The 144,179-nt window shown below is 42.7% G+C and overlaps 1 protein-coding gene across 1 annotated transcript; it reads right to left on the minus strand.

Moving 5' to 3' along the window:
* Window positions 1-21,551: 21,551 nt before the first annotated feature.
* Window positions 21,552-108,982, minus strand: LOC121285234 (polypeptide N-acetylgalactosaminyltransferase 5). The gene is made up of 10 exons (XM_041201579.1): window positions 107,541-108,982; window positions 84,278-84,444; window positions 71,519-71,638; window positions 67,438-67,573; window positions 56,077-56,196; window positions 55,192-55,309; window positions 30,088-30,423; window positions 28,277-28,357; window positions 23,776-23,934; window positions 21,552-22,329 (listed from the first exon to the last, which is right to left on the minus strand). The coding sequence occupies exons 1-10, from the start codon at window positions 108,980-108,982 to the stop codon at window positions 22,189-22,191; spliced, it is 2,820 nt and encodes a 939-aa protein (XP_041057513.1). The 3' UTR covers window positions 21,552-22,188.
* Between the last annotated feature and the right edge of the window lie 35,197 nt (window positions 108,983-144,179).

Genomic DNA, 144,179 nt, shown 5'->3' on the forward strand with positions numbered 1-144,179 from the left:
ACTATTTTTGGCATGGGTATAGCTCTAGGAACCCATGGCAACACCATCATCGCCCATGACAGGGCCATCCAAGGTCACCTACGCAGAGGCAGTGGCCTTCTCTGCTCCTGTAGCCCCGTCACCCTTTAAATCTGTGACAAAACAACTTGGGATCAAGAGCTATACTCACTCCGATATGACAATTGAGACGTGCGTAAAGGCTATGGCTGGGGTTTTCGGCCGCCTCAAAGATATACGGCAAGGCCGTATTTTTCCTGAGGACCGAGCGGGTGGTGCACTAGGCCCTTGAAAAAGGGCTCACTGTGGGCGGGGGGGTTTCTGGCGGTGGACCCTCTGGAGGCCACCGCCCAGAGGATCATAATCTCGGACTTTGTCCCCAGTGAGCTCCTCCTCCCCCACCTCCATCAACTAGGGGAGGTTAGGTCGGGGGTTGCGCCGATTCCACTCGGCTTCAGGGATGTGGCCCTCAACCATGTGTACCCCTTCTGGTGCCAGGGTTTTGTCCGCCTGGCCCAGGAGGAGTGCATGGAGGGGGCATTTACCATTGAGTTCCAGGGTGTCGCCTACAGGGTCTTCTGGTCTGTGGATGGCGTGCGGTGCCTTGCCACCAAGGAAGTGGGGCACGTTCGATAAAACTGCCCTGCCTCCAAGGCCACCAGCAACATTCAGGTGGTGGTGCAGAGGAAGACCCGCAACCGGCGGCAGCCCCCCAAGACCACCTAGAACTGAAAACCCCTGATGACACTGGCTCGGGGGGAAAGAAATCATCCGGCCCTGGCGACGTATCCGCTCATGCTCCCGGGCCCATGTGTGCCACAATGCCGTGTGCTGGGCCTGATGTCGTCCCCGCGTGGGTTCCCGGGTCTGGCGGTGGTGAGGCGCACGACCCCGAGCTGGTTGTCTTATTAAAAAGGATGGACCTGCCCAAACCCAAGAGCGTGGAGTGCCTGGGAGGGCTGGACGAGGCCGAGGGAGCCTTCTAGATGGAGGTCTCCCCAGCCCCTGGAAGAGACGCCACCGCTTGGAGGGGGATGACATTCCAACTCGTGAGGTTGGATGTGGACCCTCCCAGGCGATGAGGTGGTGGCGTCTCCACCCCGTAAGTACTCGCTCTGCCCTCTGGAGGGAGCCCAAACCCCTGTTCTCTTGCTGCAGTCCCCTGAGCAGGGCCCCTTGGGGATTGGTGAGGGTACTGCCCTTGCAGTAGTGCCCCACCCTGTGCTCCCAAGATGTCATCTGGCCCACCAGGGGACTGCAGCAGTCCCTTCATGGCCCCAACAATTGGTCATTGGGTGGCGGTGGCGAGGAGGGCCTCCCCGCTCTGTCTCAGCCTTTAGCGCCAGATGCTACTGTTCTGGGCCCGGAGCTTTTCCTGATTTGCCTGGCGACTCAGTGCCTGAGGCTGAGCAGGTCTCCGAGCCACTGTTGCCCTCTGACCCGGAAACCCAAGAGGAGACCAGAGAGGACCCATCTGGCCTTGATCCAGGGGGTGGGATTGAGGTAGAGGTAGAGCCAGCTGGTGGCTCCAAATCAGCCCCTGTACTCCATGAGGGGGAGGGGCTGGAAGCCGGAGGCGATGACCCGGAAGAGGATGGGGTGTCAATAGCGAGCACCACCGGCGACCTTGAGTCGTTGGAGCCAGGTGAGGTGTTGGGGGCTTTGGTGCCAGCTGTCGACTCCCCCCTCATCCCCACTGGGGAACACCGGGATTTTTTGGCGAGTGATCACGGTCGCTGAGACAGGGTCCAGTTGTCCTTGGACCGGTGGCATTCATTTCTGCTGGTGCTCTGGTCTGTCTGCGAGGCCCTAAAGGCCTCCGAGTTGGACTGGAATGCCCGGTGGAGAGTCCACACATTTCTTGCTGGGCTCCTAAAGGAGAGGAAGACTTTAAAAAGTCCTCTCCTTCTTGCACTTAGTCTGGGTGATGGTAGCACATACTTCTGACGATGACATAGCTAGCCTCAACATCAACAGCAGCAGGGACTCACAGCACAGGTTCCAGAACTTCTCGGTCCTCTGGGACGGGAGGTACGAGGTGTGCTTCGTGCAAGAAATCCATACCATTCCGGGAGACAAAGCTATGTGGCTCCTGGAATGGCTGGGGGGGGGGGGGGCGGTCTACATGAGTCACCTAGCCTCCAATTCTGGTGGGGTGGCTATCTTGTTGGCCTCACATTTTGGCTGGAGATCTTGGGGGCTCAAGGAGCTGGTGCCAGGCTGGTTGCTGCACCTTACTGTGCACCTAGGGGGTGTGGCACTTCACTTTGTGAATGTGTACCCCTGGGCACGCAGCAGCAAGCGAGCTTCTTTGAGGAATTGTCCATTCATCTGGGCTCCATTGATGTGGGCGAGCGCATTGTCCTTGGGGGGGATTTCAACTGTACCCTTGAGGCCCAGGACCGTCACGGTACCCAGCACTGCATGCTAGAGGTGAGTAAGTTGCAGGACCTGGTCGGGTCCTTCGACTTGGTGGACATCTGGCGATATCTCCATCCTGATTCCAACATTTTCACTTTCGTGTCACCTGAAATCGGAGCATCCAAACTCGACCACCTTTATGTTTCCAAGGTGTTCGTGTCCTGCGTTCCATTGGCTTTTGTGCGGCAGGTGCCGTGCACGGACCACTGTCTAGTGTGGGCGGAGCTCGTTCCATTCTGTGCTCGGACGGGGTCTGCGTACTGGCACTTTAATAACCTGCTGCTGGAAGACGAACAATTCCTGGACTCATTCCGTCGTTTCTGGGCCGGCTGGAGAAGGAAGTGGGGGAGGCTTCCCCTCTTTGGGGATATGGTGGGATGTGGGCAAGGCTCATGTCTGCATCTTCTGTCAGGAGTATAGGAGAGGGTCAACAAAGAGGCGGAAATCCAGGGTCGAGGAGTTGGAGAAGGAGGTGTTCAACCTGGAGGCATATCTGCATCAGCCCAATGTGGACCCAGCCCTGCGGCTGGCGTACGAAGAGAAGAAGGGTGCGCTGTGGGACCTGCAACTCATTGGGTCCTGCAGTGCACACGTGAGGTCATGGGTCCGGTTCCTCTGGGACCTGGACTGCAGCTCCCCCTTCTTCTACTCACTGGAAAAAAGGCACAGGGTCCATCAGCAACTCCTTACGCTGCTGGCTGACGACAGATCCCTTGTCTGGGATGTGGAGGACATCAGGGCCATCGCCCGAGAATATTACACTGCCCTGTTCTCTCTGGATCCACCCAGCGAAGATGCTCGCAGAGTTTTGTGGCAGGACCTGCTACAGGTCGGCCCGGAGGGCGCCGGAAAGCTTGACTCCCCTATAGGTCTGGGGGAGCTGACCGGCATTCTCGACAGCCTCCCCAGGGCAAGTCCCTGAGGCTGGACGGGCTGACCATGGAGTTCTTCAGGGTGTTCTGGGACATCCTGGGAAACAACTACGCAGGGGTCCTGGGTGAGAGTATCACAACCAGGGAAAAGCCCCTTTCGTGGCGCAGGACGGTTATTGCCCTGCTGCCTAAGAAGGGGGATCTCCGCCTCCTTAAAAACTGGCACTCGGTCTCCCTCCTCAGCACGGATTACAAAATCTTTGCCAGGGCAATGTCTTCTCGCCTTAGCACCATGCTGGACCACATGATCCACCCTGACCTAATGGTCCCAGGCCATGGTATCTATGACAACATTCATCTGGTCTGGGACATCATCCACTTTTCCCCAGAGGATTGGTCTGTTGAGCGCATTCCTGTCTCTTGACCAGGAGAAGGCGTTAGACAGGGTGGATCATGGATTATTTATTTGGGACTTTTTGAGCATTCGGGTTCGGGATGCATTTCGTCGCCTGGATCCGACTTCTGTACACTGCCGCAGAGTGTCTAGTTAAGGTTAACAGGTACCTGACGGTACTCCTTCGCTTTGGGAGAGGAGTGCGTCAGGACTGCCCCCTGTCTGGCCAATTGTATTCCATCTGCGTGGAGCCTTTCCCACGCCTCTTGCGGAGGAGGTTGTCAGGAATTGTTTTGCGTGGGTCAGGCATTGGGGTGGCCCTCTTGGCTTACGCCGATGACGTGCTCCTCATGTTCAGCGACCCGGCTGGCCTGCAAAAGATGCGCAAATGCCAGATCTACTCTGCCGCATCCTCTACCAGGATTAACTGGGGCAAATGTTCTGGACTCCTGGTTGGTCAGTGGCAGATGGATCCCTTACCCGAGAAGCTCAGGCCTTTCACCTGGAGCAGGACTAGCCTCCTTTACCTGGGGCCCACCTCTGCCCTGCTGTGGAATCCTGGCCGGCAAACTGGCGGGAGCTGGAGACAAAAGTCACCATTCACCTGTGGCTCTGGACAGGACTGCTCTGAGTGCTGTCTTACTGGGGTCGAGTTCTGGACATAAACCAGCTGATTGCCGCCATGCTGTGGTACTGGCTGGTCACTTTGACCCCTCCCATGGACTTTGTCACAAAAATCCAGAGAATGCTCGTCGACTTCTTCTGGGGAAAAAAGGATGCACTGGGTCGCTGCTGAGGTTCTGAGTCTCCTGCTTAGAGAGGGTGGTCAGGCACTGTGCCCAAGTGGCGACTTTTGGCTTCAGGCCCTGCAGTGATACCTTAACATCGAGCCCCCTCCGAGATGGTGTGCCCTGGCAACATATTTCTTCTGCCAGGTACACGGCCTGAATTATGATGTGCAGCTCTTGTTTGTAGACTTGAGGGGCCTTCGTGGTTCCTTGCAGGGATTTCCCTTTTACCAGGATCTGATCAAAGTCTGGAATATGGTCGCCTTGTGACACAGCTCACCGCCTTCAGGAGTAGCAGCTATCATAAGAGCCGCTCAGGAATCCACACCTTTGACCTTTTCAGTGTCTGGCGAGAGGAGGGCTGTGGCTGCCGGGATGACCAGGATCGGGGATATTCTGGGAGGCGGAGTGGGCTGGATACTTCCACAGGAGTTGGCACATTGCACATCCATGGACATCCAGCTCATGGCCAATGTCATTCATGACCTTAGGACAGTTGTGCTCGGCCCCGACGTCATCCTTGGTCTTGAGGTGGAGGTGTACGGTGGTCTTCCGTCTGATTGTATCCCTGTTAGGACGGAATTCCACATTGACCCCAAGCCCCGAACCCTCCCTCGGGAGCTGGTGCCCCGCAACCTGAGTCACTTCGTGGAAACGCCCTCCGTGTCCTTTAGCACAGCGCGGAGGTGTTTCCCGTATGGGCTGCTGCTGCACACCCTTCACTTCCTTGCCATCGCCTGCCGCCCGGACACGCCCTGGCATGCCTTGTTGCCGTCCAGTGGCGGAGGTCCCCAATGGGGGGCCTTCTATGGGGGTGTCCTCCCACTTTTCATCAGGGGCCTGGGGTGGAGGGTGTTGCATGCAGCAGTCCCATACGGCCATAGGTTGTGTTGGTTCACAGATGTAGGTTGTGCCAGTTCACAGACTCCCAAGATACCCCATATATAGGGTGTTGTAGGCTGAACTCCCTTTTCTGTTATTTAAACAACCTTTCATTGATGTTTTGTTTGCACTTCAGTCCCATGCTCCCGCCAGTGTTGGCCTCGGTGCATTGCAATGCTGGTGCTATCACCTCAGCCTGAAGACGGACAGAATCCTCCATCGTGCCTTGCAATATGAGGAGTGCAGCAAACATCCCTTCCTGTTGTTCCCTAGCTTGCCTTTGCAGGCACAACTGTGACATGACCAAATCCAGAGGCTCGTCATCTGACTCGGACTCAGCAACATTCTCAACTCCAGCAATCCTACGTGTGCCGGGACCTGGGAAGTCCCTGCCGCTGCCTATTGTGGACCAGAAAGTGTGATGTGCTCACCAGATTGTGGTCCCGAGACTACTCTAAAGATAGGTCCCACCGAGGTGTGCATCTCTGAACTGGTGGAGGGTGTGGGTGAGCGCTGTGATAGGACTTCAGGGAGGATGCCTTTAGATTCCTCTTCAGAGGTTTCTTCAGAGCTTGATTGGAGACCCTGGGTGATGGACTGTCAGCTGTTTGACAGATGTGCCTGCGATTACTGCATAGCAGTGGCCTGTGAAAGAGGACTAATCACTCACGGCATGGTTTTCTGATGAATGTTGCACTGTTGGATCCCCACTTGGTAGAGCAGCGTCGACCTCACCATCAGCACAGGACTGGTCTAGATCCTCACCGGCCAACTGGATGGCTGTTTTCAAAGCCTGTGAGGACGTTGATTGCGGGCATTCCACCACCGGTCTGTGACCGCTCTCTCTTGTATGCCAGTTTGTCCTGCACGGAAAGAGATGTAGAAAATGTAAGCAGGACGCCTGCCAGGCTTGCCCTTTGTGGGTGTTGAGTGGTCCCATGGGTGGGATGAGGACAATGACAGTATCTGTGAATAGTGATGTCCCTTGCACCAGGTGTGAGTGCGGGCCCGATGGATGTGTGATGAGTTGAGTGATGAGATTAGTGACTTATCCTGGCGGAATGGAGATCATGGTTGTCCTCTTTTGCAGGGCGTTGGCACTGACCACCACCTCCCAAGCTGGGTTTAGTACTGTTGCTGCCAATCCTGCAGCCATAGCAGGGGTAGAGGACATCCCTCCACGGCATCCAAATGTTGCTCGAGAGATGCGTCGCTGAACGTGGGGGCTGTAGTCTTCTTCAGTTTTAGGGCTATGTCTTCTGTGCAGCAGTGGTGAGCTGGAAGCACTGAGATGTGTGCTTAAGACTGGACTTTAAACATGGCTCCTGGCGTAATGAAGCACTGAGGTGAAGGCAGGTGGGTGAATGAAAGCCATGGAAATGACGCATTTCCCAGGAGTACATAAATAATGAGGCGGGTTTGGGATGATATGGTGTGAAAACACAACATCACGGCCGATAGGTAAAATGTCATTTTACCCACCCGCTACCGCACTTAGTGCAAATTTGGGAAAATTCTACCCATTGTCTTATGGGAAGGGAGGCTGCCACTGGAAACGTAAACAATGAAGTCTATCAAAACTGCAAAAACAGATGGCTAAGTTTTTTTCTAAGCCACACCAGATGGCCTATCACTAGTCCATCAGCAACTGTCTGCTTTTTTCTCTAACTGAATATTACTGAAGTTTTTCCACTTTTAAAAGACTGGGGATTTAAATCGCTTCGTATTATGGCACTTAGAGTAGCCAAGCAGTGTTTCCTTCAGTTTTGAATGTTTAAGAGCACTTTTCCCAATATGCTCTTAGGAACACAGCACTTACAGAATGCTGGTCAATGAAATGGTCAACTTAACTTTTTAGGACAGAGCCCTTTGATCAGTTACTGCAGTAAAAACACATCTACCTTATAATGCAACACCTAGTTATTGAAACTGGAAAAACAAACTTTTTTTGTATTTCAAAGCCTGTCAATGAAAGAATTCCAGGAGTGGGTAACTGTTTTTTTGGTTCCCCACTTGAAACTGGGGTTCCCCCATTGCCTATGACTCTTCTGGTGAGCCACATTTTCTTACCAAAGGGGCCCCAACTACACAAAAATTGCGGGGGTGGGGTGGGTGTGTGTTTTGATTGCCCACTTCTACAATGGAGGTGGCAAGGGTGGGAGTGCTCTGTACACGAGGGCTACCTGGATCCTTATCCTACGCAGGTGAAAATTGCCGGAATCCCTGACCTGGTTCCCACCTGTCATTTTTAAAGGGCTCCCAAGTCAGCCAACTCGCCAAAAATCTGGGCCCACATTTGCATTATGAATATTGCATCAAAGTGTTAGACAATCCTCAGAATCCCACATGTTTCAGAAGCGAGGGCTGGTGCCAATTTTCCAGTTTATCATAAAACAGTGATGAATTGGATGTCAGTAGGAACAGGACAGGAAATGCTGCCACCTAATTTTGATCTTGCTAGCATCCCACTCATGCCAAAATAGCAGTACCGAGACCAAAACCAGTTCTGCTGATTTTCCTATTTGACATATTATTTACTTAATTGAGCTCCATAAAACACAATGTGCTTCAATCTAATCCCATAATATTTTCTTGCAAATTACATGAAACAAAGATGTTTAGGATAAAATTTGTCAATTTTAGTGTATAGCTCATTTGATTGGCAATTTTTTCTTAAAAACAGGCTGTGAATAACCTCAACTTATGTACATGAGCTTTAAAGTCTAATTTGATCAAACATATTTCTACATTACAAATCAGTTTTAGTTCTCTGTAGACTAACACTAATACTTCTAAATATCACTGGAATTACATCTCCTTTGGAGTAGCTAAGATGACTAGAACTTTACCAACGCCAGTATGACTGGGAATTTTAATCTGACTACATAAAATTGTTTTAGCCTGGCACTGGGATACAAGGTGGTTACTCATGAGGAATTAAAGATTTAGAACAATCACTTCATTTTATAGAAACCAAGAGACAAAGAGCCATTTATAGTTTTAGTGAAGGCTACTGTTTACCACTGGTGCAGTAAGGAAAATGAGCCACCAACAGGCAAGCACTCAACTCCTTACATTGTGTATTAATTAAACTGTAAAATGGGACTTTCTCCTCATTGTGTGATCTGATGAATATAATTAGGCATGTGATCAATGATTGGCTGACTATATTCCCAATAAGCAGAGAGCCATTCACTAGGTGGTTTTACCTATAAGTTTCTGCTTGCAGCTAACTGGATGCACAGCATTTAAACAGCTTTTTTTATAATTTACAGTCACTTTCTTTCTCTTAAGTTTGGATTTGGCTAAAGTAGTCAGAAGAAACAAGGTGACTTTTGTTTTCCAAAGATTTTAAAATCTATTTGAACACCATTGCTGAGTTAGGAGCAGAGAATGGCTGAAGGAAACTCTATTGTAGCTAGTTCAGTTGAAGCTGATGGAATTATAACTAGTACACAACCAGAAGTGGTTGATATCATAGGAGGTGCAGGAGATACTGTTCAATCAACAGAAGAAAATTTCCCAACTGGTGAGTTAAACAAATTTCTTTTATCTGAATCCATGACAACTACTGAGGGAGCTAAATCCACTACAGAAAATACCAGCTCCCCTGCAGAAGAGATTGTTACAAGCACAGGAGAAACCAGTTCATCGAGGGAAGGGAACATTCCAGTTGCAGAGAGCATTTCAAATATTAAGGAAACCAGCTTCCCTACAGAGAAAGCTAATGCATCTGCTCAGGAAGTCGGTTCATCTGCACTGGAGACCATTCCATGCACTGAGGAAACCAGTTTCTCTAAGGAGGAAAATGTTCCAGTTGCAGTTAAGGAAACCAGCTCCCCTACAGAGAAAGCTAATGCATCTGTTCAACAAACCAGTTCACCCGAAGAGGACACCATTCCACGTATTGAGGAAACCAGTTCACTTAGGGAGGAAAACATTCTAGCTGCAGAGACCATTCCATATAATAATGAAATCCGCCCCCCTTCAGAGAAAGTCACTGCATCTGCTCAGGAAACCAGTTCAACTGAACTGGAGAGCATTCCATGTATTGAGGAAACTAACCCCACTACAGAGAAAGTCACTGCATCTGTTCAGGAAACCAGTTCATCAGTACAGGAGAGCATTTTGTGTATTGAAGAAACCAGCCCCCCTACAGAGAAAGTCACTGCATCTGCTCAGGAAACCAGTTCATCAGCACAGGAAAGCATTCCGTGTATTGAAGAAACCAGCCCCCCTACAGGGAAAGTCACTGCATCTGCTCAGGAAACCAGTTCATCAGCACAGGAGACCATTCCATGTATTGAGGAAACTAAACCCCCTACAGAGAAAGTCACTGCATCTGCTCAGGAAACCAGTTCATCTGCACAGGACACCATTCCATGTGTTGAGGAACCCAGCCCCTCTACAGAGAAAGTCACTGCATCTGCTCAGGAAACCAGTTCATCTGGACAGGAGACTATGCCATGTATCAAGGTAACCATTTCACCTACAGAACAGGTTATTCCAACTGCTCAAGAAATCAGTTGCTCTACAGAAGAGATTGTTCCATGTACTGAGGAGGCCTGTTTACTTCCAGAGGTGGCTATGCAGGAAGCTTCAGCAGATATGACCGTGCCACTTGAAATGCAAACCAGTTTCCCCATTGAACAGACTGTCACACTTGCAGAGAATACAGTTGTATTGGCTGAGAAAATGAATCAACCTACAGATGAAATGGACTCATCTACAGAAGAGGCCATTCTGTCCACAGGAGAAACCATTATCTCTACCGTAATGACTATTCAGGATGTAAATCCAGAATCTGAGGTAGTAACTTCATGTCAATTAATAGAACGAGAAATAATGCTAGAAAACAGTCTGTTGGAAAACTCTGCTGTTGGTGAGAGAAGTGAAGCAGGTAAAATAGATTACATATATCTTTTTTGGAACTATGGTTAATTGCTCATGTTTATGTCTTACCATTTATCTTTGGATAGAAACACCTATCTATCTAAATGCAGTCCAGAACACAGTAACTGAACAATGAAAAATTATTTGGTCTTGTTCCTAGAAAATGGAAATCATGTAGCAAATTGCTTCTCATTTTTTCAGTCTTAACTTTTAAGAGGATTGGGTTGAAAATATGAAGGATGAAAATATTGTCAGATGATACAGTTCTCCTCTGATAATGAGAAAGAATGGAGGGTCCTTTCATAATGAAACAGTAATTCATTTTGGGCATTAATATCGAATGGGTGGTATCACATCTGCTGCCTGTTATACACTCTCCCCAATATTCAATTCCATTGACTTCAATGGAGCTGAATATGGGTTGGTGTTTGTAATAGGTTATTGATAGGATATTGCCTTTTTGTGCCACTGCCCAAGAGGAATTATATTTCTCAATATATTTGGTATGTTTCTGTAACCCAGATGGCTGATTTACAATATCAGCTATTCAACACTGATAAGTATCTTTGGCAGAATCAAAATATCAAGCACAGGAAACACATTAATATTTAAATTTTAGTCCTTGCAGGGGAGGAGGTGACCCCTTTACCAACGGAAGAAGTCTATCAGGAGAATGGAGAAGCAGATACAAATGTAAAAGGTCGTAACACTGATGATAATGGTGATGATACTGGTGCTGATGAGGAAATCTATTCAGAGGAATTCCAACAAGGAAATGACTCTTCAGAGTCTCCTTCAACTAGTTCTATTGCCAGTTCTCAACCAGAGTCACCAACTAATACTGATTCTGCTGAAGAACGGCCAGGGGCTTCAAGGAGGCCTGACATCACCAAGCACAGCTATTCCAGGTACAACACTGTCTCTTATCGTAAAATCAGAAAAGGAAACACTAAGCAGCGTATTGATGAATTTGAATCAATGGTACATATAAATTAGATACTGCAAACAAACTTACAAACATTTGTGTTTGTCACTTTAATTAGTTAATGTAAGTGTTTTGACTTCTGAAACTAGAGAAAAAAAATCAGTATCTCATTTAAGTGCAAAAACAATATTGCTCCTTGAATTCAAACTTGCAAAGTACATTCATTAGGCAGTTATCTAATAAATGAGAAATGTAACTTGCTTAGTATCTTCATCAAACACTACTTTGAACGCACAATAATTAGCAATGTATTGCACAGTAACTGAACTTGTGCTTTAGTGAAGGGTTATGCTACATGCTACTTGCTTCAAATCCAGCCTGTAACTTTGTAGATTATGACCTCACTATTGTATATTAAAAGTATATCTATCAAGCAGCACAGCAACAGCATGGAAATGAAAAAAGCTTAATATATTCTCTGCTGAATAAATCAACATTATTTAGTGCAATAGTGAATGACACTTTTAAAGAGTTAATAAAATTTGCAAGGTTGCTACATTGAAATGCAGCACAATTGTTCCTTGTGCAAGTGGATAATCTGAATTAAAGCTTATTCAGTTCATGTGACCATAGTTAATTAGGTCAATGAATATTTTAGGTATGGTTCATGCTGTTCTTAAATTTTATTTCAAACATTGAGTACCATCTTTTATGATTCTGTATTATTTTGCTGTGAACAGGATGTTGAATTCGCTATTACAAATTGATAAGCATGAAATAGTAATGAATGTGACTTGAAATATTTAGTATTTTCCTGTAATATTTATAACAAGTTGCTTTTCTGTTTTATTTTTGTTTCTGCTCATTCTATGCTTAGAAATAATAAACCCATACACCAAGGATTTTGAACAATTTTCATTATTGTCTTGCCATTGTCTTTCACTTGCTTGTGATTTTCTTTGTGACATTCTGCTCCTAAATATAGCGCACAATGAAGAATAGTTGATATTGTATTGCTGCCTTTTACAGCAGATCTGTTATGGAGCAAACAAGCTCCCTGTTGTATGGGCATTCTGTTACTGAACATTTCTATCAAAAGTTGGTCATGTAATTCCAAAAATACTAAATAATTAAGGGGCAAAAGGGGGAGGGGGACGAAATAAATACAGTACCTATCACTAGAGAAAAAGTACTAGGGAAACTAATGGGGCTAAAGGCCAAATGGCACGGTCATATCTGCTGAAGCTTCCTGCATAGCCACCTCTGGAAGTAAACAGGCCTCCTCAGTACATGGAACAATCTCTTCTGCAGGGGTGCTGTTATTTTCTGTAGTGGATTTAGCTCCTGGACCTGATAGGTTGCATCCTAGGATATCAAAGAAAATAGCTACAGAGGTAGTGGATGCACTGGTAGTAATCTTCCAAGAATCCCTAGATTCTGGAAAAGTCCCAGAGGATTGGAAAACAGCCACTGTAATATCCTTATTCAAAAAGGGAGAGAGACAAAAAACTATAGGCCAGTTGGCTTAACATCTGTCACTGGGAAAATGTTGGAGTCTATTATAAAGGATGTAATATCAGAGCATTTAGAAATGCATAATATAATCAAGCAGATTCAGCATGGCTTCATGAAGGGGAAATCATGCCTGACAAACTTATTAGAATTCTTTGAGGAGATAACAAGCAGGATAGATAAAGGGGAACCAGTAGATGTAATATATTTGGATTTCCAAAAGAGGTTTGATAAGGTACCACACATAAAGCTACTTAATAAGAGCCCATGGTGTCGGGGGTAATATATTATCATGGATAGAGGATTGGCTAACTAATAAAAGACAGAGAGTTGGGATAACAGGGGCATTTTCAGGATGGAAACCTGTAACTGGTGGACTGCCACAGGGATCAGTGCTGGGGCCACAATAATTTACAATATGTACTACTGACTTGGATGAGGGAAATGAATGTACTATCGCCAAGTTTGCAGATGACACAAAAATAGGTAGGAAGGCAAGCGGTGAGGATGACACAAGGAGTCTACAGAGGGATATAGACAGGTTAAGTGAGTGGGCAAAAGCTTGGCAGATGGAATATAATGTAGGAAAATATGAGGTTATGCACTTTGACAGGAAGAATAGAGGAGCTGAATATTACTTAAATGGAAAAAGACTGCAGAAAGCTGCAGTACAGAGGGATTTTCGGGTCCTCATGCATGAATCACAAAAAGCTAGCATACAAGTTCAGCAGGTAATAGGGAAGGCAAATGGAATGTTGGCCTTTATTTCAAAGGGAATGGAGTATAAAAATAGGGAAGACTTGCTAAAGCTATACAAGGCACTAGTTAGACCACACCTAGAATACTGTGAACAGTTTTGGTTCCCTTAACTAAGGAAAGATATACTAGCATTGGTGGCAGTCCAGGGAAGGTTCACTCGATTGATCCTGGTTTGGAGGGATTTTCTGATGAGGCGAGGTTGAGTAGGTTGAGCCTGTACTTATTGGAGTTTAGAAGAATGAAAGGTGACCTTATTGAAAAAATAAGATTCTTAGGGGGCTTGACAGGGTAGATGCTGAGAGGTTGTGGGAGAGTCTAGGACCAGAGGGCATAATCTCAGAGTAAGCAGTCACCTATTTAAGACAGAGATGAGGAGGAATTTCTTCTCTCAAATGGTAGTGAATCCGTGGAATTCTTTAACGCAGAGGGCTGTAGAGGCTGGGTCATTAGGTATTTTTAATCAGTAAGGGAATCAAGGGTTATGGGGGAAAAGGTAGGAAAGTAGAGTTGAGGATTATCAGATCAGCCATGATCTCATCGAATGGCGGAGCAGACTTGATGGGCTGAATGGCCTACTTCTGCTCCTATATGGCCCCTATTATCCTGCAATTAATTGTCAGTTTAATATCAGTAACTGCTTCAGATTAGTGTAAGACATAGTATGGAGAGGTGCTGCTGGGTGTGTGCCACTTTTCTGGTCAGCCTGCAATAGCACTGAATGTGTACTATGTGCCTGTTCAGAATGCCACTCACTAATGTTGAATTGTTAATTAAAATTTTAACATGAGAAAAGAACTGATGGGACAATATTAAAAATAAGTTTAAAGGAACTTAGAATGTCCATCCAAATAGCATTTTTTTCTTTATAGATGTTCACCCTGTACAGGCACAGCAATACTTGTTTATTACATTCTGACTTTTCACCAGAATTCAAGGCACTATCAATTATTCTTCAGTATATGTGTCAATGCAACATGAGAACTGAATTACATGGGGAAAAATGTGCAGTGTAACAAGGTCTCCTTGTTTCAGTATGGTAAACTAATGTATTATTAGAATTTTAAATAATACATTCAATACAATTAATGGTAAATCATCAATTCTTTCATTTAACGTGCTTCCTTTTCTACAATGTGGGCCCTTTATATCATCCATTTATCAGACTGAACCACATCAGCAAGTTCACACTGCTTTCCATTACACTGTTCCAGTATGAAAGTATCAACTAAAAAAAAGTATAAAATACAACAATCCTTACAGAATAAAGGTAAATATCTGGAAGCGTTGTGAGCAATAATAAATTAGTGATTTGTTATTCCTCTGGTTACAGCACTGTGTGAGTACAATTTTGGGCAATTAAAGTGCTGCAAGATACATTTTCCTACTAGAAGTGAAGGAGAAGGATGTCTCAAAACAGGCAGTTTCTGTAGAATTTTAGTCCTCTTTGATGTCATGAGTGGAGTGGGAATATCATGCTGTAACTAATGGTTTAGTATACCAAGCATAAAAAAACGATATATCAGAAGAACTTAATTGCCAATAACTTATATTCCTTAAAGCATGTTCTCAAAGATTTACAATGGCTCTTTGCCACTTTAAAACTTACACCCTGCAGTTGAAATGAGACTGTCTTTTCATCAGATCATCTGAATTAAGCGACAGTAGCTTCAGTATTGAGCATTAAAAACACTAGTAAAACATTTAAAAAACAATTTCATGGAATAATACATGGGGGAGAATTTTCTCCATGTTGGGCGGGCCAGTCGGGTGCGGGCATGGAGCTGATTGCCGCCCATGATTTTACGTGGGCGGACCAATTAAGGCCCACTGCCCAGTGTGACGCTCAGCGCTACCTGTGTGGGTGGGGGGAAAGTTGGGGCCGGCACTCTTTCGGGCATGCGCGCAAAAGAGCGCAGAAATCTCTCTGAGGTAGTTCTGTGTCTCAGGGAGATTAAGTTCAATTCAAAAGATTTTTAAAATAAAAAAATTAAAATATTCAGATTTGTCCCCTCATGTGACAGTGTCACATGAGCTGGGACATATTTATGAATTTTAATAAAATTTTTTATTTAATTTATAAGCTCTCCATGAAACCTCAACCGCCTGTGGATGAGGTTTCGTGAGAAATGCAAAGGCCTCCTGGGCTCTTCGCCTGTCCGTCAACCTTAAGGTTGGACGTGCAGCCCTGACAATCACTTCAATTAGGTAATTAATGGCCTTAACAGGCCTTTGACAGTTCAGCGGGCGCGCCCACCGAGCTGAAGATCGGAATGACGTGCAGTGACGTCGGGACGCACGCCAGACTTCACTGCACGTCATTTTACGCATTGGTGTGCGGAGCCCGCCCCTGCACGGAAGATTCTGGCATGATGCTGCTGCACTTGCTTTGGATTATGGCTTTAATTATTGAACAAGAAAGGATTTAGATTAAATTATACAAAAGCAAAACACTGCAGATGCTGGAAATCTGTAATCAAAACAGAAAATGCATGAAATACTCAGTAGGTCTGGCAGCAGACCTGTGGAGAGAGAATCAGAGTTAAGATTTCAGGTCTGTGGCCTTTCATCTATTCTTGAGGGAATATTGGCCGACACACCAGGAGAGCTCCATATTTGCTGAATTGTATCGTGGGAAATTTACCTGAAAAGTTATAATGCCTTAGTACACTGAATTGCCAGCATCGATTATACTCACATCCAGAAATGGAGGGGGGAAATCCTCAATCTATAACTTTCTGACTCTGAGAGAACAGTGTTAATCCAAGTTGATAAGTTAAAATACATCTTGGCGTCCTTTGCAAATCATTCACTGAACTTCGAAAGCCTGATTGCACATCATTCTATTCATACATGCTCCACAGTTCCATGTATATAAATTGCAAAATAATTTACTATTTAATTTAATTTTGCTACCAGGATGAGGAACGATTCCTTATTTTCAATATTTTCATATTTCACAATTTTCCAATTTAGAGTGGATTGAACAAAATTAATATGCATATATGTCATACAATTCCATTAACAAACATAGACAAAAATCGTAATTTTAATTAGCACTTCTTAAATGTCCTGTCATATAAAGCATTTTAGTACATTTGCTGGCACAAGTACCACTATGAAAACCCAGATCTGTTATTATAAAGAATTTAAACATAACTCAGTCCAAAGTATGAACTTTTTAACTTCCTGTTTCCATTCATCTCAAAAGTACATAACTAAATATAGTAAAACTGCAAAAATTTGATGGTAGTCAGGTAAGTTTTTCTGAAACATTCAGCGAGCAATTTAAGTGTGGAGTGGGCTAATGCTCCAACACACAGGGCAGAATTTTACGACAACGGGATTTTACATTCCCGCTGTCGTCAAATGGGATTTATAATGGCCCACCGCATTTTATGGCCCCATCCCTGCCGAAACGGGGCCGTAAAATGCTGCCCACAGTGTCATGGAATGCTGGAACATATGTTGGGTGCTCACAAATCGCATATTGGCATTTCCCAATTTTGCTCATGTCAGTGAGGGAGAATTCTAGATTGTTCAATACCTCCTTCAGTAGCATGTCTGAGATTTGGAACAATGACCATCCTTTGCAGACACATCTCCAGCAGCTAACTCAATAGTAGCGACAGGAGCCTGGAAGCAGGTTACCTGTACATCTCTTACATAGAAACATAGAAAATAGAAGCAGGAGTAGGTAATTCGGCCCTTTGAATCTGCTCTGCCATTCAATATAATCATGGCTGATCCTCTATCTCAATGTCATACTCCTGCTCTCTCCCCATTCCCCTTGACGCCTTTAGAGTCTAGAAATCTATCTATTTCCTTCTTAAATACATTCAATGACCTGGCCTCCACAGCCCTCTGTGGTACAGAATTCCACAAGTTCACCACCTTCTGAGTGAAGAAGTTTCTCCTCATCTCAGTTCTAAATGGCCTACACCGTATCCTGAGTTTGTGACCCCTTGTTTTAGACACCCTGCCCCCAGCCAGAGGAAACATCATTACTGCATTGAGTCTGTCCAGGCCTGTGTTTTATGCATTTTAATGAGATCCCCTCTCATTCTTCTAAACTCCAGTGGATACAGGCCTAGCAGGCCCAATCACTCCTCATATGACAATTGTGCCATCCCAATAATCAGTCTGGTGAACCTTTGCTGCACTTCCTCTATAGCAAATATATTCTTTCTTAGGTAAGGAGACCAAAACTGCACACAATACTCCAGGTGTGATCTGACCATGGCCCTGTACAGCTGCAGTAAGACATCCTTGCTCCTGTACTCATGTCCTTTTGCAATGAAGGCCAACATACCATTTGCCTTCTTAACTGCTTGCTGCACCCGCATGCTTGCTTTCAGTGATTGGTGTACAAGGACACCCAGGTCCATTTCCCAATCTATCACCATTTAAATAATACTCTGCTATTCTGTCTTTCCTACCAAAATGGATAACTTTGCACTTATCTACATTATACTGCACCTGCCATGTATTTGCCCACTGACTCAACTTGTCTAAATCGCCTTGAAGCCTCTAAACATCCTCCTCACCACTCATTCCCACCTCGTTTTCTGTTGCAGCAAACTTGGAAATAATACATTTGGTTCCCTCATCCAAATCATTGATGTATATTGTGAATAGCTGGGACACAAGCACTGATCCCTGTGGTACCCTACTAGTCACTACCTGCCATTCCAAGAAAGACCCATTTGTTCCTACTCTCTGTTGCCTGTCTGCTAACTAATTCTCAATCCATGCCAATATATTACCCCAATCCCATGTGCTTTAATTTTGCACACTAACCTCTAAAGTGGGACTTTATCAAAAGCTTTCTGAAAATCCAAATACACCACATCCACTGGTTTCCCCCCAAAACTCCAGTAGGTTTGTCAAATATGATTTCCCTTTCATTAATCCATGTTGATTTTGTCTAATTCTGTTGATATTTTCTAAGTGTCATGTTATCACATCCTTTATAATAGACTCCAGCATTTTCCCCACTGCTGATGTTAGGCTAACCAGTCTGTAATTCCCTCTTTATTTTCTCCCTCCTTTTTTAAATAGTGGGGTTACATTTGCCGCCCTCCAATCTGCTGGGACTGTTCCAGAATCTGCAGAATTTTGGAAGATGACAACCAACGCTTCCACTATTTCCATAGCCATCTCCTTTAGTACAATGGGATGTAGATTATCAGGCCCTGGAAATTTATCGGCTTTCAGTCCCATTAATTTCTCCAGCACTGTTTTTTTAGTAAAACTAATTTTCTTCAATTTCTCCTTCTCACTAACCCCTCAATACCCTAGAATTTCTGCGAAGTTATTTGTGTTTTCCTCCATGAAGACAGAACTAAAGTAGTTGTTTAATTGCTCTGCCATTTCCTTGTTCTCTATTATAAATTCTCGCATTTCGGACTGTAAGGGACCTACATTTGTCTTCATCTATCTTTTTCTTCTTAAATACTTATAAAGCCTTTTACAGTCCTCTTTTATGTTGCTTGCAAGTTTCCTCTCATACTCTATATTTCCCCTCTTAATCAATCTCTTGGTCTCCCGTTGCTGAATTCTAAACTGCTCCCACTCCTCCGGCTTGCTACTTTATCTAGCAGCTTTATATGACTCCTCTTTGGATCTGATGTTATCCTTAATTTCTTTTAGTATCCATGGTTGGACCACTTTTTCTGTTGTGTTTTTGCGTCAGAAAGGAATAGATACCTGTTGCAATGCATGAATTCGTTGCTCAAATATTAGCCATTGCCTATCCTCCGTCATGCCTTTTAATGAAGTTCCCCAATCTACCTTAACCAAGTCATGCCTCATACCCTCGTAGTTTCCTTTATTTAGATTTAGGGCCCTAATTTTGGATTGAACTACTTCACTTTCCAATCTAAGGAAGAGTTCTATCATGTTATGGTCACTGTTCCCTAAAGGGCCCTGCACAACAAGATTATTAATGAACTCTTTCTCATTGCACAAAACCAAATCTAGGGTAGCCTGTTCCCTAGTTGGTTCCTTGACATACTGGTCTAAAAAAGCATCTTGTACACATTCCACAGTATTATTGCTAATTTGGTTTGCCCAGGTCCATATGTAAATTAAAGTCACCCATGATTATATAGCATCCTTGTTATATGCATCTCTAATTTCCTGTTTAATACTATCCCCTACCTTACCACTACTGTTTGGAGCCCTATAAACAACTCCCACTCTTGCTTTCCAGCCCTTGTTGCTTCTTAGCACTACCCAGGCTGATACTACATCTAGGTTTTCTGGGCCAATACCCTCCCTCACTACTGCACTGATTTCATCCTTAATTAACAATGCCATGCCCCCTCCTTTTCCTTTTTGCCTGTTCTTCCTAAATATTGAATACCCTTGGATATTCAGTTCCCAGCCTTGGTCACCTTTGACTGGGGAAACATGGCAAATTAAAAATATATTTAAAATTAAGGGAGTTAAAAAAAACAGGCTAAAATGAATGACTTCGCAAAATCATTAGTGGTTTAGTAAATGGTGAATAAACAGTCCTTGTTAATTTGCATTAGCTTTTCAAATCAAATGACTAAAAACAAGAAACACAACACAGCCATCTGCTAACTTACCAGTAAACAAAAACTTAATTAATTAATTAAACAGCATCAAACAACATTTTTACCTATTTTCTCGATACAGAAAGTAATATACTGCTTTTTTTTATTGCCTGAATCATTTTATGTCCAATACAATGTTGACATCATGAAAAAACTGCTTAGGACTAAAGGACCACATTCCCATGTCTGCAACTATTTTGGCCTTCTTCCATTAACAGAATGAGAGAAACAATTCTCAAGCAGAATAAACACATGAATCATTATACTAGTCTGAGAGTTGTTTACAATTTAAAGAAACAAATTTATACAAAAGTCTTTTATTTCATTGTGTTTCAAGTATTTCTTACTGCTGAAATTTGCATGGTTTGCAGTAGACCTTGTGTAACCACACTGCTGCAAGTGAAATGGTGACCCCCTCTGGCACAATAGACACATAACCATAAATTGTTGCAATTTCAAAGCAGCAAAACTCCTTTAAGCTAATTTTAAAAAATCTCTATATCTGGACTATCGATTGTGAATATTCTGAGCTATCAGTTGTGAATATCAATTGAAAATGTTTGTTAAAGCTATCTACAATAGGTTAAGAGGAAACATTTCTGGAATTTCTTTAGCACTTACAGGACTTACCCACAGCGCCATGACTTCCATCACTGGTAGGGCAAAGAGGCAGGTCCTGAACACACTTCAGCCGGAATGGGGCTCAAACTCCTGCTTCTGGCACCAATCTAATTCACACAGGCCGTCTAGCCAACTGGTCCCCCAAGGAGTCAGAGCTGCAGTGGCAACATGCTCTTTTCATAGCTCTGGACTACAATATGCATGCAATAGTGATGGTAGTGGCTCCAATTTTCATTCCATCACATGGCTGACCAGGCAACTCTCCCACTCTTATCAATTGCCATTGATGCATGTTGGAAGGACTTACAAGTGGATACTCAAATTATTGGCCACATCATACACACCTTCCTTGGCCATCAAGTCCTAGAGTGGGGCATGAACCCAGAACTTTTTGCTCAGAGGCAGGGATGCTACCCACTGCAACACAAGACCTCCCAATGGTGTACTAGAAACTCACTTTTAATTTCTGTACTCGGTTACTGACATCCTGCAGCCTAAGGGAATCCAACCCACTCTTTCATCAATTGCTCTGCTGATCTTTATGAAAGATAAAAGCAAAACACTGCGGATGCTGAAAATCTGAAACAAAAACAAAAATTGCTGTAAAAACAGCAGGTCTGGCAGCATCTGTGGAGAGAAGGACAGAGTTAACGTTTCGAGTCCGTATGACTCTTCTTCGGTACTTTATGTAGGCTTGTTCTTGCACAACAAATGTGCTGTGCAACTTATACTATTTGTACTTCACTTTCCATCAGTCAGTTGCCTTTCAGCTAGGTGCAAATTGTTCCTGGTTGTGATTAACTGATTTACAAATTTGAATTACAAGTTTTACAAGGCCTACAGAATTGCAGTTGATTAGCAAAACTTTCTGGCGAAAACCTACTGTAAAACATATTGTCTAAAGCATTTGAAATTAAAGCTTTTATAAGTTAAAGAAACAAATTTGAAACAGAAAATTGCATACAAAATATCATTTTTTAAGTTTCTAATGAGTGTTATAATGAGGAAATATAAAAAAACTTGAAAGCTTAAAAGTAAAATTATTTTAAAAAAATTTCTTATCACCCATTCTTGTCATTTGGATTTGAACAGTTAAAGCTTCCTTTCTTTTTACAGATATGAAAGAATAGTTTTAAAAACACTCAGCAAATGGGAAAATGTCCAAATTACATTAATTCATAGATTTACATTTGACGGTGTTACAATAAATTATTCTCCACAGTTTTCTAAAAAGGATAGAAAAATACACCACATTAGCAGATGAAACAAAATAAGGTTTGAATTTTCTGTAAGATTAGAAAAATATTTGTTCATGCCTGAAGCCAAGTATTGCTTAACTCCCTTTGTGTTCCAGTTCTTTCAGGTTCCCACCTGGAAACATTTGTTTTTAAAACTTATTTGCACATTATTTAGGATGGTTCAATGTTCTTTGTTTGGTGTTCATTGATCTTGGTGTCCATCCAACCAAATATTGTTTCAAACAGTCACAACTCTTTAAAAATGCTTGTGACACTAGAAGCTAGCATCACCATTGTTATCTCCATCAATCCTCATAATAGTTGGTAAATTTCCATTTTTGGTGAGTGTTGACTGGATCGCAGGTGTTTATCATCAAGATTTTTCCAAATGGACTGCCTTCTAAACACCAAGGAAACTGAGAAATCTCCCAAACAATATGATCTCTCTACAAAATGAAAATATGTAATATTAAGCATGCCTTTAACAAATTAAAGGGACATCCTATACCATATTATAACCAAATAATTTTTGCACCTTTAAAAATCATAACCCCTTCCTGCTCTTTCTTTAAGTTTTTACTTCTTCGAGTAGAGGAAAAAAGGAAGAAAGCCAAGAAGCAAAGGAATAAACATTGTTTTGTATTGATACTAAGCAGGGATGATACTCCCTTTGGCTGGGGGGTTGGGGGGTGTCTAGAACAAGGGGTCACAGTCTCAGGATACGGAGTAGACCATTTAGGACTGAGATGAGGTGAAACTTCTTCACTCAGAGGGTGGTGAACCTATGGAATTCTCTACCAGAGAAGGCTGTGGAGGCCAGGTCACTGAATATATTTAAGGAAATAGATATCTGGACTCTAAAGGCGTTAAGGGGTATGGGGAGAATGCAGGAATACGGTGTTGAGATAAAGGATCACCCATGATCATAGTGAATGGCGGAGTAGGCTTGAAGGACTGAATGACCTACTCCTACTCCTATTTTCTATGTAACCTTTAAACCTCTGAAAACTACGATGTAGGACAACTAAAGGAATCGGAGGATCATACTATATGTTTTGCACTTCTGAAAAGAATCTTTTAGAATCCATGAAAATGGAGGTAACTTATCAAATAGAAAATAGCCAATCTATATATGCTCAGCTAGAAAACTAGCAGAAGCTGATGCAGCTCTGGAAACACAGATATTTCATATCATCATGCAATGGTGAGAGATTTCACTGAAAGCCAGCAGATAACAACTTAACCTATAGCCATAGCCCACATTTGATCATTTTTTATTGTAGGGACAAAATCCAAAAGTGCATAAAAGCACTTTGTAACTGTGATGAATTTAGAAATTACTGAAGGACACACATTCTAAAGGGTCAAAATTAATGTTAGGGGATCTGGAAACATGTTTCCCCCTGCCTCTCCACGACATCACTGCTGTCTCCCACCCCTGCACCCCATAATGCATACTCTGGCCAAAAACAATTCTTCTGGTAGGGCTGCAGATATTTTAAAATGAAGATTAAACTAGTTGGGCCAGGCCAAAATACATGGGTTGCCATTATTTGAAGAACGTTACATGTACAGGCGTCATTTTGACTGCTTTGATCAAGTAGGATGGGGAGAATGTGTCCATTTAACTTAAAAAGATTTTGAAAATAATCCAAACAAAAAGCACTAGGAATGTTTACAGTTGAAGGGGGAAGCTGGTAAATTAATGATAATTTTCATATTCCTAAATTTCTTTTTGTTGTGACCAGAAATAACCCTTGTTCTAGTATGGAGAGTTCACAAATAAGCATCAATATAATATTTCACTTCTGTCAGGGATGAGGGGGGAAGACAGTCAGATTTTACATGGAAGCCGTTGAAAAATCCACCTTCAAAGTTAAGTCTGTACTTACCAATGTTGATTCAGCTGTAAAGGATTGATGGTGCCATCTTAGATTATTGTTTCTTTTATCACAGGGTTTCATCCCCAACCCCTGCTTCACATCCAATAAAGCTATGCACATGTCCATCTGTTTAATTAGCCTTAACCACGAATGGCTAAAATGTTGGTTCTGCGAAGAAAATAAGTATTTAAAACTTTTCTGGCAAGAGGTACTACGGCCACCCTTCCGGAATAACCTGAAGAATGATTCATCCCGGAGGCTACAAGACATTGTAAACAGACGTATTTTAATAAAGGAAAAAATTGGTTCAGCTCTGAATTATTTCTCATACTTCCTCATTGAAAACCATTCATTCAATGGTCCTACTTTGTGGCTGCATGAGTTAAGCTGGATGCAGTGATGTAGCACTACCAATAAAATAGCAATGAGGTCAACACACATTAACCACAAAAAAAGCCTAATCTTTCTTTTCCCAAAAGATAGAAAAATTTCATTCCATTCCAGCTCCAAATATGATGTAAAAAATGGCAGATGAGTTTTAATGTAGATCAAAGTAAAGTAAATCCTACTGAACAGGATACATTGACACGGTGACTAATAGGAGAGCTAGGAAAAAAAAAAAGAATTGTGGGGAATTAATAAATAGTTCAAGGAAAGTACACAGTCAATGTAAAGCTACTGGTAACAAATTTAAGAATACGGCTTCAGAATGCTGATAAGCATTGATATAAGGGCTCAGTTATCATTTATTTCACTAACATAAATGTAGCAGAGCGGACAAGGAATACCTCTGCACTGAAAACTCAGAACGGTACCTATGCTGCTTTGACTTGAAGCGGGGCCAACAGGTTTGTGGAAGGCAGCTGGGCAGGTGTAAATAGTGTATCTTTCAAGATGGATGGATATTATGGAGTTTTACTTAAGTACCTTTTGAGATTGGGGAATAGTCATGCAAATCATTCCCCCAGAAAGCTAAAAAGTATTGCAGAAGCCAATATGGGGCAGATTGGACATAAGCAGCCAAATGGCTATTTCCCATTCCAAACGTTGTTTTCTCAAGGCTGGTCTTAGCTTTTGCCAAAGGTTGTAGTCAATAGAAAGGAAAGCTGGACATGGTGCTGATCTGCGACCTTCCATTTTTTTGTCATTACCAAAAGCCCTTACTATCCTATTGCAATACGAAACAAGAAGCATCACTGAAAAAAGTGGTGCTTTCAATAAACTGGAACCTGCCCTCAGGCTGAATGTTCCCTCTTTCCTCTAATCAATGGTTATCAAACTGGTGTCCTGCAAAGACCTTCTAAGGCATCCATGATGAAGGATCAACCTACAGGTGGCTGGGGTGGGTAACTGTGCAGGGTGCCGTGAGCAAGAATAAGCCAGTGAGTGGCAATAGGATCCATGCTTTACTCCCCCTGTGCTCATGCTCATCCCCTATTACTCCAGTGCACTTTCCAGATTTCTGCTTTCTCCATGTTCTAATCTCCCTTGGTTCCTACTTTCTCCTTGGACTCCTTATTTAGTGCTCTGCTCTCATGTTACTGCTCTCTCTGTGGTATACTTTCCCATTGCTCTTGCTTTCCTCCTGCTCCCCTAATGCTTTCTCTGTCCGTTTTTCTGGGGTTCTGAATTCTCCATACTACTGCCAAGGATAGACAGATACTGTAGTGAGAAGTAGGCACACCATATCATTGATATCTGCCAGTAAATATCTGTTCCCTTAATAGGGTTATTAAAACACTCTTTATATATAGCACTTTCATATTATTATATAGTACTATAATTTAGATTGGGATCTGTGATTGCTAATTCACTTGAAAAGTAGTCCTTCAACCAAAAGGTTTGAGAAACATTGCTCTAATTATTACCTGTGGAGACCATCACTGAACTAGACTGTTCATTTTGAACATGTGTCGTGTCTGAATTTTCACTTAGTCTAAGTAAAATAGAATGTTTATATCTGCATCACACTTACTCAGCAGCATTTTACAACCATGTCCTAGTGTTTGATTAGTCCATTGTTACTTTGAGAAATATGAATGAAGAGTGGCAATAATATAATATTTGTTTGTATCACTGCAGAACACCTGTGGAAGGTAAAAATGTGATGAGATTTCCCTCCTGTATCTCCTCCTCCACATCCACATACAGCAGAATCTCCAAAAAACCTGCCTTTTCTGGTTGAGAAAAGTATTTGTTCTTTCTTGTTTCTGAAGTTTGGAATTTGATAAACATTGATAGTATTACCTATTGCAAAATCCATTTTGAAATGTTTCAAATGATTGATCTGATTCCAAGTGCTATGTTTTGCTGTGTTTAATTGTCTTCAACTAGTTCAGTTACTCAATTCAAACTAAAGAGGCCAAAATTGTTTGTTGTCTAATTGAAATTACTTTAACTAGTGGCAGTGTCATATGAATTAGGAGCAGGAGTAGGCCATTTGGCCCCTCAAGCCTGCTCCACCATTCAATACTATCATGGCTGATCTAATTGCAACCTCAACTCCACATTCCTGCCTACCCCCAATAGCCTTTCACCCCCTTGTTTATCAAGAATCTATCTACCTCTGCCTTAAAAATGTTCAAAGACTCTACTTCCACCACCTTTTGAGGAAGAGAGTTCCAAAGACTCATGACCCTCTGAGAGAAGAAAATTCTCCTCATCTGTCTTACATGGGTGACTCCTTATTTTTAAACAAACTAAATCATGAATTAGTTCAACATTAATAAACTCAGGGTTTCATGGTAGGCAGTATCACTTACTTCTTGTTTCTTGCCACCAATGTGCAAGTACAGAATCTGTATATGCAGCAGGAAAGGACACAATTAAAGCAAACAGCTTTTTGTTCTCCTGGGCCAGAATGCAACATAAAAGGCCAATATGAAACTTTTCTGGTAGTTTAGTGGAGCATTAGCTAACCAATTCACCAATCACAAACTTTGCACAAAACATATATTGTTGGTGAAACTTAAGAAAATATTCATTTGTTAAACATTACTGCAAACCTGGCCTAATTCAAAACATGAAAGTAAAAAATAAAAGCAGAAAATGCTGGAAATACTCAGCAAATCTGGTAGCATCTGTTAAGAGAGAAACAGAGTTAATGTTTCAGGTTCAGAACTGTTCTGATGAAAGTTCACAACCTGAAAAGTTAACTGTTTCTCTCTCCACAGATACTGTCAGGCCTGAGTATTTTCAGCATTGTCAGTTTTTATTTCAGATATTCAGCATGTACAGTATTTTGCTTTTGGATGAAAGTAAAGGAGCAAAGACTGATTTCTCCAATGGTCTAACACAGAGCAAATTAAAAGAAAACACTATTTCTGGAGTTAGTTACATGATAAGCTATGTTGGCCAATAACAAGAAAATGTATGCCTTGACTGTGATAAATGAACTATATAATTGCTTTCTGTCAAGAGGTAAAAAGTTATTTTTACAGTTGTGTCCAACATGGAAAATAATGAAGTAGGATATAGCAGATGATGCTAAGATGACATAATGGAGTGTCAAAGAAACATTTTATTTGCCACATGATTCTTTTCCTTTCTTTGGATTTTGATATAAAATCCTTAGATCAGAACTTCAGCTTCAATCTGCTTGATCAAAATATAAACTAGGTATTTTGATTAAAATTTAAAGGGTTCAGAACAAAGTCTAAAACAGGAATCTAAAATATTAATATGGTATCTGGTTCTATATCAAATAATAGTTAAAATTTTAATAAAAGCAACATTGTTTTTTTTAAACATTGTCATTTAAACTGTAGGGAGTCTTGATAAAATAAAGATCCTTATGGACACTAATATTTTTCCAATTCTACTAAAAATTTATAGAAAATCACTCGTGAAAGGTTGCGGCTTTTAGTAATCAGATCAGGGATAATACAATAAACGACAATGGGAATTATTTTGAGATACAGGACAGATCAGACAGGCAACGTGCAGAATCAGTGAGAATGAAAATAATTTTGCTGGTTGGGTATCATTTAAATTTAATAGCACGAGCTGCTTGTGCTTTTCCAGTGTTGATCAACTTGCCAGTAGGAAGGATAGGACAATTGGCCCATTTAGGGAGCCAGACCATTGAAGAGCTAGGCTGATTTGGGGTGGGGACAGTGGAATATGTGGCGCTATTATGCTCACCTAACCTCAAAATATCTATTATTTACAATGCCACCAGCTTCTAGTGATCTCTTTGAGATGCTGGGTTGACTGCTCTATTTTGTTATTTTGCATGGAGCTTGCAAAGTGCGGGCACCATAGGCTTACCCATAAAATTGTACTGGATTCTATGTGCATCACAGGACCCTTAACTGCATAAACTAATGAGGCTTTTGTCAGTTTCTGGAAGCCTTGGTGGTTTATTTCAATGGTCTGGACCAAAAAGGGAGCAGGCACAAAAATGGCAGGAATATGGCAATAAATTTTCCAATGAAATTTTGTTTTTGCTAAAAACCAAAGTGATAGAGAGACCAAAATTGGCCCCAGGATAACACAGTTATTGTCTCACCTTTTGGTTAATATCACAAGCGTCAAATGAAAATGTGCCATTTTCAACCGTAAGACATTTTCTTGTTCCTACATTAAAAAGCTAGAAATTGATAACAATCATTAATTTAATGCAGAAAAGGTTGCATATTGTAAAGCACTGTTAACCTATGGGTAAAATCTTAAACAATCAATATCTATATTAACTGCACTGAGAGCGATACTGAAATTGTCAACCTAAGACTACAGTGGTAACCTGTTATATTGCCAGTAGGTGAAAGCTTAAGGCATTTTCACACAGTTAATCTCACTAATGTAATCCAGGTGCCAGTAGTTTCCCCATACGCCCAAAGTCTTTTTTTTCCTGAAAGAATAGCTGAAAGTGTGATAGTAGCATGAAAATGATGTAAATCCTTTTGTTAAATAGTAGCCAGTTATTAACAAATAGGTTAATATCTTTTTATACTAACATCATATAGTTATATTTTTACACAGGTAAAATTTCAAATGGTTGAAACATACAACAGAGAATAAGGATTGACAATAACAAGATTAAAAATGACAGAGGGGAGGCAGTGGCATAGTCACTGTCTAGTATTCTAGAGACCAGGGTAATGCTCTGGGGGCCCAGGTTAAAATTACACCTTGGCAGATAGTGAAATTTGAATTCAATAAAAATCTGGAATTATAAGCTTGATGATGACCATGAAACCATTGCCGATTGTTGTAAAAACCCATCTGCTCCACTAATGCCCTTTAGGGAAGGAAATCCGCTGTCTATACTTGGTCTAGCCTACATGTGACTGCATACGCACAGCAATGTGGTTAACTCTTAACTACCCTCTGAACAAGGGTAATTAGGCATGGGCAATAAATGCTGGCCTAGCTAATGATGCCCATGTCCCTTGAATGAATAAAACAAAAATTCCTGAGCAGAAATTTTTAATGTGGCAAACAGATGTACTTCAAAAATGCAGTAAATTTTAACACGCTTCATAGTAAATGAAGATGCCATAACTAAACACCTCTGAAACTATTTTCTATGGCAATTTTCCATGACTATTTGATATGGCGTTTGCTTGTGGCATTAGAAGGCAATAGATAATTGTTCTCTGTGTATGTCAATTAATGTACTTTCTATGGCAACCATAGAATCACAAATGTAGCCCATCATGCTGGCTCTCTGCAAGTGCAATTCACCTAGTCCCACTCCTCTGCCTTTTTCCCATAGCCCTGAAAATGTTTTCTCTTCAGGAAAATACATGGTAATGTCACTGGACTATTAATCCAGAGACCCAGGCTAATGCCCTGGGAACATGGGTTCATATGCCATCACAGCAGCTGGTGGAATTTAAGTTTAATTAATAAATCTGGAACATAAAGCTAGTCTCAATAATAGTGACATGAAACTATCATCCATTTGTTGTTAAAAACCCATCTGGTTCATTAATGTCCTTTAGGGAAGGAAATTTGCCATCTTTATGTGATTCCAGACCCATAGCAATGTGGTTGACTCTTAGCTGCCCTCTGCAATGGCTGAGCAAGGCACTCAATTCAAGGGCAATTAAGGATGAGCAACAAAAGCTGGCCTTGCCAGCGACGCCCACATCCCATGAAAGAATCAAGGAAAAAAAAGACAATTGTCCAAAACTTTTGAAAGCCATGGTTAAATCTGCCACCACCTCACGCTCAGGTAGTGCATTCCAGATCCTAACCATTACTTGCACATTTTCTAAGATTACTTTTTAAAATTCAAGTGAAAGCCACCATTAAATTCCCAGGTTGCTCTTCCTAAATTTTGCTTAAAAACAATGCTTCTCCATAAGAACTTACCAAGCCATCAGATTTCACTAAAGATGTCTGTATATCAGGGTAGACATTTTCTAAATACCACTTAAAGCTCTTACACTGGAGCTTCTTCCGGAGTTCCTTCTGCTTTCTTAAGTCTCCGATGTTAAATTCAATGTCATTTGTGTTAAGAAGGTGGTGGTAACCACGACCATAGAAAACATCAACATATTCATCCAGCCAAACTTCTGCCACACGGGCCAGATTCCGTTCCACTGTCTTAATTCTGTTCTTTGGAAAAGTGTATGGATTGCCATCACGGAAAATATGGCCCACTCTTGAACATGGGATAATCTCAATTTCTCCTCCACACATCCAAACCTGTTTCATAAACATGAAGAAAATATTTAAGAACATAAGAAATAGCAGCAGAGGTAGACTATACAGCTCCTTGAGCATGCTATGTCACTCAATACAATCATTACTGACCTTCTGCTTCAGCTTCACTTGCCTGCCCGCTCCCCATATGCCTTGATTCCGAGAAACAAAAAGTCTGTCTTTGCTGAAAAAAAGACATGTCGAAGCTTTTTGTCTTGGACATATCAGGACATTTCGCAAGAGTACCAATATAAAGGGAAAACAACAATTTATACTGTATGTGAAGAGAGTGCTAATTGATTGCCAAGTAGACTTTGATTGGTAGAGGCATTGCCATGGAGAATGCACCAGTTATGGTGACTGACAATTAACTGCCAAGCATTGCTTGAAATTTAGACCAGGCAGCTTGACCTGATTGGTCAAGGCACTGCCTTTAGGAATGAGTCAGCGAATGGCTGTCACTTATTTTGTTTAGCTGAAGCAGGTGCAATGTGTGTACATGTTCTTTCTGTCTGCATAGAACAGGGCCCTGTGTATTAATATATTTAGCTTCCACTACACGCAAATGCATCACACTGCGAGCCTCACTGACAATCTTAACCGGTTGTCAGCACATTGAGGATTATTTAGCAAATGTCCAATTGCAGAATCACATCTAATGTTGGAGACTGTGTTTTGAGTTTTGCAAGCACAGGCTGATTGGGTACGGTCCGTACCTTGCCCATTGCGAACAGCAGCTGGGACATGCTGTTTGAAACAATCCGCCAGTCTTTGAGACATTCGACCTACATATCTAGCACCACACTGGTTGAAGTAAACAAATATTTTGCTTTTCTCTTCACTACAGAGAATACAAAAAACGTTCCAGTAATAGCTGTAATCAGGAGGTGGAAGGGAGAGAAGAACTTGGTGAAATTACAATTACTAGGGAAGTATTACTGAGCAAACTGATGGAACTGCAGGCTGACAAGTCTCCAGGTCCTGATGGACTTCATCCTAGGGTCTTAAAGGAGTTGGCTATTGAGGTAGATGCGTTGGTGTTAATTTTCCAAAACTCACTAGATTCTGGAAAGGTTCCATCAGATTGGAAAGTAGCAAATATAACCCCTCTATTCAAAGAGGGAGGGCGGGAGAAAATAGGAAACTGTAGGCCAGTTATCTTGAGGTCTGTTGTGAGGAAATTGTTAGAATCGATCATTAAAGAGGTTATAGCCGGGCACTTAGAGAAACTCAAGGTAATTGGTAAGCGTCAGCATGGTTTTGTGAAAGAGGAATCATCTTTAACCAATTTATTGGCATACTTTGATGGAGTAACATGCGCTGTGGTTAAAGGGGAGCTTGTAGACATGCAGTACTTGGATTTCTAGAAGGCATTTGATAAGTTGCCACATCAAAGGTTACCGCGGAAAATAAAAGATCATGGTAACATATTACCATGGGATAGAAGATTGGCTGGCTGGCAGAAAACTGAGTATGCATAAATGGGTCTTTTTCTGATTGGCAGGATGTAAAGGGTGAAGTCCCGCAGGGGTCTGTGCTGGGCCTCAGCTTTTTACAATTTATATCAATGACTTAGATGAGGGAAGTGAAAGCATGATAGCTAAATTTGTAGATGATACAAAATGGACAGGAAAATATGTTGTGAAGAGGACATAAGGAGGTTGCAGACAGATTTAGATAGGTTGAGTGAGTGGGCAAAAATCTGGCAAATGGAGTATAATGTAGGAAAATGTAATGCTGTTCACTTTGGCTGGAAGAATTAAAAAAAGCAGAGTATTACTTAAATGAAGAATGGCTGCAAAATTCCGAGGTGCGGAGGGATCTAGGTGTTCTAGTGCATGAGTCACAAAAAGTTAGTATGCAAGTATAGCGAGAAATTAAGAAGGCTAATGGAATGCTATCCTTTATTATAAGAGGAATTGAACATAAAAGTAAGGAAGTAATGCTTTAGTTATACAGGGCTTTGATGAGACCACATCTAGAACAGTGTGTGTAGTTTTGGTCTCCTTATTTAAGGAAGGTTGTAAATGTGTTGGAGGAGGTTTACTAGATCGATACTTGGAATGAGCAGGCTATCTCACGAGGCTATCTGACAAGGTCAAAGTGGGAAGGATGTTTCCTCTGTTGGGTGAGTCCAGAACCAGGGGTCACTGTTTTAAAACAAGGGATTGCCTTTTTAGGACAGAGATGAGAAAAAAATTTTCTCTTTGAGGGTTGTGCGACTTTGGAACCCTCTGCTTCTGAAGACGATGGTGGCAGGATCATTGAATATTTTTTAAGGCAGAGGTAGATAGATTCTTATTAGGCAAGAGAATCAAAGATTATCAGGGGTAGATGCAATGTGGAATTGAAAACACAAACACATCAGTCATGATCTTATTGAATGGCGAAGCTGAATGACCTACTTCTACTCCTATTCATACGGTCTTCTGAGCCACGATCCTTTCTCACTGCTGTCCTTATGCCATCATTTATCAGGACTCCTCCTCCTTTTCCATTCTGCCTGACTTTTCAAAATGTTGTCTATTCTGGAATATTTATTTCCTGACCTTGGTCGCCCTGTAACTATGGGCTGTATTTAATGGGGCTTGTAAGAATGGGAAACATGTGAGCACAGTGACTAAATTAAGTGGGAGCCAAAATCTTGTTTTCTCGATGGGGGTTGAGATGCAGAGATTAAGGCAGCAGTGGGTTGGGCCTCATGACATCCAGTGACAGCTTCCTATTTTCAATATATTTGCATCCATGAATATGCATCATCTTAAAACTTTTTCAAACTAAGTCTTATCTTCAAGATTAAATCAGCAGTGCATGGGGAAACTTGTGGCATCAGTTTCATAATTATTTAAAAGTTGCTGTGCATCAGTTGAGTTTGTCCATTTTGATTGAGGTGGTGGTTGTTCTTGTGGAGATCTGCAGGACATGACGGGGAGCAGGAGACACATAGTTTGGATAGACGGAAGGTCAGGAGGGGCAAGGGTGAATCAAAGGTGGTGGAGGTTGACCATGAAGGGCAGCAAGAGGTAATTTGGGGGTGGGTGGGGTAAGATTTGGGCCCACGGGATGGAGGTTGTCGGGTGAGCAGTCCCGTGCGGGTGGGGGGAATCCCATGGCAGATCAACGGGTGGGGAATACTGTTGTGGGGGTTGGTTAGTCAGGGGTGGAGGAGTCCCCTGGGAGAGTCAGGGCTGCGGGGGTAGTCCAGTGGGGGGATTGGTCTGGGTCTTTACAATAGTTACCTAGAAGTCAGAAGAGGATTTAATACTTCTAATTTTTCAGGGTAACTATTGGTATAACCCTGTCAGAACCATTCGAAGTTTGCGATTTAAACCGCATTTTCTGATGGTTCCAGGAGGAAGGGCGCATTTCTGGGCAATTGCTGTGCAAATCCTTACCTTGGAACTTCCCAAAGGGATTCCCCAGCGTATCTTTGGAGTAACTCCCAGATCCGATGCTTAGGAGCTCAGAGGTTAAGGCCCAAAATGTTAACTCTGTTTCTTGTTCCACAAATGCTCCCAGGTGGGCTGGGTTTTTCAAGCGCACTCTGTTTTTATTTCAGATTTCCAGCAACTGCAGTATTTTCCTTTCATTTTAATTTTTTTGAGGTCCCATCCCAGGTTGACAGCAGGATCCTGGGTGACAAGGGCTATCCCCTTCCAACCTGGTTGACAACACTTATGAGGTATCCCCACGCACAGCAGAGGAGTGGTACAATGCAGCTCATGCCTCCACCAGAGCCATTAATGAGCAAATCTTGGTGTGCTGAAAATGCACTTTCACTGCCTTGACCCGTCTGGAGGAGTACGCAGTACACACCACATAGGGTATCACAATAGTCATGGTCTGTTGTGCAGATCACAACTTGGCCTGCAACGTGCAGAGCCATTGCAATAGGATGGGAAGGAGCAGCAGCACTCCTCCTCAGATAAGGGTGAATTGAGTGACCTGAAAAGGAAGAGGGAGCCATGAACGTGCATGACCCTTTACTAGGTGCCATGATCAGCACTGGGAGCAGTGGCCACTGCTGATCTGCATTTGCGACTTGAGGCTCTCAGTGCTGGACTGAACTTTGTAAGTGTTTGGGGGTCTTGCCAGGTGACAAGCTGGTAGGAGCAAGTGAAGGGGGGGTGGGTTTCAGAAGCCATTGGATGGGGAGGGGGGTGGTGTAATATCTTGTGAGGGTCTTTGCAATGGACCCACAGAGCCCATTAAGGAGGGAACCTCGCCCCCAACCCACCACCAGCCTGCGCAGGGAAACCTGTCGGACTAACTGCTCGGCGTGACCCTCTCCTGCTGCAAGTTAAATCCTAGTGTCAGCTGACAAGTGGGCTGGCCAAAGCCACACCCGTCACTAATAAAATTGCGGGAGGCAGGGATGTCTGGGGTGGGCAGGCAGGTGAGTGGACAGCGGGCAGGCTACTTACTGCATTTTACATGCTCCACTCTCTTTCAAACCAGCCAGCTGGGAGAGTAAAATCCAGCCCTTTTAACCACTATTCTATGTATGGACCTGATTTGGGGATGCACTGTTACCTTTAAGCTCTGTTCCTTCTGTAAAATAATAGCGCTGGAGAAGTTAATGTCAATTAAAGCCAATAAATCCCCAGGGCCTGATAATCTACATCCCAGGGTGCTAAAGTAGGCGGCCATGGTAATAGTGGATGTGTTGATTGTCATCTTCGAAAATTCTGTAGATTCTGGACCAGTTCTGGTAGATTGGAGGGTGGCAAATATAACCCCATTATTTAAAAAAAAGAGGGAGGGAGAAAACAGCAAATTACAGATGTGCTAGCCTAACATCAGTAGTAGGGAAAAAGCTGGAATCTATTACGAAGGATATGATAACAGGACACTTAGAAAGTATCAAGGGGATTAGACAAAGTCAACATGGATTTATGAAAGGGAAATCATGTTTGACAAACCTACTGGAGTTTTCTAAGGACATAACTAGCAGAATAGATGTTAGGGGGAAATTAAAAATGCTAAAAGAGAATACAGTAAGAATTTACTGAAAAACCACTAAAATCTCCAGGCAGACATGGCTGCTAAACATATTAAGAGTTGAAGATTACCAGATGAACATTGCACAGCCTTGAGAGTCAGACTGCAGGCAAAAGTATGACATAAATTAGATTAAGTGTACTCATCTCTCAGATAGGGAAGGAGCAGATGGTTTTAGCTTAGATATGGGAAGATGAACAATGGACAAAGAGGGGGCTTTGATGAAACACAAACAGTCTTGAGTTGTAAGAACCAAGGTCCTTGTGTATGTGTTTTAACTCTGATTGGATAATATAATTATGTATATATCCTTTAGAATAATTGGTTAGCAAAATCACATGTTTATGTACTCAATAGGATAGAGATAGTATGGAACTGATGTGTCAGTTACCAAATGGATGTATTCAAATGTACTCAAAGTACAAAAGTAGTGAAATGTAATCACTCAGGGAGCTGGGTCTTCATTCTTAGGAATGATTTCGGTTCCCTTGCATATGCTTGAATAAAACCGGTTAAAAGGAAGCCTGAGTCTTGTGTGGTCGTTGTGGGATTGGAGAATGTAACACCTTCTTTTCATAGATAAGGAAAATCCAGTGGATGTGGTGTACTTGGATTTTCAGAAAGCTTTTGATAAAGTCTCACATAAGAGGTGAGTGTGTAAAGCACATGGGATTGGAATAAATGGGTCTTTTTCGGAGTGGCAGATGGTGACTAGTGTAGTACCACAGAGATCAGTGATTGGGCCCCAGCTATTCACAATATGTGTCAATGATTTGGATGAGGGAAACACAATATAGTATTTCCAAGTTTGCTGATGACATGAAACTTGGTGGGAATGTGAGTGGTGAAGAGGGTGTTAAGAAGCTTCAAGACGATTTAGACAGGTTGAATGAGTGGGCAAATACAGATGCAGTAAAATGTGAAGTTATCCACTTCGGTAGGTAAAGCAGAACGGCTGAGTATTATTTAAATAGTGATAATGAGTGCCCTTGTACACCAATCACTGAAAGCAAGTGTGTGGTGCAGCAAGCAGTTAAGAAGGCAAATGGTATGTTGGCTTTCATTGCGAGAAGACTTGAGTACAGAAGCAAGGATGTCTTACTGCAGCTGTACAGGGACTTGGTGAGACCACATCTGGATGATTGTGTGCAGTTTTGGTCTCCTTACCTAAGAAAGGATATACTTTCCATAGAGGAAGTGCAGCAAAGCTTCACCAGACTGATTCCTTGGATGGCAGGATTGTCGTATGAGGAGAGATTGGGCTGACTCAGCATGCATTCACTGAAGTTCAGAAGAATGAGAAGGGATCTCATTGAAACATATAAAATTCTGACTGGGATGGAAAGACTGGATGCAGGGATGATGTTTCCTCTGGCTAGGGGGTATAGAACAAGGGGTCACAGTCTCAGGATATGGGGTAGGCCATTTAGGACTAAGATAAGGAGAAACTTCTTCACTCAGAGGGTGGTGAACCTGTGCAATTTTCTACCACAGAAGGCTTTGGAGTCCAAGTCACTGAGTATATTTAAGGAGGAAATAGATAGATTTCTGGACTCTACAGGGGTCAAGGGGAATGGGGAGAGAGCAGGAGTATGGCATTGAGATAGAGGTTCAGGCACTATCCTACTGAATAGCGCAGCAGACTCCAAGGGCCGAATGACCACCTTCTGTTCCTGTTTTCTATGTCTTCTATGTTTTCTAATTCTGTTTGCCTTTAACCAAAACACAACACTGCCCTATTGCTTTGACTTTTCTCTTTAGTTTTCTAAATCTCCCTTCTCCTGATCCCATCCTCCCACTTTTAGTTTAAAGCCCTACCCACAGCCCTGGTTGTGCACTTTGCCAGAACACTGGTACCAACCTGTTTAAGTGAAACCTATCTCAATTGAACAGTTTCCTCTTTTCCCAGTAGTCGTGCCATTGCCCTGTGAATCAAATCCCCTTCTTCCCACATCACTCTGAGTCAGGTGTTCAATTCTCTAATCTGCTTGATCCTGTACTAATTGACGCATGGCTCAGGATACATTCCAAAGATTATTGCCTTTGAGGTTCTGCATTTTAATTTGAACCCAAACTCCTCAAAGTCAGCAGAACATCATTCCTAGTTCTACTTATGTTGTTAGTTTCTATATAGAGCATGACAGCTAAATCTTACCCCCTTCCCACTCCAAGAACATCTCCAGTATGAGGAAAGCTCCCTAATTCTAGCACTGGGCAGGCAACACAACCTTAATAACTCACGGTCACGGTTGTAGAGGCCAGTATCAATTTCCCTGACGACACTGTCTCTTATCACTACGGCATTCCTTTTCACTCCCTCCACTTGAATGGCATCATGCAGGGCTTGGTCAGTTTGACCACCCACCCTTGTTCCCATCTACGCAGGTAGTATCAGGTATCTGTAGCCAAAATCAAAGGCAGAGGCTGCTCCATCACCAGACATTGGATCTCCATACCTACCTGACTCACAGTCACACCCTGCTTGTTCCTGATTATTGAGCAATTCTAAAGTTTACCTCATCTAATGGGTGTGACTGCCTCCTGGAACAATGTGTCCAGGTAACTTGCCCCGTTCTCGATGTCTTGCCATGTCTACAGATCAAACGTACTTCAACTTAAAACTTTGAACCAAAGCTGCTCGAGCTGCTGACACTTACTGCAGATATAGTACACCACCTGCCCATGTCTGTTTAACTTTATTTATTTGATTAGTTAACTAGTTACTAATTTAATAAATTAATATCATAGCAAGTTTCAGTATCTTAGCTTGGAGACAAAGAAGAGCCAGATAAAACAAAAATAAAAAAAACAGTACTTCCTTCTCCCCACTCTGAATTCACACCTGTACCAAATTCCCAACTTTAGCACTTGGTTTATGAAGCACTGTTCTCCAATCACTCTGTGCTTCACACTCTGCACAGTAGCAAACACTGTCTATTTATCTAGAGAGTGTGTGACTCAAACCCAAGTTACAACTGCTAAGTAATTAACATTTAATCATGCAACGCTTTCAGTTGAATGACAGCTAACTGTCACTGCCAAGAAATTTTTTGTTAACATTAAAACTGCAAAAGAAACTGCAAGCTAAGTCAGATTTTAAATATTAATCTAAATTGCGAATTGGGAAATACTTACTAGAGAGATCCCACTTGCACCAGTTTCCCAACTTTAGCAATCAATTTATGAACCACTCTGTTCCCTGGTCACTCTATGCTTCACACTATTTTTGGATGTGTAAGACTACTTCAACAAAAAAATTCTAAATCTGATTGAGCCTTAGGCTCAATGAAAATGAGCATAGGAATCTTGAAGGATATAAAAATGCCATTTGATCCAATAGCTCGATTTTTCTTTCTGGCAAAATTGCTACCGAGGTATGAGACCACTGCCCTGATCTGACACTGACCCTGGTGAATTCTTAGCAAAACAGAGGTGAGATTTCTATCTCTGGGTGAATTGGGGATGCGTGAAGGAATAACAACTTTAAAAGCCCATACCATTTTGAGGAGATTTGAATGGAGAATGAAGAGAGCAGCCACAAGCAGTGAGCAGAAGTTAAACATCAAGTTAACAGAGACCTAAAATTCTATGATATCCCTGTAGAAATTTTGGCAAGATTCAGGAAAGGGAGGGATAGGTTGGGGATGGTGTGCGTGCTTTTAAGGCTCAGAGTAGTGCAGACTGTCCAAGAACACAGACTAGCCGCTATGCAAGGATTTGATCTTGGCAATATGTGTCACTCCCCAATGTCTCACGTGGCTACTCACTGCTATAAGGAGTCAGGCACAACTTCGAAGAATGTACTTTACCACAAACACCAACCTTCTCCTCAACCTGTTGAATCACATTCAATTAATGCAGGAAGCATGGATTACTGGAAAAAGCATCATGGGTGCCCTCAAAATTAGGAGTACTAATGTGCAGAGTGATATTTATTTTCTCAGAAACTATTTGAACAGTATGAAGTAATATCTCTTTCCGTTTATGCATGTATTGGTCTAGTTCCGGTTTTCAGCTAGAAACCCCTAGACTCTGTTTTCTGTCTGACAGGCCTCCCCATTCTGTACTCTCTCCAGTTGCTAACTCTTACCTATAAGGAAAATTATAAAGGTGTTCCCATTCCAAACATGCATCCATCACCTGCTTTATACTGGAATAAACTGCATCCTGATTTATTGTGCATAAGATTCCTATAATGGCCTGGTGGGATCCTATGCCATAGAAACTTAATGCTTTTGTGACTTTGATAGTTCGAGAAAGGCCACCTAGTTATTGAGGTTGTCTCTATCTCATGGCACAGTGGATTTTTACTGCCTCTGGAGCAAAGCGAAAACAGCAAAGACAGAAGTGGCTACGTCATAAAATAGATATTGATGATGGTGAATGGACTATCTAAAAGACACTGTTGGAAGGTGTTCCCCCATAAAAATTGGTGCTGTGTGTCCAATTTATGCAGAACTATGCAAACACTAACACAGAATTATACAAACCCCAAAGAAATCTCATGCTCCTAACTTTATTAGCTACAACTTGATATACTAGAGAAAGTGCATTACTTGGACCCAGATTTTCGGCTTGCCAGAGAGCTTCTCCGTCATGATGAAAATAGCAGGACTGCCCAAAAATCCTAAGTCCCACCCCCAAACACAGCACTTGCCATTTTTGTGGGGGTTGGGGGGGGGGGGAGTTTTGCACATGTGCATTTTACACAGGCAGCTGACCATTTAAATCATCAGCTGCCTCCACTCTAGTCAGATTTTGGTAGCCTAGGAGTGTGGAATCCAAAGTGTGCAAAGCAGACCAGGTAAGAGCAGGTTTGAACTTGGGGCACTTTTTTGGATAGCCAGGGTCCCCTTTGTGTAGGTAAGGTACCCCTGTTGAATTTGCTTAAAAAATGTATTCACATCCCCATAAGAGGCACAAAACAAATTCCAATAGTTTTACCTTAATCCAAGGGAGTAGAAGACTAGGGCTCCTGGTGTTGTACAGCAATTATTTTTGCCCCTACTGACATGTGCACACAGGTGCCAGGGAGAACTTTGTGCTGGAGAAGTACACATAGCGCTTTGTGTGAAGGAACATAGAAGGTGGGCATGGCACCCTCACAAGAACACAAGAAACAGAGGAGTAAACCACATGGCCCATCGTGCCTGCTTCACCATTCAATATGACGATCATGGCTGATATTGAGCTTCAACTCCATTTTTCCGCCCACTCTCCATATCCCTTAATTCCCTGAGACACCAAAAATTTGTCTATCCCAGCCTTAAATGTATTTAATGAGGCAGCATCCACAATCCTCTGGGTTAGAAAATTCCAAAGATTCACAACCCTTTGAGTGAATTAATTTCTCCTCACTTCACTCCTAAAAGATTGGCTCCTTATCCTGAGACTGTGCCCTTGTGTTTTAGATTCTCTGAACATTGGAAACAATCTCTCAGCATCCATTCTATCAAGCCCCTTCAGGATTTTGTAGGTTTCAATTAAATTGCCTCATTCTTCTAAAATCCAGGGAATATAAGCGAATTTACACACAGGGATAATAGAAGCCAGTCACCGTGAGCAGCCAGAGGCCAGAAAGAGAGCAGAAGGTCAGGAGGATGAGGCTGCTGCATGTGCACCAGGAAAGAGTAGGAGGAGATGCAGGACAAACAGGTACTAACTACACTGTGGGAAGGGTGTACAGACCTAGGATATCCTACCTCAATCTGACAGAGAACCAGTTCCAAAGGTGACTGAGAATAAGCTGTGAAGTGATGACAGACATATGTCCCATTGTCCAGCAACCACTCAAGCCACAATCCATCAACTCCCATGCTCCGCCAGTGGTTGTGCAGGTAACCACTGCTCTCAGGATCTTTCCAGGGATCATCAGGAGACTTGTCTGGTATATCCCAGTCAGCAGCACACAGCTGTATTAAGGCTGTACCTAATGCCCCGTTGCTCATGTGGTACAGAATATTAATTTCTTGATAAATTTGACATCTCAGATGCAGAGAGCCATGGCCATTGCCCAATTAGCATGCTTCCCTCAGGTGTTATTGATTGCATCCATGTTGCCTTAAAGGCCCCAACTCAACATGCGGAAACCTTTGTCAACCAGCAGTCCTTCCACTCAATCAATGTATAGGTGGTTTGTGACCACAAGCTCTTCCTTCATTTCAGTGCAAGGTTCTCTGGCAGCTGCCACAACTCCTCCATACTAAGGAGTTCCCAACTCCCTCAGCTATTTCAACCACCAACACAGATCCATGGTTGGCTTCTAGGAGACAAGGGCTACCACCTAAGAACTTGGATAATGACCCCCTTTAGAAACTTACAAATGGAGGCAGAGCGCAACTACAACAGCAACCATGTTGTCACCAGGAACACCATTGATCAGGCAATTGGCATTTTAAAGATGTATTTCAGGTGTCTCGATCGCTTAGGTGGAGCTCTGCAATATGCTCCAACAAGGGTATCAAGAATAGCAGTGGTGTGCTGCATGCTACACAACATTGCACAGTGGAGGGGCATACAAATCGATAATGACAACATCATGGGCAGAGCTCCAGCCTCTGAGGAGGAGGAAGTTCCTGTCCATTTGGATTTCAAAACGATGAGGATGAGGAGACTGTCAATGGCAGAGCAGCTGGGAGGCATGGCCATGCAGCCAGGGCTGACTCTGTATGGCAGGGAATCATCGCCAGATGGGTCCTTGCGTAAAACAGATTCTCATCAGGTTTTCTGATATCACAACTACCATCAGCCAATCCCTGGTGATGTACTTCTACATAAAGTACCTTGTACATTGACTCCACAATTACTCAATGGACTGCCCATTCCCCACATGGGTGAAAATAAAAATCAATATGTTTGCCTCGGTCACATTCATACGGCTGAAACCCTCACCATTATAACCATGGCCCTCATCATATTGCAAACAAACATGGTAATAAGTCATTCACAACCTGGCCCCCTCACATGAACGCCAATGACTGCAATGCCATCAAATTGCCCTTAATCAAAACAAACCCACAATGCTGAGAGTGACACGACGTCAAACTACAAACCCAATATATGTTGATCGGGTTATAAGGCATCTCGTGCATGAGGAACCCATAACTGTGCAACAACAGCTCTTTGAAAGAACTTGTGCATCATCCATGCCGGCCAACGGTCCAGTTTCTGAGGGGGCCCCATTTGCAACTTTCTTGGCTTCCATATAGTTAGTTCTGCTTACCACACAAAGCACATCCTGTGACACCTGGAATGCGAATGCAGCCAAAGTAGTGGGCACATCAGACAACCAATACTGCCTGCACTATACATAGTCTCTGAAGCTGCAATGCCTACAACTAGGCCAATTTTAACGCTACAGTGCAAATAAATGCCTTGCACCCAGCACTCATGCTTGAGATGCACCTGCTACCTAGCCTCTGTTCCTGGAGCCTGGTCAATGACCTCCTTTAAAGTCAAGCTTGGATGGACAAAGTAAGACAGAAGCAGCATTTTTAAAATATTCTTTTGTGGGACGTGGGCTTCGCTGGCTAGGCCAGCATTTATTGTCCATCACTAATTGCCATTGAGAAGGTGGTGTTGAACCACTGAAGGCCATGTAAGTAAACCCACAGTGCCGTTAGGAAAGGAGTTTCAGGATTTTGACCCAGCGACAATGAAGCAACAGCAATATATTTCCAAGTTAGGATGGTGTGTGGCTTGGAAGGGAACTTGTAAAGGCCACGTAAGTAAACCCACAGTGCTGTTAGGAAAAGAGTTTCAGGATCTTGACCCAGCAACAATGAAGGAACAGCAATATATTCCCAAGTTAGGATGGTGTGTGGCTTGGAGGGGAACTTGTAAGTGCTGGTGTTCCCATGCATCTGCTGCCCTTGTTCTTCTAGTGGTAAAGGTCACCAGTTTGGAAGGTGCTGTTGGAGGACTCTTGGTGAGTTGCTGTAATGCATCTTGTAGATGTTGCACACTGCTGCCACTATGCACAATGGTGGAGGGAGTGAATGTTTAAGCTGGTGGATGGGATGCCAATCACGCAGGCTGTTTTGTCCTGGATGGTATCAAACATCTTGAATGTTGTTAGAGCTGCACTCATCCAAGCAAGTGGAGACTACTCCATTACACTCCTGACTTGTGCCTTGTAGATGGCACATAGCTTTGGGGAGTCAGGAAGTGAGTAATTCATACAGAATCCCCAGCCTCTGACCTGCTCTTGTAGCCACAGTATTTATATGGCTGGTCCAGTTCAGTTTCTAGTCAATGGTAACCCACATGATGTTGGTAATGAAGGATCCAACAATGGTAATACAACTGAATGTCAAGGGGAGATGGTTAGATTTTCTTTGCTGGAGATGGTCATTGCCAGGCACTTATGCAGCAGAAATGCTACTTGCCACTTATCAGCCCAAGCCTGAATGTTGTCCAGGTCTTGCTGCATATGGATACGGACTGCTTCAGTATCTGAGGAGTCGCGAATAGTGCTAAACATTGCACAATCATCAGTGATCATCTCCACGTATGACCTTACGATGGAAGGAAGGTCAATGACGGAGCGGCTGAAGATGGTTCATCCTAGGACGCTCCCTGAGGAACTTCTACAGCGATGTCCTGGGACTGAGATGATTGACCTTCAACAACCAAAGTCATCTTCCTTTCTGCTAAGTATGACTCCACTGGAGAGTTTCCCTTCGATTTCCAATGAGTCCAGTTTTGCTAGGGCCCCTTGATGCCACACTCGGTCAAATGCTGCCTTGATGTCGAGGGCAGTCACTTTCACTTCACCTCTGGGGTTTAGCTCTTTTGTCCACATTTGACGCAAGGCTGTAATGAGGTCAGGAGCTGAGTGGCCCTGACTGAACCCAAACTTAGCATGACTGAACAGATTATTGCTGAATAAGGGCCACTTGATAGCACTGTTAACGACACCTTCCGCCGCTTACCTAATGATTGAGAGTAGACTGATCAGGTGGAAATTGGCCAGATTGGATTTGTCCTGCTTTTTGTGGACAGGACATATCTGGGCAATTTTCTACATTGTCAGGTAAACACCAGTGTTGTAGCTGTACTGGAATAGCTTGGCTAGGGCCTCAGCTAGTTCTAGAGCATAAGTCTTCAATATTTTTGCCAGAATGTTTTCAGAGTCCATAGCTTTTGCAGTATTCAGTGCCTTTAGCCGTTTCTTGCTATCATGTGGAGTGAACTGAATTGCGTGAGGACTGGCGCCTGTGATGCTGGGGTCCTTAGGAGCAGGCTGAGTTGGATCATCTACTTGGCACTTCTGGCTGAAGATGGTTCCAAATGCTTCTCCCTTGCCTTTTGCACCATTCTGCTGGCCTGCCCCATCATTGAGGCTGAGGATATTTATGGAAAATCTTCCTCTTGTTATTTGTTTAATTGGCCACCACCATTCATGGGACGTGGCAGAACTGTAGAACTTTGATCTAATCCATTGGCTGTGGGATAGCTTAGCTCTGTATATTGCATGCCGCTTACGCTGTTTGGCATTCAAATAGTCCTGTCTTTGGCTTCATCAGTTTGACACCTCATTTTCAGATATGTTGCTCCTGGCATGCCCTCCTTTACTCTTCATTGAACCAGGATTGATTCTGCAGCTTGATAATAATGACAGAGTGGGTGATATGCCAGGCCAAGAGGCTACAGACTGTGGTTGAACATATGAATTAGGAGTAGGAGTAGGCCACTCGGCCCCTTGAGCCTGTTCTGCCATTCATGGCTGATCTGATTACAACCTCAACTCCACATTCCCACCTATGCCTGATAACATTTCACCCCCTTGTTTATCAAGAATCTATCTAGCTCTGCCTTAAAAATGTTCAAGGACTCTGCTTCCATCGCCTTTTGAGGAAAAGCATTCCTCTGAGAGAAAAAAAATTCTTCTAATTTCTGTTCTAAATGGTTGACCCCTATTTCTAAACGGTGACCCCTAGTTCTAGATTCTCCTACAACAGGAAACATCCTTTCCACATCCAGCCTGTCTGGCCCTTCAGGATTTTATATGTTTCAATCAAGTCACCTCCTACTCTTCTAAGCTAGAGCGGATACAAGCCTAGCCTGTCCAACCTTTCCTCATAAGACAAACCACCCATTTCAGGTATTAGTCTAGTAGACCTTCTCTGAACTACCTCCAATGCATTTACATCCTTACTTAAATAAGGAGACCAATACTATACATAGTATTCCATATATGGTCTCACCAACATGCTGTACAATTGAAGCATAATCTACTTTGTATTCAATTCCCCTTGCAATAAACAATAACATTGTCAGATTTCCTAATTACTTGCTGTACCTGTATACTAATCTTTTGCGATTCATACACTAGGTGGAAGGTGTCGTTAACAGTGCTATCAAGCGGTACTTATTCAGCAATAATCTGTTCAGTCATGCTAAGTTTGGGTTCTGCCAGGGCTACTCAGCTCCTGACCTCATTACAGCCTTGCATCAAACGTGGACAAAAGAGCTAAACCCCAGAGGTGAAGTGAAAGTGACTGCCTTCGACATCAAGGCAACATTTGACCGAGTATGGCATCAAGGGGCCCTAGCAAAACTGGAGTCAGTGGAAATCGAGGGGCAACTCTCCAGTGGAGTCGTACTTAGCAGAAAGGAAGATGACTTTGGTTGTTGAAGGTCAATCATCTCAGTCCCAGGACATCGCTGTAGAAGTTCCTCAGGGAGCGTCCTAGGCTGAACCATCTTCAGCCGCTCCGTCATATGTGGAGGTCATACGTGGAGATGCTCATTGATGATTGTGCAATGTTTGGCACTATTCGCGACTCCTCAGATACTGAAGCATCTGCATCTCAGTGCTCTGCAATCTCTTACCATTTAGATAATGTGCTTCTTTTTTATTTCTCCTGACAAAAATGCACAATTTCACATTTTCCCACATAATACTACATTTGCCAGATCTTTGCCCACTCACTTAACCTATCACTATCCCTTTGTAGCCTCCTTATGTCCTCTTCACAACTTACTTTCCTACCTATTTTGTGTCATCAGCAAATTTAGCAACCATACCTTTGGTCCCTTCATCCAAGTCATTTATATAAATTGTAAAAATTTGAGGCCCCAGCACTGATCCTTGTGGCACACCACTCGTTACATCTTGCCGACCAGAAAATAACCCATTTATGCTTACTGTCTGTTTCCTGTTAGCTAGCCAATCTTCTATCCATGCCAAATATGTTGCCCCCCCTACACCAGGAGCTTTCATTTTCCGCAATAACCTTTGATGTGGCACCTTATCAAATGCCACCAGTTCCCCCTTATCCACAGCACACATTACTTCCTCAAAGAACTCCAATAAATTGGTTAAACATGATTTCCCTTTCACAGAACCATGTTGACTGTGCCTGATTACCTTGAATTTATTGAAGTGTCTTGCTATAACTTCTTTAATAATAGCTTCTAACCTGTTCCCTATGACAGATGTTAAGCTAACTGGCCTGTGGTTTCCTGCTTTCTGTCTCCCTTCCTTTTTTGAATAAAGGAGTTATATTAGCTATTTTCCAATCTAGTGGAGTATTCCCTGAATTTAGGGAATTTTTGAAAATTAAAACCAATTCATTAACTATCTCGCCAGCCACTTCTTTTAAGACGCTAGAATGCACACCATCAAGACCCATTTTATCAGTCTGCAGTTCCAACAATTTGCTAAGTACCATTTCCCTGGTGACTGTGATTTTCTGGAGTTCCTCCCTCCCTGCCAATTCCCGATTTACAGCTATTTCTGGGATGTTACTTGCATCCTCTATAGTGAAGACCAATTCAAAATACCGGTTCAATTCATCTGCCATCTCCTTATTTTCCATTATTAATTCCCCAGATTCACTTTCTTTGGGCCAACACTCACTTTGTTAACTTTTCTTTTTTAAATATCTATAGAAACTCTTACTATCTATCTTTATATTTCTAGCTAGCTTTCTCACATACTCTAATTTTTCTCTCCTTTTTAATCTTTTCATCATTCTTTGCTGTTTCTTATATTCTATTCAATCTTTGAAGGCTTTTGATAAGGTCCCACATAAGAGGCTAGTGGGCAAAATTAAAGCACATGGGATTGGGGATAATATACTGGCATGGGTTGATAATTGGTTGACAGACCGGAAACAGTGCGGGGGAATAACTGGGTCTTTTTTTCGGGTGGTAGGCAGTGACTAGTGGTGCAGCGCAGGGATCAGTGCTTGGGCTTCAGCTATTCACAATATATATAAATGACTTGGATGAGGGAACCAAATGCAACATTTCCAAATTTGCTGACGACACAAAACTGAGCAAGGTTGAGGAGATTGCAAGGAGGCTTCAGGGCAATCTGGGCAAGTTGTGTGTATGGGCAAACACATGGCAGATGCAGTATAATGTAGATAAATGTGAAGTTATATGCTTTGGTGTGAAAAACAGAAAGGCAGAATGTTACTTAAATAGTGATATATTGGGAATTATGGATGTACAAAGGGATCTGGGTGTCCTTGTACACCTGTCAATGAATGTAAATAGGCAGGTGCAGCAAGCAATTAGGAAGGCAAATGGTATGTTGGCCTTCATTGCAAGAGGATTTGAGTTTAGAATTGGGGATATCTTACTGCAGTTATACAGGGCCTTGGTGAGACCACACCTAGAGTAGTTGCAGTTTTGGTCTCCCTACCCAAGAAAGGATATACTTGCCACAGAGGGAGTGCAGCGAAGGCTCACTAGGCTGATACTGGGGATGGCAGGACTGTCATATGAGGAGAGCTTAGTTTGACTGGGCTTGTATTCTCTAGAGTTTAGAAGAATGAGAGGGGATCTGATTGAAACGTATAAAATTCTAACAGGTCTAGACAGGAAGGATGTTTCCCCCTGGTTGAGGAGTCTGGAAGCAGGGGCCACAGTCTCCGGGTATGGGGCAAGCCATTTAGGACTGAGATGAGGAAAAATTTCTTCACTCGGAGGGTGGTCAACCTGTGGAATTCTCTACCACAGAAAGCTGTGGAGGCCAGGTCACTGAGTATATTCAAGAAAGAAACTGATGATATTAGGGGCATCAAGGGGTATGAAGAGAAAGTGAGAATATGGCATTGAGATAAAGGATCAGCCATGATTATACTGAATGGCTGAGCAGGCTCGAAGGACTAAATGGCCTACTCCTGCTCCTAGTTTCTGTTTCTATGTTTCTGAGCTGCCACCCATCTTTGCGTAATTATATGCGTTTTCTTCAAGTTTGATACTATCTTTAAGTTTTTTAGTTAACCACGGATGGTGGGTCTTCCCCTTGGAATTTTTCTATCTTGTTGGAATCCACCTACGTATCTACTGTATATTCCGAAACATCCCCTTAAATGTCTACCACTGCATCCCTATCGACCTATCACTTAACTTAAAATTCCAGTTCACTTTAGTTCCCTCATAATTACCCTTATTTAAGTTTAAAATACTGCTCTTAGACCCACTCTTCTCTCCCTCAAACAGAATGTAAAATTCAATCATATTATGTTCACTTCTATCTAGGGGCACTTTCATTATGAGGTCATTAATTAATCTGAACTCATTGCACAAATACAATTTTGCTGCTGTTGATGGCCCACAGTGTCTCATGGATGCCCAGTTTGAGCTGCTAGATCTGTTCGCAATCTATACTATTTAGCACTTTGGTAGTGCCACGCAAAACGATAGCTGATGAAGGCTATCCTCAAAGTCACTCCTACTGTTATGGTCAGTCACAGATAGATTGATGAGGACTAGGTCAAAATTGGGAGAATTGTCCCACAGACTCTTGGAGGTTTCCTCACCAACTGCCATAGTCACAGCCTAGCAGCTACGTCCTTTAGGATGCAGTCAGGTGTGGTGCTGCTCAGCCACTCTTGCTGATGGACATTGAAGTCCCCCACACAGAGCACATACTGTGCCTTTTTCACCCTCAATTTTTCTTACGAGTGGTGTTCAACATGGCGAAGAACTGATTCAACAGCTCAGCTGGGGGGGTCGTGGTAGGTAGTAATCAGCGGGAGATTCCCTTGCCCATGTTTGACCTGATGCCATGAAATGTCATCATATCTGGAGTCAATATTAAGGCCTCTTGACTGCATACCACTGTGTCACCACCTCTGATGGGTTTGTGCCATCAATGGGGATGGTGGTGTCTGGGATGTTGTTTGTAAGATATGATTCTTGAGCATGACTATGACAGGCTGCTACTTGACTAGTCTGTGAGACAGTTTTCCCAATTTTGGCACAAGCCCCCAGATGTATAGCGAGGAGGATTTTGCAGGGTTGGTAGGGCTGGGTGTACTGTTGTCGTTTCCAGTCGATGCTAAGTAGTTCATCCCTTATCGACTTTTCTGTAACCGTCTGATACAACGGTGTGGCTTCTTAGGCCATTTCAGAGGGCATATAAGAGTCAGCCACATTGCTGTTGGTCCGGTATCACAGGTCAGCCAGACTAGGTAAGGATGGCAGATTTCTTTCCCTAAATGGTCATCAGTGAACCAAATGGGGTTTTATGACAATTGTTTCACGGTCATCATTATTGAGACTAGCTTTTTAAAATGCAACTTATTAATTAAATTTTAAATTCCACAGCTGCCATGTGATATTTCAGCCCATGTCCCCAGAGCATTAGCCTGGGTCTGGAGTGATAGTCCAGTGACATTACCACTACCCCAATGCCTCCTCTGGATTCTTATTTGATACGACAGAGAGGAACGAACTTCTCCAAAGCACCACAAATCAGCTGACAAACTGATCCTCTTGATGGCACATCAAAATGGACCTCAGAATGCCAGCCTCATTATTACTTTTACCATTATTTTCCTGCTCTCTAGTGTACAAACACACAGTGTATCATATACAATTGTAAAAAAAATCTATTTAAGAAGTGCTCAGATGTGCTATATACAATGTGAAAATATAACCATGGTGAACCTATTAGTGCTCTAGGCCAGATGACAGCCTTTGCTCTTGCACACTCCTATGAAGTGCTTCCAATAATTCATATAGATTATTCTTTTCCCACCTATTTCCATTATTTTTAAATCCATTGTTTTAGCCCAACCTTTTAGCCTATTTCAATACCTTCCCTTCACCCCACCTCACTCCCACTAAGGTTATCTGTACCTTGCTTGTCCTGCTTTCTATCCTTAATTAGCACATTTCTTAGATAATATCGCCACCTTCAACACCTCTTTGTCCTTATGTCTATGACATCTTTTGGCTATTTCCACCTATCACTGGCCCTCTATCCAGCTCTACCCCCCACACCCCCTTTAACCAGTTTATATTTCACCTCTTTTCTATTTTTACTTAGTTCTGTTGAAGAGTCATACGGACTCGAAATGTTAACTGTGTTCCTCTCCGCAGATGCTGCCAAACCTACTGAGTTTTTCCAGGTATTTTTATTTTTCCTATGAAGTGCTCCTTGTGTTGCCTCAGAGGAAGTGGAAGCAGGCTGCTCATTTCTCTAGAGATAAAAACAAAAAACTGTGGATGCTGGAAATCCAAAACAGAAACAGAATTACCTGGAAAATCTCAGCAGGTCTGGCAGCATCGGCGGAGATGAAAAGAGTTGACGTTTCGAGTCCTCATGACCCTTCTTGAAGGGTCATGAGGACTCGAAACGTCAATTCTTTTCTTCTCCGCCGATGCTGGCAGACCTGCTGAGATTTTCCAGGTAATTCTGTTTTTGCTCATTTCTCTATCTAAATGGCAATGAGGAGCGTGGTGGCCTGTTTCATCGTGCAGGCACCTGTTGCAGACCTCTGTCAGATTGCGACATCTGCATCTCTGCTTCGGCAGCCATGGTCACTGGCACATGTGCAGCAGACAAGGTCTCTGGCGAAGGGGCTGGGGAGGTGAAGGAAGATGAAGATGCTGAGGAGCTCTCCGTGCCTACAGCCTCTTCAGTGATCTGCACAATCCTCGATTGGCCTTCAGGTGGGGTTGATGAGGCTGGCTGCTGATAGACAGCGGTTGTCCATTCCAGCAACCGCTGGACCAACAGTGGGACTGTCCTGTTAAGGGTACGCCGCTCGTCATATATTCCATTGATATCAGTGCCCACACTCTGAGCCCACAGACTGATCCAGGTTACCGAGGGAGGCTTTCACCCTTACTTGGCCGAGACGCTGCTCTTGCATCCACTCCGAGTGCAGCTGCATGGGCCTCTTCATGAGATTGGCCAATCTCTCATGGTTAGAGCTCATGCAGTTGAGCCCCTGGGACAATGTGGAGCTCACGACGGCGATGGACTACTTCATTCAGAGCCCCAGAGCTCCCACTGCCTCATAAACTGTCAGATGTACACATATCTGCTGATTATTTAAATACTGTGGCCCAAAAGGCGACTTCTGAAGCTCCACGTTCCTGCCTATTGGAGCATCATTGGGACTTTCCTCTCTCCTCTGAGGGGGCCTGTGCAAAAATGTCTCTAACTCCAAGACCTCCTCCTGCACTCTTGTTCAGTGACTTCCATCCTGTACCACTAATTCTAAGGATGTGACGATGCGTCCCCGGATATCTCTTCCTACTCTTGATGCCAGAGGGATGATCTGGCCCTGGGGGTGGGTGGGGCAGGGGGCGGTGAGCTGAGGGAGTAGAGCTGGGACCTGTGTGAGACACAATAGGAGTTATTTAGGTATAGCCCTTCTCATTGTGATGGAACACTCTGATGCACGCCACTGCCTGAGCCATGCTCATCCTGCCTTTATGACACAACTCAATCCTTGCAGACTCTCTCTCAATCCAACATTCCACTGTGCTCAGTGAAGTGACATCATAACCTTCACCATTACCATTATGTGCCAAGATAATTTCAACACTGCCTTTATCACCTGCTGACAGCGATTCACTATCACCAACTGACAGCTGTTCAGGCACCCTGGTAAAATCTCCATGGCCTTCTATTCCACAAGATGGATGCATCTCAGTCAGGCTGACCCACCCCTATTCTGGGCCATCTCCATGGCACTTTTCGCCCTTTTGGTCTGCAACAACAACATGAATTTATGTTAGCTTGATATAAGGCACTTGGAGGGATACTGTCTTCACTGCATCTTTGCATCACAGTGCTCATTCACACGTGTTCAGTGCATATCTACATGAGCTGCGTACACATACCTCTGCTTCAGCACTGAGGATTGTATGTGACAAGTCTCGCACTTTAGCTGCAGCGTGCAAATATGACCCTTCTCTCAGAGCTGTGTGTGGATGAGCCAAGCTATGTACTTGCTGGAACCCAGCAGCTCACTGAATTGTTTTTTTGCATTGAATCCATGAGTACCGGTGGTCTCCTGCTGCACTCACTGCAGCCGCAACTTGAATCCAGGCCTTCTTAGCTGTTGCAGGTGGAATACAGCGGCCAGCAGGGTAGAGGACTGCTGTCCTCTTCTGGACCTCTTCCACCAAAGCTTGAAGGTCCTGGTCAGAAAAGCATGGGGCAGCTGGTCCCATCCCTTTCTCCAAGTCTCCTCTGTGTGACATTCTATGAATAAAAATGTAAGTCAAAAAGAGTTGTGAGCCATTCAGATTACAATGCTCTTATTCACTTTTGTGTGTTTACATTCACTGATCATTTACACCATATAATCAATGATTACCAGTAAAATATGGTAGATAAAATCACTCTGTGCAAATACTTGGTGCCATGTATATTGCAGCTGTGACTCCAAGGTAGCATGCTGTGCTCCGTGACCACTGACAGCCCTACTGGTTTCTTCCCTCTTAGTCACACTGTTATGCCATGACGATGTGCAGTTGGGAGGAACCTGGTCGAAGGGTCAACAATGTGGGCACATCCTGATAGATGGGTTTCAGGAGGGCAAGTAGATGAAATAATAAGCATGGCAATGATCAATATTAATCCACCCATTAAGTCTTGGCAGCTAACAACCTGACTGCATATTTTCTGTACCAAGTAGTAGTGGCGAAACAACGCCATCTCCATGACTGCATCTTGAGAATCCACTCCAAGCTTTCAGTGGTTCAGTAGAGTAAACTTTGATTAGGCAGCAACAATGACAATTTGCCAATAGGGAAAATCCATGATGGGCCATCCAGGGTGAGCCAACAGTTGGACAACCTTGACTCTCAGCTGAAAAAGCAATGATATCTCCTCTGAGGCACAGGGACTTCACCATTGATGACCTACCAATCAAATGGGTCTGTCTGAAGGCCCACCTTTTCTCTGCGCCTGAGTCACCCAACTTGCCCAGACCTGCCCATGACCCCTCACTACTTTCAGCGTCGCCAGTCCTGACTCCTATTCTTGCCTACCCCCATGGACTGAAATTTGGGCAGCTATTTTTAAAGGTCGCATTCAAGGAGTGGGTAATTTGGAAGTCTGGGCAGCTATTTTTTAAAGGTTGCATTCGCGGAGCCGGGAATTCTCCCACCTCTGTGGATCTGACCTGGCAGCAAAAATCTGGGCCTTGGTCTTTCTCAGATTCAAACAATAGCACAATGAACTCCGTTCGCCTTAGCTTTTTCTACTTAATTATTTTGTCTATGTCCTTGTGTAACTTCCTCTTACTGTCAAAATAAATTACTGTGTTTCCTAACAGTGTTATCTGCAAACTTTGATTTACAACTCTCTATTACTTTACCCATGTCATTATATGGCGAAAAACTGAAACAACAATACAGATTCCCGGACAACACCACCAGTCATAGCACACCAAAACAACAAATTTCATTACCCCCACTCTAGTGTCCTTTCTCCCACCAATTACCAACACATGTCACAAGGTTACTGTAATTGCACATGGTCTTATTTTGCTAATATACTGTAATTACACCAGCAAATCAGCACAGCAATTCAGTTTTATGGCTTTCAGTTGTTCAGACTGCAGTCCAGAGAAACTCTGATGATTCAACCCATTCTGCTTCTCTGCACCCCAAATTGCTGTATACTTTGCTATTTCACTATATAATATTATAAATCAAATTATTATATAAAAGCATACTTAATCTGAAATACTGACCACAGCATTTCCTCACTATTACACTGGAGGAGCAACCGAGAATATACGCTCAAATCTCTGGAGCCACCAACAACAGTGAAAGTGTATATTTTCACTTAGAAGATTCAGTGGACATTTATGAGGACAATTTAGGATAGATTATTGTATTTATCTTTTGCCTAGCCTTTTTTTGGTGCTCTTCTAAAAATTATTACTTTATTAACACTATAAATGTCTAAAATGGAACCTTGCCAATAGATTTTTAACAATGTAGATATATATAACAGCCACTGCACTTTACTGATCTTACTATGACTGTAGTATTTTTGAAAAGCTCTATTATGCTATTTAAAGCATAATCCTGAATTCATACTAGCTGTCTGTTGTCAATCTATGCTTTTTCAAGTGTTCCTTCATTGGTTAAACTGACTAGCTGGCCTTTTAACTGTGTTGATTTAATGAGGGTATCATTGCAATTATCCATTCTTTTTATGATTATTTTATGCTAGGACAATGATCATTATTACCAGCCTGCCCTTAAGCTATTTTGGAACATAACTGTTTAAAAGAAAATGCAGCTATGTAAGAGAAACTAATGGGGATGACCAATGATTTTCTGAATCTAAAATACTTGAATTTTCTCAAAATTCAAACACTTAGGTGTATCCAAAGTATGGTACTCTTAAGTGTGGAAATTACTGTTTAGTTCAGCTCATGTACCTGTTGAATAAAAGCCTCAGTTCTCTTAAAAAAGTACTTTTAACTCTAAATAAGAGTTTTAAAGTTCAATAATACATGCATGTTTCTGAACCCTGGTGAAAGGTACCTTAAAAGATAGCTCCATGTTTTCTCCGCCCCAAACTTCCAAGCCTGCATCATAAGTACCCAGTTCATAAAAATATTTCTTGTCAATTGAAAATAATCCTCCTGCCATTATTGGGCACCTACAAGAAAAATAGTTACAAAGTTGAAGCAATATTACATATTTCCTTGCTTATCTTTGGACAATACAAAAATGAGAGAATGCTACATTGTCAAAGCAACTATAGCTTCACCTGGAGAATATACAAACAAACATGTAACCAGTACTAGAGAAAGGTTCCATCATTACTTGCTTTCTAGGACCTTCCCAGTAATTACAAACATTTGGTTGAAATTTGACAAGAGGAAATTAATCCTGTTACAGAAAAACACTGAAATAAAAGCAAAATACTGTGTACACTGTAGATCTGAACTAAAAACAGAAAGTGCTGCAAAAACTCAGCAGATCTGGCAGCATCTGTGTAAAGAGAAACAGAGTTAATGTTTTGAGTCCAATAAGATTTTTCCTCGGAACCAGAAAAAACATTGAACTAGATAAGAAACATATTAATAGAGTAAGGAATGGATGGATACAAGAGGCTGCTAGAAGATCAGAGCAAGAAACAATAGAAGGCTGTCATAGGAGGGATAAACACAAAGTTCCAAGCTGTGACTTACATCCCAGCTAAGCAAAGCTGGACAATAACTCACATTAGATAGTTAGCAAATAGGATTTATAGGATTTATCAAGTTATAATGCGCCATAATCATGAAAGTAGATCTTCAGTTTTTTGCTCCTGCTTTATCAAATAACTTAAAAAAGGAATTTTGAAGGGATGATTTCATAAATACTTTACGGGGAATTGCAAAGATAGATTTATTAACAATTATCTTTAGTAAGCTTATTTACCTTATTGGGTCCATTTCTTTTAGATTGTATTTTTTAATAATTTCATCAGGTATTGCTTTCCACTCAAAATTCATGGGCCAGGTAAATACTCCCCGGAGAAAACCTCTCACTCCTACATAGCTAAAATAGGAACAACAATTTTGGATATTAACAAACATTAAGCAGCAAATGCAACTGAATGAAGAAATTCCTAGGAACAAAATTCATAAATTATTCCCTTAAATGTAAAGTAAGTAAAATAACAAACTACCATAAGGTGCAGAAAAACTGTTTTAAAAAACAAATCAGACTTTCATACATATCAATTTGTGAATCTACCACAATGATTCTATGAAGAGCACAACAGCAGGAGCAGAATATTACTTCCATGTGAGTGGCTTATAGCAAGACTTTTGGTCTTATGTGCTTAAAAGAGGTGCTTTAAATCATTCTATTCTACTGAGAAGGTCAGCACTTTTATAATGATGTGGAATGTGAAAGCACTGTTCACATGCAAGAACTAAATTTCATTGATTAATATCCGATTTCAGTTGTCCTAAAGTTCCACACAATGAGTTGTACTGGGTTTGTGTCAATGCATCTGGAATTGCCATCCTCTAGCCAGTTCAGCTCCCTCCCTGAGGGAGTGCATTCCACACAACATGCATGTGATATCGCGTGGCAGTGCTGGTTCAGAACACATCCTACATTTTATGCTCTCCTCTATACCAGAAAATTTATTCATTTGTTACCAGTTCCTTCAAATCTAAGAGACTCCTTTCATTCTCTTGGCAACCCTTATCCAACCTACTGATGCATTTCTTTTCAAGTAGGATGGTACTTCTCTCCTTTGTTGCATCGCCAACAGTTGGACATCCAAGATAACGTCACAACGCATGAAAGATTTCCCCATATTCTTCCTTTCTGCCAACATTCTTACCAAAGCACTGCTTGTTCTTGCAGCAAAAATGCATTATGCTCCAAAGCCAGGCAGCTACCATTTAAGAGCCACTGCCTCACCAGATTTATCCAATTTCACTGCCTATTTACCATGTTGGGGGAGACTATTAAAATGAATGAAAAGAGCTAGACACAAGATTTAATGAAACAAGTTGTCTTTGCTACTGGTGCAACATTTACTATCTCGGAGCCAGATGCAGACTTGATGTTGTTGATATCGAAATATCAGTGGTCTTATATCAACTGTTCTTGCTCAGAACCCGTTCCATTTCTCTGTGGAAAAGTCTTTCTTTTACTCTCACAGTATTGAGATTTTGGAAGCTTTTAAAAAGTATACAAAGAACAAGTGAAGAGGGCATACCCCTACCATGCTATGTTAACTCAACATTATTACAATTACAAAGCTCTTCCTCGAGGTTTTTCTCTGCTTGGTTGATGCTTTGTAACTGCAAAGGTGAAAAAAAAATCTTGTTATCAAGAGCTTTCATCTCACTGACGAGGTTTCAGGCCAATCCATGTTCAACAATCTGCTCACATTTTGACAGCTGGGACAAATTCCACAACAGCAACTAAGACAACCCAGAACATTCTAAAACAATCAACCACATTCTAAATAAAGCAACCCACAACATTTTGATAAAATGTCACTTTGCCATATTTCCTAAAGTTAATGGATTCTTTAAGAGATTCCAGGATCTGGATCTATATCTTGGCCAAAAACTAATCAGTTCTTCCTTAGGATATACCCTATTTGTGTACCAAGTTCTGTTGAAATCTGTAACTTAGTTTTTGAGATATATTGTTTATGGGAAAACGGACTAACAAACGGGCAAAAACATTATCTCTGCCTAACTTCAGTGGCAGAGGTAATGAGATTCAAATGCATTGTAATTTGTGCATGAGTAAATGAAGACGCATCATGCAGCCAGACGATATTGAAAAGCTGGTTGTGGGACCACCTTTCCAAATGATGATGCAGCAACTGTCCAATTTGAAGTGCAGTATGACTGCAGCAAGACTGTACACATGAAGCTAAGAAATGCACTTTTGAGGGGGCTTGGAATGCAACCTCAGTTGAGAGTTAACAGGATGTGAGGAAATTTACTTTGGGATGAGCAAGCTGTCCATCTATTTGATGTAATGTAATAAAGATTTGTGCTAGTGTGGATGACTTCCTTAGCCTGTCAAATATTTTTTCGTCAGCTTCCATGTACTTTGCTTATTCACACAGTACTGACTCCATCCACCACCTTATGCCAAGCAGACTGGAAGCAGCTCCTACAATTGGGTACCATGAGGTTCCAAACAGAGCAAATCTCCTGTTCTGCATTTTTTTCACAAGCACCTTCAAAGTAGCATTCGAAAATGAAGGTACTCTAATGATAGAACATTAATTCTTACTGTTCTTGAACAGCAATTGCAGCAACTTGCACTTGTGAAGCATCTTTAACATAAAGCAATGTTCCAATGCCACAGAAAATGCACTGAAAAAAATTAAACGAGTAATGATGAGTAGGATATAGAATGGGCAGCAGAGGTGTCTGGAAGGTAGAGAACTGAAGGCCAGCCAGAAGAGTAATGGAATTGTCAAAGGTAGCAGGCAAAAGCATGAATGAGGGTTTCGTAACAGAGGAGCTGTGGCTTGGTTGTAGATGGTCAGTGTTATGAAGGTGAAAGTAGTCTGTCTTTGCGATGAAGAGGATATGGTTTGGAAGCTCAGCTTAGGGTCAAAGAGAACACAGAAAATGCAAACAGTTAGCTTCAACCTGAGATACTGGCCAGAGAAGGAGATGGAATTGATAGTGAGAGAATAGAATTTGAGGCGGTACGGGGCGGGGATGAAGTCAATAGCCTCAGTAATCCCAATGTTTAACGGGAAAAAATTGTGACTGATCAAGGGCTGAATGTCAGGCAAGCAGCTGAAAATACAGAAAAAAGCCAAGTCAAGAGAGGTTGTGCAGAAATAGAACGATGTCGTCAATATACATGGGACCTGACGTGTTATCAATTTTTGTTGCTTAGGAACATACTGTAGATGTGGAATTGCAATGCATATGAATAGATCCTTGGAGAACTTGAGCATCTCATCTTTTTCCACCCTTCTCACATCTCTTTCAAAATCATTGTTCTGTACTGCCCTCCCAAGTAGTATAAATATTTTATCAAAATATCTTCACTTCTTTCCTTCCTTAGCCCCTGGACTGAATGACTTTTCATCCTCTGTGATTTCAACCTCCATCTCAACTCATCATGTTGTCTCTCTCCTGAGTTCATTGCCCTCTTATCCACCCTAAATTTCTCCCCTCCAGGTAAACTCCTCAAATTTTATTCATGGCCAGCCCCTTAACATTGCATCTCACGTGGTCTTGTTAGTCCCATTGTATCAATTATAGATAAGGCTATCACTGCTAAATCACTCACCACCTACATTCCCCTTCCATACCTGAACTCCACCTCCTTCTGTATTAATCCCTGGAAAAAACTATTCCTCAATTCACTTACAACTGCACTTTCAAATTCTAAACTATTCAGCCTTTGGCCCTCATTCGCCACATTTCTGCTACTATGGATTTACCCAACCACATCTTCACCTTAACCTTTGATGTTCTAGTCCTCAATAAAACCATTATTCTATTTCATCCTGGACATTCCCTGGTACAGCCCTCATCTCTGTTCCCTTAAGTCCAAGGGGTGGAGGCTTGAATAAACATGGCAGACAACTGGCTTAGCCATCCACTGCCAGATCTGGCTGGACCACTATCGGGTCTTGCTTTCATCAGCTGAAACTTCTCACTATTCCAGGATCAAAATTAACACCCAGCATCTTCCTAAACCCCTCTTCCCTATCCTCCCCTATCCTCACCACCAACATGCAAGCAACTCATGGATTTCTTTGTCACTAAGATCAACATATTTGATCAGCTGAGTCTGCTTTGTCCCTCCCTTCCACTAGTCCACCTCGCCAAACTTCCTTTAATAATGCCCCTGTCTAGCCCCGAACTTGTGTCTTCCTCTAGTTTCTCTCCTATCTCCCCTTGTGCCCTCTTTGAACTCATCTTGTTCCTGAGTTCTACCTCCTATTCACTTGATCCTATTCCCACTAAACTGCTGATCACCCAACTTCCTCTCATGGCCCAATGTTAGTCAATATTGCAAATGGTTCTCCCTTTAGATGTTGTCCCTCTTTCTTTTACATCTGCCATCATCACCACTCTAAAATCCAACCCATGACTCCACCATCCTTGAAAACTATCATCCCAACTTCAAATTCCCTTTCCTCTCCAAAGTTCTTGGACATGTTGTCATCTCCAAATCTGTGCCCATCTTTTTTGGAATTCCATGTTTAAATCCCTCCAGTCAGATTTTTGTCTTTGCCACAGTAGTGTGACTTATCAAAGTCACACTGACATCCTATATGACTGAGACAAAGGTTAAATTTCCCTCCTCATCCTTCTCCACCTATCTCCAGCCTTTGTTATAGTTAACCGCACTATCCTCCTCCAACACAACTTCACTGTCATTCAGTTGGGTGGGACCATTATTGCTGAGCCTAGCCAGGGAGTCACTTGCACTGGCTTTTCTTTGTCCTTTTGTCTATGACATCTTTTGGCAATCTCCACCTATCACTGGCCCTCTATCCAGCTCTACTTGTCTCACCCCCCCACCCCCCCACCCCCCCCCACTTAAACCAGCTTATATTTCACCTCTCTTCTATTTTTCCTCAGTTCTGTGGAAGAGTCATACGGACTCGAAACGTTAACTGTATTCCTCTCCGCAGATGCTGTCAGACCTGCTGAGTTTTTCCAGGTATTTTTATTTTTGTTTTCCATTGATTTCGGTTAGTTGCAATATGGAGAACGTCTTCAGAGAGCAGGTGGGAAGGCAGGTCGTTGGGGCAGTTGGCCCCAAGGTTCTCTGATGAATGCCTCGCTGCCCTCCTCGAGGAGGTGGCAACACGCCAATATCCTGGTCCCAAGGGACAGGAGGAGGAGGCCCCCCCCCACCCCCTCCCCAAGCCACCTAACAAAATGTGCCCAGGAGGAGGTGGCATCACGGGTCAGCTCCCATGATGTGGTGCAACGCACATGGGTGCAGTGCCGCAAGCGGATTAATGACCTCCTGCGATCGGGAAGGGTGAGCACCATGTTGGCAAGGATCACTGAGCATAACAGTTAGGTTGACACCTCTCCCCCCCACCCCGGCTCCCAATGCCCCCCCACCTCCGAACTCAAAGTGCGCCCACCTTCCGAAATATCGCGATGGTGCACGAAGCTGGGATGCACGCCTAACATCATCGTGCGTCATTTTACATGCATGCGTGTCTGGCCCGTCCCGGCACACGAACTGTGAAATTCTGCCCCATGTTTTGTTTGTCTTATGTGTCTGTGTGTGTATTTGTGTATAGGGTTTAAGAAGGGATAGAGTTTAAATTATAGAGTTATAAGTTGGCAGTTCATATTTCTTTCATTTACTATGGTTGAGGACAATTTGTTTAATAAACAGTTATTTCCTTGTTAAGTTTACAAACCTGGTGCTCGTTTTCTATTAAATTAGACAGTTAGGTAGAATTGGGGCAAACTGGTGGTCTAATCAAACTTTTCACATTGTCTCGGCTCGGGGAGCAGTGGGGTTTGATATTACAGCGCACTATCCCCAGTGAGTCATGACAATGTGCAGACCACTCACTCTGGCCCCTTGTGCATTCCCAATTTTAAATGATCTACCATTGGTGGCTGTGCTTTCAGCTGCCTTGGTCCCAAGCTCTGGAATTCCCTCCCTACATCTCTCCGCCTCGCTTTCCTCCTTTAAAACATACTTAGAACTTCCTAAAACCTACCTCTTTGACCAAGATTTTGACCATCTGACCTTATATCTCCTTATTTGTTCAGTGTCATACTTTGCTTTATAATGCTCCTGTGAAAAGCCTTGTTTTATAAACTAGAGATAGTCTTAAGTAAGTTATCTTTGTATTTGTGGGTGTTAGGAATGAGTTTTAACTTTAAGTTTATGTTTAATGTGTGTTTCTGTATTCGTGTGCTAAGAATGGTGGTGGCATCATGCTAGAGTTGGCGTAGCCTATTTCGATCCCTCCCCCCCACCCCACCCCCACTAGGGCTTTCTGTCACTTGCTTGTTCTGCTTTCTATCCTTAATGTCACCATTCGCACATTCTTTAGCTAATATCACCACCTTTGTCCTTTTGTCTGTGATATCTTTGGCGATCTCTTCTTTGCATCCACTGGCCCTCTATCAAGCTCTACCTGTCCCACCCCCCTCAACCAGCTTATTTCTATATTTCCTCAGTTCTGATGAAGAGTCATACGGACTTGAAACATTAACTGTATTCCTCTCCACAGATGCTGTCAGACGTGCTGAGTTTTTCCAGCTACTTCTGTTTTTGTTTCAGATTTCCAGCATCCGCAGTATTTTGCTTTTTTCTAAGGACTGTGCGCCATTCAGTCAGGGAATGTAATTTGTGGCTTTGATCAGGGCTGTTTCAATTCTGAGGCAGGGTGGAAAGCTGATCGGAAAGATACAGACATGAAGTTGCAAAAAAAATCAGCATTGCTTTGGGAGGTGCAACACGTTCAAGAACTTAGGACAAGGAATGGAGTTTGGAAATGGGGCTGTTAGTTTGCAAGGATAGATGAATTGAAGGTGATTTTTGAAAATATAAGAACAGTAGCTGAGGAGTGAGAATAATTGGTGAGCTAGATGGGAAATTGGCTGGTCAGCAGTTTAATGGCAAAAGGGCCAAGATAATAGGTAGTACATTTCAGGTAAAATGAACCCACATAGGGTACAATAGGCGATAGAGGAGAAACTAGAAAAATATCTCAAATCAGTGTTAGGGAAGAGGAAAGCCTTGGAGAATTTCTGGCGTGGTTTGCAAGGTGTCTGGGAGGAATAAGGCAGAAACAGCTAAATGCATGGTCTCAACTATAGTGACAAAGAGGTCCATGGGCTCCTTGTACTTGTTGTTGAAGGTAAGGGACAGAGGTTAAAAGGACAATGTGCCATGGAGAAAAGAGCCTAGGAATTACCTTCGTATTTCAGAGTAGTGAGTGATTTTGGCCGAGGAGAGCAAGATCTGCTAGAACTTGATGTGTTTCAGCCAGATCTAGTAATGGACTGGTGAACTAGCTGTGTGCCAAATGTGTTTAAGTCTGTGCCCCTTAAGAACTAAGTGGCCTTTAAGTAGCAACTACAGTTTTCAGATAGCTGCAGGTGTGCTTTCTTATTGGCCAAACTAACATTTAGCACACACCAGCAAGCCCAATCTAGATAGTGAGCTTGATATGTATAATTAATGAGGCTGACCTTGTGAAACCAAACAAAATCAATTTAGAGTGACTTTTGTGAAAGCAAAGCTCTCTGTATTTCAATTCCTTAGCAAAAGATTGGAAAATCAGCCTCTCTGTTTCATGTGGTCATAAAGCTTAAATTGGAACTTTTAACACAGGACATTTGTCCTTTGTTGCCAAATATAAATCCCTCATGAACTGATTTGACGGTCCCATTTTTCTGCCTCTTCCTCATATTCTTTTCTAAGTATCAAATATCTTTTTCAATCTGCATACCACTACTTTCACCTCCACAACATCGCTTGTCTTCACAGTGGCCTCACCTCATCTCAGGATCACAGAATTCTTCACTATAGGGGACACAAGTAACATCCTCAAAATGGCTGTAAATCAGGAAATGGGAGGGAGGGAGAAACTCGGGAAAATTACAATCACCAGGGAAGTGGTATTAAGCAAATTGTTGGGGCTGCGGGCTGACAAATCCCCAGGTCCAGATGGACTTCACCCTAAGGTCTTGAAAGAAGTGGCAAGTGAGGTAGTTGATGTAGTGGTTTTAATTTTCCAAAATTCCCTAGATTTGGGGAAGGTTCCATTAGATTGGAAAATAGCAAATATAGCTTCTTTATTCAAAAAAGGGAGACAGAAAGCGGAGAACTACAGGCCAGTTAACCTAACATTTGTCATAGGGAAAACGTTAGGAGCTATTATTAAAGATGTTATAGCAGAGCATTTAGAAAAATTCAAAAAAGCAGTTTGCAATTCTCCCAACAGTGAGTCGGTTATCCCGCAGACTACTGTTGTGAACACCATTTGCATTCATTAACATCTCATGAATGCTCATTGAAACAGCTGCTTGCCGGAATCTTGTCACATATTCCAATCTTGCGTCGTGCCAGCAGGAAATTACATTGGACTGAAACCATTGTCCACAAGGAGTCAGGTAGTCAGGCAGAACTTCATTTTCAGAAACTAGCACTTCAACAGGGGGTGGACTGTGAGGCGAGGGGATGACGAACTCAAGGTGGGCAATGGGGAGGAAAGGCTGTGGAATGGCATTGAGGGTGAAGGGCAAAAACGAATGGGGCTTTTTAGGGTCGCCCTGTAACTTGCTGTTGCCGCAAGAGTGAACGGAAGTCTGCTTAGAAAGAAAGGAGGAGGACCTCCTTGCGATGAAAGCCACTGAAGGCCAATGGCTTAATTAGCACTGTTAAATGGCTATTCAGGAGTCAGTGGCTTCACATCACAGTCACTGCATCACAAGATTAACACATAGGAATTTAGAATTTGGGAATGCAAGCAATAGTGAAAGCAGTTGTATCATAAATGGCATTCCATCAATGAAGGCCTGTCCCATGTTCACCAGATTTGACATTCCAACTGGCCAAAGGACATCCACTCATTGACCATGAGTAACAGATTAGTCATTAATATGCCACATCAGAGATTGGAGCACAGAGGTAGGTTGGGTCAATCATCTCAGTAAAACCTTAGCATCCCATGCAAAGCTCAAGATGTTACGTAGCTGCGATGCCATCTTGATCACCTCGATGTGTGTGCTACTGTCTCATGGACAAGGGGACATCAGCCACCATGTAAGTAGGGCTGGGAAAACCATGGACTCTTACACTTTCCATACATTTCATCTTCTTTGCATCCCTGTTTACAAATCTCCCCACAGTCTTGCCCTTCTTTACCTTTGTACTCTCCTCCACCCTCATAATTCTCCAAGATAAGAACATAAGAAGCAGGAGCAGGAATATGCCAATTGGTCTTTAAGTCTACTCCCTCATTCAATATAATTATGGCTGATCTTCTACCTCAACTCCACCTTCCTGCACTATTCCCATATCCCTTAATATCCAAAAATCTATTGATCACTGCCTTGAATATATTCAATAATTAGAATTCTGTACCCAAGAAAGCATGGGTGCACAAAGATCCACAATACTCTGCGTGAAGAAATTTCTCCTCACATCAGTCCTAAATGGCAGATCCCTTATTCTGAGAATGTGATCCCTAGTTTTAGGCTCCTCAGCCATCTGAAACATCTTCCAGCATCTACCCTGTCGATCCTCTTATAATTTTATATCTTTCAATAAGATTGCCTCTCATTCTTCTAAATTCCAAAGAATATAGGTCCAGTCTACTCAATCTCTTCTCAAAGGACAAATCCCATATCAAGGAGTCAGTCCAGTGAACCTTTGTCACACTCCCTACAAGGCTTCCTTAGATAAGGAGACCAAACTGTACCCAGTACTCTAGGTTGAAAAGAAGAATACGGCAAATGCTGAAAATCCGAAATAAAAACAGAAAATGTTATTAAAAAATTCAGCAAGTTAGGCAACATCTGTTTAGAGAGAGAAATGTTAGCTCTCTCTATACAGATGCCAATTACCCTGGTGAGTTTCTTCCCGTATTTTCTGTTTTTGTTTCACAGTGCTCTCATCAAGCCTTATACAATTGCAGTAAGGCTTCTTTATTCTTACACTTGAATCCCTTTGTGATAAAGGCTAACAAATTATTTGCTTAAATAGCAAAAGCAAAAGTTATTTGCTTTCCTAATAGCTTGCTGTACCTATATGTTGAACTTCTGTGATTCTTGCACAAGGACACCTGGATCCCTATGAATACCAATACTTTCAGTCGCTCACCATTTTAAAAATATCTTGCTTTTCTATTTTCCCTACTAAAATTGATAACTTCAGTCCTCCCAACATTATACCCCATTTGGCATATTCTTGCCTACTCATTTAACTTGTCTGTATCCTTTTACAGCCTCTCTACACCCTTCTCACAACTTACTTTCCCAATGAACTTTGTATAGATAACAAACTTGGATAGGTTACACTTGATTCTCTCATCTAGATAGTTATTACAGATTGTGAATGGTTGAGGCTCATGCACTGATCCTTGTGGTATCCCACTAGTTAAAGCCTGCCAACCTGAAAATGACCCATTTATTCCAACTTTCCTTCTTCTAGCCGTTAAACAATCCTCAATCCGTGCTAATATATTACCCCCAATCCCATAAACTCTAACTTTGTGTAATAATCCTGTGTGTGGCACTTTATCAAATGTTGTTTAAAAATCTAAATACGCTATATCAACTGGTTCCCATTATGCTACCCTGCTACCCTCTAAGTGCTCGGTTACCACACCCCAAATAATAGATTCTAGCATTTTCCCTACTATTGAAATTGGGATAACTCACCTATAGGTCCCCGTTTCCTCTCGCCCTCCTTTCTTGAATAATGGCATTTTGGTTGTTACCTTCAATCCACGGGTCTGTTCTAGAATCTAGGGAATTCTAGATGATCAAAAACAATGCAACCATTATCTATGCTCCTCTAATTCTAGCCACTTGTGCATCCCCAGTTTTAATTGCTCCACTACTAGCAGTAATGCTTTCAGCTGCCTGGGTCCTAAGCTCTGACCTCCCTTACCTTCTCCACCTCCCTCTCCTCTTTTAAGACTTCCTTAAAACCTACTTCCTAACCTGACTTATTTCCTTTTGTGGTTCGGTGTCAAATTTTGTGAAGCACCTTGGATGTTTTACAACATTAAAGGCAATTTATAAATGCAAGTTGTTGTGAAGCTATTGTTTCTTATGTTATAATGTACATTTGTATTTGTTAGCTTTGGAAACAAATACTATTAAAAAGTATGTGGACCTTAGCCGGAACCAAAAAAGCTCGAACAAAATGATGAGTGTCATTGAAAATACAAACATACACCCATTTCTACCAGACTGATAATATTTCAAGTCCCATTTAGCATCACAGCCATCACTAGGCCATGCTCACTAAGATCAAAACAAAGTTGAATAAAAGTTAGGGATGAAGTTCAGTCACACAAATATTTTGTTAGAGAAACTGAATGCAGGAAATTTACTTTTGGGCATTCCCAATCTGTAGATGTAACTTCAGGAACCCCATTTATGTATTTATCCAGGGTCTCAGCTGATATTCTGTCCAAGTTACAGTGGTCAATTGGGAAAGTACCTGAAGAAATTCCCAGTGGAATACTCTATTAATTCTGCTAATGTTAGACCTCTAAACCAAGCTAAAGTAATTGTGTAATGATCCAGATTTGTGCTAAACAGAATCATATAATTGTACCTCATATCCTCATCGCTAATAACTTCAATCACAGGGCAAGCTACTTTTGTTCGCTTTAAATGGATTGTTTCCAAGAGTGGTTCCAGCCAGCCAACATTGCATTCAACATGGGAATCCAAAAATGTCAGCACATCACCTAGAAATGAAAAGGGAAGGTGTTAGCTCCATCCTTGATTAAATCATTGCAGCTCTCACAATACTTCCAAGTCTTGCTAATAGACAAATTACTTGGAAGTTCAAAAGGTTCAAAAATCAGTTCAAAAACATTTTGTTCTAAAAGTGCTCAGCACATCAGTGAGTGAATATGAGTAATCTGAAACTGGGCTGTAAAAAGCATCAACCTTCAAACAGGCTATGGCTCAGAAATTCTTCAGAGTTTCCCTCGCTCCCACAATTTTAATGCATCAGTTGATATTACACAAACTGTCAGGCATGCTGAGTATTTCAAGCAGTGTCTGTTTCTATTATATATTTATATTGTAATGAAATTAAACTATCAGTGCATGTTCTATTACAATATCACAAATATTCTATTTTTGACCGTTTCAAAAATGTATTTTTTCTTCCTTTTGTATTCTCCCATTTCATAGGAAATTGCCTGACAGATAAGCATAAGCAGGCACCCTACAGTCCTAAAACTACTAGCACCAGCCTCAGTGGTTCCACCTCATGATCAGATATAGTTACAAAGATTGGAATGAATAAAGTAATTTGTAAAGTTAGAGATATCCCGCATTTGTATTCAACTCGGCACAAAGAAGAAAGAAACTTTAGTGCATCTTTCTTCAGGAGATTAATGAATTGATATAATTCACAAAAGGATAATCAGTACTTTGCCAATGAAGGAAAACTGGGTTGATGGCCAAATAGTCTGTTATTTGAGAAGTTTATATCATTATTATGCTTGAGGAGTATATCTTTATATGTAGGTTAAATGAAAGGAGTCATATGACCTATGCTAGAGACAGTAAACCTGGGTGGTTTACTTGTTAGATCAAAAGGCGAGGCACGCTACGTTATTGAAAGGGAGGTGTCAAATGTTAATACCTGGGGGACAGTGACAGCTGTGTTTCCACAATGAGAAGACTCTAAGGCCCGGATTTTCACAGAGTTAGACTATATGCCTTATCCAAAATGGTGCAAGGTCCCCAGGTCCAGAAGTCCAGCCCTCAATTCTGACAAGTCCTGTTTTTGCTGGGGGTGGGGTGAGGGTGGCGAAGAGAAAGGGGGCAGGATGTGATTCACACATGGGGGAAACCCGAACCCAGCAGAGCCATTGAAACTTACTGCTGAGTTCAAACAAACCCATTTTTGCTGGAGTGGGGTCTGTTTCCTACGGTGCATGACATTGGATTTTTAAGAGTAGATGTGAATGCCCCTAAAAGGTGGATATGTTAAGCTATCAAGTGATTTAAATCCTCTGCTCTTTAAAGTTTGAAAAAAAATATCGAGCCTGCTGTGCCTCTGATGTGGGGGGAAAAAATCGGTGCTTGAAATTTCAATAGCTGTTTATTGACATAAGCCTGGGGGCTATCATTATGGCATTATTACTGATTGACTGCTTCCACAACCTGCCATTATCACAATTGGGGGTTGAGGGGCTGCAAGTTCACAGGCTGAAAACAGTTCCAAGAGGTTATTGAGGGATTGGCTTTCTTTGATGCAGGGCTATGAATATAAATGTTTGTTGTTATCAGGAATTAAATACTTCATGGGGCCTAACTTTATTGAATGGACTTTTATCGATGAAAGTTTTTTATATAGTGACGGCTGTAAGACATATTGATATGAAATCCATTTTTTTCCTGTATTGCCCATGTGCTAAGTTAGCAGACTATGGAGATTGTAACAACTAAGGAACAGGATTTTCCTCTGTTTGTTACATTTGTTCCTGCCTAGTAACAAGGGCAGGATCCTGTTGAAGTTTTTTGATAGGACACCAGATTAGTTCATAGATCTGTGAACAGTCAGTTTAAGTCAAAAGCAAAATACTAAGGATGCTGGAAATCCGAAGTAAAAACAGAAAATGCTGGAAAAACTCAGCAGGTCTGGCAGCATCTGTGGAGAGAGAGAAACAAGAGTTAATGTTTCAAGTCTATATGACTCTTCTTCAGAGCTAATGAGAAGTAGAAATGTGATGGATTTTATACTGTTTAAGAGTGGGTGGAGCAGCTGGAACAAAATAGGTCAGGGACTTAAAATTTAATTCTGTTTCTCTCTCCACAGATGCTGCCAGGCCTGAGTTTTTCCAGCATTTTCTGTTTTTATTTTAAGTCAGTTGGAGTCAGTCAGCCAGCAAATGTTTCAGGTAAGGGACAAAGACGGGGGACAGACAAAAGAAAGGAGCAGAGAAACACACTCCCAAGTTAGAGAAAGGATTGCAGGCAGCAGACTTTTAGTGAAGTAGGCTCGAGAAATCCATGAAGGCAGACGAAAGTTGGTGACTCCATGCAGTGAGCCTTTGGAGCAACAGTACCCCTTTGGAGCAGTGGTGTTCTGTTTGGAATATCTGAAGAGCTGAAATTGTGCTTGTGAATTCGTGTTCGAGTGTACTCGGAAACCTAGGGGCAAAAACCTTGGAAGGTGAGATTAAAAACCTGTGAGGTTGGCCATCGTTGAAGCCGTCCGAGTTGGAACAACTTTTGGAGGGAATTCCAAGGCAAGGTCTTCAAAGGTTAAGATTGGAAGCCCTCATGAGAAAGATGGAGTTTCAGTGAGATTCGTTGACTCACAGTGTGACTAACATCTGGACGTGTTGTTGAGAAATCCATGGAATCCATTTTGGTCGTATCTGTCATTTATTGTGTAATGTGGTGTGTTCAATCAGTTGGCTTGTTAATTCATATGTACGTCATACTTACCCTGAATGTTTTATCTGAATACTTACCCTGAATTGTTTTATCTTTTTAACCTTGTATAATATAGTTTATTTTTGTTTGTTCAAAACCTGTGACTTTCTTCACTTAGTAAGTGTTTTGAATCTCAAACTTTGTCTACTTTAAAAACGTTATTGGTCCCTAACCAGATCTCACCAACAACTTGGGGTTTGGCCAAGGATCATAACAAGATTTAAAATTTTATTTCATTTCATCTTAGCATGACTTCTGAGGTTTGCCCATGGTGGATACTGCCAGTGAGTTGGCATGGAGGATGTAAGGGCACAGGATGCTAAGTGGGCATCCGTGGGTTGGCAGTAAGTAGGGGCTATAAAGAGCCATGGGGAAGAGTTGGTTGGATCATGGTTGGCATGAGTTGACATATGTTGGCATAGAAGCTATAAGGGGCCATGGAGATGGATAGAGAGGCACGGGTTTGCATAGGGGGGGATGAGGGGCAGATGGGGGCATGATTTGGCATGGATGGGGTAAGAAGAATGGCTGGGGGGTATGAGGGAGTGTGAGGGTACGGGCTAGAGGTCCTAACTGCTTTTATTACAACGGGATGGAGTCCCAGAGTGCTGAGGCAGATCTTTCAACCAGCCTGCCTCAGCATTCAGAAGCTCTTGTAGCTGTCTCCGGCTGCTTCTGGGGTTGCGTGTCCTCCAAACCAAGTTTATGAGATATTAAAACAAGGGTGGAGGATTCACCTAGCTGAAATTGGAGAGAGAATCCCCAGGAGAACTCTCATTATGGATGATAGTATTTGGAAAAGAAAAGAACAGAAGTAACACCCTTGGGAAGCTGTGAAACACTTTGGACTGGTTCCAGCAGTGAATATCTACTTAAGAGACCAAGTAACATAATAAAATTGGAATTTTCAGCTGTCAGTAAAAGTAGAAAAGGGGTAAACTTATTTTAGTTGTTTAAAATATATGTAGCCAAAAAAAGAAAATAGATTAATTAACAGTGTTTGGCTTTAATCATTGATAAGTTATTCTAACATGTGAAATCTTGACATGTCATCCTTTCAAATAATAACTCGAAGTTCGAATTTCTTTTTAAATCATTATCAGTCTCTATGCAGATTGTAACAAGTCTTTGATCAATTTGTATTTGTAGAATGGAATTCACGTTTTTATTTTCATGAAGCACAAGACAAATTATAAAAATAAAATAATTAGAGAAAAGTCATGACACCATACCTGTAGCAATGGCCGCACCTACAAGTCTGGCTCGGATTAAACCATGACGCTCCTGTAGGTGAATAACATGAACTTTTGGGAATTGCGACATGTATTTGTCTAAATTTTCTTTCAGATATTCTAAATAACAAGGAGAAAAGTAGAATCTGTTGGTTAAATTGATTTCTCCGAGAAATAATTGGGTAAACTTTTCATATTTGGACTCTTCAAAGAGCGAAATTTGAAAAAAATCCAATTTGATTTACTTTCTTTCTTACTTCAGAAGCAAGTAGAACTTAGTTACAAATGCACATTCTCAAGATGTAAACTAGTAACTTAAGGAAGAAAAGAAAGTAATTAAATTGTCACATCTCCTTCATATCGACTATCAATGCAAGTGATAGGAGTCTTTCATTAATCATTATAATATTTCAAGTTATTATTCATTGCATTCCCCAGAGTAATTTTTATAATTTCACCATTATTTCTAATTAGACCAGGTTATCCATTAATTTTTACAACTAAATTTGTATACGCTTCCACCAGCTCCTTGAGGTTCTTGCATCCAGTTTTGTTTTATTAGGTGATATGTTTATATCCCCATCACAATTTTTGGGTGTCGCTGGCTAGGCCAGCATTTATTGCCCATCCCTAACTGCCATTGAGAAGGTAGTGGTTAGCAACCTTCTTGAACCTCTGCAATCCATGAGGTGTAGGTACACCCACAGCGCTGTTACCAAGGGAGTTCCAGGATTTTGCCCCAGCGGCAGAGAAGGAACGGCGATATAATTCCAAGTCAGGATCGCATATGGCTTGGAGGGGAACTTGCAAGCAGTAGTATTCCCATGCATCTGCTGCTCTTATCCTTTTTGGTAGTAGAGGTCAGGGGTTTAGAAAATGCTGTCGAAGGAGCTTTGGTAAGTTGCTGCAATGCGTCTTGTAGACAGTGCACACTGCTGCCACTCTGTACTGGTGGTGGAGGGAGTGGATGTGGTGCCAATCAAGCTGGCTGCTTTGGCCTGGATGGCGTCAAGCTTCTTGAGTATTGTTGGAGCTGCACTCAACTAGGCAAGTGGACAGTATTCCATCACACTCCTGACTTGTGCCTTTTAGATGGTGGGCAGGCTTTGGGGAGTCGGATCAGTTACCCTTCAAAGAATTCCCAGCCCCTGACCTGCTCTTGTAACCACAGTATTTACATAGCTGGTCCACGTTAGTTTCTGGTCAATGGTAACCCCGGGATGTTGATAACACCTTTGAGCTGTATCCTCCTCTACGATGCTACCCAAAATAGAATGAGATATTGGTACAGGAAATGGCATTATCTGACAGCAGAGTCTACTGCAGCAGCATCAGCCCCAAGAAGTTTCCCTTTTCCGGACACCAGCTGTCCTTCTCGTCTTACTGCAAGCAAGCTGTAGTGAGATGAAGGAACTCCAGCTTCTGCTGGATCTTACTGGTGTCCATCCCAGTTGTTTCCTGGGGCTGCCATGTGCAAGGTCAGTGTAAACCTTGAGTAACGATCAATTATACATACTAATGGAAGTAGCAGCCTCCACTCATTCTGATCTGGCTCCCATTTCCCTTCCTGGTTTCTACTAAGGCCTACTGTAATTTTAATTTTTGCATCTTACACCACCTTAAATGGCCAGCAGCCTCTTTAGGACTGCAACAGCAAATGAGATGGTGTAGTTGCATGCTGGTGAATTGGTGACGGTATTCCTGCTGGGAGTCCGATGTATATGCCAGAACTTCCCTAATCACAAAATGCCTTGGGGTTTGTGGTGAGAATAGGAGTCCTGCTTTGCCAGAACTTCAATCTGAAAAGAAGAATCCAACCCTTTATCTCCTATAACAAGCACTTTGATTGCAAATTATCAAACAAGGGTACAATTTGAATGGATTCGCCTAACAGGTGGTCGAATTTGGCTCCACTGAGATTCCACATTACTCATATAAAGCAGAAAAATTCCAATAGAAAGAAAGGTGATCCTTCCAACCATTTCACGGAGGCATATCTGAGGTAGTTCCTGGGTAACCCTGGGAATTTTGCATTAGTAGAATTTTTACTGACAGTTGGCAAGAGTTCCCAGGGACTGAGGAAAGATTCCAGACATTACACAGACAGGGGCCTTTTAACTTCATAACAATAGCAGACAGAAGCTGAAAATATTTTTAAATGTTCTTCTCCTTGAACTGGCAAAGGCCTTAGAATCTCCTTGGGCAGAGTGACTGGTGATTGAGAAGGTGTATTGATGCCCCTTCATAGTCACATTTGGTGCCCTGTGCCTACGTAAATGACCACGTTTTAACAATTTGAATGGAGTCTGCCCGTTTATTATCAACAGAAATAAACCTACATCACTGCATTTCTCTGATAGAGTTAGCTATTGGGCTTGTGGATCCATTAGCAGAGCAGGCTCAAGGGGTCAAATAGCCTACTCCTGCTCCTACATTCCTATTATTTTCTTTGGAAAGCATTTTATATAAAATACATGAGAAGAACAGTCTGCTCAAGCCTCGTCAACGTCAGTGAACTCAGCAAGGACTGAGCACTGATCCTGGATCTTTCCTTGCCTATATGGCTCAGTTTTACACTGTGAAGTGTATTTACCAATGGGGCACCAGAGACAACCTGCATTCCAATATACATCTAGCAAATTTTGTGCTGGTTTTGGGCTAGATAATTCAGGCCAATTTAAGGTAGGGCATGCCATTAAACATCCTGTGTATAACATGTCACCCATGAAGCCCGTGTAATTTACGATTGGCTGGACACCTGAGTAGGGGGCCGATATTGTGAGTGCTTGCAATACTTAAAGCTAACCAGCACCTCTTAAAGGGAAGGTGCACTGCGGTTGAAGCAGGCAGTGACAGTTGTAGGTCCTGGTCTGGGAAATATTGAATAATGGCACAACTTGGGAAAGAAAAGGAGCCAAGTTTTTCAGACACTGCCTTAATGGAAGAGGTAGAAAAGTTGAGGGATGTCCTGTATCCACAGGAGGACAGGAAGCCGTCAGACATACTCAAAAGGTAGCCATGGTGGTTGATGCCAGCAGTCAGGCCCAGACCAGGCTTCAGTGTCACAAAAGTTAAGTGGCCTCACATGTCAGTGAATGCATCTTCAAATATATCCTAACAACTGCATTCCTAGCTTCAGATACCATTAAGAACAAGAAGTAGGCCATTTAGCTCCTCAGGCCTGTTCTCTCATTCAACAAGATCACAGCTGATCTGTGACCTAACTCCATTTTGCCTTTGCCCGCACCCCTTACCTAGAGTCGGGCATAGATTTTCCAAAATTACCAATTACAAGTCCAGCTGCACAGTTTTTTGATTGTTTATTCCCACCCTCCTCCCTGCATTGGATTTTCTGCCAGTCATATCAGCTGGGTTGCCTTCATTTTTCACAGCAAGTCTTCTAATATATCATATTTCTACCTCTGCCAAAACTTTTCTCTTCTTCATGGACAAGGTCATGTCTGATCTGTTTTGGTTTGGCTCCCATTGTGACAAAAGCTATGCATTTTTCTTTAGTTTTAGTCAGTAATTGTCCATTTAAATCCAGTCACTCCAGGTAAGTGGTTTGTCACGAGCGTGTAATTATATTACAGACTTTAAGGACAACTGTTTCAAAGGTATATTTCTGTTTGCGAACGGTTACATTGAGTTTAAAATACTTTTTCAAAATGGAATTATGAACAGACAACATGGCGCATGGCACCTTTTTGAGTTTGTTCAAGCCTTGTCAGAGCCTCTTATCTCTAGAGCTGCTACAAAGAGTCATTAAAATACGAAAACTCTGCCAGGGATGTCAATTGAATCTTCAAGGTGTGAAAACCCTTTTAATTCTGATGGAACAGAAGACAGGAAGAGACTTCAAAGGACCATAACGTAATGGGATATTCCGGCCCCGTTGTGGCAAGACCCACCGCAAGAGATTCGGCAGCCCAGTCAAAAGTCCATTGACTTTCAGCAGGACCAGATGATCACGGTGGTGGGGCCAGAAAATTCTACCCAATGACTCCTTGAAAATTAACATAGCAGCCTTTTAAAGTTTTGAACTGTATACTATCTGGCTGAGAACAGCCATTTTGGTGCAGAGCACCCCCACGTAGAACTAGAGACATCAACAGAGGGGTTCCTCTCTGCCACCTGGAATCAAAGAGGAAAGTTATCCAGAAATCAACTGTTATTCTGCTGAAAAGAATCTATGGAATCTTCAAATACTATAACCACAGAACTAGTAAGAAACAAGAAACCTTCCCTCTCTCCCAGAACCTGCTAAGTCCACCTGAAAAAGGCAAAGACTGACTGTTGGACTGCTGAGGCCATTGCTGTTGCTAAACCAAACCCCTTCACTTCGGAAAGAAGGAACTCAAGCAATTGGTCAACAATGATCCCTCGTAGACTGATCTGAAATCTCATCTTTTAAATACCTTTTCTCCTTTAACTGCACGTTAATCTTTGCATCTGTATCTTAGTTAACAACTTTATCAATTTTACTCAAGTAACTTTCAGCAGTATATCTGAAATAAACTAACCTTTTTCTTGTTTAAGAATAAAGCTTTGCTGAAGGTTAATTTTAAACTGAATCATTCGCAAATTGAAAGATACACATACAAATTCTTAGTTCACGGATCACTGAGGAAATGTCAAGAAAATGCCTTTTACGTGGTTGCGACAATTGGGGTTTCTTGTCTGGAATTTTACCCACTGCAAAATGAGCAAAAGCCAAATTTGTGCTGAAATCCGGGATTTAATCTGTTGTGAAAAACTGTGAGAAATTGCAAGTAGAAGGGAAATACCAAAGTCCAAATTGTTTGAAACCAAACTAGAAGTTACAGCAGCAAACATCGTTTTATAGAAAATACTAACAAAAATTACGATGGCAACTTTTGATGCACAGGGGTTTGTTGATCAGGAGGGTTTGAATTGGCAAAATGGAGCAACTAAAAGCCATGGCTAAGTAGGTAGGATTTAAGATCCCCAGTAAGACGAAGAGACAGGAATTCCTGAAAACGCTTGCTGAGCATTTTGAGTTCAGTCCAGAGTCAGAACACGCAACAGAAGCTGATTCAGAACCAGACCAGGTTACTTTCGCCAAAAAGGAGCTGTAAAAGATGAAAATTGAGCTGGAGCTTAAGGCTCAGAAAGAAAGAGGAGTATGGCAATCCCAGAAAGAAAGGTGAGCCTGAGAAAAGGAGCTAGAACTTCAAGCCCAGAAAGAAAGGGAACAGGCAGAGCAATCTCAGAAGGAGAGGAAAAAAGCAGAACAGAATTTCCAGCTAGAGAAGTTGGAACTGGAGCTGCAAGCGCAGAGATAAAGACCTAGGGCAGCTTGAAGCTGCTAGGGGAAATTTCACACTGCCTAATGACAGCCCAATTCCCCGTAACTCCAAAATAGATCTTAAAGCCCTAAAATTCTCCAAATTTGTTCCCAAATTCGAAGATGGAGGTTTTAAAATCCTTCTTTACTGCTTTTGAAAAAGGCATTTCCTCAAAGTGGTCCACGAACTAAGAAAACAAAGAGTTCTGATTCCAATATGCAGCTTATTTTTATAAATAGATTGTGAAAGTGGCTTCAGCTGATTTTTGAACTGTAGATTTACAGGGAGGAATGAAGCTGACTTTGAACTGAACAAACCATACTGTCCATAATTGTTAAGTGCAGGACAGCCAATTATTTTGAATCCAACCATCAGTGTCCAAGCAAAGCCAAAACAAGTCATTGTCACCAACAAAACATTATCTGCGTAATTTGATATATTCACTGAACTGAGTTATCGGTAGGTAGTAAAACTGATTGATAACTTCACAGAAAAGAGATTGTTAAACCAACTAACTTCCAGTCACTAAAAATTGTAAGAAAGATAAATGCTACAGATTGGATTTCTTTCAGTTTGACCTCCTACACTGTTGCATCTGCCAAGTTTCCCAAGTCAAGGTTAATTACCTATTCAAAATGGATGACTGGTAGAATTCCTATCTACACAAAGGAATCCGCCACTACCACCAAAAAATGGCAGTGGTGCTGCAATAGGACGCTGCTGCTGAAGAACAGGCAAAGGACCTCAGAGCACTGAAGATGGTAGAAACTGCTACCTTTGTAAGGCTTAGCAAGATCAGAGGGCTAAACGGATAAGTCAGTGGGTGCAAAACAGAAGGGAGAAGAGGCCTAATGAGGCCTTCCACCAGGTGATCCACTGGAGTGAGGTTGACGGGGAGAGGGGCGTGGATTGGGAGGATAACTTCTATCCCCCAAGTTATTTTGTATGACTTGATCAGGAAGAAGTAACCAGCAACAGTCCTTGGGGGAACGAGAGTGACACTGAAGCAGTGTCCACACTGTTGAATATCCACTCTTCTGTTTCTACTTCTATGTGATGGAGAGGGGGAAAGCAAAAATAAAAATCAGCCTTATGTTTATCATTGGGGGTTAAATAGAGTCTGCAACGGCCGTTTTTTGGGCAGTACAAGACCTCCTAAAGGTTGAAAATGGTGATCACGGTATCTTACAGTCATTACAGCACAGGTGGCCATTCGGCCCATCAAGTCCATACCGAGTCTCTGTAGAACAACCAAGTCAGCTCCATTCCCCAGGCCTATCATGTAGCCTTGTAAGATTATTTCCATCAAGTGCCATCCAATTTTTAAAAAAAATTGATTGTCTACACTTCCACCACTCACGTAGGCAGCGAATTCCAGGTCATTGCCACTTGCTGCATAAAATTTTTTTTCCTTATATCCCCCCGCATGTCTTATGCAAAATCTTAAATCTATGTCCCCTCAGTCTTTGTACAATCAGGTAATGGGAACAGCTTTTGTCTACCTTATCTAAACGTGTCATAGTTTTGTTTGTTCATTTGTTGGCCCAGAAGGTTAACTGCCATGGATCACCATCTCTATCCGTCCTGTGCTGCCCTTACACATTCCACATAGGTCAAATGCAGCCAGTTCATTATATCCATCATCTATTTCTCCTCTACCTCCCTCTCCTAAGTTTTCCATCAATCTTTCCTTCCAATAATTGTCTCTATCTACCATCTGCTCTAATGATGTGACCAAAATATTGTATCTTTCTCTCTTTGATGTTAATTTCCTCTTTTCTCCAACCATTTCCAGCACTTCCATATTTGTCTTTGTCTGTTTAGGATATGTGGAACATCCTCCTATATCTCCACACCTCGAATGCATTCAGCTTATCAATGGTCTCTTTGTTCCTCGTCCATGTCTCCAAGGCATAACAAGGTGACAAGATGTGGCACTTTTTAAAAAATTCTTTCATGGGATGTGGATGTCGATGGCAAGGCCAGCATTTGTTGCTTGCCTCTAATTGCTCTTGAACTGAGTGGCTTGCCAGGCCATTTCAGAGGGCAGTTAAGAGTTAACCATGTCATTCTTTTCCTAAGATTCATGTTCAGTTTCTTTGATGTTAGCATGTCCTTCATTCTGACAAAGCTGGGCTTGACTATCTCAATTCTCCTTCAGATCTCACATCATATCTCCCATCGTCTGTGATAATCTGCCCCAAGGTTTGCAAACTTTTTCACTTATTCCAGAACTTGTCCATTTACTTCAAGGGATTAGTTCTCTGCTTGTCTTGGTCTTCTTCACATTCATTCTTAACTCACATTCCTCACTCCTTGCTTTCATTTTGTTTACAATTTCCTAAAATGTGTCTTCTGACTCTGTTCAAGTTGTTGATGTTAATCCATCAATGTTGCAATGTGGTAGGTCTTCTTTGTCTCTGAAGATAGCTTCAGTGTACAGGTTGAACAGTTGGGGACATAACACATCCCGAACGTACTCCTCTTTTGATTGGGAAACTGTCTGACAAGCTGCTATCTAGTCTCATCACTGCTAATTGATTCCAATATAGATTCTGAATTATCATTTTGTCATTTCTTTCAAATTATAGTTTGTTTAAGCATTCCATTACTATCTGATGCTAAGCTCTATCAAATGCCTTCTCAATATAAAGCATACATACACAAGTTTTTGCATTTCCAGGTATCTTTCAATGACTATTCTCAAGTTAAAGATGCACTTTATTCCCTCTCTTATTCCTTTTATAACTTTGTACAGATCTAACAAATCTCCCATCAATCTGCTTTGCTTCAAGGAAAACAACCCCAGCTTCTCCAAACTAACATTGTAGCTAAAATCTCTCATCCCTGTAATCATTCAGGTAATCTCTACTGCACCCTGTCAAAGACACACACATCCTTCATAAAATGTGGTGACCAGAACTCAAAGAAATATTCAAGTTGTGGCCTAACCAGAGTGTTATAAAGGTTCAGCATAACTTTCTCTGCTTTTGCACTAAATATTATTCTGTAGTTACTGAGCATATCCTTACACCTTTTCTTGAATAAGGGTGGCACTTTTGTCACTTTCCAATCCTTCGGCACCTCCCCCTATCTAAGGAAGATTGGAAGATTATGGCAAACCTTTCTGCTATCTCCATCCCCACTTCCTTTAGCAATCTGGGATGCAAGCCATCCAGACCAGACATCTTATTGACTTTAAGCATAGCCAGCCTTTCCAGTACCTGTCTATCAATTTACATTCCATCCATTACCTCTATCATCTTCACTTCTACAGGTATTTTGTCAACTTCCTCTTCCTTAAGCCGATACGAAGCACTCATTGAGCTGAATCTTGCGTGGAGTGACAATCACTGTCAGATTGCCACTCCGCTCCTTTCTGCTTACCTCAGTCTGGAGCTGCACATTTCACCCCCAGACTTCTGACCCGGGCCTGTTGAGAAATGTGCAGCGCAGCTAGTCTGGGAGTCCCTTCTGTGTAGTGCAGGATTGTCAAGGGAAGTGAAGCCACATCCCCTTTTTATGGCACTAGCTGTCATAAACTGGTAAGTTTAAACGTCTCAGCCATTTTGACAGAAGAGAAGTTAAGTCTGTAAGGTAAGTGGATGGGGGTTAGGGTGTCGGGGGGGTGGGGGTAGTCAGGTGGTGGGGGCGGTGGTTGAGGGGTGGGGGTCAGTAGTATAGCTACCCTGGAGTTAGAACTGGCTTTAATCCTTCTAACATTTCCTGGATAACTTCTGCTAAGAGAGTCGTAACCATTCGAAATCTCTGACTTAAAATCGTTAAGTATATTCAAGGCTGAGATAGGCAGATTCTTAATCAGTAAGGGAATCAAAGGTTATGGGGAAAGGGCAGGAAAATGGAGTTGAAGATTATCAGATCAGCCATGATCTCATTGAATGGCGGAGCAGACTTGATAGGCCGAATGGCCTACTTCTGTTCCTCTGTCTTATGGTCTTATAATGGTCAAAATACCCTTCTCTTTACAGGCAGGTGGTGAGAGGAGGAATTAGTGTTCATTAAATTAAACCCTCGTCCTGTCCATAACAGAGTAAATAAGGAGAAACTGGCTATAGTGGCAGAACAATGAGTAACCAGAGAACACAGATTTAAAGAACCAGAGAGCCAGAGGCAACATAGGAAACAGTTTTTTCCATGCAGCGAGTGGTTACGATCCAGAGGGTATGGTGGAGGCAAGTTCAATTGAAGCATCCAGAAGGGAATTAGACAGTTACCTGAAAAGGAAGAATGCACAGGGTTACGGGGTGAAGGCAGGAGCAGGAGTATGCCATTCAGCCCTTCAAGCCTGCCCCACCATTCAATAAGATCATGGCTGATCTGACCTTTCTTCATATGTTCTGAAGAAGGGTCATATGGACTCAAAATGTCAACGATGTTTCTCTCTCCACAGATGCTGTCAGACCTGCTAAGTTTTTCCAGCATTTTCTGTTTTTGTTTCAGATTTTCAGCATCCGCAGTATTTTGCTTTTAAATTATGGCTGATCTGGTTGTAGTTTCAATTCCAATTTGCCGTCTGCCCCCACACAATCCTCGACTCCCATGTCTATCAAAAATCTGTCTAACTCTGCCTTGAATAAATTCAATGATCTAGCCTCCACTGCTTTCTGAGGAAGAGAATTCCACATACTAACGACCCTTTGAGAGAAAAAAATTCTCCTATCCCTGTCTTAAACAGGAGACTTCGTATTCTTAAACTGTGTCCCCTGATTCTAGTCTCTCCCACAAGTGGAAACATCCTCCTGGTATCTACCCTATCAAATCCCCTCAGGATCTTATATGTTTCAATAAGACCACCTCTCATTCTTCTAAACTGAAATAGGTATAGGCCTAACCTGTTCAATCTTTCTTCATAAGATAAGCCCCTCAACCCAGGAATGAGTCAAGTGAACATTCTCTGAATTATTTCTCACACTATAACTTTGCTCAAAGGAGACCAAAACTGTACTCCATATGTGGTCGCACCAATGCCCTGTACAGCTGCAGTAAAACTTCCCTACTTTTACATTCCACTCCCCTTGCAATAAATGCCAACATTCAATTTGCCTTCCTAATCACTTGGTGTAAATGCATATTAACTTTTTGTGATTCATGTACTAGGACACCGAGATCCAGGAGTGGGGCTAAGTGAATAGCTCCACCAAAGAGCTGGCACAGGAATGAAGGGCTGAATGGCATCCTTTTGTGCTGTTCTACAATTCTATTTTAAGCCACTTAGCCAATACTTGTAGAAGTCTGGAATGGAATATGTTTGAAAGGATTGTATTATAAAACTTGAATAATATTAGGAAAACAATGCCAGCTTCTTTGACAGTGCTTTGAATATTTATGAATGCACGGAGTTATTTGCATTTGTCAGTCACTTACCCAGAAGAGAAAGATTTTCAGTCGAACATGAACAATTGCCTTATTTTGGGGACAGGCACTGCAACCCACCAGCAACTTACAAGCATTGAACTGGTATTTCACTCTGTTCATTGCATTTTCAAATTACCGACCCACTTTTTGTCTTGCAGTACAGAGTAGATAAAAAGCTTTGAGAAGGGGTCACAGATGTCCCTGATGACAGCTCCAAGTGATAAAGGGTAGACAGCCAACACAACTAAAGCAAAGAGTCAGAGTCCACAGGGAAGTCCACATCTTCAAATAAAGTTCAATATTGAGTAGAACTTTATTTATTCTTTCCCTCCCCCAGTATCTTGATGTGTGTATTCACTAGCTCTGTAAGCCGCCAGTGCTGTACAGCCTTTATCTCTTCAGAGTAAAGTGAAAACTTTTATTTTCCCTGAAGGAGACTTTCATTTCTAGAGCTATATTTTTCTGCTGGCCCCATAAGAATAAGTAAGAAATAAAAAGATAGCTTAAGTGAATTTACTATTTCTAACAAAAAATACCATCATGACTGGCCTTCAAGATTTCAGCAGTAGTTTTTCCAATACAAAATCATTCAGGGAAACATTATTAATCTATCTGTAATCTTTGTCAAAAGTAGACTCAACTGGATCTGAATGATTTTGGAATGTTGCATTACACTTGCCACATTTGAGAATCCAGTACAGATACAAATAGTTTAAGATGTTCCAAATGAAAGCATTTATTAGAGTTCAGTTGTCCAGTGAGTAAATGCATTGTGTACTGAGTTAATGGGACAAACAATCCAAGAGGTTTAACCAAGGAGTTCATTTCGGCTACTGAGACAAAACCATTCAGCATTCCTGAGCTGGGAAGAGTAATAATTGGCTGAGCCTAATGCTTACCATTATAGAGTGATTTCTGCTGGATGTGAGTAATGGTAGCAAGATCCCAACAGGCTAATAGCTCAATGAATAGGTCTATATATGAAGAATGACAGGTTGTGTCTAGCAATTGAACAACTTAGTTTGCACATTTTTTCCAAGCTTTTTCAAACAAAAATGACATTTAATGGTCACTGAATCAGAACCAAAAACAACAAAAAATAATAATGATGATTCTTCAAGCCTTACCTTGCCTCTTAATTATCTAAAAAGTTAATTCCAATGTAATTTTGCTTGCTAGCTGTGTCATAATTTAAGGTTTAAACACAGCCCTAAATAGATTTGCAACATTTGTTAGACATAATGAATTTTTCCTGGAGCAAAATCTACAATTTAAAATGCCACTTCTGCACAATCATAACCTGATTTCAAAATTATTAACTTTTTACTTCATATACAATCACGTTTTGTGACTGCAGTCAGATGAATCCTAACTATGAACTTATAACTATCGTAAGAAGGAGCAAAATCTACTTAGCTACAAAACTCTCACATGATATGGATGATTCTTCTACACTTTTATTTTCTTTATTTGACAAAAAAAAATTATTTATAATACCCATAATAATTTTGACGATGATTATAAAGATGCAAAGTAAATTCTGATGAATCTGATTTTGGTAGCACGCCTAATTAGACAATTAAAATTCAAACAGGTATAACTAAAGGCATTCGCTGGGAATTTCCTTGGCAATTTTCCCAGTTGGCTATGGTAATTTCAGTGCAAGATTCGCAGAAACCCCAGAGAAGATTGGGTTTATGCCAAAGTTATGGCGGCTGATTAGCAGAACTACTCAAGGAAATTCTTGGTAATAAAAATTTGGAAAGAATGGAATTTGCTAAGTTTACTTCTGCTTTTAATTCAAGCAGCCCAACTCATACAGAACATAGTGATTGTTCTGTGGTAACACAGAAAATAGAAACAGTCCAGGTGGCTTTAGCTGTAGTGGCAAAATAAAAATTCTTGCAATTCAGAGACTGACATAATACGATGTCAATCATAGATAAAGGTGTTTCTTTCAAATTTCAGAACAATCTATTCTTTCCATTTCACTCCTGTTTAAGGGTAATGATATACATGAGTCATTTGAGGAATATTTAGTTCAGTGACACTGAGCAAACTAGTCCTTTCTTACCTTTGGTGCTGAAGTCATCCACGAGGATAACCTCTTTAATGAGATGAGCAGGTGATCTATTAAAGATGCTGTGAATTGACCTCAGAAGTGTAGACCACACTTCATCCATGAAGCACATGATGATGCTGGTTGTTGGAAGGTTGTTGTGAATTACCTGGTTGGAACACCTGGAAGAAACATCCCCAGGGGTATAAAGTTTAAACAGTGAAGAGTCACAGATTGTGCAATGTTATTTAGATGTAAATATAGTCCTAACCATTCCTGATTCCTCCTTACATCCATCAACTTCCTTCAAATGAGGGAGCGGAAAAGAGAGATAGATCGAAAAAAGTGGTCCTAATACTGACCCTTGGAGAACACTACTGTTTATCATCCTCCAATCTGACAAAAAACATTTACCATGACTCACTGTTTTCTGTCCTTAAGCCGATTTTTTGTCCAAGCCGACTCTGACCCTCCTATTCCACAAGCTTCAATTTTGTTGACCAGCTTTTTATGTGATACTTTTCAAATGCTTTCTTAAAATCCATACAGACGACATTCATTGCATTCCCTTCAACACCTTATCTGTTACCTCATCAAGAAATTCTATGATTAGTCAAACATAATCACCCTTTTACAAATCAGTGCTGGCTCTCCTTAATTAACCCAAACCTCCCCATGTGCCTGTTGGTTTTTTCCTCGATTGTTTCTAAAACCCAACCCATTACTGGTGTTAAACTGGTCGGCCTGTAATTACTAGGAATGTCTTTACACTATTTTTTCAATAAGCGTGTCACATCTGCCACAGTCCAATCCTCTGGCACCTCCCCTATAACTATGGAAGATTGGAAGATTATGGCAAGCCTTCTGCTATATCCAGTCCCACTTCCTTTCGCAATCTGAGATGCAACTTATTCATTCATAAGTATAGCCAGCCTTTCCAATATATCCTGCCTTCAGTTTCCACCCCATTACCTCCACCATCTCTGCTTCTACCAATATTTTGTCAGCAATCTCTGCAACACTGATACAATGTGCACATCAAATATTCTAGCCTTGTTCTGCATCTCTTGAGCATGCATCATTCTCTTGGTCCCTAATAGGACCTACCCTGCCACTTACTACCTGCTTACTATTTATATGCCAGAAGATTTCTGGGTTCCCTTTTATGTTAACTGCTATTCTATTCTCGTATTCTCCCTTTGCCAGACTCATTTTATTCTTCACATCCTCTCTCAACTTTTTATATTTGGCCTGGTTTTTGCTTGCATCATACACCCTCTTTTTTTGTTTCTATCCCTCGCCATTCAAGGAACCTTGGCTTTGGTTCCCCAACCTTTTGCCCTTGTTGAAATGTACCTAGCCTGCTCCTGAAACATCTCCTCTTTAAAGTTCACCTATTATTCCATTGGTTCTTCCTGTCAGTCTTTGGTTCCATGTTGCCCTGGCTAGATCCTCTTTCATCCCATTGATGTTAGCTCTCTTTTGATTCACAAGTTCTACATTAGATTAACAGAATCACAGAATTTTAATGGCACAGAAGGAGGCCATTTGGCCCCTTTGTCTGCACTGGCTCTCCAAATGAGCATTATGACCCAGTGGCATTACCCTGCCTTTTCCCCATACCCCTGCATATCGCTTCTATTCAAATAATCATCCAATGCCCTCTTGAATGCCTCGATTGTACCTGCCTCCACCACACTTCCAGGCAGTGCATTCTAGACCCGAATACTCATTGTGTGAACAATGATAGGGAGAACAGCTTCTCCCTACCTACTCTGTCCAGCCCCCTCGTGATTTTGAACATCTCTATCAAATCTCCTCTTAGCCTTCTTCTCTTCAATGAGAACAGTCCCAACCTCTCCAATCTATCCTCATAGTTAGAGTTTCTCATCCCTGGAACCATTCTTCTAAACCTCTTCTGCGCTCTTTCCAATATGTTCACATCCTTCCTATAGCGCGGTACTCAGAACTGTACACAATACTCCAGCTGAGGTCTAACGAGCGTCTTATATAAATTTAGCATAACCTCCTTGCTCTTGTTATCTATGCCCCTATTAATAAAGCCCAGGATATTTTATGCTTTATTAACTACTCTTTCCACCTGTGCTGCCACCTTCAATATCTATGCACATATACACCCAGGTCTTTCTGCTCCTGCACCCCCTTCAAAATTTCACACCTTATTTTATATTGTCTGTCCACATTCTTCCTATCAAAAGGTATCACCTCATACTCCTCTGCATTGAACTTCATTTGCCACCTATATGCCCACTCCACCAACTTGTCTATGTCCTCTTGAAGTTCCACACCATCCTCCTTGCAGTTCACAAAACTCCCAGGCAATACTCATCCGCAAACTTTGAAATTGTCCCCTGCACACCAAGATCTAGATTATTAATCTATATCAGGAAAAGCAAGGGTTCCAATACCGACCCCTGAGGAACTCCACTACAAACCTTCCACCAGCTCGATTGTTGCTTGCTCTTCTCCATTACTAGTATAATTGTGAAACAAAAAGAAAAAAAGCTGCACAATGCATGAACTCTTCAAGCGAGAACCAGGCCAAATATAATAAGAGATACAATGATCGAAGATCACTCTTACCCAAGAACTCTATCACAGGCACTTGATGCACTTGGCCCACCTTTTTCCTCAGCACCAGATCTAGCAATGCCTCCTTCTTAGATAGATTACAAACATACTAGTCAAGGAAGTTCTTCTGAATATGTTTCAGAAATTCCTTTCATCTCCCTTCCCTTTACTGTAACTTAATCCCAATCAATTTTTTGGTAATGAAATTTCCCAATAAAATTCTTGCACATCTCTGTGATTTCAGAGTAAATTTGCTCCTATCTTTCTTTATTTGGATGCCTATAGAATACTCCCAGAAGCATGATCATAGCTTTCTTGATTCTTAATTCTAACCAAATGGATTCTGTTCTTGAGCCTCCCGCAAGCACATCTTCATTTTCCAACACTCCAACATCTTTCCTATTCAGTACTGCCACTCCACCTTCCCTATCTTTTCTGAATACTTTGTATACTTGAATATTAAGTGCCCAGTCCTCATCATTTTTAAGTCACATTTCCATTATTGCCATTATGTCAAATTTCCATGTGGCTATTTGGCAAACCTTATTCACCACACTTTTTGCATTTATATATGTGCACTGTAAACCTATGTTTTCCTTTTAGTCCTTCTTAGTTTGCTCCTGTCTATCGTGCTACTACTTCCTTCTCTAGTACTATCCAACACTCTTAGTCCTTTTATGCACCTTGTGCCTCTTTTGTACTTCCACATGCTGGTACCCAATCCCTGCCAATTTAGTTTAAGTCCTCCCAAACCCCACACTAGTGAATTTCTCCACAATGACATCCGGTCCTGTCCTATTGTGGTGGGAACTTGACCCTTTTGAACAGGTGCCTCCTGTCTCAGAACTGATCCTAGGATTACTTGTAGCCTTATATTGTTTAGTTAGATGTCCCACTGTTTGTTATAGTATGAAATTAAATTGATATTTAGGAGTTCTCTTTACATATTTCCCCGATTACTAGAATGCAGACAAAATCTCCTGTTAAAACATTGGTAACAACCTGTGCACACGAAGTTTCTTAATTCAAAAAGTTCTCCAGTGGTTATTTTAAGGAACAGTGACACATGACTGGTGGACGATAGGCAATGAATAGACAGTAATTAGCTCTCCAAAGCAGTAAGTTGTTAATTATATAAATTAAGGGGAAATGTTTACAGGTGGGCACACTCACTGGAAAATTACCTGTGAACATGACACTATGGGGTGATGGTGGCATAGTGGTAGTGTAATTGGACTAGTAACCTAGAGGCCCAGACTAATACCCTGGGGACATGGGTTTGAATCCCACCGTGGCAACTGGTGGAACTAGAATTCAATTAACTAATATATAAAGAGACAATTTTCCTCTTAAGAGGATGTTAATTTATTTGATTTTTTTAACCCAAAAGAGTATAAAAAGACATTTTTAATTTGTTCATTTTATTGTACTCAAAAGAACATAAAGAAACACTTGTAGGGGCATCATCAGCCCCAGAAATTATATTTTAAACCAGTCTGATAAGTTTTCTTTGCTTTTAGTTTTTGTTAGTGTCCCTTTGAGGGGCTGTCAATTGGTTAATTTGTTTATTAGTTAATTTGTTTAACTGGTATAGTCAAAAGAGACACTTACTGACACTAGTGAGAGCTGCGGATTTAGGACCTTTACATTTGTAACGTTTCACTGATATGGACTTGATTTTCCAGACAGGTTTCTCATTAGAAACACTGAACTTTACTTACAGGCTGAAGCAGCAGTTACATGCTTCCATCAAGCTCCACAGCTAGAAGAAGAACTCCCACTCTAAAGTTCCCCGTGCTTAGAGCTGATTTGTTCACACTGTCACATGATATTATACAACACAATAAGTCTTAAAGCTACAGTCACTACATTCCTTAAAGCTACAATTACTACACTCACTTTGTGAGTAAGTCTAAAACTGAGTAAAGATTGACTTCTGGTCTTCTCTTTCACTAACCGGCTGTATGAATTTTAACATGGGAGCAGAGAATGGTTGCCTAAAGATGAAAAGAATAAAAACTAGGATTTTTTTTAAAACAGAAGATTACAATCTGAGCAGCTTTTGTGGAGAATGGCTGAAAGCAAGTGTAAATTGTCATGGTATTTCTCAGAGTCTAAACCATATGACTAGTGGAAGAATGAAGTGAATATGTGCATGTGTTATGTCCCTATCAAAGAGGAAAGAAGTTATAGCCTTAACATTGTTGCTTCCTAACAAAAGTTAAATCAGAAGTAAAGTATTTTGTGAGCTGGAAGCCCATCAGTTGGATGCTGGGGAAGGTTTGCCTTTTCCATTAAGTTTCATGCATTAAATTTACCAGAAAAATAATCTATTAGATGCCTATGAGGCATGGTCAGACTTTGATAGATTTCAAGAGATGAAGGGACAGACTATATAAAAGATTGCAAAAATTCAATTTGGAGATTCCTTGTTCAGTGCTCATCTTTAAATGACTGGATTGTGCTAAAGTGTCGCACATGGTCTTAACTGGGGCCCAGTTCTCAGAAGAGACTTCCTTTTGCAGCAAATGTCTCCTGCCTTGAAAAAATTCTTGGGGAAAGTCACTTCCAGCAGCCCTGATAACACAAATGGGACATTCTGTGCAGAATGTCCAGTGCAGAAAAGAACAGAAGACTCAATGATTGCAGCTTTTTGAGATCGTCCAGATAACTGGGCACAGGTGCCAATACAAAGGAAGAGCTAGACAGAAGGAATGAGGATAAAAGTACTTTTAGAACCTGAAGCATCTGGAATAGAACAGCAAAGCAGGTGAATGAACTGCAGGAAAGCCTGGGGTACAGTTAACAGGTGCTTCAGGTGTAACTCAAAATCATTGTGATGGTCTACCCAAAGCAGCAGAGCAGGGTTCTAGAAGTGACGCAACACACAGAGAATTTGGAGGCTATAGATGAGAACCAACTTGAAGGAATTATATTCGTCACAAGAAGCTTGAGTCTAGTGATGAGTATATTAATGGCAGATTCATTCATCTGACATAAATCATGAATAAAAAACAAAAACAGAAAATTCTAGAATTACACAACAGGTCAGTATTTGTGAAAACGCAAGTCCCTTTCTCAGAACCTAAAACTGAAAGATCAATTGTACACTTTTTATAAGTGTAGAACAGAGAGAAAAGGGGGAAAAGAAGTAATAGATCCTTCAGTCAGGCAAGTTAATGAGTTCAATGTTCAGTAAAACAGAAAATGCTGGAAATACTCAAAAATGGATGTAGGAATTGTTGAACTCAATATTGACTCCTGAAGGCTATAAAATTCCTTAAAGGAGAATTCCCTTCTACCATGATGGACAGGGTCCTCCCACGTTCATTCCATTTCCCACACTTCTGGCCTCACCCCTTCCCCTCCCTCCCAAAATCAAAATAGGATTCCCCTTCTCTTTTCATCCCACCAGCCTGTGTATTCAACAATCATCCTCTGCCATTTCTGCCACCTCTTTTGTGATGCCACCCATCAAAGACAATTCCCCTCCCCTCCCTTCATTGGGACAGTTCTCCTTTTGAACCCTCGTCCACTCCTTGATCAGTCTACCCCCTTCCCATGGCACGTTCCCCCTGCAAGCATAACAGATAAAACACCTACCCTTTCACCCTCTCCCTTCACACAGGCTAATGTTCCAAATACTCCTTCCAAGTAAAACAGGGATTTGCTTGTGCTTTTTTCAACGTGTATACTGTACTCACGATTCACGATGCAGTTTGGGTGACCGTTTTGCAGAGTACCTCTATTCAGTGCACAAAAGTGACCCCAAGTTGCAGTCACCTTTCATTTTAATTCTCCCCCCACCCACCGCCCTCCCAATTCCCACTCTGACCTCTGCCTCCTACACTGTTACAATGAACTTTATTTACACTTGAGAACGACACCTTGTTTTTCAATTCAGCACTTTACAGGCTTCTGGACACAACACTGAATTGAACAATTTCAAATCATAACCTCTGCCCCCATTTCTTCAGAAAGCAGTTGTTGGTGATGGTTCTGATATTCCCATTTACACCTCCTCTAGACTGACATTTTTTTCACTTCTCCTGCCTCCCAGAAGATTCCATCTGTCAGCACATCTCTGACCGAGGTCCCCACAATGTTGGGAAAACTGAACCCATTAACTCAATTTCTCTCTCCAAAGACGATGGGCAGAATTTTCTGCCTGTCGGGCGGGCAGGCCCAACCCAATCTCTGGTGGGCGGGGAGCCAATCCCCACTAGCGAACCGGGCCGCACCACCATCTTACGGGGGCGGGAAGCCTCAGGGACATCACTTGCACTTTGAAAAATATTTTTTTTTAAAATTCCCTAACATGCCCCCCTCATGTGACATGAGATGGGACATGATCATAATTTACAGAATAAATTTATTAAAATTTTTAAAGCCCTGCATGAAACCTCATCCCGCCGCTGGATGAGGTTTCATGTTTTCTCTATTTGCCGCCAGGGCTCCTGGCCTGCTCACCAACCATAAGGTTGGACAGGCAGGTCCTTTAATTGTTTAAATGATCCTGTCAATGGCTGATTGAGGCCATTGACAGGTCGGCGGACCCGTAGCTGATTTTGCTGCGCCCCCACCTTCCTGAAAATTTAAATGGGGCGGGATGACGTCTGGGGTTCCGCCTGATGTCATCCTGTGTCATTTTATACATCGGCGATCAGGCTCTGAACCCTGCTCGCCAACGGCAAAATTCTGCCCAATGTCTGACCGAGTAGCTCCAGCATTTTCCATTTTTGTTTCAGATTTTCAGAATCTGCAGTCATTTTGCCATTCTATCAATAATTAGCAACCTGCTCGGAAGAAAACAAAATGAAAAACTGGCTGAATCTGCAACTGAAACATTAACATATCTATTCTCTCCACAGGTACTGACTTCTAGCATTTTCTTTTCTAAATAAAAGCAGGAGCCTGTTATATGCCACAGAAGATTATCTTATGAAGCAATGAAAACGACCTGTAAACAACTAAAATGGAGAAAAACATAAAAAACTCCATATAATAAAGGCAAGATGGGGGTGGGGGAAACATGTAGGTACAAATTGAAAACAGGAAATGTTAGAAACATAAGAGCACCAGTCCTGAAAAGAGAAATAAATATCCTAGGCACAAATTCCTTCTATACACCACCTCTCCACTGCTAGAGCAGCTCTTGATGAAGGTTCTACCCAAGACGTTAATTAGTCTGTCATTCTCCTACCTCCCTAAAATCTGTTCTTCTTTATATTTTCTCATATAACAGCAGCAGATGCAATGGCTGTTTCCCTTACTCCACAGCAGTTCACTACAGGGAGTAGGAAGAGGCGGGGTGGTGAAGAAACAATAACTTTATGTGTGCTGCCTGCAACATTGCTGGTCTCTATTTGTCTCAGTGCAACCGTGATGTTAAAGACTGACAGCATTTTAGATAAGCATTGTGTCTGAACATTGCTGTAACTCTCAACTATTTAATAATAATTCACAATTATCTATTTTAAATGTTATTCCCCAATGGCACACATTCATTGAACAATTACAGTCTGATTTAGTCCAGTGAAAAAATGGATCACATTTCATATATAGACAGGAAGCTCCCCTGTTTGATCTTCAGTTTTGCTGAGGTAGCTGATCTCAGGCAAAATGGAAAAAGGGACTTTACAAATCACATCAGTGCCCCTGGGCTGGGGAGTGGGGCAAAGTTCCTGTGATCCCTCCTAAAAGTTGGTAGTTGACAAGCCTGGGTTTATTGTAATGTTGCCGCAAATGAAATATCCTCTCAATTTTCAACATCCAGGCTCTACATGAAGACTATTTGAACGAAGTACCAGAAAGTTACTGGCTGCAAAATATTATCCCAGCATGACTCGATTGGATGAAGTGTGAAACTTTGTCCAGGCCGTATCTCTTTACTCCCATTTCCTGCAGGCAACTGACTGGCATGTTGTAAATGTGGTCTGGTTGCTACTGCTGTCTAAGCCTCTGGGGAGGGTGGCCCGCCAGCTTCCCATGTGGGAATTTAACTTTGCCCAATAATGTTTCATTTGAAGTACAGCATCTCTTGAAGTGCTGAATGAGATCATGGCTTATATGTATGTTAACACCATTTACCCATGGCTATGTAGCCCTTAATAGCCTTACCCAACAAAAATGTATCAATCTCAGTTTTGAATTTTTCAATTAACTTAGCCTCAATAGGATTTTGGGGAGAGTATTCCTCATTTCCACCTTTTGCACTTACAGCACAAAAATGGGCCATTTAACTTAAGTCCATTCTCCACATAAGCCTTCCTTTTATATAGTCATAGAGGTCTACAGCACAGAAAAAGGCCTTTTGGCCCATCGAGTCTGCGCCAATCAAACAAGTACCTAACTTTAACAACAAAAACAAAAATAGCTGGAAAAACTCAGCAGGTCCAACAGCATCTGTGGAAAGGAAGACGGAGTTAACGTTTCGAGTCTGTATGGCTCTACATCGGTTCTATTTTTGTTTTTGTTTCAGATTTCCAGCAACTGCAATATTTTGCTTTTATCTAAGTACCTAACTATTCTAATCCCATTTTCCAGCACTAAGCCCATAGCCTTGTATGCCATGGCATCGCAAGTGCACATCCAAATACTTCTTAAATGTTATGAGGGTTTCTGCCTCTACCACCCTTTCAGTCAGTGAGTTCCAGATTCCCACCACCCTCTGGGGGAAAAAAATCTTCCTCACATCCCATCTAAACCTCCTGCTCCTTACCTTAACTCCATGCTCCCTGGTTATTGATCCCTCCACCAAGGGGAAAAGTTCCTTCCTCTCTACCATATCTATGCCCCTCAATTTCATACACCTCAATCATGTCCCCCCTCAATGTCCTCTGCTCCAGGGAAAATAACTCCAGTCTATCCAATCTCTCCTCATAATTAAAACTCTCCAGCCCAGGCAACATCCTGGTTAATCTGCAGTCTCTCTAGTGCAATCACATCCTTCCCATAATGCGGATTACAGAACTGCATGCAATACTCCAACTGTGGCCTAACCAGCATTTTATACAGATCCAGCATAACCTCCCTGCTCTTATATTCTATGCCTCGACTAATAAAGGCAAGTATCCCATATGCCTTCTTAACCACCTTATCTACCTGTCCCGCTACTTTAGGGGACTGGTGGACATGCACACCAAGGTCCCTCTGATCCTCGGTACTTCCCAGGGTCCGACCATTCATCGTGTATTCCCATGCCTTGTTTCCTGCCCAATTGCATCACCTCACACTTATCTGGATTAAATTCCATTTGCCACTGATCAGCCCATCTGACCAGCCCATCTATATCCTCCTGCAATCTAAGGCTATCCTCCTCACTATTTACCATCCCACCAATTCTCGTGTTATCACAGAATCACACAGTGCAGAAAAGGCCCTATTGGCCCATCAAATCTGCACCGACACGTGAAAAACACCTGACCTACCTACCAAATCCCATTTACCAGCACTTGGCCCATAGCCTTGAATGTTATGACGTACCAAATGCTCATCCAGGTACTTTTTAAAGGATGTGAGGCAACCCGCGTCCACCATCCTCCCAGGCAGCACATTCCAGACCATCACCACCCTCTGGGTAAAAAACTTTTTCCTCACATTCCCCCTAAACCTCCTGCCCCTCACCTTGAACCTATGTCCCCTTGTGACTGACCCTTCAACTAAGGGGAACAGCTGCTTCCTATCTGCCTTGTCCATGATCCTCATAATCTTGTACACCTCGATCAGGTCGCCCCTTAGTCTTCTCTGCTCCAACGAAAACAACCTAAGTCCACCCAACCTCTCTTCATAACTTAAATGTTTTATCCCAGGCAACATCCTGGTGAATCTCCTCTGCACCGCGCCCACCACCCCCCCACCGCCCCAGTCCAATCGCATCCTTCCTATAATGTGGTGACCAGAACTGCACACAGTACTCCAGCTGTGGCTTCACCAAGGTTCCAAACAACTTCAACATGATCTCCCTACTTTTGTAATCTATGCCACGATTGATAAAGGCAAGTGTCCCATATTCCTTTTTCACCACCCCACTAACTATGCCCCTCCGCCTTCAGAGATCTATGGACACACATGCCAAGGTCCCTTTGTTCCTCAGAACTTCCTAGTGTCATGACGTTCATTGAATACTTCATTGTCAAATTACTCCTTCCAAGGTGTATCACCTCACACTTTACAGGGTTAAATTCAATCTGCGACTTATCTGCCCATTTGACCATCCCGTCTATATCTTCCTTTAGTCCAAGACACTCAACCTCACTGTTAATCACCAGGCCAATCTTTATGTCATCCTCAAACTTACTAATCCTACCCCCCACATAATCATCTATGTTTTTTATATAAATGACGAATAATAGGGGATCCAGCACAGATCCCTGTGGTACGTCACTGGACACGGGCTTCCAGTCACGAAAGCAGCCTTCTGTTATCATCCTCTGTCTCCTACAACTAAGCCAATTTTGAATCCACCTTATCAGATTACCCAGTATGCCATATGCATTTGCCTTCTTTATAAGTCTCCCATGTGGGACCTTGTCAAAGGCTTTGCTGAAATCCATAGAAACTACATCAACTGCAATACTCTCATCTACACACCTGGTCATCTCCTCAAAAAATTCAATCAAATTTGTTAGGCATGACCTCCCTCTGACAAAGCCATGATGACTATCCCTGATCAAACCTTGCCTCTGCAGGTGGAGACAGATTCTCTCCTTCAGAGTTTTCTCCAATAGTTTCCCTGCCACTGATGTGACACTCACTGGCCTGTAGTTCCCTGGCTTATCTCTACAACCCTTCTTAAATAGCGGAACCACATTAGCTGTTCTCCAGTCCTCTGGCACCTCCCCCGAGGCCAGAGGGGAATTAAAAATTTGGGTCAGAGCCCCTGCGATCTCCTCCTTTGCCTCCCTCTGCAGTCTGGGACACAAATCATCTGGACCTCGAGATTTGTCCACTTCTAAGCCTGCCAACACATCCAATACCTTGTCACACCCTATATCAACTTGCTTAAGAACCTCGCAGCCTCTCTCCCGTGAACTCGTCCCTACCTTCATCCTCATTCTCTTGGGTGAAGACGGATGTGAAGTATTCGTTCAACACTCTACTGGTGTCCTCTGGCTCCACCCATAGGTTGCCCCCTTGGTCCCTAATGGGCCTTACTCTTTCCCTGGTTATCCTCTTCCCATTGATATACTTATAGAATATTTTGTGATTTTCCCTACTTTTACCAGCCAGAACTTTCTCATATCCCCTATTTGCTCTCCTAATTGCTTTCTTTAAGCTCCACCCTACACTTTCTGTGCTCCACTAATGCCTCCGCTGATTTGTTCCCCATGTACCTGCTAAAAGCCTCTCTTTTTCTTCTCATCGTATCCTGAATATCTCTGGTCATCCCTGGTTCTCTGGGCTTGTTACTCCTTCCTATCCCCCTCGAGGGAACATGTTGAGCCTGAACCCTCTCCATTTCCTTTTTGAACACCGCCCACTGCTCTTCTGTCGATTTCCCCACAAGTAGCTGTTCCCAGTCTACCTTGGCCAGATCCTGCCTTATTTTACTAAAATCCACTGTCCCCCAATCCAAAACATTTTTTTGCAACTTCATCCATAACATACTTAAATTGTACCATGTTGAGGTCGCTATCACTAAAATGCTCCCCCACCACCACCTCAGCCACCTGTCTGGCTTCATTCCCCAGAATTAGGTCCAGCACTGCGTCATCCCTTGTTGGACCCTCTACATATTGATCTAAAAAGTTCACCTGTACACATTTCAAAAAATCCACTCCATCCAAACCCTTAACAGTATGTCTATCCCAATTAATGTTGGAAAAGTTGAAATCACCCAATATAATTACCCTATTATTATTTTTTTTCACACTTCCACAAATTGTGCACACATTTGCTCCTCAATTTCCCGCTGACTATCTGGGGGTCTATAATAAACACCTAACAATGTGGCTGCCCCTTTTTTATTCCTAAGCTCTACCCACAAAGCTTCATTCGATGCCCCTCCAAGATATCATCTCTCTTTACTGCAGTAACTGACTCCTTAACTAATAATGCAATGCCTCCTCCTCTTTTACCCCTTCCCTTGTCTCGCCTGAAGATTCTATATCCCGGAATGTTGAGTGCTATTCATGCCCCTCTCTCAACCCCGTCTCAGTGATGGCTACTATATCACAATTCCACGTGTCAATCCTCACCCTTAACTCATCCGTTTTGCTTGCAATACTGCTGGCATTAAAGTAGCGGCCATTCAGCCTTGCCTTACTCCCTTGGAGCTTAATGCAGCTGTACTCCCTCTGACTTGATTACTTTATTGTATTATGATGTGTCCCTATTCTGCTAACATTCCGTGTCCCTTCCCCCTGCCGAATTAGTTTAAACTCCTCCCAACAGCACTAGCATACCCACCTACAAGGATGTTAGTCCCGCTCTGGTTCAGATGTAGACCTTCCCACTTCCCCAGAAATGGTCCCAGTGATCCAGGAATCTAAAACCCTCCTGCACCAATTCTTAAGCCACGTATTCATCTACGCTATTCTCTTATTTCTGTGCTCGCTAGCATGTGGCACTGGGAGTAATCCAGAGATTACAACCCAAGAGGTTCTGCCTTTTAGTCTACTGCCTAACTCCCTGAATTCTTGATGGAAGACCTCATCCCTCTTTCTGCCTATGTCATTGGTACCAACATGTACCATGACCTCTGCCTTATCACCTTCCCCCTTCAGGATGCCCTGCAGCTGTTCAGTGACATCCCGGACCCTGGCACCAGTGGGCAACACATCATCCTGGAGTCATGTTGACGGCCACAGTAGCGCCTATCTGTACCCTGACTATAGAATCCCCTATTACTATTGCTCGTCCTCCCCTCCTGTACAGACAGGCTGCTTGTGGTGCCAGAAGCTTGGCCCTGTCTGCACTCCCTGGAGGAATCAGCACCCTCATCAGCCTCCAAAATGGAATACAGATTTGTGAGCAGGACCCCAGGGGACTCCTGAACTACGTGCCTGTTTCTCTTGGACTGCCTGGTGGTCACCCATTCCCTTCCTTCAAGTCCCTTCTACTGCGGTGTGACCACCTCTCTAAACTTGCTATCCATGATGCTCTCAGACTCGTGAATGCTCCAGTGTCCCCAGCCGCCGTTCCAGCTCTGAAGCCCGAGCTTCCAGGAGCTGCAGCTGGACACACTTCCTGCACACACACTGGTCCTGGAGCATGAGGAGCACACCATGACTTTGAGCTCTCCTGCCATGACTTATCCCTTTAAATTAAACCTTTTAAATCAATTACTTTAGGGCCCTTCTTTCCTGATCCTCGTTACTACAGAATATACAAACTATAAACCACAAAAAGACCTTAAACTATAAGCGATAAAAGTTGGAATACTTACCTGACCTTACCCACTACTTACCAGTCCTTCCTCTCCCTTGTAGCCTCTACTGCTGCAGCAGGGCAAGACCATTCTCTGAAGATTTATGATGTTGGATAGCAAAGAAAAAATGCAACAAGCACCTCTTCCCCTCTGTACCAAATTGTCAATACCCACACTCACTCTGGCTGTGTGTCACTCAGGATGAGGTCTCTCCCCTGCTCATGTGCAAGCACACTGATCTGGAAACTTACTAATCAACCCTCCTACATTCATCTTTTTCATCTAATACATCAATATATCTTATTCCTTTCTCCTGTATATGTTAATCTAGCTTTTCGCCAAATGCATCTGTGACATTCACATCAACTACTCCTCACCGTAGTGCATTCAACATTCTCACCACTCTCTGGGTAAAGACCATTTCTCATGAATTGCCCATTGGATTTAATATTAACCAACTTATAGGTATGGCCCCTAGTTCTGGTCTCCTACACAAGTGAAATATCTACCTTTCAAACCCTTTCATAATCTTAAAGGCTTCTATCAGATCACCCCTCAGTCTTCGCTTTTCTAGAGCAAAGAACCCCAGTCTGTTCAACCTTTCTTGAAACTAGAACTGAGAGGTAATACCTATAAATCTACTAAACCTTATTTGCACCTTCTGCAGTGCCTCTGTATCCTATTTTTAATGCGGAAATTAGAACCGTTCAGAGTACTCTAAGTGTGGTCTAAACAAGGTTAGATAAAATAAAAGCAAAATACTGTGGATGCTGGAAATCTGAAACAAAAACAGAAAATGCTGGAAAAACTCAGCAGGTCTAACAGCATCTGTGGAGAGAAAAATAGAGTTAACGTTTTGAGTCCGTATGACTCTTCTTCAGAGCTAAAGAGAAGTAAAAATGTGATGAAATTTATACTGCTTAAGGGGGGGTGAAACTGGATAGAAGGCCAGCGATAGGTGGGGGCAAAGGAGAGGGTGACAAAGACAACATGAACAAAAGGACAAAGGGAATGTTAATGGTAGTGTAAGGACTATATGAGGTGATGATAGTGGCATTAAGATAAGAAAGCAGAATGTGATAATAGCAGGACAAGGGTAAGCACTCTGAAAAGAACAACCTGAACAAGTGACAGATGGCCCTAGTTGGGGTGGGGTGGGGGGGAAGGGGCAGTGGTGGGGATAAAAGATCGAAAACAGGTTAAAAGGTAGGGATAAAACAATGAACAAATTAATAAAAATGAAAATAAATAAAAATAAGTGGATAAAAAATAAAAATTAATACTGAAAAAAGGGATATAAAAGGGGTGGGCATAGAGGAGAGAGCTCATGGTCTAAAGTTGTTGAACTCAATGTTAAGTCCTGAAGATGAGGTGCTGTTCCTCCAGTTTACATTGGTCTTCACTGGAACATTGCAGCAGGCCAAGGATGGACATGTGGGCTTGACAGCAGGATGGTGTGTTGAAATAGCAGGTGACAGGAAGGTCTGGGTCATGCTTGCGGACTTATGCAAAGCGGTCACCCAGTCTGCATTTGGTCTCTCCAATGTAGAGGAGACCGCATTGGGAGCAGCAAATGCAATAGATTATATAAAAGTTTAACATAACTTTTCAATTCTATCCCTCCAGAAATGTTTGCATTATCTTAAAAAATCATCTTATTAACCTGTGTTAATAAATCTACTTTTGTGATTTACATATCTGTACCTCCAGATCCCTTTGTTCCTCTGCCTCTTTTAGACATTTATTTTCCAATGAGTTTGTGGACTCATACTGCTTCACACTTATGTACAGTGAAGTTCATTTGCCAATTATATCCCTATTCTGCAAGTTAAGGGCAGTCCTCCTCTGTGTTAACTACACCAACAATTTGGTGTCACCCACAAATTTTAAAACCATATTCAGATTCACAAGTCCAAACTGTTTATAAAAATGGGGAACAACAGTGATCCCAGCAACAATCCTTATGGAGCACCATTTCCCTCCTTTTGCCAGTCTGATTAACTGTGTTTAACTCCTATTCTGTCTGCTATAGCCACTTGCTATTTATTCTGCAACTTTCTCCCCTGACTCCACATGTTCTAACCTCTGTCATGCCTTTTGCAAAATCAAATATATTGGGCCAGAATTTTTGCAGAGTTGTGGAGACTCCACAGACCTTTAAAAATGGTGGACAGGATCTGGGTTCAGAATTTCAATTTTCACAAGTAGGGGAAAGGATGCAGAGTGTGACTCACACATGAGAGAAATCCGAACTCAGCAGGGCCATATGACCTCCAGTGTTGAGTTGTATTTTTGCTGTAGCAAGGGCCTTAACCCATAGTGTGGGATTCACAAATTTATGGAGATGATGTAAATGCTCCTGAAGGGTGGAGAAAGTCTGTAGAACTGTCAAGCCGTGAAGTTATTTAAATTCCCAGCTCTTTAAAATTAATAAGAAAAGCTTATGTCAATGAAAATTGAAAAAAAAAATCAAGTCTAGCAGTTACAAAAGCTGTTGTTGACATCACTGTAAGGGCTGTCATTATTAAGGCTTGGGTGCTTTCAACAACCTGAATTATCCCAGCAAGTGGTTTGTAAGTTCACAGCTTGACAGCTCAAAGAGGTTATTAAATGATTAGCTGCTTTTGATGGGGGATTATGAATACAAGTCTGTGTTTTTATTCTGGATTAAGTACTTGAGGAGTTTCTAAAGTTTTGAATGGGCTTTCATGAATGGGAATGTTTTTATACTCTCATAAAGGTTGCAATAGATATTTAGACCTATTTTAATTTCAACATGGCCCCTAATGTCTGCCCATGGCAGATATTGGGTGAGTTGGCATGGTGCAAGGGAAACATATGAGTAGGGAGGCATGGGATGACATTAATTTGGCATGTGGGCTACAAGCAGCCTTGGGGCTGAGTGGGGGTATGGGTTAGCATTAAGTTGGAATGGGGCTATAAGGAGCCATGGGGCTGAGTTGGAAAACATTGGCATTAAATTGGCATAGGGAGCATGAGTTGGCATGGATGGGACAAGGGGTGTGGGATGACAGTTAGTGATGGGATGTGAGGACTAGAAGGCCCAATATTTAACAAAACAACTGAGACAACGTCCCAAAGAATGAGGTGGGCCTTTTAAGCAGTCCTTCGCAGCACTTGGCAGCCTTTGTGGCTGCCTCTGGTCTGCATCTGACGGTGGTGAGCCCAACTCCATCCCACACCCACGTCCCAAGAGCGAAAATCGGGTCTGATGATGCATTTTTTCCTGAGGCGGGTGCAACAATCCAGGAAATTCCCCATCTCATGCTATCCGCCTCTGGAATGAAAATCTAACCCATCATGTCTATTGCATTGCCATTATCTACCCTTTCAGTTATGTGAATAACTGGTCTCTGGCATCAACCCTGAATGGCCTAAGTTTAATTTTACATCCCCTTGTTCTTGCCTCCCCACCAGCTATCAAAATAAGTGATGCTAATTGTGTTCACCATTATTTATGTGCAAACACTACAGCAACTTCAGGCAAGGGACTGAGGCATGGCTAAATTCAAATATCCAAAAGTTGCTGTTGCAGTTGTGCCACTCCATTTCTCAAAAATGTCATCTCACCATTGAAACTATTGACTGCCAGGAAGTTGAGGTGTTTACACAGTAGTTACAAAGTAACTCACAACAGAATTTAAATCTTGTCCTTTTCAATCTAACTACCTTTTAAACAATATATGTTAATTACTACCAAATAATCTTTCTGGCACTGAAAACAATCTATTATAAATGTGGGGACTCATGGTTTCAGGTTTTAATTGTTGGAGATGGTAAAATTTAAAATTTTATTTTTATGTATATTTCCTTTCCATTGCACTCTCTTTCTTACTCCAATGTTTCTGTCCCTCTCTGTATTTATCTTTCTGTACCTGAATTGGTATTGCATTCACCCACTCTAATTTGACACTTCCTTCTCAGTCCTTGCACAGTTAATTTTGCAATCCTTCAGTCAGACTGATGGAGGTGGTAGATAATTGCTTGCACTGCTGACTCAGTGTCCTACATGCCCTGTTTCACTCTTTGTGCTCTTATCAGCTCTCACGTTCAGAAACTTGCCACACAAAAATTTAAAAACCGAACATGCAATGGCAAGTTTAATGAACAGTGGATAGGATTAGATGATCTGCTACAGAAAATTGTGGGTCACTATGTTGTATACCATCCAATGGAATTGTACTGCATACTTATAGACTAAACCAGAAGCAATACCCATCCTAGTCATGAACCCAACTACTACATTAGATTAGACGTGCTGAATGAGCTGACTTCATTTTACTGTCCTAAAATCATACAAAAGGGTATGAGTGGGCCATTAGCCCATTGACCCAGCTCCTCCACTCAATAGAATAATGGCTGATCTGATTATGACTTTAACATCACTTTTCTGCCTGACCCCCTTAACTCACTTGTCAATCAAAAATCTGTCTAACTCAGCCTTGAATACATTCAATGACCCAGCCTCCACTGCTCGCTGTGGAAGATAATTCCAAAGACTAACGACCTTCAGAGCAGAAGTTCCTCCTCATCTCCATCCTGAATGGGAGACCACTTATTTTTAAACAGTGCCCCTAGTTCTAGATTCCCTCATGCGGGGAATGTAACGAACGTAGTTATACTAGGCACAATGGGTATAGTTATGTTTTTGCTGTTTTGATCTCATCAGGATAGAAAATATGTCCTTTATGTCCCTTTTAAAGAAAAACGTGTGTTAATATAAAAACTGTACCATCATGAAGATTGTGCATTTTTTTGGTAACACACCCCTCCTCTTGTTAAATTCTCAGCAGTTCAGGCCCATAGAAGCAAAAGGCCTTGACTGCATTGTACAGGAATGAGATTGTCATCAGCATAGCTGTGAAACTTTGATCCAATTCAGTGACTTATATTCCAGTCATAAAACTGACCATTACTGGGTCCCACCTTGTTGAATAGAAAACATATATGTTGCTGTTTAGATGTAAATTAAGGCATACCTTGGATTTAATCTGTGAAAGTTTGTACACAATACTAGTAAGAGATACTAGTTTTGAGTTGCAAGTCTATTAAAATAAAAAGAGTCATGGTCCAGAGAATATCCAAATATGGGGGAGATTCCTTTTCACTTTGAGGCAGGATCTTGCATGCTATTTCTGACTTTACTATTTGTTGGTTTGCTTATGGTTTATGTATCTAATTTATTCTGTATCTAATATTTTACACATATACCAATAATGCCAATTATATACCAATTATGTCAGGAATTTATGTTATAGAGAACATAAACCAAACTGAAGTACCTGAAATGATAATAATGGAGAAATAATACTATGACAGATGAATTCCTGGAATGAGTACGAGATGGTTTTTTAGACCAGTATGTTGAGGAACCAACTAGGGAACAGGCTATCCTAGATTTGGTAAATTCAATGAGAAGGGGTTAATTAATAATCTTGTTGTGTGGGGTCCTTTAAGGAACAGTGACCATAACATGACAGAATTAGGATGCAAAGTGAAGTAGTCCGATCGGAAACTAGAGTCCTAAGCCTAAACAAAGGAAACTACAAATGTGTGATGCATGACTTGGCTAAGATAAATTAGGGAATTTCATTAAAAGGCATGACAGTGGATAGGCAATGACTAATAATTTAAGGAAATGTATGCATTGCAATAGTACAACATACATTTCTGTCGCAAAAGGACAACAGGAAAAGCAACCCAACCATGGCCAACAAAAGATTTTAAAGATACTATTAGATCCAAAGAGGAGTCATATAAAGATGCTAGAAAAAGTAGCAAGCCTGAGGACTGGGAGCAGTTTAGAATTCAGCAAAGGAGAACCAAGAGATTGGTTAAGAGGGGAAAAATAGAGTATGAGTAAACTTGCAAGAAACATAAAAGTGGACTATAAAAGCTTCTATAAGCATGTAAAATGCAAAAAGATTAGTGAAGACAAATGTAGGTCCCTTACAGTCCAAAATGGGAGAATTTATAATAGAGAACAAGGAAATGTCAGAGCAATTACACAACTACTTTAGTTTTGTCTTCACGGAGGAAGACACAAACAACTTCCCAGAAATGCTAGAGAACCAAGGATCTAGCAAGAAGGGGAAATTGAAGTAAATTAATATTATTCAAAAAAGTGCTGGAGAAATTAATGGGACTGAAAGCCGATAAATCCTCAGGGCCTGATAATCTGTATCCCAGAGTACTAAAGGAGATGGCCATGGAAATAGTGGATGCATTGGTTGTCATCTTCCAAAATTCTGTACATTCTGGAACAGTCCCAGCAGATTTGGAGAAGTGGGGGAGCAAATGTAACCCGACTATTTAAAAAACAGAGGGAGAATTACAGACTGGTTAGCCTAACATCAGTAGTAGGAAAATGGTAGAGTCTATTATAAAGGATGTGATAACAGGACACTTAGAAAATATCAACGGGATTAGACAAAATCAACATGGATTTATGAAAGGGAAATCATGTTTGACAAGCCTACTGGAGCTTTTGGAGGACGTAGCTAGCAGAATAGATTAGGGAGAACCAATGGATGTGGTGTATTTGGATTTTCAGAAGCTTGTGATAAAGTCCCACATAAGAGGTTAAAAAATAAAAGCACATGGAACGGGATTAATATATTGGCATGGATTGAGAATTGGGTAGCAGACAGAGGGTTGCAGATAGGCAGAGAGTAGGAATAAATGGGTCTTCTTCACAGTGGCAGGCGGTGGCTAGTGGTTTCTTTTTTTTTTATTCATTGATGATACGTGAGCTTCACTGGCTGGGCCAGCATTTATTGCCCATCCCTAGTTGCCCTTGAGGAGGTGGTGGTGAGCTAGCTTCTTGAACCGCTATAGTCCATGTGGTGTAGGTATACCCACAGTGCTGTTAGAAAGGGAGTTCCAGGATTTTGACCCAGTGACAGTGAAGGAATGGTGATATATTTCCAAGTCAGGATGGTGATTGGCTTGCAGGGGAACTTCCAGGTGGTGGTGTTCCCATGTATCTGCTGCCCTTGTCCTTCTAGGTGGTAGTAGTTGTGGGTTTGGAAGGTGCTGTCTAAGGAGCCTTGGTGAATTCTTACAGTGCATTTTGTAGATGGTACACACTGCTGCTACTGTGCGTGGCGGTGGAGGGAATAAACGTTTGTGGGTGTGGTGCCAATCAAGCGGGCTGCTTTGTCCTGGATGGTGTCAAGCTTCTTGAGTGTTGTTGAAGCTGCACTCATCCAGGCAATGGGGAGTATTCCATCACACTCCTGACTTGTGCCTTGTAGTTGGTGGACAGGCTTTGGAGAGTCAGGAGGCGAGTTACTCGTCACAGGATTCCTAGCCTCTGACTTGCTCTTGTAGCCATGGTATTTATATGGCTAGGCCAGTTCAGTTTCAGGTCAACAATAACTCTGGGATATTGATAGTGGGGGATTCAATGATGGTAATGCCACTGAACATCAATGGGCAATGGTTAGATTCTCTCTTGTTGGAGATGGTCATTGCCTGGCACTTGTGTGGTGCAAATGTTACTTGCCACTTGTTAGCACAAGCCTGGATATTGTCCAGGTCTTGCTATATTTGGACATGAACTGCTTCAGTATTTAAGGAGTTGTGAATGGTGCTGAATATTATGCAATCATCAACGAACATCCCCACTTCTGATCCTATAATGCAAGGAAGGTCATTGATGGAAGCACCTGAAGATGGCTGGGCCTAGGACACTACCCTGAGGAACTCCTGCAGTTATGTTCTGGAGCTGAGATGACTGACCTCCAACAACCACAAACATCTTCCTTTATGCTAGGTATGACTCCAACCAATGGAGAGTTTTCCCCCTGATTCTCATTAACTCCAGTTTTGCTAAGGCTCCTTGATGCCACACTCGGTTAAATGCAGCCTTGATATCAAGGGCAGTCACTCTCACCTCACCTTGGGCGTTGAGCTCTTTTGTCCACGTTTGAACCAAAGCTGTAATGAGGTCAGAAGCTGAGTGGCCCTGGCAGAACCCAAATTGGGCAACAGTGAATAGGTTATTGTTAAGCAAATGCTGCTTGATAACACTGTTTATGACCCCTTCCATTGCTTTACTCAAGATCAAGAATAGACTGATGGGATGGATTTGTCCTGCTTTTTGTCTACAGGACATACCTGGGCAATTTTCCACGTAGCCAGGTAAATGCCAATGCTGTAGCAGTACTGGGACAGCTTGGCTAAGGGCATGGCAAGTTCTGGAGCATCGCAGGGATCAGTGCTTGGGCCCCAACTATTCACAATATGCATCAATGATTTGGATGAGAGAACCAAATGTAATATTTCCAAGTTTGCTAACGAGACAAAACTTGGTGGGAATGTGAGCAATGAGGAGGGTGTACTGAATACAATATTCATCTCCTTATTTAAGGAAGGATGTAAATGCTTTAGAAGCAGGTCAGAGAATGTTTAGTAAACTTATACCAGGGATGGGCAGGTTGTCTTATGAGGAAACACAGAACAGGATTTTAAAAGAGTAAGAGGCGACTTGATTGAAACATTTAAATGCTAAGGGGTCTTGACAGGATGGATGTGGAGAGGATGTTTCCATTTGTCGAGAATCTAGAACTAGGGGTCACTGTTTAAAAATAAGGGGTCGCCCAGTTAAGACAGATGAGAAGAATTTTTTTCTCTCAGAGGGTAGAGAGTCTTTGAAACTCTCTTCCTCAAAAGGCAATGGAAACAGGGTCTTTAAATATTTTCAAGACAGAAGTAGATAGATCCTTGATAAATAAGGGGTGAAAAGTTATCAGGGGTAGGCAGGAGGTTAAAATCAGATCAGCCATGATCTTATTGAATGGTGGAACAGGCTCGAAGGGCCGAGTAGCCTATTCCTGCTCCTAATTTGTACGTTTGTATGTAGTATAAATTTCAATTATTGTTTACAGTTAAATAATCATTACCATATATTGCAGTGGATTGAAATATTTCTAGCATTTGAAAATACTTTTACGATTTGAATTCCTCCCCACCTCAAGCTGATGAGTTTACATGCAAAAATGTTCTAACAAAAATTGTAACTGAAGCTATACAAATCTCAGAAAAAATACTTGATTTGCAATAGGTCAATATAAATTTAGGATGATTTAAGAGTATAGAAAATGATAGTTACAGCAACAAGATTCTAGAAATAAAGCAATAAGTAACAAAACGAATGTGAGTGATATAGACCATGAGCTACATACCTACCAAAATATATTATATAAACTGACAGAGAAACAACTGAGATTATATATTTAGGAAATTATGCACGAGTAAACAGCAGTGCTTTGCATCTAATAACAATCTCACCCTTCAGGTCTGGTATCCGGGATAGCCCTGTCCAGTGGGATCATGTTACTGAGATATACGTTGAAATGTCCCTCATTCCATTTTTCCTTTGCTAATTTTTCATGTTCCTTTGGCACAACTGCCTGCTGCCCAAATTGGCCAATGGCTTCAGGATCACGAGGTGATATAGTCATGTCAATATCTAAAACCTTGTGTACTCCTACAATAGAATCTAAGTTAAAAACTGGATGATTTAAAATGTTGCCGACTCTCTGTAGATCACTTGTTTCATTGATGTTAGGAGTTAATTTAACCCCAATATCTTTCGAAAAGCGTTTTCCCTCAATGACATATGTCTGATTTTTAAATTCTACATTGTTTATTGCTGTTTTATTCGTTCCAAAGACAATCCGTGTTTTTGTGGCATTGTTTAAACCACTTAAAACTGTCTTTTTTAGTTCAGATTGTTTTAACACATCTTTTATATCAGTAATATTGACAGATTCATTTTTTGTTTCATTCCATACTTTAGGTCCGGTAGATGTTTTCCCATCGGATTGCTTTACTGTCTCATTGACCACTACCGCCTCAATATTTGGATCGACTGTCTTGAGAGATGAATTCGTTTGGCTCCATTCTTCCAGCGCGGTTTTTTCAGAGTTCGCTACCGCTTTGTGCGGTCGGGAGACTCGAAAAAGCTGGGAATCAGGAGCGGCCGCTCCCGTGCGATTGCTCTCGGGCTTTACCTCTGCCGCTCTCGCGCTTTGCTGCCATTTTTCTTTGGCCAACCTGCCGCGTTCGGGCTGGGGTTGAAGCTGGGACTCTCGTCCAGCGGGAGCCACCCGCTTGGCCGTGACGTCCCCCCCGCTCAGGGGCTGCAGGGGTTTGCGGGGAATAGGCCTGTGAACCTCGGGCACCTTTCCCGGCAGCAGGGCGGGGTGAGAAGGCAGGTCTCCCAGCCGGAAGCGGGGCCGCCAGGCGGGAGTCCGGACACCGCCGCCGTGTCGATCGGGCTGGGGAGCCGTTGGCCGATTCCGGAATGTTCCAGGGGGCGGGGGGAGGCTGCGGCCGTTGGCCGGGGGGCGCGTGCCCGCTCCCGCGCGACGTTTCGCCAACTTTCCCTCAATTTGCCGCCTATCGGCCGCCTGCAGCCCGCCGGCAGCGGGGTCACCAGCCGGGGCTGAGTGGTTTCCATGGAGAGTCCGCCGCCCGGCGTCCCCGGCAAACCCGACAAGGTCTCCGGCCCTTTTCCTGAACATCTTGTGCAGCTCCTGGTCTTGCAGCACCTTCGCCCTCAGCCGCTCCAGCCGCACCAGTTCCTCTTTGGAAACTCTACTGTTGATCTCGGTGAAGGAAAACCGCAGCGCTGCCATGTCAAAGATCAGCCAGATAATCGAGGCGCCAAAGATAATGGCCAGGATCCTGCCGCTGCCTCGAAACAGTTTCCTCATTTTATTTATCATTTATTGCCTTGATTTTACGTGGGGTGACCCCTTACTACTCGTCCTTCCACACGATGTGGAGATGCCCCTTTCTCCTCTTCCCTTTCTGTGCCTTTCACATTCGGTCCCTGCCTGCCTGCGTGGCATTTCAACAACTGGCTTCCCAGGAGCGATCCAACTGCAACGCAATGATAGTTTGGAAAGTGTGCAAAAACACACCAGCATACCTAACATCTTCAAACAGAACAAATATTTACAACCACTTAACTCTTAAAGCGAATGTTCCAACCATTGTTCCTCCTTTTAAGGTGCACTACAGAAAGTCCACGTGGCTAAGTTTATTCTGCTTGTTGGGAACACAGAACGATCTTCAATGAAACTCAAAAATTGTAAATTATATCCCAACTTTGTGCGTCATTGGAGTGAACGTATTCGTTCCCTCTAATACTGTTTCTATCCTTAGTTGTATTTGATCAACGAAACGTCGGAAAAACTTTGAAATGCAGAGAAATACGAACTGGTTTATTAAGTCGTAGTTTCTTTAGTTTGAGCTCACATTTTGTGTAATTGCTACCTTTTCAAAGTTTTATCAAACGTTTACTGTATTAAGAAGTAGAACGTCCCTCCAGGTATTTGAAAAAGATGTTAATTTAGAGACACCAGCAGAAGGGAATCAAGAACTATTGAGTTCATTATTTTATTCTTAACCATTAGATTACAAAAGTTTAAATTAGTACAGAGTGGGGTGAGAGGAGGCATTAATTTAATTCAAAAATAATTAAGACAAAACTCAATGGTTACTTAAGATACAATAAGGACACAGGGCAGGTAATGTGCTACAACTACAGAATGTGGGGGCTCCTGGAGGCCATTGAGATCCAGGGCAAACACATCTGCAGTGAGGGGCTGTAGCTTGAGGAGCAAATTTGGCACAGACTAATTAAACTGAAGGCAGAACTATGGCCATTGCAACAGGTCAGGAAGTGGAAATCCAAAACAAAAACAGAATTACCTGGAAAAACTCAGCAGGTCTGGCAGCATCGGCGGAGAAAAAAAGAGTTGACGTTTCAAGTCCTCATGACCCTTCAAAAGAACAGTGGAAGTGGAAATGTTACCTACACACTTTGTTCCAGGAGGCAATCACACATAGGGTCTTCTGTTTTTTGGTCACTGTTCAGGGACAGGAAAGTGTAACTGCAAATGAGGCAGGCAAAGGGATCAAGAAGGTAGAAATTCAGGTGCCTCAGCCCTTGCAATTGTCCAACAGGTTTGAGGTGCTTGCAACCTATACAAAAGAGAGTGGGGACTGTAGGGTGGATGATCAAACTGACCATGGCACAGGAAGCCATCGGGAGGAGCTAACAGGAATGTAGTGTTAGTAGGGGACAGTATAATGAGGGAGATAGACACAGTTCTCTGTAGTCAAGAGCAGGATTCCAGATGGCTGTGTTGTCTGCCTGGTGGCAGGGTTCAGGATATCTGCTCTGGGTTGGTGGTTGTAGTCCACATAGGTAGTACTAAGAAGGACATTCTGCTTAAGGAGTATGAACAGCTAGGGGCTAAATTAAAAATCAGAACCTCAAAAAAGATAATAATCTCTGGATTATTACCTGAGCTGAGAGTAAATTGGTGTAGGCTAAATAAGATGAGGGTTAAACGCATGGCTCAAAGATTGATGCGGGAGAAATAGGTTTTGATTCCTGGTGCACTGACATCAGTATTGAATAAAGTGGAAGCTGTACCATTGGGATGCCTCACCTCAATCATGCTGGTAACAGTGTTTTGGCGAGTTCTAGAGTTAGGGCAGTAGAGGGCTTTAAACTAAAGCTCTCTCTGGGATGAGGAAAGATGTGATAAGCTAAAGAAAGAGGATAAGATAAGAGAGCAGGATAGCAATGAGGGAAACGGTTATCAGAGTGTACAAATGTAAGACAGTGTACCAGCAGTTAAGGCTAGAGATTGCGAAAATAATGAGAATTAAAGCCACTTCATCTGAATTCATGCATCGTTCACAGTAAGGTAGATGAATTGATGGCACAAATAAAAGTAAACAGATATAACTTAATTGCCACTGCAGAGACATGGTTGCAAGGTGACCAAAGTGGGAACTAGAAGTTTAAGGGTATTCAGCCTTCAGAAAGGCTAAGGAAAATGGAAGAAGAGGTGGCCTTTCACCGTTAAAAGGATAAGATCAGTATATTCGTGACAAGAGGATGTTAGATCTGAAGATCAAGATGTGGAATCTGGGTGGAACTAAGAAACAGAAAAGGGCAGCAAATTTTGGTAGGAGTTGTTAATAGGCCACCAGATAATAGTGGTAATGTAGGGCATGGTATCAATCAGGAAATTAGAGGTACATGCAACAAGGGTAACAGTAATCATGGGGGATTAAAATCTACATAGACTGGGTAAACTTTAGCGCTAATGCTGAAGAGCACAAATTTCTGGAATGTATACATGATGGTTTTCTTAGAACAGTATGTTTAGGAACCAGCCAGAGAACAGGTTATCTTAAATCTAAACAAAGGAAACAACAAAGGTACGAGGGGCAAGTTGGCTGATTGGGGAACAACGTTAAAGAAGTGTGACGGTAGACAGGCAATGGCTTGCATTTAAAGAGTTAACATGGTTTACAACAAATTTACATTCCTTTAAGGCACAAAAAGCCAGTAAAAAAAGGAGATTCAATCATGGCTAACAAGAGATTAAAGATTCTATTTGGTCAAAGGAAGATGCAAAAAAGTTGCCAAAAGTAAATTTGAGGATTGAGCATTTTAAAATTCAGCAAAGGAGAACCAAGAAATTAAAGAGAAAATAGAATATGAAAGTAAACCAGCAGGGAACACAAAAACGCTTCTATGGGTGTGTAAAAAGGAGAAGGTTAGTAAAGACCATAAGACATAGGAGCAGAAATTAGGCCATTCAGCCTATCGAGTCTGCTCTGCCATTCAATCATGGCTGATAAGTTTCTCAACCTCATTCTCCTGCCTTCTCCCTGTAACCTTTGATCCCCTTACCAATCATGAACCTATCTATCTCGGTCTTAAATACACTCAATGACCTGGCCTCCACAGCCTTCTGTGGCAATTAATTCCATAGATTCACCACTCTCTGGCTAAAGAAGTTTCTCCTCATCTCTGTTCTAAAAGGTCTTCCCTTTACTCTGAAGCTGTGCCCTCGGGTCCGAGTCTCTCCTACTAATGGAAACATCTTCCCCACAAACACTCTATACAGGCCTTTCAGTATTCTGTAAGTTTCAATCAGATCCCCCACTCATCCTTCTAAACTCCATCGAGTATAGACCCAGAGTCCTTAAACCTTCCTCACATGTTAAGCCTTTCATTCCTGGGATTGTTCTCGTGAACCTCCTCTGGACCCTCTCCTGGACCAGAACATCCTTCCTGAGATACGGGGCCCAAAATTGCTCACATTATTCTAAATGTGGTCTGACCAGAGTCTTATAAAGCCTTAGCAGCACATCCCTGCTTTTATATTCTAGTCCTCTCGAAATAAATGCTAACATTGCATTTGCCTTCCTAACTACCAACTCAACCTGCAAATTAACCTTAAGAGAATCCTGGACTAGGACTTCCAAGTCCCTTTGCACTCCAGATTTCTGAATTCTTTCCCCATTTAGAAAATAGTCTATGCCTCTATTCTTCCTACCAAAGTGCATGACCTCCCACTTGCCCACGTTGTATTCCAGCTGCCACTTCTTTGCCCATTCTCCTAACCTGTCCAAATCCTTCTGTAGCCTTCCCGCTTCCTCAATACTACCTGTCCCTCCACCTATCTTTGTATCATCTGCAAACTTAGCCAGGATGCCCTTAGTTCCTTCATCTAGATCATTAATGTATAAAGTGAAAAGTTGTGGTCCGAACACTGACCCCTGCAGAACTCCAGTCACCGGCCGCCATCCTGAGAATGACCCCCTTATCCCCACTCTCTGCCCCTTGCCAGACAGCCAATCTTCTATCCATGCCAGTACTTTGCCTCTAACACCATGGGCTCTTATCTTACTGAGCAGCCTTCTGTGCAGCACCTTGTCAAAGGCCTTCTGGAAGTCCAAGTAGATAACATTCATTGGCTCTCCTTTGTCTAACCTACTCGTTACCTCCTCAAAGAATTCTTACAGATTTGTCAGGCATGACCTCCCCTTGATGAAACCATGCTGACTTTGCCCTATTTTATCATGCACTTCCTATTCCGAAATCTTATCCTTAATAATGGACTCTAAAATCTTACCAACAACCGAGGTCAGGCTAATCGTCCTGTAATTCCCCGTCTTTTGCCTCACTCCCTTCTTAAACAGGGGGGTCACATTAGTGATTTTCCTCTGGGACCCTCCCTGACTCGAGTGATTCCTGAAAGATCACCACTAACGCCTCCACTATCTCTTCAGCTATCTCCTTCAGAACTCTGGGGTGTAATCCATCTGGTCCAGGTGATTTATCCACCTTCAGACCTTGCAGTTTTCGTAGCACCTTCTCCACCATACTCACCTCTTCCCCCCCCCACCACCGACTCTCTTGAACGTTAGGGATGTTACTTGTGTCTTCCACTGTAAAGACTGACGCAAAGTACCTATTCAGTTCCTCCGCCATTTCTTTGTTCCCCACTACTACTTCTCCAACGTCATTTTCCAGCGGTCCAATGTCCACTTTTGCCTCTCTCTTACCCTTTATATATTTAAAAAAAACTCTTGCAATCTTCTTTATTACTGGCTAGTTTACCCTCATATTTAATCTACTCCCTCCTTATTTCTTTTTTAGTTGTCCTCTGTTGGTCTTTGTGGGCTTCCCAATCCCCTGGTTTCCCACTGCTCTTTGCCGCATTGTATGCTTTCTCTTTAGCTTTTATGCTGTCCATGACTTCCCTTGTCAGCCATGGTTGCCTGGTCCTCCCTTTAGTATGCTTCTTCTTCCGAGGGCTGAATTTTTGCTGTGTTTCCCAAATTATTCCCAGAAAGTCTTGCCATTGCTGTTCCGCTGTCTTTCCTGCTAGGCTCATCTCCCAGTCAATTCTGGCCAGCTCCTCCCTCATGCCTCTGTAGTTGCCTTTATTCAACTGTAATACCGTTACATCTGATTCTAGCTTTTTCCTCTCAAACTGCAGGGTAAATTCTATCACATTATGGTCATTTCCTCCTAAGGGTTCCTTCGCCTTAAGTTCCCTTATCAAATCTGTCTCATTACACATCACTAAATTTAGAATTGCCTGTTCCCTAGTGGGCTCCACCACAAGCTGCTTCAAAAAGCCATCTTGTAGACTTTCCGCAAATTCCTTTTCTTGGGATCCACTACCAACCTGATTTTCCCAGTTTATCTGCATATTGAAATCCTCCATGATCACTGTAACCTTGCCTTTCTTACACGCCTTTGCTATCTCCCAGTGTATCTTGTGCCCCACATCCTGACTGCTGTTCGGAGGCCTGTACATAACTCCCATTATGGTTTTTTTACCTTTGCGGTTCCTCAAATCTACCCAGATTCTACATCATCTGACCCTATGTCATTTCTTGCTATCGATTTAATTTCATTTCTTACTAGCAAAGCAACCCCACCACATCTGCTAAGCTGCCTATCTTTTCGATAGGATGTATATCCTTGGATATTTAGCTCCCAGTCCTGATCCCCTTGCAGCCATATCTCCGTGATGCTCACCACATCATACCTGCCAATTTCAATCTGCGCCACAAACTCATTTACCTTATTTCGTATACTGCGTGCATACAGATACAACACCTTCAGTCCTGTATTTCCCATTCCCTTTCTCATTGTCGTCCCTTTATCTGATGTGCTTGAAGTTAGATTCCTAGCCCTTTCCAATCACTCTGTCCTATTTTGTGCTCTAGAGACTTTAATAGCCTCTCCTGGGCACTCCTTTCTTTTCAGTTTTTTCATAATTTTCCATGAAGTTGAATCCACCCCATCACATGCTAACCTGCTGCTTTGTTTCCCATTAGTCTTACTTCTTGGAGTTTTACCCTTCCCTACCCCCCACTTTCTAGTTTAAAGTCCTGTTGACCACCCTATTTACCCTATTCGCTAGAACATTGGTCTCAGATCAGTTCAGGTGGAGACCGTCCCAACAATACAGATCCCTCCTGTTCCAAAACTGATGCCAGTGCCCCAATAAATGGAACCCCTATGTCCCGCACCACTCCTTTAGCCACATGTTTACTTCCCTTATTCTTGCATCCCTATGCCAATTTGCACGTGGCTTGGGTAGTAATCCGGAGACTATAACCCTTGAGGACTTTGTTCTTTAATTTAGTTCCTAGTTCTTGATAATCCCCAAACAGGTCCTCTTTCCTAGTCTTACCTATGTTATTTATCCTGACGTGGACCACAACAACTGGATCCTCCCCCTCCCTCTCCAATATCCTTTCAAGACAGTCAGAGATGTCCCTCACCCTGGCACTGGGCAGGCAACATACCATGCGGGACAAATGATTAGCCATGATCTAGCTGAATGGTGGATCAAGCTCAAGGGGCCGAATGGCCTACTCCTACAAGCCTATGTGCAATTGCAATCTGGGGATGTAAAATGGTTGTTCAAGGATCCAGTGTCAGTATTCAATGCCAAATGTAACTATCGGCAGCACAATTAAGTGCGTAGTAAATCTTCCTTTTCTCTTCCTCATCCTCTAGAACACTGCACAGCTGTGGGACTTTTCCATTTTCCCATCAGCCACATAGTAGCTTCCAAGTGACATTGTAAAATTAGGCAGTTTTTTTTCCCCAACTCTGTATCGATGCGCACCAGGAGATGGAGCGAGACTGATGAAATTCACTTCACCAGGTACCAGACAGAGGAACTTTCATGCTATCATTCTGGATTGGATTTAAATCCATGTCTGAACAATTAAACAGCATTTTGTTATTGACAGTTGATTCAGTTGGTGCTGGTGATGCAGGTTTTATTTTATTAAAAGGTTCAGCCCACGTTCAGTTGGTATCACTCTTGCCTCTGTCAGAAGGTGATGGATCCAAGATCTACTCCAAAATCTTCAGCACCATTGTCCAAGTTAATACTTCATTGCAGTACTGAAGGAACACTGCACTGTTGGAAGTGTTATCTTTCAAATGAAACAAAAAACATCTGCCCTCTTAGGCAAATGTAAAAGATCCATGAAACTTTGAAGAGCAGGAGCGATCCCCTGGTCAATATTTATTCCTCAACTATAATCACTAACAAATTTTTTGGCCATTTCCACATTGTCATTCTTGGGCCCTTGTGTTTTCTACATTTTCTAAAACATTGACTACAATCTTAAAAGTACTTTATTGGATGTAAATTGCTTTAGGATGTCCTCAGGTTGTGAGAGGTGTTATATAAATGCAATTCTTTAGGTCACTGACATGTCATTTTTTTCAAAAAACTGACAAGGCCTTCAGTGAAGCATTTGATGTGATTTAGGTCAGTGTGTTAATATATTTGGAAATCAGAGCCTGTTTGGCAAACATTTTTTCATCAAAGCATTTCCATTAACATATATATTGAAAGGATAGGATAGATAATAGAAAAGGAATAACAAAATGCTAAAAAAAAAGCACAACTCAGCACACCTATTAAAATACTAAACATGTAATAAAATGCCTAAAGATTAAATAAACAATCTAATACAGAATTCCAGAAGCTTCTTAGAAGTTTTTCCATTATATTTTCTCACCCTGCTGTGAGGCATCAGTGGCATCTTCCATTTTCCCTGCTCTGTTCACAAACTTCTTTGACCATATTTTCCCACTGCTGACACCACAGTAACTAAAGCACTCTCCCTCCAGTGTTCCAATTCCAGTCACTGCACGCCATACATTATAATTAATGCAACAGGTAGATGGCACTGAATGTTTGTGATGTATTAAATGGACCCAAGCCAGATGATGAAATATGAAACAAGGCACAGATCCTTTTCTTATTAGAAGGTTACAATAGCATTACAGATCCTTATTACTAAACAAGTGTCCCGGCTGACTATTTTTATATTCTCTTTTGAATATCTTCAGCTGTCTCTCACGGTCAAGGATGATTTGCTTCAACACTAAAAATGAGTTCTCAAGTAACAGAAGAGTCCAATGTGCGACCTACAGTCTGCCACAGGTGAGGCAGATGGTGTTAGGGGGAAAAACAGGTCAGTGGGGTGCCCGAGTTGTCATGCACTCCTTTCACTGTTGATGCTTGGCTTCATCTAGCCCTTGGTGATGAGACCCGAGATGTTCAACTCCTTCCTGGATGCTTTCCCTCCACTTCGGGCAGTCTTGGGCCAGGGATTCTCAGATGTTGGTGGGGATATTGCATTTCTTTTTAAAAGGAGGCTTTAAGGGTTTCCTTGAAGCATTTCCAGTACCCTCCCAGGGATCGCCTGCCGTGTCGAAGCTCCAAGTAGAGCACTCATTTCAGGAGTCTCGTGTCAGGCATGCGGATGATGTGACCCACCCAGCGAAGCTGATAGAGCGTGGTCAATGCTTTGATGTTGGCCTGAGCGAGAACACTGACGTTGGTGCACCTATTATGCCAATGCATTTGCAGAAACTTGCAGAGGCAGCGCTGGAGTTGAGATGCCTGCTATACATAGGCCACATCTCTGAGCCATTTGGAGGGTGGGTATCACAACTGCTCGGTAGACCGTGAGGTTGGTTTGAGGTCCTGGTCTTCAAACAAACAATCTTCCTCAGGCGGCTGAAGGCTGCACAGGCACACTGAAGGCAGTGTTATACCTCGTTGATGTCTGCCCTTGTTGATAATAGGCTTCCAAGGTAAGGAAAGTGGTCCATGTTGTCCAAGGCCTCATCATGGAATTTGATAACCAGGTTTGGGGGAGGGGGTGGTGGGGTGCAGAGGGCTGTTCATTGTGGAGGGGGCAGGGTGGTAGAGGACCTAGGACCTTTGTCTTACCGATGTTTAGTGTATAATATAACAAATGATCAATAAATCAACTAACAAAGTGGGGGGAGTGGGCTGTAAACAACCCTTAATGGGGCACTGCAGCTAAAACAAAACATCAAAGGAAATTTACAAAATCAAATTAGAGTATCATATGTGGGGGTGACAATGAACCCCACCCCTCCACCCCACCCAGTCCGCACTGGTCACGGAAAGCCTCTGTCTTTTTTATATGTACTTTTAGTCCTTAATCAAACAATGCATCTGTGCATCTTTAACATAAATCAACCAATCATCAACAAACTCCCCTTTCTTTCTTTAAACCATAAAACTTCACAACAAACACTATTTACAATGCAAAAGAAAAATAGTTTTCCATATTTCTTATCAAAACAATATGTCCCTCTTTTGGGACCTCCAATAATTTCTTGGAGCAAGCATTTCTCTTTGTAAAAGTCTGATAGTTTTTGATTTGTGTCAAGCCATTTTATTTTAAAAGATCTTTTCTTTCCAATGTTTCCTTCAATCCTCAATCTTTTCTCAGTGACATTTATCAAATGAATGTTATCCACATAGCATTTAATGGGCAAACTTCTCAGAATTCCCCTTGTATAAGATTCCCTTCAGAATGTTAGGCAAGTGCAATCCCATATCTATTGTCACTAGCGCTGGTGTTTCTGCAGCTAGAGTGTTTTTAACCACTTAATTTTCCTGGCTTTCCAGGCCAAGAAACAACATTTTCTATTTTCACCCATCAAGAATATGATAATCCCAGCTGCATTCAAATACCCATTTAGGAGATTGGCATGAGAAGCTTCATTAAAAAAGGGCTAACTTTGAGTCACCCAAAGCTGAAAACATGTGTACCTATTTCTCAGAATTTAATTTCTTAATGCTTTATTTGCCCTCAGGACTTCCTGAACAGTAGCATATTTTATCATAGTACTAAGTTCCAACATGTCATAACTGGCACTTTGACTTGTCTGATTTCATAGCAACCGTCCAATCAAACTTCTTAACTGTTATATTTCTTCTTTCAATGCAAGATCATCTTTCTGCGAGGACCTTGCCTGATAGAGATATGATTAACACCAAGTAAGATTGTTGATTGAAGGTTACCTCTGACCTATTCTGCTTAATGTTTAACCGTATATATTTAAAGGCCCTTGAAGTCTGGCTTTCAATCTTAAATTTCCCTCTTATCTCACCTATAGGAATTTGCTCAAATGCTGCAGAACCTCTGCAAAGAAAATCATTAATGTGCATCATAAAGATGCCTGCAAGGTTCTCTTTGCAATACCAGTATAACATTGTTAGGTCTGCTTTCAGCTGACTACAACCTACTTTCAGCAAGACTGACCTAACTGAGAAATATCATACCCTCAGCACATCATTCAATCCATAAACACATTTGTTCAATTTCCATAGCACTGGTTTCTATATCACTGGCTTCTTTAGGCAATTTCAAAAAATGCTTCCCTTTGAAATTTTTCACTATGAAACAATGCAGCTTTTATAATCCATCATCCCATATTCCCAAGAATATGTAGCTAAGAAAATCTTCAAATATCAATTTTCCTTCACTGGGAGAGTCCACTCTAACATCTTGATCACCAAATCTCTGAAATTCAGTGACACTTATCTCACTTTGGCCTTATGTCCCATCAGGAAGTACTTTTTTTTCCACATACGTACTCACCTGTGTGGTAAGGCTGGCTCTCCCCTACCTGGCACCTCAGTAGACACCAAATCCTTTCCAACTTTTTGTTTCCCATCCCTTATCAATTTATCTTCCAATTTGCTTGTAGCCACCAAAATTTCCTGATCATAAGGGCTTCTACTTCTAGTGGTGTTCCAAGTTTATTCTAGTCAAACGTCAGCCTCTACTTGCCTTCTATCTCATTCTGGACCACTGCTACATGACCTCTTCCTCCCATGATCAGAGGGTGTGTTGCTAATATATGATCTTTTTCTAGGGCCAGAGTCACTTCCAAATAAGCTAATAGGAAATTGTATTGCTTTTTCTTGCTTTCCACATTTTCATTTAATTTTGCCAGTCTGTAAATCTTACTTCTCATCCATCATCTTGAACATTTAGCCAATGTTTGAATTTTACAGTGGCTTTCCATTCAATAGTTGCATCGTTCCATGCACTAGACCCTTCTGACATGTAGGTTACCCAGATACTGACTTTCAGCAATTGTCCCTTGGGTAAAATAGCCCTATCCTGTACATTATTATCACTTTGTCTATCATCATCCAACTTATCTACCATATTCTGCTCCTCAGAACTGTCAGACATGTGAATGAGAGAGATGCAGGGTGCCTCATCCTCTTCTATTTGCTCAATTCTACAAGTTTATAATCAAACCAGACTAACCTTGATGAATGTACCCTAATTGTTTGACTACCTTGGAAAATTACTTGGCCGAATTGTCCCAGATTTGCATTAAGTGCAGTAGCGGACGGGCAAAACCATCGGCCGTAATGGCAGCTTTTCACGCCATATCACCCTAAACCCGAAAAATTATGCATTTCTGGGAAGCACATCATTTCCATGGCAGGTGAGCCCTCATTCGCCCATCACACCATCACCTTGCTGCTTCATCACGCTGGACGCCATATTTAAAGTTCAGCCACAATCACACCTGTACTTCCAGCCCACAACAGCTGCAAAGTCATGGCTGTGAAAGGCACAAAAAAGACTGCAGTCCCCATGTTCAATGAAGCATCCCTCAAGCGCCTTTTGAACGCAGTGGAGGCTCACCATGAACACTTGCTCTGGCCACAGGATGGGCAGCAACATCACTAATCCAGTTTGGGAGGCAATGGTCAGCACCAATGCCCTGCAAGAGAGAACAGCCGCACGGTGAAACAAGAGGATGAATGATCTCCTCCATTCCGCCGGTGTAAGTCATTTTTCTCATTACTCAACTCACACACTCACAAACCCATCACACAGCTACAGAGCCCTCACTCGCTGCTGGCTCAAGAGACATCACCATTCACTCTCTCACACACACACACACACACACACACACCTTCATTGTCCTCATCCCCTCCACGGGACCACACATCACCCACACATGTCAGGCATACTCATCTGGCCTGGCAGGGTCCTGGTTACACTCTCTTCATCTTTGTTCATGCAGGACAAACTGCCACCCAAGAGGGAGAGGTCACAGACTAGTGGAGAAATGCCTGAAACCAATGTCCTCACGGATCTTGAAAACAGAGCCATCCAGTCGGCTGGCGAGGATCTGGACCATTCCTTTGCTAATGGCAAGGTTGGTGGTGTTCTTCCAAGTGAAGATCCAGCAGTGCAACATCCATCAGACAACCATGCTGTGAGTGATGTGTCCTGTTTCACAGGCTACTGCCATGCACTGTTATGATCCCAGTTGAGGTTACCCCTGGATAAGCCTGATCCCAGAGTGGAAGCCAGCTTGATAGATCCTAACTTTTATTTGTTTTAGATATGTGGAGACGGGCTACTGAACAAAGTCACCGAAGTCAGCTGATGAACTTTTAACAAAAAGAGCATTTATTTAACAAAAGATTAACTATATTACAATCCTCCTCCAACCACAAGTGCACCTTTACAGGTATGTACAGATTTGTAAGGGTAATGCAAGTCACAAAAGCTATCTTATACTCTCATATTTACACCAAGTACACAGTCCACGTAAACCAATTGCACCGTGTGGTCAGACATATCACACTGAGACCAAATGACAGATGCCACCTCAACCAGATGCTACGGGTCTCCCAACTCCATCCAGATGCTTGTCACATCATGAGCCAACAGTTCTGAATGCACTCCGTCTTTCACACAAGGGTTTCCAATCTCCTAGACCTTGCTTTGGAATCTTCTCCCAAACCAACGCTTTCTCAGATGTCTTCCACAAGGGTTCAGCTCCAGGGTTTTGAACTCTCCTTCTGGTGTTCCTCATCCCTGGGTCACTACATGCATTCAAGCTGTCTTCCACACACTCTCTCTCACCTTTGTCAACATACACCACTGTTTCACATGCCCCCCAGCAAAGAGTTATAGACCTTCGGTTATCTCTTTGGACCTTCTTGCCTCTTGCAAGCTGTTCTCACTTTAAATCTGTTTTCTGCAGCTTTTGTCTCTTTAAATCTGAAGCTTGGATCCCCTCTCTGTGCTCCTCACTCTTAACTTCACTTAACAGGACTGATTCCAGATTCCTGTCCTTCCTTTGACTAGAAGGTCTTCTTGGGACTTTCCCCTGTTTCATTCCCCTGGATTTTTGGGTCTTTTCTTTAGCTTGGGACTGGCTGTCCCTTTTTCTCCAGTCTCTCCTAGCAGCTACTTTCAAAACCAACTGAACTCAAACAGCTTCCAAAGTCAAATCACTGGGGGTGCATGTGTGCATGCGTGTGTGTGCATGGGGAGAGGGACCTGCCTCTCTGGGCCCCTGCTGCTAGGCAACAGTGCTGTTTTTTTTCTACCCATGTTTGCTTAACTTCTTTAAAGTCGTAAAACTGTCATTAGAAATGCAGGCACCTTTTAAGGTGAAACTAAAACTCAGTTTGACCTTTAACACAGATACAGAAATACAAATTAAACTTAAACATTAAAGCTAAAACTCAAACTCATTCCTAATACTCAAAAAATACAAATGTAAAAAACTTCAACTATTTCCTAACAGCACTAATTATCGCTCCGTGCTTTCACAGGCACATCTGGGAAACAGCCGACAGAGTATACGATCCAGGGCCTCCAATCAAGCCCCGAGGGAAGCTCAGAAGGAGGAATCCACCAAAACCCTCCCTGAAGATCCTACACAGTGCTCACCCACACCCTCCACCAACGCAGAAACACACATCTTGGTGGAACCAAGTTCTAGAGTAGCCTTGGGGTCATAACAATCTGGTGAACACATTGCACTGTCTGATCCAAAGCAGGTGGTGGCAGGTACTTCTCAGGCATCAGGCACTCTGAGGACTGCTGGAGGTCAGAAAATTGCCGAGTCGGAGTCAGATGATGCGCCTCTGCGCTCGTTCCCGAGATTGCCTTTGCAGTTCCAGCAACTATGACATGACCATCAGGAAGAGCTGTCCGCTGCACTCCTCAGATTGCAAGGCACGATGGAGGAGTCCATCTGCCTTCAGGCTGAGGTGAGAGCACTGGCATGCCAACACACCGAGGTCAATACTGGTAGGATGGTGGCCGCCATGGAGGCCTTGATCCAGGAGGTCACTTCTGCACTGCTGTGTGGGCTGAACTCCATTGCTGATGCCATAGCTGGCCTCCAACATTATGTGAGAGGGGTGCGGGGCAGCCCGAACTCACTCCAACTACCCATTCTCCTCAAGGAGTCAACCAGGGGCCCTTGGGCACTCATACGGCGGAGGATCAGTAGGTGTATCCCATAGTGCCATCCATCCAGGTGACTTCGGGAATCCCCTCTTCCTGTGATCTCAGCAGTTACAGCTCCACAGGCCGAGGAGGGAGCCACTGCCACACAACAGGCTGCGGGCCTCCAGGAATGCCCGCCAAGGTTTCACAGGTAGGGCGTGGCTGTGTGCTCACTGCCTCCATCTCTGCTTTGGGTCTCAGGGGAGCATGAAGATGTGGCAGCAGGTTTAATAAGGTTAAGAAAATGTAACTCTTTTGTTACAAACCAAATAAACTAAATTAACAAATCAAGGAACAAATTAAAAGGTAGTCCCTTAAAAGGGAAATTAAAAACAAAAGACAAAATTTAAAGGAAACTTACAACATTGTTGCACAGCCTGGACATGAGTGTTAATTATTTGTACATAATGTTTACTATTATCAATAAACTCCCAAGAATATCTCTTGCCTATGGCTCCTTGTTCTGATGAGCAGTGTTCGTGTCTCTCAGATGTGAAACCTTTTTGCACAAGACAAAGGCAGGTGTCTCAGTCCACAGCCTCTTCTCTCTGCTCTGTGCAGCCTTCAGACCAAAGTTATGGTCCGGCCTCACAGTCCCTGAACACATTACTGATGCCTGCAACTCGATGGTGCTCATCATTGCTGCCAGGATGCTGTTGGCTGACGTCAGAGTTCTGTCATTCTCTATGTTTACTCTCAGCACCTTTGGAGGGGCTGGCCCCCATCACTTCAGCATCTGTTACCAGTGATGCTGTGCTCCTGAAGGTGTCAGGTGCTGAAGAAGGACAAAGGATCAGATGCTTTTAAAGTTTCATGGCTGCGTTTCCATGATATGACCTTGATCACAGAGCGCAAGCGAGCTGCCTCCCTGACCAGACATTCACAAAGGCTATGTGAAAATCTATGGAGTGTCCTCACTGCATTTAGTCATCATCCTCCCGCAAATTGAATTACTGTTAGGGCCTTCACTGCATCTCCATGACAGGAGCATTCTCACAGAGGTATGTGCTTTGCCATAAGCCAGGCTGGAGTCAAACATTCATAAGTGCAATGTGAAGATCTTATGGTGTCTTCTCTTTGCATGTCGTCATGATCCTCCACAAATCTAGCAGCTAAAAGGGCCTCCAAGTGTGCCTGTTTGTCTGGCCAGTGCAAGGGCAAGGTAATGAATACTGTCATAGTTGCCTTCAAGAACATCCTCACCATCAGCATCCTCCTCATCGGAAGAGACCTCCAGTTCCTGCATCTCCTCCTCAGCCAGCTCCTCACCCAATTACAACCTAGCACTGCAAAGGGCGCAGAGAGGGTGTCACACGTTGTCACCTGCTGTGGACTATATTGTGGGGCTCCACCAGACCGGTCCAGGCACCAGAACCTCATTTTCAGTGTCCTGATGGTTTGCTGCACCATGTTGCGAGTTGCAGTATGAACCTTGCTGTACCTTTGCTCTGCTGCAGTCTGAGGCCACCACATGGGTGTCATCAGCCATGTCCTCTGCAGGTAGCCCTTGTCCCTGAAGAGCCATCCTTGCAGTCTCTGTGGACCCTGGAAAACGTCAGGGATGTGTGACCAGCTGAGAATGTAGGAGTCATGCACACCCCCTGAAAACCATGCGCAGACCTACAGGATAAGTTGTGGCGGTTGCACATTCAGCAGGTGGAATCCCTTGCTGTTGACATAGTTGACTGTGTGTTGTGACGGAGATCTGAGTGCTATTGAGCACCTGTGGGAAACCTGAGATTTGGGCAAATCAATCGCTCTTACATCCTAGCTCTCTTGGTTCCGAACGAAGTGCACAAAGTTGTGTGCCCTCGCAAAGTTGGCATCCGTGACCTCATGGATGCATTTGTTGGTGGAGGCTTGTGAGGTCCCACAGAGGTCACCTGTGGAGCCCTGAAAAGGAGCCACTGGCATAAAAATTGAACGTCACTATCACTTTCACAGCCACTTGAGTGGATGCTCTCCATGTCCATGTGGCGCCAAATACCCCAACACTTTTACACTTGGATTCAGCCATTCATCTCAATAGTAACTCCAGTTACAATCTTCTGTCTGAAAAAATTCTTCCTGGTTTCTAATCTTAACCTTTAGGCACCCATCCTCTGCTACCATTTAAAATGGATCCAAGCTAGATCCTGGAGTACAAAACAAGGTGCAGATCTTTTCCCTGTTAGTAAATTTACTCACAGAACATAGCATTTTGGATCTCTGCCTCCTTAAAGCTAACCCAATGTCTCAGCTGATGCTCTTTATGCTCTTGGGTATACCAATGAAACAATGAACTAATTAACAAAAAAACAATTAAAGAAATCAACAAGTTACCAGCCCCTTAAAGGGGCACTGCAACAAAAGGATAAACTTTAAAGAAAAATAATCAAATTAAAATGTTGTTCCCCAGGTTGATGATGCACACCAGCTCCTGTGGTGCCCACCGGTCACGGAATGCCACAAGCACGCAGGAAGACAATGCATGCTCCCTTTTCAGGTACACCCAGGCACAAACGTAGCCATGGAATTGGGGAAGACAGTCCAGTCTAATGACCCCCCTCCACGGCCTACTACCCGGACCTGTTAGTGGCCACCTTGGCCAGGCCCAGGAACAGACACACAAGGAAGTCCTCCGATTTGCCTGCCATCCCCCCTTCCCCCCCAGCACTGGATGGCCAAAGATCAGGACCTTGCAACCAAAATATGAGGTGCAGCTACTTCAAATAACCAAAGAGGGGCTGCAACCTCTGGTAATTGATAAACACATGGAACATGGACTACTCGAAGCTGCAGAAAACACAGACAGCCTGGGAATCTGTGAACCATCTCACTCATCTGTTACACAGGACTGCTGTAAGAAACACCCTTCATGCCAAATCCCCAATGGTAGAATGGAGGGCTCCCACGTAGATAGAACCTCCACTGGGGGCCTCTGCCAGCTCCAATGGCAGGACAGAATGCCATGGCATTCCTGGGTGGTTAATGAGGGCAAAAAAATGAAGGGTGTGCAACAGCAATAGCCCATACAGGAAACCCCTCCATGCAGAACAGAAAGACATGGAGAGAATTTCTGAGAGACAGCTCAAATTGTGGGGCTGCACTATGTCCCACTCACTCGTCACCCCTGTGCTTGCTGGTCCCAATTCAGCAAAATTTCCATTTCTCAATTTTTGTCCTTGCTTTCAAATCCCTTCATGCTCTCACCTCATCACATCTCTGTAACCTTTTCCAGCCCTACAACTGTCTGAGATCTGTGGGCTCCTCCAATTCTAGCCACTTGAACATTCCCCATTTTAATTAATCCATCCTTGGTGGCCATGCCTTTAGCTGCCTCAGCTCTAAACTCTGGAATCCACTCCCTAAACTTCTCTCCCTCTCTACCCCTCCGTTTTTAAGATTCTCCTTAAAACTTGCACCTTTGATCAATCTTTTGGTCATCTGTCCTAATACCTCCTTGCCACGACCCACTGGGATAGTGGGTTGTAATATCAAGACCCATTGGGATAGTGCATTGTAATATCAAGACCCACTGTTCCCTGAGCCATGACAAATGTGAAAAACGTTTGATTAAACCACCAGATTGCCCCAATTCTACCTAACTGTTTAATTCAGCTTAACTGAATACGAGCACCAGGTTTGTAAACTTAATAAGTAAATAACTCTTTATTGAACAAAATGTCATTAACCAGTGGCAAAAGAAAGAAATATGCTAATTTCTAACATCATAACTTAAACTCTACCCCCTTCTTAAATCCCTAAACACACATGCGCAAGACACATAAGACACACAAAAACAAGGATTTTAAGGGTGGGATAAAACAAATCAATAGCACCAATTCTGGAGTTCAGGATTCAATGGGTTGATTTTGACTGATGTCTTCCAAATTCCTTTCAGTTCTTGTTGATGACACAAGTGGTCTTCCAGCACTTTCAGTATTTAGTTCACCGGTTGAGAACTTTCTTTTCAATGTCTCAAACAGTGGTTTTCCCCTTTTCCTTTTTACAGGGATTTCCTCAGAGAGAGTGCAGGTTGTAGAGACATGAGGATAAAAGATTTTAGATGCTTTATCTTTGCAGGCCAGGAGCTTTCTGCTGCCCTACTCTTCACACAAAACCTTCGTCAGCTGGTCAGGAGCCAATTAAAATGCTGTAGTCAGGCAGCTCCCCCTTGGTCCAGGACTCCTTTCCGGCACCTTCCTGTCTTTCATGGCACAGTCTGTTCCAGGACTGCAACATTGTACACATCTTTCATCCTGTTCCAGTGGACATGACCTTTAAGCTGCAGCCATTGTAATTCTAATCCACAGTCCAACAAAAATAAAAATATATGTTCCTTACACTTTATGTGACTTGGTGTCAAATTTTATTTGACAATGCTGCTATGAGGCATCTTGGGACATTTTACTATCTTAAAGGCGCTATATAAATGCAAGTTGTTCTTGTTTACTTGGCCACTCAGACCTCTAAAAACAGATGGACATAAATTGATAGTCATCTAAAGGCATGTGACAAACATGTATTTTCCTTAATAAATTGGATGAAGAATAATGGAATAAATGGTGGATTTACGTTAAATTATAAGCAGTGTCAAAGAGGAATTCCGGAGTTGTGTATGTTGATTTGATTGGTATAATTGAATTCGATCAGGACCTTGTTGAATGTAATTATTTTACAGGTCATTTTTTCTGTTATTTGAGAGGCAGTTTATAAAATTTATCCAACTGGTTATTTAAGTCTGTTTGTGTTTTCTTTGATTGTGCTACTACAAAACATCTTGTGTTGTTTTACAAAATTAATGGTGCTATATAAATGCTAGTTGTTGTTGCACTAGGATAGTTATTTTTGTAATTTCATGGCCTGAATTTTGTGCTCATTGGACACGATGATGTCGGCCGCTCACCTGACACCATCTTGGGTGCGCCCCCACCCACAGGACGTAAAATTCAGGCCCGTATTTTTTCTCACACTTTCTCCTTCTGGCTCCAAATCAAACTTTAAAAAGAATTACTCCGTTTTCTGCTGGCAGCTGTTACTTAGGTAGCATTCATTGAAGATTTCTGGGGCTCATCCAATTAGGAAAAAGGGTCCTACAAAAGCTTGTTATTTACATTTGTAGGTGGCCTAACCCCTGATTTAGACAATCACAAAAGAGACCTGAAACAGATAGGCATCGTTCATGCAGTATGAAGAGTTGGCCCCAGAAGCTAATACTCCTGTTTCCATTCAATTTCCCCCCCACCGATAACTACGTGAATGAGCTTTTAAAATATATCTGACATTTTTGTATTTTGCACTTTTTGTATTATCTCTCATAAATATGTGATTAAAGCAAGTGCACTAAATTTTAAGAAATCCAAGAACATTGGGCTGTAACTTCTAATCTAGGGTGTCGCATCTGGGGGTACCCACAAAGATGTGCTGGGGAATTGCCACCCCCAGAAATTCCCAGGAAAATGCTGCATGGCAATTGCCTGGGAAGTGCAAACATTCCATGGGCAATTTCCCCACACTGGAAACCATCCGAAAATGTGACTTAAATTGGATGGTTCTGACTTTCTTACAACAATAGTTATACAGAAAGAGTTAGAAGAATAAAAACTGCTTCTAGTTTCTGGGTGTACAGACACACACCAACTCCATCACAGGACTCCCCTCGCACCTCCAAACCCCTTGGGGACTCCCTCCACCCCCAGTTACCCCCTCCCATGGGACTCAGCCCCCAACGAACTCCCCTCACACTCCAGGGACTCTCCACACATCTCAGCTACCCTCTCCCACGGGACTCCACCCCCCTCAATGGGACTCCCCTCACATCCCCTAACACCCAGGGGACTCCAACCACTCCCTGCCTACTCCCACCCTCATAGGGGACTCCCCCTCCACAGGACTCCCCATCATCCCCTCTATGGTACTCTTCCGCACGCCCCTCTGGACTGCCCCAAGCCCCCATGGTACCCTGACACCCCACGGAACATCACCCAACCCTCGACTACCCCCAGGTCCTGCCCAACCCAACCTGACCCACTCCTCCACACTTTCCCCCACTCCCCCCACCACAAGGCCCTGCCTGACCCAACCCGACCCTCCCCAAGGTGTGACCCAATTTGCCCATTAAGGCCCAACCCCACACCTCACCCTTGCCATAAGGCCTGACCTGACAACCCCAATGCCCGACTTGACATCCCCACCAAGGCCCAAACCAAACCTCCCACCCTCAAGACCCAGCACCATGCTCCCGAGGCCTGACCCGACCCAATCCCCACCCCCACAAGGCCCAACCCAACCCTTCTCTCCATGCTCGACCTGACCTTCCCCACCAAGGCCTGACCCAATGTCCCCGCCACCTCAAATCCTACTCACTTACCATATACACTTACCTTGTCAAAGACCTCTAAACTTGGCTGGACCTTCAAGCTTACCTGGTTTACGACAGCTAGTGCTGTAAAAAGGGTCATGGCTTACTTACATTCGACTCTACAGTCCTTGATGCTTGGTTCCATAGATGCGCTGCATTGCCCAGATCTTGCCCAGCCTAAGTCGAAAAGTCGGGTGAGATAGAATCACCTGGATTTTAAGATAAGAACTTTCCAGAAGAGTGTCAATTCCACTCAATTGCCACTCCATCTGAAGATATGGCCCACAATATCCCTTAAAGAAAATCATAAGCAGCGTAATGAATTATAGATGAATGTTTTTCTCTCCACAGATGCAGCATCTGACTTGCTGAGTGTTTCCAGCATTTTTTATTTTTATTTCCGATTTCAAGCATCTGAAGTATTTTGATTTTATACTGGAATGGTATTAAGTTACGAGTGTTCTCTCACAGTGGCAGAAAAGACAGATCATTCGCATCCCTATGTAGCCATTTAAATCAAATTATTCTCATTGAATGGGTTTAGGAGCAAGACTTAACTAAGGCTTGCTGAGTTCAACAATTAATTTCATTCACAAACCTGTAACCTGAGAACATGCTGGTTTTTCATATGGGGCAAGATAAGGATAGTTGATTTCTTCAGAGTTTTAAAATTAATTGCTCTGAATATTTCAAGTGATAGATGAGCCCATTAACACAGCTCTAAGGAACACTGCAGCAACTATGAATAATTGCTGATGGCAAGCAGGATTTTCTTATAAGTTACTACTGAAAACCTTTGAGGTACTACATGCTTTCAAAGAGGCAGATAGAATATTGTGTCCAAGACCATTGAAGAACTAGTTGTACTTTACAACTTAATTGTTTCCAGATCATAACCAAACTTGTCCTGAAGCGACTACACTATGAGATGAATTTTAGTCTCGGGAACTGGGACTGCTGCCAACCCACACATGTATAAAATCCGACCTCATAACATCAGGTCACAAGTCCATGTCAAAACGCCAGTCTGCCACAATATGGATGTCGGGCTGGCACCACAATCGCAGACTGCCAGCCATCTTTTAAAAAATGAATTAACAAGCTGGTGGGTCAGTGGGAGTTATGTTTTTATCAGCAAGTGTTGCAAAGGCAGATATAAAGGCTGCAAGCGGGACTATGGCTGACTTCACCAGAACAGGCCTGGGAGAGCTTGCTAGTGCTGGTAATTTGACTTTTCATTCACTACAACACTGCATTAGGGCTTTTCCTGAGAAAAAAGGAGACAATCAGGAGGTACTGCAACCGCATTTTGCAGTACAGCATTTGTGCTGAACATTACTGTTCCCCTACAGGAATCGTGCATTCAGTGGGGGACTCCTGCTCCAGTGAGGAGGAGAAGGAGGAGGGCAGCTGGCTAGGGACAGGTGCGCCCTGTGGTCCAGCAGATTGGGCAACCTGCTGCAGAGCAAGGGCTTATGGAGGAGGGAGAGCAGCAGGTAGGCAGATGGAGGAGAAGGCAGTATCCTGCCAATAAAGTTTACCAGACAAGGATGACATACTTACAGATGACAGCGTCTCTGAAGACGTTGACTGTCCAGGGTGACAGTCACATCAATCTGTGACATGCTGGCTGCTAACACTGTATCCAATTGTGTAGGTAGGAACCTGATGTCTTTGGCTTTGAAGGTCATTATGGTCCTGAATGTTTTCACCACAGGATTGTTCCAACCCTCAGCTGGAGACCTGTGCGGGATCTCCCAGCCGGTTGTAGTAGTAACTAGTAGATGCCCTCTTCAGGCATGTGCATGAATATATCTCATTTACTGAACTCCAGTCAGGCTGAAAGAGCTAGGGGCTTTGCCAGTATTGTCGGTTTTCCAAAGATACAGGGCATAATAGACTGCATGCTTGTGAGTGTTAAAGCACCTTCCAGACAGCCAAGGGCATTCATAAATAGGAAGGGATATCATTTCCTTAACATGCAGTTGGTATGCAGGCCTGTGCATGCTATCCGGCAACAGCCATGGTGCTAACCTACTGAGGCATTTCCAGGTGCCAGGGATGTTCAACGAGCTGTAAGCTTTGGATGGCTGGCTTCTGGGAGGACAGAGGAAACCCTCTTAGGAGATGGCTGATGACACCAGATGGAGGTTGAGAGGAGATACAATGAGATCCACACATCTACCAGGCCCCTTACTGAGCAGTGCATCAGTGTGCTCAAAATGTAATTCTGTTGCATGGACTGATCAGATAGTGCTCTGCAATATGCACCTGGAAAAGTTTTAGTAATGATTGTGCTATGCTGTGCATTGCACAGCCTAGCTCTGCAGAGAGGGGAAGCTCTGACAGAAAAGACAAATTTGTGGTGAGAGCCCCATCCTCTGATGATGACTGATGAAGAGGAGGGTGAGCCATGTCAGTCAGGTGCATATGCTGGTCTGCAGGAAGGTCTGGGTGCCAGGGAGACAAGAGATGCACTAATTAGAGGTGCAATGTGTCTGTAACACAACAACACCTTCTTGGCCCAGGCCACCTTCTTGTCCCCCACATGAACACCTATCAGCTATGTAGAGTCAACGAATAATGCTGCAAAAAGGGACTCACATGAAAAAAACTCCCTTAACACCATTTAGTCCATCCAAATCAAAAACATCATGACACACACAGAAAACGCATCACTGCATCCCTGGAATATCATGTTCAAAGAGCACTGTTAGTAATATAAGTAAATAGCATTAATCTAAAATTACATATGAAAATCACCAATATGAATCCACGTGTGACTAATGAGGCTTTTTAAAAATCTGTTCTGGATGCTACAGCAAGATGCTCCAACTGAGCTGGATACAAACTGCTGACCCTTATATCCCTTTCCCTGAAATGAATTTGGCTCATGTCTCTGGTCGCCCGAGGCCATAAGGTGTGAAGGGAGTCTCCTGCACAGTGGCAAGTTTTTTTTTATTCATTCAAGCGGTGTGGGCATCGCTGCTACACCAGCATTTATTGTCCATCCCTAATTACCCTTATTCAGAGGGCATTTAAGGGTCAACCACACTGCTCTGGGTCTGGAGTCACATGTAAGCCAAACCAGGTAGGGACGGCAGATTTCCTTCCCTAAAGGACATTAGTGAACTAGATGGGTTTTTACAACAATTGACAACAGTTTCATGGTCATGATCAGACATTTAATTCAAATTCCACCATCTGCCGTGGTGGGATTCGAATCCTAATCCCCAGAGCATCACCCTGGGTCTCTGGATTACTAGTCCAGCAATAATACCACTACATCTTTGCCTCCCCCTGGTTCAACTATTGCTGCAGCATTCAGAGACATCTGTTTCAATGGCAGATGGATGGAGTAGAGGCTGTCCCCATCAGAAGTGCCCCAAGAGGTGCATTGCCATGAGGTCCATTTAGCCCTCCGTACTTTCTTGAGAGGCACCAGGACCTAGACGTGACTCCAGGCTCTATGTCCCCCTTTTGCCCTGGCTCTGGGCCCTGGAGGTCAGAGACAAAGCAATGGAGTGCAGGCCCAGCACACATACACAGTTTCACATCAGTGAGCTGCTGGATCTGGCCCTCCATGACCAGTCGCCAGTGCTTCAATGGAAGAAGCCACACATTCTGTAGAGTGGGTGATCACAGTGCTTATGGCCTGCATGGACTCTTCCATTGTCCATGCTAGTGCACGCAACCCTTCCGGAATTTCTGCCACATTTCCACAAACCTTGTGCTATACGTCCAGTATCTGCTGCTTTAGAGACAATGCCAGAGACTTGTCATCAGCCTGGGGTTTAGCATCTTGGTTGCCTCCAGCACTCCTCCGACTACCAGAGGCCTATTCCATCTCAGTCTCCGACAGCTAGTCTTGTGACTATGATGTGCTCTCACCTGTGTGTGGATCTCTAGAGCCAGCTTGCACATACCCACCAAGGTGCATGTATCTGCGCTGGAGCTGGATACCGAGCAAGGCTGTGATGCTGCACTCTCTGAGGCTTCGCTTTTTTCCTCAGTGGTTAGCGAGAGTCCCTCAGGACTTGTATCAGCTGTGGGCAATGTTTGTCCTGGGGGAAACAAAAACAGGGAGAATAGGGGGCACATCATCATTTGATGAGTTCAGAGAGACTAGTTTCCTCAAAACACACATTGGCACCATTAGGAGATGGTAAGCAGTGTTTGAGTCTTAGATCCTTCTGCATTCAGACAGACCATCTCTACAAATTGTGCAAATCTCCACAGACAAAAGACATCGATGCCACCTTCCCAACAAGTGACAGCCTCCCCAGTGTCCAAGGCAGTCACCTGCACTCCACTGCCCACTACAAAGCACATTTTGCAGGAGGGAGCTATGAGCCCTTAGAATCTCACTGTCCTGGCGCCTTCCTCCAACCTTGCCTCGGCCAATGGATCAGGTTCAGTGATGGGCCTCAAGCTCCAGAAGCTCCTTCTCTAATGGGGTCAGGATGGCCACCTCTGGTCTTGGAACTTTTCCATCTCATTGTGTGCCTTCTTTTCCTGGAAATGACAAAGGGTTGAGGAACTTCAGTTATGAAGGTAGATTGGAGAAGTTAGAACTGTTTTCCTCGGAGAAGAAAAGGCTGAGAGGAGATTAGATAGAGGCATTCGAAATCATGAGGCGTCTGGACAGAGTAGATAGGGAGAAACTTTTCCCACTCATGAAAGGACCAAGAATGCAAGGGCACAGATTCAAAATTTTGGCAATGATTTGAGAAGAAACTTTTTCACACAGTGAGTGGTTAAGTTCTGTAATGCACTGCCTGAAAGTGTGATGGAGGCAGGTTTAATCGAAGCATTCAAAATGAATTTAGACTGTTATCTGAAGAAGAGAAATTTCAGGCAGTACATTCCAGTCTTCAGCCATTTGCTATATAAAAAAGTTTCTTCTAATATTGCCAATTACTTTAAATCTGTGTGCTTTCATTCTGGATCCTTTCAGAACTGGGAACAATTTCTGCCTATCTACTCTGGCAACCCGCTCCTGATTTTGAATACTTTTATCTAATCTCCTCTTAGCCTTCTTTTCTGTAAGGAAAACAGTCCTAACTTCATCAATCTATCTTCATAACTGAAGTTCCTCATCCCTGGAACCATCCTTTTGAATCTTTTCTGCACCCTATCCAAGACCTTCGCATCTTTCCTAAAGTGGAGCACCCAGAACTGGATGCAATACTCTCGCTGAGGCCGAACTAGTGTCTTATACATGTTCAATATAAATTCCTTGCCCTTGTAATCTATGTACCTATCAATAAAGCTTAGGATATTGTATGCTTTATTAACCTCTCTCTCAAGCTGTTCCACAACCTTCAATGACTTAGACACATATACACCCAGGTCCCTTTGCTCCTGCAATCCCTTTAGAGTTGTACCCTTGTTTTTATATTGTCTCTCCATATTCTTCTAACCAAAATGAGTCACTTCACATTTCCCCGCATTGAACTTCATCTGTCACTGGTTCACCTATTCCACAGACTTTTGAAGTTCTACACTATCGTCCTTATAGTTCACAATGCCATCAAGTTGCATATCATCTTCAACTTTTGAAATTGTGCCCTGCACATCAAGGTCTAAGTCATTAATATATATATCAGGAAAAGCAAGGATCTCTACACTGACCCCTAGGGAACTCCACCACAAACCTTCCTCCAGCCTGAAAGACATCCTTACCACTATTCTCTGTTTCCTGTCACTCAGCCAATTTCATTTCCATATGTCTCTGTCCGTTTTATTTCTTGAGCTATAACTTTGCTCACAAGTCTGTTGTGCGACACTGTATCAAATGTCTTTTGGGAGTCCATGTACACCACATAACAGCATTGCCCTCATCAATAATCTCTGTTCAACATGGAGGCAAGAGTTGGAGATCCATGCACTTCCAGATTGGACTCCCTCCCACCGCTGAGCAACTTAAAATATATCCCTATATTTTTTATCCTAATGGTTTATTGATATTTCCTATCTGGCTGGGAATACATCAAGAAAAGCATGAAAGATACTTGTGATCCAAAACTTGTGTATACACCACATAGAACATCACATGGAAAAATGTATAAAGGTACATCATATATAGAATTTTCAACTTTTTCCTCTAGCCTTTAATCTTCACAACCTTTCTTTGGATCTTGATTTAGGTTCTTTGGGCTGAAATTTCCTGGCCCCATGGAGATTGGGCTAGAGGTGTGGTGGGGGTGAAGGATGGTGTTAGGAAAATATGGGGAAGCCTGTTGGGAAGGTTTCCTGAAGCATTCCCGTCTCTGGGAGCTTTCCAAGAGGCAGGCTGGGAACAGGGTCAGCTGCCCATTCCTGGCAGCCAGGCAGCCAATTAATACAACTAAGGTTTCACTTAAGGGCCATTTTGTGCCGGGGCTTGTACTTTACCATCAAAGTCACTCCACCAAGATATGTGTGACAGCCGCCAACTCGATCATGTTGGTCTCCCCATGGCAGGTCAGAGGTGATCGGAGTTGCACACTCCATGTCTCTATATTAAGGCTGCAAGTATGAAATCCTGCAACCCCATCTGTGAAAGGTCCAGCAGATGAGTTTCCCCTCCACCTCGATGCCCCAACTGGGTTCAGTCTCCTTTAATGCATCACCCCTTTGCAGGCAGCCAAGGGTGTCTCAATGTTGAGGCACCCTGGTGCTCGACTGCAGATCTCAGCAGTTCTCACCTCTATCATCCTAAATATAATGTCGAGCCTGGAGGCAGCCAATTAGGAAGCTGCCTCCTAGATGTTTATGCTGGTGGGCATGCTGAGGACATGAATAGGGTAGGGAATGCTAAATTGGCTGGATATTGGAGTCCTGGCTAGAAAATCCAGCCCTGTGGCTCAATGCTGGGATCACTTGTCAATTTTTGCTGAAAAAAGAGACATGTCCAAGCTTTTCTTTTGAATTCATTAGGACACTTGTAAGAATACAATATAAGGGGAAAACAACAATTCATACTGTATGTGAAGAGAGTTCTGATTGGTAAGCAAGTGGCGTTGCCATGGAGAATGCACCACTGATGGTCACTGACAGTTAACTGCCAAGCATTGCTAGACTTTTAAATCAGGCAGCTTGATTGTGATTGGTCAAGACATTTCTCTGAGGAATGAGTCAGTAAATGGCTGTCACTTATTTTGTTTAGCTGAAATAAGCACAATGTATGCACATGTTCTTTCCGTCTGTAAAGACCAGGGCCCTGTGTATTAATATATGCAGCTTCCAGTACATGCAAACGTGGCACACTGTGAGCCCGACTGACAAACTTAAATTGTTTGTCAGCGTAATTCGAATTGATCTATTTATGTCACTATAATTCTTCAATAGATGACCACACCATAAACAGTACCCTTTTGAAACACATCCACACCATTAACTCACTCAAGCGGAAGCAGTTTGACAACGCAATTAATGATGCCACTAAACACATAACAAATCTCTCTAACCATGTACCCTCAGAAAGCGAGGAGTTTATTCCTGCACATGGTTTAAATTTTGGTTTGCCTTCATCCCAAATCAAACGGGAAGAGGTAATTGCTGAGTTCAAACACCTCTATTCTCAACTATCCCACCACAAATCAGTGCCCACTGAAGATGCTGAATCCTTGAAAGCATGCTGAGCTGATCTTGCGCACTCATATGGTGGGATTCCAAACGACCTGTCCAAATTTTCACATGCAACGTGAATGTCTTAAAGTGTTGCAAGGTCTTAAGACCAACTCAGACATTCACAACAGTAAACCTGACAAAGGAACAGGAATGGTCATCCTGAACAAGCGTGACCACATCGTGACAGGTCTAAGTTCATATCCATTGGACCTGCTGCTCAAAATAGCTGGACAGCCTTGCTCGAAAGTAAGCTAAAAATACACTTGCTGGACTTGTGTGACAGCAATGAGCTATGTGCGATATATATGACAGGGTTCATCCTCATAGTTCGCTACATACACATATGTGTGAGCTGCCCATGACACACAAATGTGATGAACCTCTACACCCCATCTTATCTATAACTGGTCCTGTACAGAATAAATTAACCAAATGGTTGTTCAAACTGTTACAGCCAGTTTTGACCAAGTTTTCCACATTAACGGTGAAGAACTCCTTCACATTTGCGATGGCCATTCAGGACTTGCATATATCGATAGCAATGCTGTGTATGTGTGCTCAATGACACTGCTAGCCTATTCACCAATGTTCTGTTTAAGGAAACCATAGATATTTGCGCTGCAGCACTATATCATGGTGATCTAGACCCGCCACCATTGCTTGAATTTATGAACTCAGCAACTTGCGCAGTTGAGTTCAGTTTTAATGATACCAGGTATGTCAAATAGATGGTGTTGCCATTGGGTCGCTTCTAGGTCCATCTCTTGCAAACATCTTTGTTGGGTTCCATGAGAAAGTGTCTTTGATGGAATCATACTTAGCCTCCTACCCCTCGCATATTTCCCATATGTGGATGATACGTTTACTATATTTAAATCCGCAGCTGCATGTAATAATTTCCTTACACATACACATCCTGCTCTCAAACCCACCTTTGAAATGGAGTAGTCAAATGAACTCCCCTTCCTTTACGTACTAGTTGAACTTATGAAATCTGCCAGGGGGTTCTCTGCCATGGCATACAACAAGCCTACCTTCACTAGTCAATATACGTGTTGGGATTCTTACAGTTCCACACACTATAAGATTGATCTTATTGGCAACCTTGCAAATAGGGTCCCAGCCATTTGCTCACCATGTAAGCTTAATGCTGAAATAGGGTGCATCAAAGACATCCTGCAGGCTAATGGCTACCCTGGTCAGATCATTTTGCGCTGTATATCATGCGAACTCATGAACAGGCCTAAGGCCATCACTTTTGGCCCTGAAAAGTGCCCAGTCTACCTCAGATTGCCCTGGAAGAGCAAGGTATCTCAAAAATTTGAACAACAGGTGAAGCTAGATGTTTCACGCTGCTACCAGCAGTAGCAACACAAGTGGTATTCACCACTAACAGGATGCTGCTGTCAAGCCTATCACACAAATGAGTAATGTGGTATATGAATTTCAGTGTCAGTGTGATGCTAGGCATGCAGGCCGTATGTCCCAAAGACTAGCGGATCATATCAAACAGATTGTCCCAGCCGCTGTTCCCAGCGGGCAGGCTACAGACTGTATCCAAGCACCCTGTGCTTGCAAAACTCAAAACACAGTGTCCAACATTGGATTGATTCCATGATTGGACAACGTTTGTTAACATTTGCACTGATCCTCAATGTGCTAAGAATTACACTGATAACCAATTTAAGATTGTCAGTCAGCTTGTAGTGAGGTGCATTTCGTGTGCTGGAAGCTACATATATTAATACACAGGGTCCTGTTCTTTGCAGACAGAAAGAACATTGCATACATTGCATCTGTTTCAGCTAAACAAAATACGTGACAGCCATTCGCTGACTCACTCCTCAGGGTAATGCCCTGACCAATCAGAGTCAAGCTGCCTGGTTTAAACTTCAAGCAATGCTTGGTAGTTAACTGTCAGTGACCATCAGTGGTGCATTCTCCATGGCAATGCCACTTGCCAACCAATCAGTACTCCCTTCACATGCAGTATAAATTGTTATTTTCCCCCTATATTGGCATTCTTGTAGGTGTCCTGATGAGTGCAAGACAGAAGTTTAGACATGTTTATATTTTTCAGCAATATTCAAGTTCTGTATTACCAAATGACTATTTGTCAATTTTTAGTGACTTTTACTTTGACTACTGCTGTTCGCTTTATCTTTTGCTGTTATTGCTCTCTTTATTCCAAGTGCCTTATGAAATTAATGTTTTGCATTGGAAAGCCTTCATTAAAGGTCAACAGTGATCTGATATAGGTGATCAAAATTATTAAAGGTTTTAGCAAAGTAAGAGAACAACTGTTTCCACTGGTTGGTGAATCAGTAATAGATCATTCAGGGGATTTTCCTCTGAGATTCCACCTGAAATCCTTCTGCTTTCTTATTAGCAACCTTATCAATGTATTCTTGAAGTCCACATAGATAATAATCATAGACATACTCTGATCTACCATCACACACCGTCAGACACAACACACCCTTCACAAAACCACGTGACTTACTTTGATTGACTCATTATGTTCAATATCTCAGTCGCTCTGGGTGGAATCTTCAGATGATAGGACCATTTCCAGGTCCCAACTCTGCAAGGCTCAAAGGTGTGGCAGCAGGATGAATTGTCCAGGAGATGACCAATTATGATGCTGCTTCCACATTTGCTTTCTCATTAAGGACAGTGGACAGGATCAGTAGGTGGGACAAAGAATTTGGGCAGCATAATGAAGTGGTCCTACCAGTCTACTCTGTGTCTAGAAAGAAAACCTGCCAACCGAGTGGAATATCCTAGAAAAGCAGAATGGAGAGCAAGTGTGGAAGGGCTGTGCCATGATTCGCTGATGCTTCTCTAGAAGTAATGGTGGTGGTGTAGACCCGTGGACATCTACTTTTTCCTGAAATGGAGGAGGCAGCCTGCCACTGTCATGAAATAGGCTTGGCTGTGTATAAAGGAGGTGAGAGCAGCAGAGTCACAGATGGAAGAAGTGAGGTTGGCAGCATGGTATCAGCAATAGCATGCAAGGTGTTCTTTGGTGAGATGCTATCTCAGCTGCCCATGCTAGCCCCATATTTCTTCTCATTCACCTTGCAGGAAAAGAGAATGCATATTGCTCAGGAGATGGAGTGCAGTGGGGGGGTTGGTGGGATAGGGGCGGTAAGGGGATGGAATGACTCATGTAGCTGTCATGGTGCCAATGGAGGAGGAGGTCCTGGTGATATTAAGATATTGTACAGCGAAAGTCACTGCCAAGGGTGAGATGGAGGTTCACCTGAGAGAGACCAAATGTCTTATGCATGAAAAATGATGCACTTCTACACCAGATACCTTATATTTGATCTTATGTGCAGATTTTGTAAATTGTGACCAATAAGGAGCCATCAAGTGGAAGGGTTGCAGAGATGATACATGCAATAATTTGTGTTTTCTTTACAGCATAGGGCCAATGCCAGGAGATGGTGGGCAATCAAGCGAATGGCTTTGAGTGTGATTGACTCTCCGAGGATGCAGCATTATACAACTCAAGCGTACCATCCACCAGTGCAGATACAGGTACCTCAGTGGGACATGTGCTGCATGTGGAAAGTTTGTCACAGGCTGAGGAGCACTGCACACATGAGCAGGTGATGGAACACTCCATCGGAGGGCAGAAGACAGCACCAGCCAAGCTCAGGTTGCTGAATATGCTGAGTCTCAGGAGTCAATCACAAAGTTTGCTTGTGCAGCAATAGGAAATGTGTGGACATCTGGCAGAGTTCCCTGAAGCTTTGAGTGGCCTTGGGTAGAAGATGGGGGAGTCCATCCATTCCATAAGTCTCATCATGTCTCAGTCAAATGATCAAATGAGTAATGCTTTTGAAATACTGGCCATCTTCATGGAAGCTCATATACACCAGGCCAATGATTGGATGTAGGAGGAATAAGATGCCCTTCAGAATGTAACTGCATCTTAAAAGCCTTCAGGGTACGATTGCAGGAACAACATGCAGCCACAGAGGCACTGTCAGATGCTCTCCCACTCCTACACAGCATCCAGGTGTAGCTGTGCCTTGCAACAACTGAGGCAGGCAGGCCTACTGGTGATGCAGCTCCTCCTCAAGGCCTCCTATAGTCACTGCAGTCTATGTCTGAATGCAACAAGACCTGGACAATATCCAGTTTTGGGCTGACAGTGGAAAAAAACATACATGTCACACAAGTGTCAGGCAATGACCATCTCCAACAAGATAGAATCTAACCATTGCCCCTTGACATCCAATGGCATTACTATTGCTGAATCCCCCACTATCATCATCCTGGGGGGTTACCATTGACCAGAAATTGAACTGGACAAGCCATATAAATACTTCAGCTACAAGAGCAGGTCAGAGGCTAGGAATCCTGTGGTGAGTAACTCACCTTCTGTCTCCCCAAAGCCTGTCTACCATCTACAAGTCACAAGTCAGGAGTGTGATGGAATACTCTCCACTTACCTGGATGAGTGCAGCTCCAACAACACTTAAGAAGCTCAACACTATCCAAGACAAAGCAGCCTGCTTACCCCATCCACAAATATTCATTACCCCCACCACCAACGCACAGTGGCAGCAGTGTGTACCATTTACAAGATGCACTGCAGGAATTCACCTAGGCTCTTTAAGCAGCACCTTCCAAACCCACAACCACTACTACCTAAAAGGACAAGGGCAGCAGATACATGGAAACACTACCACCTGAAAGTTCCCCTCCAAGCCACTCACCATTTTGACTTGGAAATATATCACCTTTCCTTCACTGTTACTGGGTCAAAATTTTGTAATTGTTTTCCTAACAGCACTGTGGGTGTTCCTACACCACATGAACTGCAGCGGTTCAAGAAGGCAGCTCACCACCACCTTCTCAAGGGCAATTAGAGATGGACAATAAATGCAGGCCTCGCTAGCGATGCCCACATTCCAATAATGAATAAAAAGAAAACACTGGTCCCCTGGCCCCTCTGCCCATGACTGAAGGTACCCCTGCAGGTGAGGCAATCTTTGGATGAGCCCTCAGGGGCAGAGCAACCCAGAGGGTGTAGTCATGGGCATCTCCTTTGGCACAGTAGGGAACAGTGCAGGCTGTTTCCCCAACAGCATGAATGCCACATAGAAGCACTAGTCAAAGATCGCACAAATTACAGTCATTCCACAAATGGCCACACATAGGTATATTTCCTTCCCTGTATGGTCACCTAAAAGGCCTTGAGTACCCTAGAGTACATGTTATAAGTCGGGCTGGAATGAAGAGTGGCCGTGGGACTGGGGAAAGCAACAGGTTAGGAGTGCTGGCTGGGGTGATTGGTTTCAGGTAGATCTGGCCTTAGCTGATAAATGACTTAATGGGGCAGGTCTGAAACCAGTGACTGTGGACGGATCCCTTTTTATGAAAGCCTGGGATGAATGAGGACATCCATGGCATTTCTGCCATGGAGGCTGAAGCTTCAGAATGAGGAGCCTGCAGCAGGGCCCAGGACAGGGGTGTGCACTAGGTGCCTGTGCTCTATGGAGTCCTAAGCATACTGCCAGAACAATAGCAATCATTGGCCAAGTAGTCTGTCTATCAGCATGGTTTATACACCTGATAGGCTGCTTTGCACACTGCTAGAAAAACTGTTCAAAGCAACAGCAATCATTGGCTGAGTAGGACACACCAGATTCTCCAGTCCCTCCTTTCTTGCTTGCCTCAAGGACTGTTCTGTTTCTGTTGGGTGTGTGATAGCAGATACTTTCTTTAGACCTGTCTGTGACACAAGGTATGGTAAAGCACCTAGTGCCTCTGCATTAAATTTACCCCACATCCTGCATAAGGCATTCCTGCCTCATGATTATCTGCAACTCACACTCCTGGCCAAGCTTCATGACTCCCTCCCATGATGGTAGCCCCCCTTCCTGATCTCCTCCCTCTATGGTAGCCCTCCTTCCTGATCTCCTCCTTCGATGGTAGTCCTCCTTCCTGATCTCCTCCCTTGATGATAACCCTCCTTCCCAACCTCTTCCCTCGATGGTAGCCTTCCTGATCTCCTCCCTCGATGTTATGGCCATTTCCCGACATCCTCCCTCGATGGTGCTTTTTTTTCAATTACTGAATGTGGGCATCACTGGCTAGGCCAGCATTTATTGCCCATCCCTAGTTGAGAAGGCGATGCCTTCTTGAACCACTCAGTCTCTCTGGTATAGATACACCCACAGTGCTGATAGGAAGGGAGTTCCAGGATTTTGACCAAGCAGCAGTGAAGGAATGGTAGGCAATATATTTCCAAGTCAGGATGGTAAGTGGATTGGAGGGGAATTTCCAAGTGGCAGTGTTCCCAAGTATCTGCTGCCCTTGTTCTTCTAAATGGTAGTGGTTGTGGGTTTGGAAGGTGTTGCTTAAAGAGCCTTGGTGAATTCCTGCAGTGCATCTTGTAAATGGTACACACTGCTGCCACTGTTTATCAGTGTTGGAGGGAGTAGATGTTTGTGGAAGGGGTGCCAATCAAGTTGGCTGCTTTGTCTTGGATGGTGTCAAGTTTCTTGAGTGTTGCTGGCCCTGGTTACACTATGCTTGCCAATTGGTTTATAGTCTTTCATAACCTTACAAATCTGCTTTTCAGCTACTGTGATGTACTTTTGTAGCCAATGTTGTTATACAGGGAATTCTGATAACGAATTTGCACTTAGCAAGATTCACAAACAGAAAGAACACTCAGGTCCTGGGGTTGAAATTGGATTTGTGCGTGGTACAAGGCCCCTGAAAGTTCCAAAATGGAGTTTGTGGTACAGGCATAAGTTCTGATGTAAAGTGTGCCAGATTCCATATTGGTGAGGGGTTAACCTGGGTGATAAGGGGCCCTGCTGATTGGACCGCCTGGAGACAAGCAGTCAGGAAGGGCATGGACAAAGCAGAGGGCAGAAGAAATGACCTGATGCTGGAAAAGAGCCCGCCAGAAAGAAAAAACATCAGTCAACCTCAGGCTAATGCTATTCATCTGTGCCAGCTGC

This window comes from Carcharodon carcharias, chromosome 12 (genome assembly GCF_017639515.1).
Source record: "Carcharodon carcharias isolate sCarCar2 chromosome 12, sCarCar2.pri, whole genome shotgun sequence".
Lineage (NCBI taxonomy): Eukaryota > Metazoa > Chordata > Chondrichthyes > Lamniformes > Lamnidae > Carcharodon > Carcharodon carcharias.

Bases quoted from the DNA above. Each gene is read 5' to 3' on its own strand.
- LOC121285234 (XM_041201579.1), bottom strand. From the start codon at position 108,982: ATGATAAATAAAATGAGGAAACTGTTTCGAGGCAGCGGCAGGATCCTG. The intron at 84,445-107,540 runs GTGAGATTGTTA...TGTTTCTTCCAG, and splicing joins CCGGATACCAGACCTGAAGG to GTGTTCCAACCAGGTAATTC. The intron at 71,639-84,277 runs GTAAGAAAGGAC...CTTGTTATTTAG, and splicing joins GGATGACTTCAGCACCAAAG to AATATCTGAAAGAAAATTTA.